At 43.6% G+C, this 144,179-nt stretch overlaps 1 protein-coding gene across 2 annotated transcripts; it reads right to left on the bottom strand.

Annotated features, from left to right (window-relative positions):
• Nucleotides 1-36,263: 36,263 nt before the first annotated feature.
• N4BP1 (NEDD4 binding protein 1) lies at nt 36,264-84,274 on the bottom strand. Of its 2 annotated transcripts, XM_059150624.1 has the most exons (7): nt 84,063-84,274; nt 56,086-57,776; nt 48,949-49,079; nt 47,335-47,431; nt 44,735-44,842; nt 42,688-42,795; nt 36,264-41,072 (listed from the first exon to the last, which is right to left on the bottom strand). In XM_059150624.1, exons 1-7 carry the CDS (start codon nt 84,258-84,260, stop codon nt 40,715-40,717), a joined length of 2,691 nt encoding a protein of 896 aa, XP_059006607.1. In that variant the 5' UTR covers nt 84,261-84,274; the 3' UTR covers nt 36,264-40,714. The 2 variants fall into 2 exon arrangements, with proteins under 2 accessions (XP_059006607.1, XP_059006608.1); XM_059150625.1 differs by lacking the exon at nt 44,735-44,842.
• Nucleotides 84,275-144,179: the final 59,905 nt, after the last annotated feature.

The raw sequence follows: 144,179 nt of genomic DNA, 5'->3' as shown, positions 1-144,179 counted from the left end.
AGGCAGAGGCTTTAACCCCACTGAGCCACCCAGGTGCCCCAGTATGAAGGCTTCTTTAAAAATAAGGGTAACTGGGTGGCTCAGTCGCTTGAGCATCCAACTCTTGATTTCAATTCAAAACATGATTTCAGGGTTGTGAGCTCGAGCCCTATGTGGGGCTCCACACTGGGCATGGAGCCTGCTGAAGATTCTTTCTCTCGGGGCACCTGGGTGGTTCAGTGGGTTAAAGCCTCTGCCTTCGGCTCAGGTCATGATCCCAGGATCATGGGATCGAGCCCCGCATCGGGCTCTCTGCTCAATGGGTAGGCTGCTTCCTCCTCTCTCTCTCTCTCTCTCTCTGCCTACCTCTATGCCTACTTGTGGTCTCTCTCTCCCTCTGTAAAATAAATAAATAAAATCTTAAAAAAAAAAAAAAAAGATTCTCTCTCTCCCTCTGCCAACACCCCTAGAAATAATTTAAAAACATGATTACCATATGATTCCACAATTCCACTTCAGGATGTTTACCCAAAGAAAATGAAAACAATAATTCAAAAAGATAAAGACACCCTCATGTTTATTGCAGCATTATTTATAATAGCCAAGATATGGAAATAATTTATGTGTCCACTGATGAATAAATGGATAAAGAAATTGTGGCATATATATAATATGCATATTACTCAGCCATAAGAAAGAAGAAAATCTTGCCCTTTGCAACAACATGAATGGACTTGGAGAGTAACGCTCAATGTAGTATTTCAGACAGAGGAAGAGAAATACCTTATGATCTCACTTAGATGTGGAATCTAAAACATAACAACAGCAACAAAAAAACACCACACTCATAGACACAGGGAATAGAAGGGTGGCTGCCCGAGGCAGAGGTGCAGGTGGTGAGGACGATGGGAGAAGGAAGTCAAAGGTACAAAGTTCCAGTTATAAAATAAATAAGCCATGGGGATGTAATGTAAGGCATGATGACCATAGCTAGTTAATGCTGTATTGCACATTTGAAAATTACTAAGAGAGTGGATCTTAAAAATCCTTACCACAAGAAAAAAGTTTGTAACTACCTATGGTGATGATATTAACTAGGTTTATTGTGGTGATCATTTCACAATGTATAGAAATACCAAATCATTAAGTTGTGCTCCCAAAACGAATGCAATGTTACATCACATACACCTCATTCAAGAAAAACCAAAACCAAAAACTCATGACTACTTTATAACACAGCTACTATTATTCTCATACCCATTTTGCAGATTAGAAAACTGAGACCTAGAAAGGTTCAGGGACAGGAGGTTAAGGACACAAGCATTATGTGGCATGAAGTCTCCAGAACATTAGCTCCATGAGAGCATAAATGCTTTTCTGTCTTACTTGTCGCCGTGTTTCTGGGTGTAGAATAGTGGCTGATACAGAGTAGGTAACAAATGGTTGTTGGATGAATGATGTATGAGACAAATTTTTGTATAATTAAACTTACCTGCAAAATTAGTACAATTGAAAGGCATTAAAAAAAATTATCTCCAGGGGCATCTGGGTGGTGCAGTCAGTTAAGCTGGCTCTTGGTTTCAGCTCAGGTTATGATCTCAAGTTCATGAGATCAAGCCCCCTGTCAGGCTCTGTGCTCAACGTAAAGCCTGCTTAAGACTCCCTCCCCCTGGTGCATGCATGCTCTCTTTCTCTCTCAAATAAATCTTTTTTAAAAATTATCCTAGAGTGCCTGCATAGCTTGGTTGGTTAAGTGTCAGACTCTTGATTTCCACTCAGGTCTTGATCTCGCGGTCCTGAAACTGAGCCTCGCATCTAGCTCCATGTTCAGCTTGGAATCTGCTTGAGGATTTTCTTTCCCTCTCCCTCTGCACTGCTCCCTGCTTACAGGTGTGCATGCTTGTTCTCTCTCTCTCTCTCTCTTTCTCTCTAAAATAAAATAAAATAAAATAAAATAAATGTATCTGTACCCCCAATGTGGGACTCAAGCTCATGACCCTGAGATCAGGAGTCACCTGCCCTATGGACTGAGTCACCCAGGCACCCCAACCATCGCCAGGCATTTAATCAACTGGAACGTGTACCCCAGCTGAACATGTACCCCAGCTTTTCAGGACAGGCCACAGGTGTACAACTAGCAGCTGAGGTACAGAACCTGGCTTCCCCTGGGGATCTGGCTACACTGTTCCTTCTCACCACATCTCCCTATTTGTGGGTCCTGAGTTGCTCAGGGTGCCCAGCAAGTTAATACCTCATCTATGGTCCTGCTGTACTCACCTCACTTGGTCACAAATCTGTCACGGATGGCATGCCTGACTCTCTGCCACATGCTTTCTACTGAGTAACCCAATTCTCTCATTAACCTGGAGTGTTTGGCCCTTTTATTAACACCAATTTGCAGTCAAGAAAACCAAAGCTGAGGTGTATTAAGTAAGTTGTCCAAGATCACACAGCTAGTAACAGAGGGAAAAGGGATCCATCCATCCCCAAGCCATCACAGACAGGTGAAGACAGACTGTCTCTGGTGGGCTGAGTGCTCAGGAGAAGAAAATTCCTCGACACATTGGTCACCATATTCCCAGACCTTTCCATCTCAGAAACACTGGGCTGAGATGCTCCCGCTTGCTTTTCAGCTAATCCTCGGGTCCCAGGCCCTGTTTGTATTGGCCAAACCGGGACATTTCCACTTTCTTGGAGTTTTTGAATTGCTTGGATTCCTAGGGTGGGGGAAATCACTGTGGTGGTGGGGGAGGTCGGGAGGGCAGTGGCAACCTTGTGGCATTCTCTGTTTGTTGGAGCAGACTCCCTGGGTAACACTATTACCGGGTCGGTCAAATCTTCATTGCAACTCATTCTGTCCCTCCTTGCTAGGGTCTGCACCCTGCAATGCGGGCTTAGCTATTGCCCGAACTGCTTGTTGGGTAATTATCACTTTTACCATTTTGGAATACTTCGACCTGGTTTCCAATGAGCCACTAAGAAGCCATTGTGGTTCAAATGACAATCTTCTTTGAACACAGACAGGAATCAAAACCTTTCACACAAAATCCTGGGAAAGCTTGTGATTTTGATAACTCAAACACACCAGTGCCTCCTTTTCTGTTCTCCACTCCTGTGGATTTCAAGTTCCTGCGCACTGGTCAAAAGTGTCATCAAAAATGATACCAAGCAACACGACTATTGTAAACTTTTTCTTCTTTGGTGGTTTCACCACTGACTTGCTCTTCTTACTTTATTTTCTTTTGTTTTAGAACACATAGCAGGCAGCAAGGGAACAAAATAGCAGGTCCCAGTGCAGCTCTTATCTTGAAGGTAACTTATCCGACTTGGACTTCTTAGGTGACAAATAAAATATCTTTTTTTTTCTGAACCAAAAACAAATGTTCAAACAAAACTTGTACATGAATGTTCATAGCAGCTCTTTTCACAATAGCTAAAAGGTGGAAACGGCTCAAATGTCCATTAACAAGTAGATGAAGAAACACACTGTGCTATACCCATACAATGGATTATTAGTCAGGTATAAACAGAAATCAAGTGCTGATACATGTTACAAAATGGGAGACCTTGAAAACATTATACTAAAAAAAAAAAGCCACATACTGTGTGATTTCATTGATATGAAATATCCAGAATAGGCAAATCTATGGAGACAGAAAGCAGATTCGTGGTTGCCAGCAGGCTAGGCAGAAGGGAGAATAGGAAGTGACCACTTAATGGCACAGTTTCCTTTGGGGTGATGAAAATGTTCTAGATCTAGATGGTCATGAATGTGCTAAATGCCAATGACAGTAAACTTTATTATATGCATATTCCAATAAGATTTTTTTTTAAGATTTTATTTATTTATTTGACAGACAGAGATCACAAGTAGACGAAGAGGCAGGCAGAGAGAGAGAGAGAGCGAAGCAGGCTTCCTGCTGAGCAGAGAGCCCGATGTGGGACTCGATCCCAGGACCCTGAGACCATGACCTGAGCTGAAGGCAGCAGCTTAACCCACTGAGCCACCCAGGTGCCCCTCCACTAAGATTTAAAAAAAAACTTTTTTAGAAAGAAAAAGCATGTATTTTTCAGATATCTTTGGGCATTATCTCAAATTAATATTTACCCTAAATTCCCCAAAGAAAAAATTAACCAGTTGAGATGCTTGTTACCAAGGTGTATGGATTTGTCAAGACTCTTTGAATTGTTCTTAACATCTGTGTGTTACACTGTATGCAAATTTTACCCTAATAAAAACTAGCCAAGCAAGACTAATAGAAAATACAACAACATTAAAAACAAAAATAGTCTATGGAAATATGATATTGCACGACCTATAAGATAGGTTGAATTACACAGCTTCTGGGAATCCAAGTATTCAACAACACTGCTGTGTAGAGCTCTAGGAAGCATGTCATAAAAGTTATTTAAATTACCACTGTGGTCTAGAAGAGGCTCACATCTGGAATTGCAATCAGGGTATGTGTTCAGCAGCCTGGAGGTCACAGCATGTTGCTGTTACAGATGTTCATAACAGTAGGGAACTTACTTCTTGTCATAGGAAGTCTGAATGTAAGTTCACATTAAAGTTCTTTGGCTGTAGAGCAGTCAGTAATGACAAATAACCATTGCAGGTAAAAATGTCTACAATTGTTACATGGCCAGTTAATCTATCACGGCATCCTTGCGTCATGATTGTGTAATACATAAAATTATATGTTAGCACATGTATCTGACAAACACACCAATGAAAGATTTTTTCTTATTTAAAGTAGAAGTATCCAGTAAGACTCTTCTCAAACAGGTGCAGATATTTAACAATATTCACAAAATATTTATTGAACAGAAGGCACATAGGATTTTAATGTTAGTGCTCAGTTCTGTATTCCCAACTTTACCTTAATTAGATTCCTCAGTTACTTTTTTGTCTAATTGGAAGTAGGTGATTGTGAAAGCTTCCAGTTCTAAAGGAACTTGGCCAGTTTTAGTGCTTATCTCTTCCTTGTTCATTCTTTTATACCACATAGAAATGGGGTTATATGCACAACTCTTTAAAATGACCAAAGTTGGGACGCCTGGGTGGCTCAGTTGGTTAAGCCGCTGCCTTCGGCTCAGGTCATGATCTCAGTGTCCTGGGATCCAGTCCCACATCAGGCTCCTTGCTCAGCAGGGAGCCTGCTTCTCCCTCTGCCTCTGCCTGCCATTCTGTCTGCCTGTGCTCGCTCTCTCCCCCCTCCCCCTCTGTTAAATAAATAAAATCTTTAAAAAAAAATTAAAAAAAAATTAAAATGACCAAAGTCAAATAGTACAAGGGAAAAAATGAAATTATAAACTCCAGGAAAAACAAAAGGCTGATAAAGAATGTAATTCTTTCATTAAATTAAAAAAATGTAATTAAAAACCATTTTTTGGGAGGGCACCTGGGTGGCTCAATGGGTTTAAGCCTCTGCCTTTGGCTCAGGTCATGATCCCAAGGTCCTGGGATTGAGCCCCAAGCTGGGCTCTCTGCTCAGCGGAGAGACTGTTTCCTCCTCTCTCTCTGCCTGCCTCTCTGCCTACTTGTGATCTCTGTCTGTCAAATAAATAGGTTAAAAATATCTTAAAAAAACCCCAATTTTTTGGTTTTGCGGTAAACATTTATATCATCAAAATATAAATCCTGTTTATTAAATTTCAACTTTTAGAATATATAGTTATACAACATACAGATATAAATTTAATTATAAGACAGAAAATAAATGTTATTAACTTTTTCAATGTAAAATTTCAAGTTATAGAAGTTCAAAGGCAGAGGGCGAAAAAGAATTCAAAGTGAGGGGACCAATTTTATCTCATAAAAAGAGAGCCAAAAGATACTGAATAGTTAAAGGGATTAGAAATAAAGTGTCAGGGGTACCTGGGTGGCTCAGTGGTTTACAGCCTCTGCCTTCAGCTCCGGTCGTGGTCCCGGGGTCCTGGGATCAAGTCTCTGCTCGGCGGGGAGCCTGCTTTCTCCTGTCTCTCTGCCTGCCTCTCTGCCTGCTTGTGATCTGTCTGTCAAATAAATAAATAAAATCTTTAACAAAAAAAGAAATAAAGTGTCAGTATATGACAGTTACTAGGGCAGACGTACTACCTAACTGATATCCACTTCACTCTATGTTCTAGTGAGAGAACCTCAGTGTCACTCAGGGTATCAAAGTGCCCAACTATGGGCAATGAATTATTCATGAAACCAGTGATTCTCAACACTGGTTGCACATTGGAGACCCCTGGAGGACATTATAATTTAATTGCTGTAAGGCAGTTCCTCAGTCTTGACACTATTGGCATTTGGGGCTGGATAAGTCTTTGTTGTGAGGGCTGTTTAGTGCATTGTAGGACGTTGGGCAGTATGGCGGCCTCTAACCACTGGATCCCAGGAACATCCCACTCCCCTTCACAACAATAAAACATGCCCCCAGATATTGCCAAATGTCCCATGAGGGACAAAACCACCTCTGGCTGAGAACAACTTGGACTAGAATAAGACCACATACACACTGGTACATGTTAAAATGTCCCTTGAAGATTCTAACAAGTAACCAAGCTTGAGAATCACCAATCTAAGACAATGATGTCAATCCTATTCTTGTAGGTTTCTCCAGCTCCCTGCCAGCTAGGTGTGGCCATGTGACTTAGTTCTGGCCAACGAGACTTAAGAAGAAGTTTGTTGGTGGGACAAAAAAGCTATGCTTTTTTGATAAAAGACAACCAACATAACTTCAATTTCTTGCCCGTTCTCTTCTTCCTCTCTTGTATGCAGATGTGATGTCTGGAGCTGCAGCAACCATCTTGTAATCAAAAGGAGACAAACATTAATATAAAAACTAGTCTGTTAAGGATAGTAGAGAGGAGATAAAGAGAGCATGGACCACTGCAGGCAGTGTCTAGTAGCTGAACTAACAATAAGGTGGACTTGTTAAGTGAGAAAAATATCTGTCTATGTGTTTAATCCACTGTAGTAAGGTTTCTGTTATTTGAGTGAAAAAGAATCACAACTGCTGTGTTTACAAATGCAATGAAGAGTAGGAGTAAAAATACATCAGTAGGATGGTGCAGGGAAGAGAGAGAGAGAGCATTATGAACAAGTTAAGTACTCATTTCTCATAACAGGAATGTGAAAGAGATAAATCAAAAGCAGGTATACATGCCCCAGAAAATTGAAAACAGATGTTCAAACAAACACTTTCACATGAACGTTCATTACAACATTATTCATATTAGCTCAAAAGAGGAAATGAGCCAAAAGCTCATCAATTGATGGATGAATAAACAAAATGTGGTATATCACACCATGGAATATTATGCAGCCTTAAATGGGAAGAAAGTGTTTGTTCGTATTACAACATGGATGTATCTGAAAAACACTTTGCTAAGTGAGGGAAGCTGGATAACAAAAGGCCACATATTGTGTGGTTCCAATTATATAAAATGTCCAGAATGGGCAAATCCACAGAAACATGAAGTAGATGAGTTGCCAAGAGTCAGGAAGGAAGCAATGGAGAATAATGGCCAATGAGTATGGGGTTTCCTTTTGGGGTGATGACATTTTTCTCAAACTAGATAGTGGTAATTGTCACACAACTTTATGCATATACGAAAAACCACTGAGTTGCATTCATTCAAAGGGAGAATTTTGTTCCATCGAATGACACCTCAGTAAAAAACCAAAACAACAGAAATATTTTTGTATACCAAGAATTGAGATACAGAAGAATCCATCAAAAATCAGAGCTGAAAGTGATTCCTTCTTAGAAGCAGCAGTAAGAACAAGAGATAATTGCTTTTCATTATATCCTTCCGTATCCCTTGATTTTCTTAAAAACATATTTGTATTACTTCAGTGAATCTTTTAAAGAAAACTTAAAGGGAAAAAAGTGACACAAGAATATTTTTTTCTTTGTGGCCTTGACTAAGCTAGAGGCTCTAGTAAGGAAGAACTTTTTCTCTCATTTCCAGGCAGGTTGCCAATTTAAATCCCCTTCCTTTCCTGCTGGCCTCTGCCAACGTGGTGTCAGACACTGAGAACTAGCTTCGAAGTAAGAAAGCCTCTAAGAAAAATAAAAAGCACATTCTTGACTAAAATCACACGTTTATAATTCTTCAGGCCCATGACCAGCACTTTTTTTTTTTTTTTAAAGATTTTATTTATTTATTTGAGAGAGAGAGAGTGCACAAGCAGGAGGGAGGTGCAGAGGGAAAGGGAGAAAGACTCTCCACTGAGCAGGGAGCCTGATGTGAGTGAGGCTCAATCCCAGGATCCTGGGATCATGACCTGAGGTGACAGCAGCCAACTGACTGAGCCACCCAAGCACCCTAGCACAACGTTTTTTCTGAGAGAGAAAAAGCGAGGAGTATCCTAACTCAAAGTATACCCCAGTCCCTTTGAGAGCTTTTCAACAAGAATAAGAAAGAAATGTGTTTGATCACAATCACCTGTCCCGTCAATCCAGACAATCCAGATCTCAGCTCCAAGCTAGTGGGACCCCTGTATGTGGTCATTAGAGTCAGAATTCTGGAGATCCCAAAGCATAAGTTTCTGCCCACAGGTGGGCAATCTATTTTTCTGGGGGAAGGCACACTTTGCCCTGCAAAAGACTGCACAAGGCCTGAAATTCCAGACTTTTAACCAACAGATCCCTAATGAACCTCCAGCCCCAACTCCTTATAAGATGCACCTCTAGCTTAGAAGATCCGTTTTCATTAGTTGCCTTTTGATTTCAGCACCTGGTTGCATGGCTGATGGCTGAGGGTGACCACACAGGTAGGTGGGCACCTGTCTCCCCCAGCCTGTACCCCAGCTTTAATCTCCCTGTGATTGCCACCAGGTTCATTAGCAGAATCTAAAACGAATGGAATCAGAAGTGCAGTTAGCTTCTTCTGGCTACTTTTGGGGGTTAACTAACCCCCCAAATATGTTCTTTTTCATGTCCTCTCGTGTAGCACAAACTACTTCTTGCTTAGAGTAAGGAGGAAAAAACGTCTGGCTTCCAACACAGTCACTAAAACTCTTTTGAGTCAACCTGTACGTTTTTAATTCTTCAGACCCAGAAAGGTCTTCTCCGGTTCAACCTGCTTTCTCTAGACTCCCATGTTCTACTTCCTACAAGCTTCCTAACCCGAAGGTGCTTTTATTATCCCGCGCACCCACAGGGATCTTTTTTTATATGCTCAAGGACTTACAGGCATGGACAGAAGCACTTGGAGGCCGTCCATTGATGCCTGTACCAAACTCCCTGGATTCTTAGCTCCTGCCTCAGTGTTAAGTTCACGAAGCCCCACAGTAAGCGGGCCCAGATAGGAGAATGTGGATTGATTTTAGCTGTTAACCCATACAACATATCCTAAGGGCTTTGCCCTTGTGAGTCTAGAAGGCCTACAGGAGCCAAAGGAACAATCATAGTGGGATTTCCGATGCTGTGGTTGAGGGGCAGGTGGACTTTGGCTCTCACGTCACGCACCATCCACCATCAGGAGAAAGAAGGGGCTGGGAGGGGGGCAGGAGTGCTGCCAACCGGCTCACCTCTTGCTAGCTTCATAATATCCATGAAAAACAGTTCTCTTTGTCAACAGTTGAACAAAAAAGTCTCAGAGTTGAATCTCATTGGCCTGGTTTGATTCCCGTGCTTACCCCCAAACCAATCACTGTGGCTGGCTGAGAGGAATCTGATTGGCCATGACTCCAGGGCATGTCCACCTGGCGGGGAATAGGTAGACTGAGTGCTGGGGAGGCGGACTGGCGTTGTAGGTCTCAAAACGAGGAAAATGACCATCAGACAGACACAGACGGTGGTTCAGGACAGATGTTTGTACAGTAAAACTCGGCCAAAAAGAAAGCACATTAATACAAATGACTAAACCGTCCCCAGGAGGATTTCATCAGTGTGTCCCACATACAGTGCGGTGCCGTGAGCTCTGCTTTCCTACCCCCTACCAAGAAAACTGTCCTCCCGCAGGAAAGGGGGGCCCTTCCCAGGAAGGGATCTTCAGGGGGCCTGGCCTGAACCTCCAGCTCCGTCTTGGAGGCTGACAAATTGAGAAGGCTGGAAAATGCCCCCTCGCACCCTGTAACCTCCTTGTGAGGGGCCCCACAGCCCCTTCTGGTGTCCTCCTCTCTTGCTCCCCTCAGTTGTTGGCTGGAGGATTAAGGCAGGACCTGACAGGGCCATCTCCATTTTCTTTTTTTAATATAATTTTTTATTTTTTATAAACATATATTTTTATCCCCAGGGGTACAGGTCTGTGAATCACCAGGTTTACACACTTCACAGCACTCACCAAAACACAAACCTTCCCCAATGTCCATAATACCACCCCCTTCTCCCAAACCCCCTCCCCCCAGCAACCCTCAGTTTGTTTTGTGAGATTAAGAGTCACTTATGGTTTGTCTCCCTCCCAATCCCATCTTCTTTCATTTATTCTTCTCATACCCACTTAAGCCCCCATGTTGCATCACCACTTCCTCATATCAGGGAGATCATATGATAGTTGTCTTTCTCCGCTTGACTTATTTCGCTAAGCATGATACTCTCTAGTTCCATCCATGTTGTCGCAAATGGCAAGATTTCATTTCTTTTGATGGCTGCATAGTATTCCATTGTGTATATATACCACATCTTCTTGATCCATTCATCTGTTGATGGACATCTAGGTTCTTTCCATAGTTTGGCTATTGTGGACATTGCTGCTATAAACATTCGAGTACACGTGCCCCTTTGGATCACTACGTTTGTATCTTTAGGGTAAATACCCAATAGTGCAATTGCTGGGTCATAGGGCAGTTCTATTTTCAACATTTTGAGGAATCTCCATGCTGTTTTCCAGAGAGGTTGCACCAGCTTGCACTCCCACCAACAGTGTAGGAGGGTTCCCCTTTCTCCGCATCCTCGCCAGCATCTGTCATTTCCTGACTTGTTGATTTTAGCCATTCTGACTGGTGTGAGGTGATATCGCATTGTGGTTTTGATTTGTATTTCCCTGATGCCGAGTGATATGGAGCACTTTTTCATGTGTCTGTAGGGCCATCTCCATTTTAATGACAGGGCCCGGGAGGACTACGGGGTGGAATTTCAGGCAGCCACCTGCCGTGGAGGAAATCCTATCATTTGAAACTAAGCTGACCCGAGTTTGATTCCTAGCTTTCCCACATACAAAGCATGAGGCTTTGGGCAATATACTTAACCTTGCCAAGCCTCCAGTTACTTTGGCCCTTAATTTAAAAGAACAACTGTATTTCAAATACATCTGGTTAAAATTAGGCATCCAGTAAACATAAAGTTACTATTATCATCAATACATATTGATTTGCCATGTGATGCACTGGGATCAGAAACCTACTTTGCTCGTTGACCTCTTGGCCAGGTCCTTGCCCCTCTCTGGACTATGAGGGTTGGACTGGATACTCTGCCTGCTCTGAGAGCCTGTGATTTCCAAGTGGAAGGCATGATGGTAGTCCAATGCAAGCAGGGGGCATGGTGTGCATGCACACGTGTGTGTGTTTGGCAGGGAGCACGAGTATATCCGTGTCCCTTAGCATTAGATGGAAATATTACTCCAGAACCCAAACACCCATGCAGGCAGAGAGCTTTCAACTTTCTGCCACCAGACCCCTGTGGCAATCACTTGCTGTTTTGGAGAACCTGAGAGGCAGGCAGAGACCAGTCTGCAGGGAAGAAAGGTTGTGTTACCAGTGAATGCTGGTCACTTCCTCTCCCTCCCCAGCTGCTTAGAAGTCACAGGGGGACTGGATGAGCACAGTGAGTCCTTAGCAACCCTATCTCCGTGGAAAACAGAATGGCAGGCTCAGAGCCTCCTGAAGGGTGCTGGCTGGGGGCCAGGACTTTCTGTCAATGCTCCGCAGCTAAATTGGATCCAGCTGTGGCTGTGGAATCTGATATTAACAAATGTGTTCCTGGGGCAGCCGGTGCTTCCTACTGCGGGAAGCCTCAGACCCCCATCGCAGCCCTGATGGACGTTTTGGAGGGGCTCTAGGCTGATGGGATCCCCGATCATTTCTTCTGTGGGGTAGTGGGGGATGTTCTCTAGCAGGGCTCATTCACGGCCAGGTTATCATCGTCATGAAGTGACTAGTCAAGACGCTAGACGGGGTCTCTTGCCAAGGTCCTTGAATCTTGTCTCCCCCACCTTGGGAAGTCAGCTTCAGATCAGCTTGATTTTTCATGTATTAAATGTGCTTTCCTTCACATGAGGCTCTCTCTTCACCAAGCCTGGGAGGGTCAGGCTGCTTCGAGCCAGGGAACAAGGAGAGCCCAGGAGCTCAGGGACAGTGCCCCATTGCCCTCCGCCATTTTGAGCTCTACTGGGCATTACAGACAATCAGTCTTTCCTCTCCCTGGTTCCCTTCCTTCTTCCAGGCAGACCACCTGCCCGAGAGTATCTGAGGAGATTCTCACAGAGCCTCGCAAGGCAGGTTCTATTATCTGCTCACAGCAGCTGTATGGTAACCTGAGAAGGTCCCAACAGCAGGGTGGGCAGAGACACAGTTTAAGTCAGGTCTAGCTGACGGCCAGGGAGGCTTCTCCCCATGCTTCCATGGCGCACTCACGACGCACTGGGCCTGGCACAGAGGATAAAGAGATGGACTAGAATCCCCGTTTCAGAGAAGCTGGCAGTGCAGGGAGGAGGAACCAATCAAAGGAGGCTGGAAATGCGGGTATAGATGTGAACCCTGAGCCATCCACAGAGAGGTGATGACCTGAGGGCGGGCACCGTTGGTTTTCTGAAGGGGAGGATGTGATGACTCAGCACAGCGCAGTGTGAGATTCCGGGTCCGCCCCTGGATCAGGAAAAGAAAAATGATTCAAAGGACGTTAATTAGGGCAATGGATGAAATTTGAGTATGGACTGTATTTTATGTAATAGTGATGGTACTGTATCAATGTAAAATGTCCTTAATATTTAAACTGTGGTCATGTAAGAGAGTGCTCTGCTTTTAGGAGATTCAGCCAAAATATTTCAGGACGATGGGTCGTGATGGCTCCAACTTTCTGTCCTGTGGACCAGCAATTAATCCTACTAAGTATACATACATAGAGGTAAAGCTAAGTGGCAAAATCTTAGCAATTGGTGAATTTAGATGAAAGATAAAGGGTATTCATGGTCCTGTTTTTGCAACTGTTCTGTATGCTTGAAATTGTAGGTTAGAGAAGTGGGAGCATTGGAAGGAGGTGGCAAAAGAGAAGAGGAGGGGAGAGGGCAGGTCCTAGTCGTCAAAAGGGGATGTGAGTCCAGGAAGGCATTGGAGATCGTGGGAAGGTGGAGGTTGGCAGGAACATAGAGGCGGTTGAAGAGCTGTTTGGGAGGCATGGGGAGGATGCTGCTAGTCTCTGAGGTTAGGGGGTGCAGGGGTGGTGGGTACCCTTTCAAAGTTTTCTCCAGTGACAGAATAGAGGACAGATGGACAAGCAGGGGAGCACAGAGAGGTTGGGCCAAGCCAACTTAGGACAGAGACCTGAGTCCTTATCTAGGAAGAGGGGAAAAGGCTGATGGGGACAGAGACTTGCTGGAGAGTTAAAGGAGCCCATGTCTTTTTCTGTCTGAGCTCTTACCACATGTAGAATTCTCCTGTCTTAGGTACTCATTATCTGCTGGTCCTTTCCCTCCACCAGGGTGTAAACCCAGGAAGCCTTCTGTTAATCTTCATTGCTTTATCCCCAGTCAGGGGCTCAGTATTTTTGAATGAATGAAACAGGGCAGGGGGCATAATCATTTGCTAGAGGGGCTGTAACAAAAAGGCCCAGAGACGGGGCGGCTTACTTGATGGAAATGTATTGTCTCACAGTGGAGGCTGGAAGTCCATGGTCAAGGTGTTGGCAGAGTTGGTTCCTTCTGAAGTCTGGGAGGAAGGATCAAGCCTCTCTCCTTGGTTCACAGATGGCCATCTTCTCCCTGTGTCTTCACATCATCCTCCTTCTGTGCATGTCTACGTCTGTGTCCAAATTTCCCCTTTTGGTAAGGACACCAGCCATACTGGATTAGGACACACCTTACTGCCTCATTACATCTGTGATGACCCTGTTTCCAAACAAGGTCACATTCTGAGGTACTGGGGGTTAAGATGTCAACACACGGATTTGGGGGGACACAACCCAACCCATCACAGGCGGAACAGGAGGGGAAGAGGGAGGTTATAGGGGAAGTGGGGCTGGAGATGAAGCAGAGGCTGTTTGGGGGTGCAGTGGGGCCACCCAGCTGAACATGAAGAGAAGTGAAGAAAGACCTTCTGTTCCGTGTGGCCCAGAAAGTTGAACTGCAGCCAAAGGGTGGAGGTTTTTGTTCCGTGAAGGGAAACTAGTATGTTAAGAGATAAGAGGTCCAAAAGGAGAAGGGAGGTGCTCTGGGAGTGGGAAGTGAGTGTCCCAGCTATGGGAGAAAGGCGAGATTGGTGGCACCCCAGGGCTAGTACAGATGGCTTTTCAGCCCCGGGGATGGGGGGTTGCTCTGGACTGACGTATTCCTTCCTTCTCTGTCCTGCGAGCAACTGCCTTAGGCCAGGCTTGGGACTGTGCCAAGGAGCCCCTGAGGACTGAAGACCCCCAGTTGTCTAGCATCCAGCAAGTGGCTATCCTAGAAGTCGTTTCTGGACCCTGTACTCCTGCAGAGGTCTGGGGGCAACCCGGCACCGGACGCCAACCCCGCAGGGCCCAGAATCTGGCAAGACTCTGTACACATGCACCTTCCCTCTGAAATGCCACTGGGCTGGGCTGCTTGCGAAGTGCTCCCCAGGCTACATCCCAGGGCTTCAGTACCAGCCCTGCCCCTAGGCCAGCCCTGGCAGATCAGGGCACCTGGGCTTTGGTCCCAGTTCTGTTGGGTGACGACAGGCTGGGCCTCTGAGCACTGAGGTACCTCTCCTCTGTGAGTCTCTGTTCTTCCCCTGTGTGAGAGCAGGGTCATTCATCAGGGCAGGTCAATGACAGGGTAATAGAGGGCACTGGAATGCAGTTAGGGAAGAGCTGGGTGTGCTGCTCTGTTTTCTCACTTCTCAACCTTGTGACTGGGCAGGTCACTTAACCTCAGTGAAGATGTTTCCCATCTGTGAAATGGACATGGGGTCAGGCCCCTCCAGGGCCTCTAGCAATAGCTTGGCCCTAGAGCAGCTCTTCCAGTGACTCATTTTGTTATGAATAATCCTCTTCTGTAAACTCTGAAGGGCTGCAGACGGGCTAGACATAGTTTTTAATAATCAAATTCAGACCATGAGCTGGAATCCTTTAGGAAGGAAGCCTGGGGGTAGACAGTACCTTTGGGGGGACACCCAAGTCTGGCTGCATCCTCTTTCCTCATCATCACTGGCCTAGGAAATCAACCTCATGCCAGGAGAGTCTGTAGGGGCCAGACCAGCCCCTCTGCTTGAGGGAAGGGCCGGGCCTTGCTCTTCCCCCACATACAAGAGGCCACCCCTTCCCAAGGGGCCCAAACCTGCCTCATACCCTCAGTAGAGGAAAACATTGGGTCAATCCCAGTTGAGGGACATTGTGTAAAATATATGACCAGTTCTCAAAACTTTCAAGGTCCTCCAAAACGAGGGAAGTCTGAGAAACCGACACAGGGCAAGAGGCGCCTAGGACACAATGACTAAAGGTAGTGATGCCCTTCGGGGGCTCCTCGACCGGGAACAGGACAATTGGGTAAAACTAAAGAAATCTGAGTCAGGTATAGACTTGGTTAATAATAATGTGTCAGTATTGGTTCATTGGTTGTAACAAATGTATTACACACACTTGAGATGTTAATGATAATAGGAGAAATTGCTCGTGAGCTGTCAGGGACTGAGTGTTCCGTCCTACCCCCAAATTCCTTTGTTGATGTCCTAAGCCCCAGTGTGACGGCGTTGGGAGGTGGGGGCTTTGGGAGGTAAGTGGGCCATGAGGGGAGGGCCCTCAGAAATGGCATGATTTCCGGATAAGAAGAGACACGGCTTTGTCAGGCTGTCTTCTCTCTGCTGAGTGAGGATACAAGGAGAAGGTGGCCATTTGCAAACCAGGAAGCAGGTTGTCACCAGTCGTTGGAACGGCTGGCCCCTTGATCTGGGGCTTCCCAGCCCCCAGCACCGTGAGAAGTGAAGTGTTGTTGTCTAACCCCCCCCCCCATCTGTGGTATTTTTGTTTATAGCAATCCACACTAAGGGGAGTTTATGGGGGACTGTCTGTACTCTCTGGACATTTTCTGCAAATACAAATCTATTCTAAAATAAAAAGTTTGGGGGCACCTGGGCAGCTCAGTCAGATAAGCGTCCACCTCTTGATTTTTGACTCAGGTCTTGATCTCAGGGTCGTGAGTTCAAGTCCCGCAGTGGGCTCCATGCTGGGTGTGGCACCTACATTTAATTAATTAATCACTTAGCTACTGAATTCATTAATTAAAGGTTTACTTTAAAACACGCCTGTTTCCAAAACAAAAAGATTGTCCCTACAATGGTAATTATCTCAGGGAATGTGAGAGTTTAGATGTCTTTAATTTTCTCCTTTATTCCTTTGGGCAATTTTTGTTATTTTATTATGATAAACATTGTAAATTTGAAGAAAGAAGGGTTGGGAGGGAACAAAAGAGGCAGAGTGGGAAGAGAGAGAGAGAGGAAGGAAGGAGGGAAGAAAGAGAAGGAAAAGAAGAGAAGGGGGCATCTGGGTGGCTCAGTCGTTAAGCAACTGCCTTCAGCTCAGGACATGATCCCGGCATCCTGGGATCGAGCCCTGCATCAGGCTCCCTGCTCAGCAGAGAGTGTGCTTTTCCCTCTCCTCTGCCCACTGGTCTGCCTGCCTCTGCTATCTCTCTCTGAAATAAATATATTTTTTAAAAAAAGGAAGGAAGGAAGGAAGGAAAGGAGAGAAGAAACGAAAGAAACTCCAAGGCGCATCGGGCAAACTTACAAACCAGGGCAGCCGTCAGCTGTCTAGGGAGGGGATGCAAGAGGGGCCTGGGTACCTTCTTGCTAAATGAGTGCTCAGAAGGGCAGGGGTGTCTCAGTCTCCTGCTGCGACCTGGGTTCTTCTCCAACACCTGTGCAGGTCTGCCCCGGGGCCTGAAGAACGGCCTGAGCTTCCAACTGCGGTGCCATCTTGGGCTTCCGTTTCACCCAGGAAAGCTGCAGGGGCAGGGGTCCGGCCGGCGGCAGGTGGGTGACTCAGAAGCACTGAGAGGACAAAATATCCCGTTGCCTTGTCTTGGGGCTTTTCAAGTCTCTCCCAAGTCCTCAGGGAATCACCTCCGACGCCTGTCGCCCAAGAGAAGCGGCTCAAAGCTGTGTCACCTGCTGTCGGGGAGGGGTGATCTGGTCTCTGGGGTCCAGACAAGGCTTGAACCCCACCCTGCTCTGAGGAATCCAAATTTCTTCCCACAGTTTGGGCGGATTCCCAGAGGCCTCACTATCTCACGGCTGGTCTTGGCCCTCGCTCTTTCTCCTGCCTTTGCTGTCTATTCTGCACCTCGGGGATCCTTGAAGAAGCTCAGCACCTTGGTCAGTGTCCGGGTTTTTTAAAAAAGCCAACCTCACCCACATTCACGAGTGAAGGCTCATCTGCTGCGTCAGGAAAGAAGGTCGCAGTGTGGACTGCACACCAAAGTTTTCACCAACCCTGTAAAATAACCGAGGGCTTTCTCAGGGCCTCTCCCTGCTTCTCCCCTGCACTGTCTCTGCTTCCCTCCTTTCCATGCCCTGCCCCCTGCTGTTTCAGAGCACGCCATCTTCTCCGTTACTCTGCCGGCCGGGGGCTCCCCCCGAGGTCCTGTTCTCCCATTCACCATCCAAACTTCTCGAAAGGCACCGCGAACAGCCCAGCCGCTAGCTCAGTGGGAGTCACTCCCTGCTGGAGGCTGCTGCCTTTTATTCAACCTTTTGTGTCAAATGGGTCATGCAGAGAGAAGAGGACACATGTCCTATGTGCGTCATTTGAGGAATTCATAATTTGTAATGAATGCGTAGGTTATGTTATAGCACATTGACCAAAAGATGGAGGAGAGCCAGTACTCAGAAACCCTGCTCCTGACCCTTAACCCTAACCCTAACCCTAACCCCAACGGCTGTCCTGACTTTGCCTGGCTCTGTTCTTCCCGTCGGTGCAGTCACACCCCATGTGCTCCTCTGTGTCTGTCCTCCTCACCTCACTGCTCTTGGTGAGGCTCATGATGCTGTGGGCCATACACACCTCAGCTCTCAACGCTCTGTGGCGTTTCGTTATGTGACTATATCCCACTTGATCTATGTGACTCCTGATGGGCCTTGGGGTGGTGTCCAGTCTGGGGCTGTTATTGGGAGTGAAAAAGCTGGGCCAGAGGATCTGGAATAGGGGATCTGTTCTCCGTCTTCCCTAGCAGTTCAACAGTTCACACTCCTGCCGTCAGTTTCTGGTGCAGAGTTCCAGTGGCTCCACATCCTAACCAACACTGACAGGTTCTTTTCCATTGTGGCTCCTCTGTTGGTTACAGTCCTGGTGCGTTGGAAAACACTTGTTTCTTTTTAATGCCTTTTGACCTTCACGCATGTCACCCCCGACCTCCGCTCCCTGCCTTTGGCAACCACTAATCTGTTCTCTGTGTCTACGAGTTTGGCTTTTCTTTTCTTTAGATTCCACATATAAGGGAGGTCATGCCGCATTTGTACTTCTCTGTGTGACTTATCTCACTTAGTGTCATGTCTTCAAGATCCTTCCGTGTTGTTGCAAATGGTAGGATTTCCTTCTCAGAGAGTCACAGCTGAGTCACATTCCGCCGTATCTCTCTATCGCATTGTCTTTATCCTTTCATCCGTCGGGGGGCACTCAGGTTATTTCCATGTTGCTGCTAGTAGGGACATGCTGATATCTGTGGTTTTAAACAGCAAATATGATTTTTTTGTTGTCAACACAATGGTAAGAACCACAGAGTAAGCACTAATCGTGAGTGGGCATTGTGCTGGGCACTTTCTGTGCTTTATGGTCTACAACGGACAATAGAACAAGACTGAACTTGCCGTGGTCCGTGGCACTGGCCCCGGCCTTGTCTCCACCATGCGGTCCCAGCTCGACTGTGTCCTTCCTGGCCCTCTTCTACGGTTCCTTTCGGCCACCATCCCTCCTGCCACAGTCTACTTCTTTCCCTAGACCAGGCTTCACCTCTCTGCCTCCCAGAAAAATCCTCTCACCTGTCAGACTGCTGGTCACACGTGGCTTCCTCGGGATTCTTTCGTGCCCCGATGAGGTCAAGTCCCTGTGCTGCTTACTCCCTAGCGTATTCGTAATTTTTCACTTCTATACCTGCTTTTCTAATTAGTTTGCCTCCACTGACCAGAAGCTTCAGGAGGACGGAGGCTGCCTCTGGTTTGGCTCTCCATGTTATCCCCAGTACATGGCTCTTGTATCAACTAGGACTTAGTGTGGCAGCAATGGCTTACAGAAATGCATGTTTATTTTTGCCTCATCAAACAAGGTCCAAAGGTAAGGAGAACCATTGCTCACCCTGTGACTATGGAACAGGGGACCCCACGATGATCAGGAACCCAGGTGTCTTTTGCTTCATTGCTCTGCATGGTCTGCCCTTGGCTCTGATGTCATTTATGGTCCATGATGCATGTTCTAGCCATCCCTGCCAAATTCCAGCCAGCAAGGGGAGGGATGCTGACCCTGCTTCCTCATTGTAAGGATGCTTCCCAAGAGCAGCATAGACCACTTTCACTTATTCCCAAGTCCCATCACTATATGCAAAGGAAATGGGAGGGATGTACTTCTCTTCTAGGTATTCCCTGCTGAAAACTTGGGTTCTGTTTTCAGGAGGGGGATGATACACAGCAGTGTCTGCCGTGGCTCTCAATAAATATTTATTGAATAGAGCGATGATCTCTATTTAATCCTCATGACACCCCTCTGAGGTAGATGTTATTATCCCCATTTTATAGATGAGCACACTGAGGCTCGGAGTGGTTAAATCCACCTCCGAAAGATAGTAAAGGGTGATTCTGGAGGCCTGGTACATCCAGTCACAAGTTCAGATGGCTACTGGTCTCCTTGGCACTGGACATTGTCTTACCCACTCCGGCCCTATCCTCCCTTCTGTACACTAAGCTTATGGGTCCTTTCTGCTCTGTCCTTCTGGGGTTCCCATGACAAATCTGAGGTCACACAACTGAGAAGAGCCAGAACCTTCCAGTTCCCAGCATGGGGCTCCATCCAGGGGATGGTAGAAGTCTAAGGTGAGCTCTGTAAGGGCCTGTCCTCCATCTCCTCCTCTGAGGGCTCTGACCAGCTGGGGAAGGCCTGTTCCTGACATCAGCCTCCCCAGCCAGGATCCTCACCCACACCTCACTTCGAGCTCCACAAGCCTCCATCATCCTGCTCAGCTTCCTAGAGCTTGCTGTCTAGGATCCCAACCTTCCCCGCCAAACATGGAGTCCCAGACCCTGGGTCACAGGGCCTGTTTCTGCCCCCTGCTTAGAGGCTGTCTGTGAGTCAGGAACTACCGGGAATGCTGACGGGTTTCTGGGTGTCTGGTCTGGGCAAGCTGGTCAGGACAAGCCGGGTGTCTGGTCCTCCGACTGTGCCTGCCTGTTGCCTTGATGCCTCCCTCCGACATGAACTACTGACTGCAGCAAAATGCCTCCTTTCCCTGCCACCCCAGGGCACCCACTAAACAACATGCCTCTGCATAATCCACAAGGAATTCGGCCTCCAGGTGCAGGACTGTCTTCCTGACGGTCTCCCTGGAAACCCAGTGAGTTCATCCTCCTAGGTCAGTGCTTCCTCACCCCTGCTGCTGCGTGCATGATGTGGCCTCCTGCACACATCTGGATCCTCTGCTGGCTGAGGGACTCCGTCATGCCTCATCATCCTTTCAGCCATTCGAATATTTATTGAGCACTTACTGTATGCCACATTGTGCTAAGTGTAGGGAATACAGTATGAAAAAAATGAATCCTTGTGGCCTAGAGGGTGAGTGATAAGATGGACATTATACACAGCATCCCAATGCATATTTGGTTACAGTGGGAACCACACCCACTGAAGGAAGGGAACACAGTGCCATGATCTCCTTTCTGCCACAAACATTCATTGCAGACCTTCTGTGAGCCCCACACTAGACTGGGGGCCATGTTGCTCGAGTTATTCTGGAGTTCAAGAGGGCAGTTAGGAGGGTCCCCAGGTGAGCTGGTGGGCTGGGAGAGTGCATTAGACTGAGCACCCGCATGTCCTAGAACTCAGTAGTGCCTCCGGCAGGAAGGCGGTGAGGCCAAAAAGAGAGGAGAGAAAAGTGGGGGTGACTCCGGTTCCCTATGCCACCTGCTAGTCCACGTCCCCAGTCAGATGTGATCTCCCCAGTGTATGTGCTTCACTTCCTGCCTTTGGGGCTCCAGACAGTCACCTGCATGGGCCTGTCTGTGAGTCGGGGAAATTGCTGGCAGGCAGGCAGGCATCGGAAGGAAGAGATTCCTGTCTCCGATCCAGCGTGTAAGGCGCTTACAAGTCACCACGCCATTAACAACAAGCAAACCGCTGAGCAAGCTAAAAATCAAATCTTTTTTGATCTGTCGGAGAAGTAAGGTCACAAGGCAAATTGCTGCCCCCCATCTACACTGGGGAGACAGGCAGGCTGGATACTGGGAACCACTCAGCAGAGCAGAACCCAGGGCAGGGACCAATGCCAGAGCAGGAACCCCTGACTGGACTGCTGGGAGCTCCATGAGGACAAGTCTGAGAATTAAAAACCCTAAGGGCACCCCATCATGGGGGTTCCCAAGGCTTTTGTGAGTTTTACCTCCAGATACTCTGCCAGGTCCTCACAGGGACCGTCAGAGAAAAAAATTCCCTCGTGCGTATGGCAGAAGGATGAGCAAAGGAACCGTGTCGAAATCCTCCATAGCACTCGGTTCTTGACAAGCTGGGAGAAACTGCTTGACCAGGGCTTAAACCTTGGGATTTTACCAGAACCTAACCAACCTGGGTGAAGAGATGCTCAAACTCCAGCTCCTTTCACCCCCTCCAGTCCCACCTAAGGAGAGGGCAAATGAGAAGTCCCGCCACGGTTCACAGTTCAGTGGTGGGGACAAAGACAGGACAGGGTGTGCGGGAGAGAAAGGCTGTGGTCTTTGGGTCCAGACAGGCCTGAGTTGATTTATGACTGTTGGGTCTCCCCCACCGAGCCTGGGAGTCCTCCTTGGTGAAACAGGGATTCCGTGACACCTGATCGTCAGACACACGGAGACGCTCAGTAAGTGAGGAGTTGTCGTTTGGTCCCAAGACAGAGTCTAAACCTGCTGACATTGCCCTGGCACCCACCCCCACCCCAGACCCCAGCCCCAGGTGGCTGCAGGAAGGGAAGACTGTGACTTCCGGTTGAGGGTGAAGAGGGAGCATATACAGGAGACAGCAGTCCCCTAGAGTGGGTGGTGACAGTGACAGATGGGAGGTCAAGAGAAGAGAGACACCTTGTGCTGTAAATGCAGAGTCCGCTTGGAACCTCAGAGCCCACGCAGGGCCCTATGAGTCGGTCTTAGCAATGAGGCTCGGCTGGAAAACCAGAGCAGAACTCTAACTGGGAAACTTCACCCAGCTTTGGTGAAGCCACGTGCTGTCCTGGCTCCTACTAGGTCAAAGCCAGGTGACCTGGAGCACCTAGGGTCTTAAAACCCACCCCCTTTAGCCACCATCCAGATCAGCCCTTGGCGTCCAGCCAGATTCAGGTCCTGAAGGGCCAGCATCCTTCAGGTTTCACTGGCACCCACCGGGTGACTTGCTGGGGCACCCAATGGCTGTGAAGAGCATGTTGGGCTTTGTTTTAGAAGCACCTGTGGGGAGGCAAGCAAAGGCAGCCTTTGTCGTCTCCCTGGGCGGTGGCTGTCTGCTGCTTTGGGAGTAGCTGGCGGGGACGGTATGTCAGGCCCTGCCCGCAGGCCTGGGAAGGGGGCCCCCTCAATGCTGATGTGGCTGCGGCTGAATTTGGCTCTCTTCACCTGGACTTTCCAAGTAGCAGGGCCGGAGGCACCCTCAGAGGCAAGTTAAGGCATCCGTCCCTTCCTTCCGCTGAGGGGGAAACTGGGCCTTGCCACACCTGCCGGCTGTGCAGCAGAATGATTTACTTAAATGTGTTCCTGGGGTCTGCTTTCCATGGCTGTCAACACTGCAACATGTCAGAGTGTTCCCCCGGAATGCAGAGGTCAGATCTGTGAGTCACCTTAATCCGAGAGGAAGAAATGAGTGGCTTGGCTGGTTTCCAGGCAGATCTCAGAGAAGCTTTGCTTATGAACATAGGGACCCACTGGCAGGACTGCACTGGCTAGCTCGGGCGGGGAGAGCATGGGCTGTGGGCCTTGAAGGAAGAAGAGGGGAGGGCCCAGCATGAGGAGCTGGGCTTGGGGAGAAATGGCAGTTTTCCACATGGGAGAGACTCAGAACCAAGATGTGGCTGGTCTTGGGTGGCAGGAATGTTGGGATATCCTGTCTTTGGCAGCACTGACCACACTTCTGTGGCCCATCTGGGCCTAGAGAATCTATCTTCAAATGGGTCTCTTCATTCTGAACCCAGATCCCTAGCATGGGACACCCCAGCTGAGAAGTGGGGTCTTGCCTGCCAGATCCTAGGTAGCTGAGACCTGGAGTCCTTCGATGGCCCCGGGCAGGGGAAGAGGCCGCCAAACCATGGCTGGTATTGGATCTTCGCAACCCTGGCAAACAGGGTTTCCAAACGGATTGTATTTTATTTAGAAGGACCAAGACAAGTCGTTGAGAAGTGCCAAGAAACAAGACATCTACTGTGAGGGTCTTGGGAGGATTGGTACCTGTTCTTCATAATTCGTAAGGTTTCATCAGCACATCAGGGGCTTCTCAGGGTCAGCTCTTTGCTCACAGTGGCTCCTGTCCCCCTCGGAGACAGCTCTCCCTCTTCCCCTGGCAGCACCCGCCATCCACCCTGCCTTCTCCCACCTTGCCTTCTTCATGCCCCCGAAGCGGGTCATCCTCTCTCCTCCGTCCCCAGGCACTCAGGTTCTCAGACCCATCTCTCTTCATTCATTCGCTCTTGACCCTTCCAACCCGCTCTCCAGACAGCAGCCCATCAAGCGTTTTAGAATACCTGCTTGATCAAGTCACTCGGTGGCTTCACAGTGCCCTTAGGCGCAGAACTTAAGCCCACTCTGGCTCCCAGAACCCTGCACCCTCTGGCCCTGCCCACGTTTCCAGTCTCACTTTCTGGACATGCGCATCCTGTTGTAAGAACACAGGTCTTCTCTTCCGTGCTCAGATATGCAGAGCATCTCAGAGTGGTTCCCCTGCTATTCTCTCTGCCTGCAATGCTCCTTCCCATAACCTGATGAACTCCAGCTCTTCCTTCAAGGCTGAAATAAATTTTGCTTGCTTCTGGGAGATAGTATTTTCCAAAGATAACTGCCATCCCCCATGCTCTTACAAGAGGTAGCATCTAGGTTTCCGATATGTCATTTTCCCACTAGATCTTTGTAACTGACCCAATCGATAAGAAATGGCCGAAGTGACTCTGGGGGGCTTCTGAAGCCTAAAAAAAGCCATATGGCTTCCTCCTTGCTCTTCCTCTCTTAGAACTCAGCTACCACATTGTGAGGATTCCCAGGTCACATAGCGAGGCCACGGGAGACTGCCTTGGATGACAGTCCCCACTAGACCCCATGGATGTCAGTGAGCTTCCGGATGTCAGGGGATGCAGTGGGTGGCAGCTGAGGGCAGATATCAGTAGCCACTGGAGCAGGATAAACTTGAGACTCAGGTTCTCTGTCAGATGCTGGTCCACTTGGCAGCTCTTCCTGCTCGCTGGGGCACCCTTGGTTTCTTCCCATTCCATCGGACACAGCTTGCTAATTCCTGCAGAGGTGCCAAGGCTCCACCACCCACAGTCACTGGCAATTTTCAGACCCACTCCCACATGTTTCTTTGCTAGGAAGCCTCCCAGGAGGGAGCCCCCTATATCGGGTCACACTTCTTACCTGTCACGTTAGAACTTAAGCACCTGGAGGCCCCTGGTCAGTGAGGTAGTGTGACATCCTTAAACCACCTCAAATGAATATAAGTTGACAAAACTTGTTGGGTGCACAACAGAGCAAGCAAATAATGCCTCCCCAACTTCTTCCCCAGGAGACATTTTCATGGTCTGCTCAGTTGGACCTTCTCTCCTAAACACCGTAGCAACCTACATCTGGTGACAAGCTTGCTGAAGACGTTGGCACGTTTATGGCACTGCAGGGCGAAAAGGAACTGAGATTTACATTTTGCAATTCTTAAAACAGTTTTGGTGTCCTTTGGACATTCCAGGAATCATGGTCCCCACCCCGTGCTGTCCCTACCCACAGACCATGGAGGCTCTGCCCACAGATGAAAGAACAAAGGAGGGTCTTGCTGGAGATGGTGTCAGGGACTGCTCTGGGGGTCAACCAAGGCAGCGTAGAACTAAGCCCTCCTTTAATCTGGGTGCCCAACGCCCTCCACGGAGCTCTGGTTTTGAAAAGTACCCCTTTGCACCTCCCTGTACAGAGGTAGCTAGGGGTCCTTGCTGACACTTACTTGGATCATGAGCCACCCTGTTCATTTACTTGAACGTTTTCCCATCTCCTGGTCTCTGGACAGCTCTGGCACATAAAGGTGCCTGTGAATTCATGCCACCCAGGGGTCTACTGGTGCCAGTTGTCAGGGGTGACTGAGGGCTCTGCTGCCTATATCCCTGCAGGCTCTTCTTAGAGAGGGATGGGCCATGCACTTCCCAGGTAGCCTTCTGCACCCACCCCAAACCTGTCTTTCCAGCCTCCACAGCCGGGGCTTCTGGGTGGCTGCAGCTCCACCGGGCTTGCAGTCCCAGCAGCCTGGCAGGAGCTAGTGGTTGAAGCATGATGACCTAGGAGGCCCTGGAGGGCCACAGGGAACCATGAAATGTGGGCATGGAAGGGACTGGGACCTTGGGGGCAGCAGAGGAGGTTGAGGCAGAAAGAGCAGACCAACTTTCAAGGCAGAGAGAGCAGACAACTTTCAGATGTGTCCATCCCTACACCTATACAGTGTCCCCCTCCTCCGCGCCTCCGTGGCCCTACCAGGAGGTGGCGGTTGCCGACTGTGCACAGAGGTGGGGATGAATTAGAACTGGAGTGAGCACCGACCCAGGACTGGGCACCCATAAGCTGCTCAGCCACTTACAGAAGGGCTTGGGGCAAAATACTCTGACCCATGGGGGTGGCATTAGCTAAGCCAATCGGGTTTGGACCAGACTAGAGAATACAGAGCAACTGGGCTGTTGGAACCAAGAGAACAGAGAGGCCACCAGATATCCCAGAGCTGAGCTGTGGCTGTCTCCATGCTACTTTAAGCTGCTCTGACCTCAGGTCCTAGTGGACCACAGCTGTGCTCTTTTTCCATCACTGTTCCCATCCACTCCATGGCTCCCATCATGGTCACCACCTGTCCAAATATACCCAAGTTCAGGGTTTCTTTTCACCCTCTATTAGGTTTATGGTTTCACATTTAGATCTAAGATCCATTTTGAGCTAAATTTTGTGTATGATATGATGTGTAGGTGGTGAATCATTTTCGGCTTACGGATTTTATTACTTTTCTATGTTGCATCATAAATTGCCACAAACTTAGTGACTTAAAACAATACACATCTTATTATCTCATATTTTCTGTCAGAAGTCTGGGCACAGCTTAGTTGGGCTGTCTTTTTAGGGTTTTATTAGGCTGCAATCTGGGTGTTGGTTGGGCTGTGTTCTCATCTGGAAGCTTGACTAGAAAGAAGCCGGTTCCAAATTCATTCAAGTTGTTGGCAGGATTTCCTTGCAGTTATGGGACTATCCACCCTGGCTTCTTGCTGGCCACTTTCAGCAACTAGAAGGCCCAAAGATCCTTGTCACATGGACTTTCCAAACACAACTGCTCATTCCATTAAGTCAGCAAGGAGAGTGTCTAGAGCAAGTGGCTAGCAGGATGGAGTCTTATACAATGTAACAGTCATGGGAACAACATCCCACCACTTTACCATAACCGCTTGGTTAGAAGCAAGTCCTAGGTCTCACCCACACTCAAGGAGAGAGAGTTACATGACCAGGAAGTGAGGGTATATGGACATACCATTTCTGAAAAGAATATCCTTTCTTCATTGAATATCTTTGCAGTTTTGCAAAAAAAAAAAAAAAAAAAAAAAAAAAGGATTATATATATATATGTGAGCCTATTTCTGCATGCTCTCTTCCATTTCATTGATCTATGCATCTGTCCTTTTGCCAAACTATACTGTCCTAATTCTGATCTTTATACTAAATCTGGAAATGAGGTAGTGTGAGTTTTCTCTGTTGTTCTTTTTCAAAATTGGTTTTGGATATTCTAGGTCCTTTGCTTTTCTGTATAAATATTATAACAAGCTTGCAAAGTTTACAAAAAATCCCGCTGGAATTTTGATTGGAATTGTTTTGAATTTATAGAAATTCTTTTAAAAATTGACTCACGATCTAAAAATTGATTTGAGTTTGCATTTTAAAAACTCCAGATTTCTAGGTTTTCTTGGAAAGCTGGATGATCAGGTCATGATCTCAGGGTTATGAGATTGAGACCCATGTTGGACTCCATGCTCAGTATAAAGTCTGCTTGAGATTCTCTCCCTCTGCTCCTTCCCCCACTCATGCTCTCTCTCTCTCTCAAATAAATAAATAAATCTTTTTAAACTAAAAAACAACAACAACAACAACAAACAAAACAAAACAAAACAAAACAAAAAAACTGCAGGATGTTGGGGCAACTTTAGGCCTGCAGTAGTGCAGGGCAGCAATCACTATGCAGATGGGCCTTCTATGCTCAGTGCACCTGAGGTCCCCACCACCACTACAGTGAGTTGGGTGTCCAACGCTCTACATTCCACCATTGCTGTTGCTCACCTGGCTTCTCCTAGACACCTTGTTTTGTGATTATTGTTTCAGGTTCTCTATGTTCTGGCTTTCGGGGCAGGATACTCTCACTTGTACTTTTCACCTGGTTAACATCTTCTGATCATTCAGAACTCAGTTCTGTACTCATGGCCCGTGAGAGACCATCCTGGACACAAGTGATGGGGGAACCCCAGGCATGTGAACTTGGAGCTCCCTGTGCTTCTTCTCAGACCATGGCCCAGGGGTGAGGTGCTTTTTGGTGTGATTAATTGTTCAATGTCTCTGTCTGCCAGAGATCTCTATGAGAGTAACTCATGGACCTTGGTCATTGCTGTATGTCCAGTGCCTACCACAGTGTCTGGCATATAGTAGATGCTCAATGAATGCTCAAAGAATAAATGAGCCCTTTTACCAGGCTGTAGCTAATGATCTAATAAGCTGCTCCTCATGACCTTCCTCCCCGCTCATCTCCACCCCTATGGTCTCCTCCCTTAATGAAATGCCTATGAAAGTGGCCATGTAGGACCCTTGGTCCATGGCCTGGAAATGGCTAAACATTAACAAGACAAACAGGCTCCTTAGAGGTTGGGGCAGGCCTCAGCTAGCAACCCAGAACTAGCTTCCCTGTGTGGCTAGTTTTCTCTTTTCCTTTTTTAAAGTTTTAATTAATCTTTTAAAATTAAGGCATTATATATGTGTATTAAAATGCGCAGATCCTAATTTTTCAGTCCATGTTCTGACAATTGTGTGCACCTATATAACCAGCACTCAAAGAAGATAAAGGACATTGCCATCAGCCTGGGAAGTTCCCTCGGTCTTCTCCCCTTATCCACTGCTTTCTGATTGCCATTCCCAAAGAACACTTTTGTCATTTCTAGAGCTTCATATAAATGGAATCATACAGTGTGTACTGATGTCTGGCTTTCTTCACTCATCTGTCCCTGCTGTTGTGTCTGTCTGTACAATTGGGATAGTGTGGTCCAAGTACTTATTGAGTAATTCCATCATATGAATGTTCCACGATTAGTCTATCCATTCACCTCTTGGGTACTTGGGTTACTTCCAGTTTGCTCTTAGGAATAAGGCTGCTGTTAATATTCTTGTGCAAGTCTTTTTGTGCACATATGTGTTCATCCTCTTTGGTCATTACCTAGGAGTGGGATTCCTGGGTCATAGGGTAGATAAGCATCTCACTTTGTAAGAAACTTCTGGTTCGTTTTCTAAGGAAGCCTCAGCTGTTCTTCCTACTCTTGGCCTCCTCTGCTCTGGATAAGAAAAAGAGGTTCCAAGGGACAGGAGAGGTTGGAGCTGGAAGAGCTCTCAGAGGTCAGCCCTCCACCCCTCATCCTGAGATAGGGTCACAGATCCAGGGAGGGGCAGTGTTCCTCCAAGGAACCTGTGTGAAACCTGGACAAAGCCAGAACCAGGACTGGTGTCTAGACTCTGGCCCAGTGCTTGGGAGACAGAGGTGTGATGTCTTTCCAAGAAGAAAGTTGCCCCATTTACTGGAAATAAACCCTAACCCTGGCCTGGTTGGTTTAAATTGTATTCCCAAATATCATGCGTAGCAGAGTGCCCTGTTAGAGATTAAACCTGGCTTTACTCTTTCTTTCCCCCATTTTGGACATCAAAGAGACCCTCTTCTGGGGGTGTAAGAGAGATTAGACTTGAGAGAGTTAGACTGTCTTGGGTGTCCGCTCCCACACGGATCGCGCTGGGGGAGGTGAGGGTCTGCCTTCCCTGCCCACGGGGCCTCAGCCAGCTCCACGGTCCCAGGCTCTGAGATCCCTCAACAAAGACCTCCTGCAGGCCAAGGGACTCATGCGGCAGTAAAGAAGGAGCAGCAGTGGGCACGTGACCATGGCAGCCACTGTCCTGCCCACCTGCTCCACCAGAAGCTTCATCCTGACAATATAGTGAAATGGTCCCTTAAAAGTACAGGTAAGCTTGGTGACACCACCTCGTCCGGATGGGGGGCTTTCCTTGGGCTGTGGTGTACTCCTTAAAGCAACAGCTGCTCTAAAGGTAGAGGAGGAAATGGGTCTGGGAGCCAAGGGATGGAAGTCGTTATGGCCCCGTCCCTTCCAGTGAGCTACTTCAGGGCTCAGGCTTTCTGTCCTCATGATTTTCCACTCTTGAATCTGGAGGTCCTGGCTCCCATGGCTCTGATGGCTTCCATCAGAGACACAGTGAGAGCCCTACTGACTTCAAGCTGTGGCTGCTGTCTGGTCCCTTAGGGCCCTATGTACCCAGGGGCCTGCAGGTAGAGAAAGGAGTTAGCATGGTGGCGGGGGACCCTGCCCATCAAGGGCAGAGGGGACTTCTGCCACATCATAGGGGTAGGGAGGCATGTGTTTAGTGCCCAGATCTGCTGGAGCCCCACTTCGACCTGCCAGACTCAGTTTCAACTGGAGTGTGCAAGTACAGCAATGGGAAGGGCATGAGTCCCTACAGGGGTGAGGGTTTGAGTGCCTGTAGCGGACAAGCCCTCGAGGCCAACAGGGGGATGGGAATTCAGCATGTGTCATGCATAACGGAGATGATGAGACACAGGTGTGGCCCCTGGACCAGCTGTAGGAGTTCATCCCACTGACCTTCCTGGGAACGCCCTCCCAGATATCATGACCACATCGGTGCTGAGAGCCGCTGGGGCTACTACGTTCAAGGGGATGCAGTGGCGCCACAGCCACACCTCGTGGCTGGGCCGGCGTGTCCACCTGTGGCCGCGCGTGCTGGCTGATGCCTGCAGCGGGGCTGCCCGTGTGGACGACTACACTCCGTGACCCACCATCTCAGTGCAGAGCTGTGGCAAGAGGGGACTAGTTCGAGTACATCTCATACCCTTCAGCCTCCTGTGGGGTCAGGGAAAGCCGCCTCCGCTGAGACTTTGTCTCTGGCCCCTGCTACATTCCCTCCATCTCCTCCCAAGAACCTCCTTTGGTGAACCACTTCCCCAAATATCCCTGCAAAGCCCTGCTCTTAGGCACCTCTTTGGGTTCTCTTGGCCTCACCTGGCTCTTGGGTCCTCAGCTCCTTGCTCCTGGAGCTCCCCAGCTGTCACCCCTCACCATCTCAGTGTCTCACCTCCCTGGGGACTCGTCCCCGCTTGTGGTGCACCTGTGTTGCTGAAAGCTGGAACAGTCCCGGTCTTGGGCGGCCCTTCCCAGGTCGGGTACTTGGCGGTTCTGGACTCGGAGCAGGGGTAACGCTTGCCGCATGTTGTTATGTTGGTTCAGGGAGAGTCCCCTCGTGTGTACTGCGTTTCCCACGCCACTGAGCATGCACTAGGAAATCAATAAAGGCGACCTGTGAATGCTGTTGTTTTGCAGCCTGCCCCTGCGCCCCTGGGCCACAGCCGGTTGGCCAGGAGTGGGCCGCTTGACACAAGCCGGTTCCTCAGAGTCTACCTCCTGTAGTGTGGAAGTGGAGCTTGGTGATTGTCGTTGGTCCTGGTGCAGAGTGTGGAGCTGTGAGGCCAGAGAGGCTTGGCATGGCCATTTTTGCTGCAGGCACAGAGAAGCAGGGAAGCCGGGTCTGCTGCCGAGAAACAAATCCACTGGGGGAAAGAGATGGGTGGGGGCGTGTTTTCTTGATACCAGGAAGGGCATGGAACTTTGGTCCCAAGTGACAGGACTGACTGACCCCTTGGTGCTGGCCCTTCAAGGAGGCTAGAAATGGAGGGCCAGAGGCATTGCTGCAGAGGCGACGTCCCAGCCCAGGGGTCTCCGGGAGGACTTAGTCTTGACCATTTAGTAACACGCCGCCACGTACCCCTGACAGGCCGGGCCTCCCCAGGCAGGCACTTGGGGGACCCAGTGGTGATCCCTCGGGCACAGGAGGTCCCCAGTCCCCATCCTGCCACCCACTCTGTTCCCCACAGGAATGGAGATGGGTTCGCAGGAATCTTGGGCCGTCCTCCTGCTCCAAGAGCTGGTGAGGACTGGACCAAGGGTTGTCTGCCAGGCTCAGACATAGGCTCCAGAAGGGCTTTTCCAAAGAGCAGAGACTTACCCTGCCGGCCCCATGGGCCACCCCCAGAAAAGAAGGCAGAACTCCTCCTTTAGGACAGAGCCAAACCCCCCTCCCTGATCTTGTCCAGAGTCCCTCCGCCGGCCCCCCTTTCCATGTGCTGTTTCCTCTGGCAGGGGCAGTCCTCCCATCCACAGCTCCCCTGTCCCTCCTGGCCGCCTCCCAGCCACCCCACTCACACTTCTGCTCTCTGGCTCTCCGGCCCTCATTCTTCCTCCCGCCAGAAATTCAGAATCGGGCAGGTTTGAGTAGAAACTGACGCGGGTGGGCGAGCTGGGACACCCAGCGGTGGCTCCTGAGCCGTCGCGGGAGGGGCTGAGTGCCGAGGGTTGGCTTCAAGTCCTGGCTCTGCAGGTTGCAGAATGGTTCTGCCTCAGTTTCCAGACGTGCAAGGTGGGATAACCACTCTACCCACTGGCTGCCATGGAGTCGGTGCCCGTAAGAGGCTGGCGAGCAGCTCTGGCTGACTGGGGGTACCTGTGAGGGACACCTTGAAGGATCAAACAGAGGGGGGCCTGATCTCCAGTCTGGACAGGCACTTGTGTCAAGTCCCTTGCTGCTGGGGCTGGTTCTCAGGTCCAGTCCCTGGCGCCATCATGCAGAGTTCCCTGGTGATTACTCTAACAGTAGCATGGGGGCTTGGCTTGTCAGGGCAGCAGACGGACCCAGGCCTGGGTGCTGGGACAGTGGAGGGAAACTGCCACCGCTGCTGTGTGCAGGAGGGCCTCTTCCCGGCAGCCATCCCAGGGGGCCCTCCCAGGGCCGGGGATCTGGGACCGAGGAACCAGGGCACTTGGGCAGTCACTATCCAACATCCCCACCCCAGGGGGACCTCGTCTCAGGCCGGTCCTCCATGCCAATGCTCCTGGGCGAGGGGTGCACCTGGCAGTATCCCTGGAAGATGCTCTTCCAGGGAGGCAGTGGAGAGAACCCGTTGAGTCTTGCCTCACCCAATGCCCGACGGTCGTGGGAACCCAAGCCAGCCGGCCTCTGTACACCCTGTGAAATAGGAAACCTTCCAGGCTGGACGACTCCTGTCCTTCCCGACAGTGTGTGCTGCCCCCTTGGGACTCCCAGGCCCCATCTGCGCTCTGCTGGACAGCGACTGGGCCCTCGGGGGTGTGCGTGATGGGCAGCGTGAAGGCACGGGTTTGGGGGAGAGCAGCCTGCATGCTTCGTCGGGGCCAGGCGCCGCTCCCTTCATCCTCCTTCAGAAGCTGTCCCGGGATGTGATCGGAGCCAGCTTCTGCAGGAAGCGGATACACAGCTGGGCCGAGGGTGGGGGAAAATCAAGGTCAGTCCTGCAAACAGGAGGATGCTGGCAGGGGCTCCTGGGGCTCCCCTGGCTCAGTGCTTCCCGTGGCGTCCTGCCTCAGCGGCGTCTTGGGTTTGAAAATCCCCGAAGGTAAGACGAGGACTCCAGGAGGAAGCCTTACTGGAGCCGGAGCTGTGTGCATCGTGAGGGGCACTGACAGGCCTTTAAGGTGCATTCCTACCAGTGGGGATCAGGAAAGAGCAGCACTCGCCTGGGGGCCAGGCCCGCTTTGTGGGGTTTTGTGGCTGCAGCAACTCTCTGGGAGGGTATCAGTTCACAATCTGAGGGCACCCCGGGGTCACCTGGAGAGGTACAGAAATTCAGATCTTGGTAGTCTGGGGGCATGGCCTGGCCACAAGCATTTTAGAAGCTCTCCCTACAGCTGACTACAATGTGCAGCCACGGGGCTGCAAGACTCCATCTCCAAGGGCAACAGCATCACCTCCATTCGGAGGAGGAAACAGACCTTGAGGCTGAGTAACCTTCTCGAGGTCACACAGGAAGAAGGGCCAGAGCAGGGCCCAAGCCCTCGTGGCCAGGCCAGGATTAGAAAAGGGGCCCATCTGGCTGTTCCCCCTCCCCCACTGTGCCCTGGACACACCAGCCGCTCAAGGCCTGCCTGTCGACGAGGAGCTGTGGGAATCACGCGGGGGTGGGAAGCAGAAGCAGGCAGAGAAAGTGGGGGTGTCCGAGACTCCCACCCCACCTCCACCCCTCACGAGCCCGGCCTCAGACTCCCTAGCCACACACTGGGAGGAAGCGTGGCACGCTGCCCATCCTGGAGGGGACCAGCGGGGTGCTGGGCTGGCCAGGGGAGAGGGACCTGCTGCTGCAGAGACACTCTGGTCTGGGGAAGGCATGGGGGCCCAGCAGCAGCTTGCTGCGGGCTGTGGGAGGCCCTCTCCCTCCTGCAGCCTGCTCTGGTGTGAAACTCTAGACGGAAGCTGGAGCCAGACAGGCGGGCAGACAAGCGCATTCTCTTCAGGGCGGCCTCCTCCTCTCTGGGAACAGGATGGGGAAGGGCAGGGCCTGCCCAGGCTGACCCCGGACTGGGTTTCAGGCTGTGGGGCCCAGCAGGGCTCCCTGGGGCCGTGGTGGCGGTGGGAAGGAAAGCCCCCAAGCTGGAGTCTGAGGCCTGTGCTCCATGGAGCCTGGTGGAAGGGGCTGAGTCAAGAAGTCCCAAGGCCCCTGGGCTTCCAGCTCCAGCGCTGGCCGTGGGCACTCCTGCCTTGTTTCTCGCAGATCCCTGCTGGCCAGTCACGGCCACCCGCCCCGGAACCACGATGTCTGAGGACTGGAGCTGTGAAATAGACTTCTTTCAGGTTTCAAAACCCCTCGAAGTTCCTCCTCCTGATCTGCGTTGCCCTAAGTGAAATGGAAGGTGGTGTGTTGCACACGTGGGCTTACTCTGGACAACGCTGGTCAACTTTCCCTTTTAGGAACTGTGCTCCTCGCACAGGAACAGCGCTGGACATGGGCTTCGCTGTGCAGGGAGTGGGGAGGCAAGAGGCAGCTTCCTTCTGTGGGCGTCATCTCAGGTGCCATTCTGGCTGCCACGTCACCTCTGGGGAAGGTGACGAATCCGGGACACGCTGGCTTGGAGAACTGCAAATCTCTTTGTAGCCCTGTGTTCCAGCTCCTCCCAGAGACCCCAGAGGAGTGTGGTGAGGATCACAAACAGAATTAGGCACAGTGGGTGCTTGGCGCCAGCGGTCGGGGTCTGCCTTCTCATGCACCCTTAGGTCAGGCGGTGGCTCTGCCCGCTTCCCTCTCTCCCCTCCCTGGGGGTGATATCGGAGAAGCCCTCCTGGCTGCCTAGCTTTTAGGAGCAGTGCCCTAGAGAGGGGACAGCTGGACTTCATGGCCCTGTTGAGGCTCTAAGGGAAGTCTGGTCCACACGCCTAGTGAGTCGGCAGGCATGGAAGAGCATCAGGAAGCTGGAAGATAACCTGAGCATTTGAAGACAAGCTCTCGAACCCCTGGTTAGATGTGGAGTAACTGTAAAGGTGTGAACACTACGGGTGTCTTAGAGGGGTTGCGCTGATCAGAGCCACACTGATGGCTCTGAATGTCACTGAACAGGGCCCAGTGTCAGGCCCTGTCGTGTGTGCTTCATGGGTATGAACACACCTATGCTTCACAATGCCCCTGGCGTAGGACGTGGGATTCCACTACGCGTGTTTTACAGATGGGGATGTGCAGTCTACGGGAAGGTCGGGCTCCGGACAGGCCTAGTGTCTGCCAAGCCGGGGAACTGAACAAAGAAATTCAGGGAATTTTTCCAGACACCCTCAATTGGAAGTGGGGATGTTGAGAAGGAAAAGCAGCACCAGGAAACAGCCTGCTTGAAGGGGGTGGGGTGGGGCGGAGCTCTTCTGGAGGTAAAGTTTCAAATAAATCAGAAACTATCAGCCTCTTACCGTTTTCTGACTGGGGTGAACACTCCTAAGTTCTGTTTGCACCCATCTTTGGGATCTTTCGAAAGATACGATGGGCCTCTCCCATTTAATCTGCTGAGTCTGGGAGCCGTGATACCCATTTTACTCAAGACTCTTGATTTCAAGGGTTGTAAACCAAACTTGAACTAGCTTAAGCGAAAGGAAGTGCATTTCTCGACATCTGTGCAAAGGCATGGGTGCCATCAGGCTCCCGAGACAATAGCAGCCTGGCCTTCCTGCCTGGGAATCTCACTGCCCTGCTCCTGCTTCTCTACCATAGTCAGCTTCCCCCGTGGCAGGAAATGGCCTCGAAAAGACCTGGGCAGGACATTCCTCAGTCCCACCAGCAGGGGGAGAACCCAAGGAGTGGCTCTGACTCGCCTAGCTTGGGCCAGGTATCTGCCCCGGCCCATCTGTGGGCAGAAGTGAGCATGCGGCAGGGCTCAGCCTGTCCGGTGCTGACCCCTGGGATGCGAGGTGTTTTGGGAGCCTTGGAGAGAAGGGGAAAGCCAGGCAAGTACCTCCCCCAACCCTCGCGGTCTACCACAGCGGAGTATGGATTCCTTGGTGCAAATGCCGACAGTGTGACTTCTGAAGGTCTTACGGCTGCCACGTACCACATCAAGAAGACACTGTTGTCCAGTTCAATTGAGCAGACGTTTATTGAGCACCTATTAAGTGCAAGGCACTGTGATAGGTGCCATGGGAAATACAAAGAGTGAACACAGAGGGTCCCTGCCCGCGAGGAGCTCACAGTCTAGAAACGGAGGTGAAACACAGTACACAATCAGCTGCGGTGACACCAGCCAGCGCGGCAAGTGCCGAAAGCCAGACACAAGTGCTGTGGGTCACAGAGCGCCATGGCGTTGCTTCTGGTCAGAAGCTTGGGCAAGGGTACAAAGAGGATGCAGGCTGGGCCTTTGCAGGGGAAGCCATTTGGGAGAAAGGACATCGCCAGCAGAGCAAAGAGGTGCACGCGGAAGCAGGAGCCCACAGGGAACTGAGGAAATGTGTGTGGGCTGCAGCAAGCGTCCGGGGAAGGGCTATGCCAAGTGGGGCAGTCACACGTGGCCACGAGGGGGATGGCACAGATACTACACTCCGGAGCGCTGAGCTTGGTGCTCTGGTCGCGAGGCACTGAAGCACTGAACAGAGATGAGGTTGTGACCCGTGGTGTGGTTCTGCCGGATAGAGCTGCGAGCACTGTGGAGTCTGGGAGGGAGAGGTGAGCTGACTGGTCAGGGACCGTCACCCATAGGGAGACCATGAGAGCATGACTGGTGGGCACCGTCAGGCCATGGACAAGGGTTGATGGAGGGGACTTTGTGGCAGGGTGGAGTGGGGGTGGAGAGCAAGGGACAGATGGCAGGGGGTCTGCGGGCGGAGTGTGAGGCCGGCATAGGGCTTCCAGGTGAGCTAGAAACATGCTCCTGCAGGGGAGGCCTAGAGGTGGGACTAGAAGTCGATGCCCTGGGTGGGGGGGGGGGGGGGAACACTCTGAGCTGGAGAAGTTAGGGAGGAGGAAGGCTGAAGTCAGTGAGCCCTAAGGGTGAGTGCACTTTCTTGCCATGTGGTCCCCGGATAGCGGATAGCCTGCATGGGACACACCCAGGGAGCTTGACGAAATCTTCAATTTCCATGCTTTACTCCAGGGCCACCGAATAAGGGCCACCGAGTATAAGAGCTCTGGGGGCCGGCTTTGCCCGGTAATCACAATTTTTAGTAAGAGCTGCCCTCCCCACCCCACCATGAATTCCATGGCTGGTCCAAAATTTGAGAACCACCTGTCAAGAAAGAAAAGGGTCTCAAGGCCTGGCCTTTCAGTAAAAGAAGGGAAAGGCATGAAGAACATTTGGGAGGGAAATTTCAGAAAATGGGGAAAAATAAGGGCAATAGTATCAAATATTCTGGTCACTGATGTGGACGCGAAGACGGAAGATTAAGAAAAGGCCTCTGAATTTGGCAATTACGTGGTCCCTGGGACTTTTCCTAGACTACTTCCATGTGGTGGGATGAAGGCCAAGTTTGCCAAACAGGAAGTGAAGAGCGGAAAGGTGAGGGGGAGCAGCAGTGCCTGGAGAGGATTCTGAGGTCAGGCGATGTTCTTACAGGATCTCAACTGTAGTAACGGGGAGCACCGGGGAGGTAGATGGTAGATCATGAAGAAACAAACGGCATGAGGCAGAGGGGCCGCCGGAACAGACCACGGGGAGGAGAGGAGAGAGGGACACAGGGAGGACATGGCAGTGCTGGTGGAGAGCTACAAGCAGGAAGGCCACATCTCAGAGGTGCCTGGAGGGGAGTAGGCTGGAGCTGAGGGAGAAGGGTGCCCAGGCCCACACTCAGGAGGCCCAGTGCCGGGGGCATTTCCCGTGATGGAGAAGGGTACCTGGGAGCATGGCTTTCTCCGTGAATCCTATTCCACAAGTGCCACAACGAACCTAAGGAAGCAAGACCGACCCTCGTCCTCCTCTCAGAGACCAAACGCTGCAACAGGCCTGAGTCCCTGGCGACTCTGCCAAGCCACAGCTGAGCCTGCCAGACAAAGCTGACCCGCCATCCAGGATGGCTGAGATGCCTTCCCACGGTCTTCGAGCCCTCGGCCTACAAGGTCTCAAACACAGGCTACCGTACAGAAGGGTCAAACAAGGTTTTTTTTTTTTTTTTTTCTCCCAGAGAAGGCAGCAGGGGCCTGGGGCAGAAGCTAAGTCCGGGAATCATCCCGTATCACCATTTACTTAATTCTCGAACCCTGGACAACCACTCTCAGAGGAGCAGACGCCTGTCTCCTGAATGAGTTGGCATCCCCTGCCCTGCCACCTCCTTCTAGGAAGGCCAGGAAGTGCAGGATGCGGAGCCTCGGCACAGGCTGCCCGAGGAGCTGCAGAGCGAGGAAGCACTGCTGCCGACACCACCGCGGCGGTTCAGAAATCAACCACTGGGGGCAGACCGTCAAGCAGCATTTGAGGAGCGTCAACACTCAGCCTAGTATAAGAGAAAGCTGAGAACAAGTAATGACTTTTTTTTTTAATGGTTTGAAAATTGGGTTTTTAAATTTTCAAGCTTCAGAAAAAACTGTGACTTTTGTGTTATGTTGTAATTTATCAAGGCAGGTAACTGACCCACTTAATTTCCTGCATCTTTCCTTCCTATACCCTAGAAAGAAGAAAGGGGCAGGTAGAGCCCTCAGAAACAATACTAAAAATAGAGAGGCTTAGATAACCCAAAGGTCAAGGGTCAAGTCACTTCTGGAGCCTAGGAAACTCTGCAACCCCCAGTCTAGCCAGCCCCACCTGGTGTCACTTGAGGCCCAGTCCCCTTCCAGGAAGACCTGTGTGGCTAAGTCTGGGCCAGTAAGGTTTACCGCTGAGTCCTTCTCTGCAAATAGGAGAAATACTGGATTGGGAAGGCTGTCAGACCAAACCTCAAGCCAGATCAGAGTCTGTGTGAGACAGCCCTGGCCCTCACACGTCTGCCACACTTTTATAAACCACAAGTTCTGAAGCTGAGGCACGGGGCTGTGACTGCATCACTTCCTGCCCGCCCCAAGTCTCCTACCTCCAAACCCACAGCTGGTGGGTGACTCTGGCCACCTGCCCCAAAGCAGCAGCTGACAACCAGATCCCCATTAGGAGGCATCTTAAAGGCAACTAGAGAGAAAACATGATTGAAAAATACAAGTCCAGCCACCTGGAGGACTCTGAATTCATCCCCTGAGGGAAGCAAGGGTCGTACACACCGGGAGGGAGGCTCCTGGGGAGGTACCAGCTCTGCTCGTGGCCAACAAAGTCCCTTCACCATGAAGAAAAGACTGGCCCCGAGTCCGCAGCAGCTGTTTCTGGGGACTGGGAGGGGCACGACCCACAGGGCAGACACAAAACTGACCGTGAGCAGCCAGGGAAGAGAAAGGTAGAAAATACCAAGCCCTTTGAAAGTCCAGAGAACAGCAAAGATGTTACGTATAATTACCCAGGAAAAGAACTTCACTGACACAGAATCTGAGCACTGAAAACACAATACTGAGATACCGATGCTGAGACAGACTCACTGGAAGGACAGCTGAGAACACTAAAAAGACAAATCCAGGAGAAATAAATAAGGGGCTGAGCCCCCACGGCAGCTACTAATGCTATTTATTGGCTTGGGTCATTCTTGAGAATAGAAAATCACTTTTTGGCAAAGCTGAACGAACTTCGCATGGAGGTTGTGGACACAAAACTGTATGTAACAATGGGGATCTTCATGGAACTTCCTCACATCCCACTATTATTTTCAGAGGCTAAGACATGACTTCTACTCAACAGTGAGGTCTCAGCCTGGTGAGCGTGTCAGAGTACTGGACAAAGAGTCTGGTCCCTGCCCAGCTGCTCCACAGCTGTGGACCTGGGCTGTGTGGACGCAAGCATGCTGAGCCTCAGTTCCCTCTTCTGCTGGGGGCAGGGGAAGTAGGGTGGGACTCCATGAATTCTAGAATCTCTTCTTGCCCTGACATTCTGGGAGTCTGTCTGTGCCCTGGTCATTAACAATGGCTAGGCACAGGTGCCATCTAGTGGCACCTCCTGCCCCCTCTCACAAATGGCTCCAACAAAAGACTCACAGGAGCAAAACCTACTCCTATGACTCTAATTCAGGGGTGAGGGCAGAGGAGGCTGGGGGTGGTGAGCACATTTCATGTTAGTGGACGTTACATAGTCATCTCAAGAAAATATACTTTAAGAGGTCTTGCTTTCCCTAAGAAAGCAACTCTTTTTTTTTTTTTTTTTATTTAGAAAGGCTAATCATATCCATTTGTCAATATTTTCAGCTTTAAGGAAAATAGTTTAAAAAACATAAAAATGTAAATACACTCAAGAGTAACTGCTATTAAACAGTTCTGAACAGGCAGAAAATGTACTTTCCTTTTACAGAAAATGTTAAATCTGTAATAGCAGCATAATTTATATATAGAAAAAGCTGGTTTTGAAAACCCAGATTTTTTTATACACAAAACATCTGTTTTCTATATACTACAACAGTATTTCCACTGGGAAATCGGTCTCTTCACATTATGTCGCTTCCTGCTGCCACGTGCAGACACGAGCTAGAGTGTGACCTTCAGTCCAAAACCATGGCAGACAGTGCGTTCAGGTCTTTCATGTACGGATGGGCCGCCAGTATCTGGTCAATTTTCAGTCTTTGCTCTGAGTCAGGGAAGATCTTCAGAAGGGCTTCCCTCAACTCGCTGGTTTCCGCAGGAGACCTCTGCGCCGGCATGGGCACACTCTGCTGCATACCGGGAAGGTTTGGCAGAACTGGAAAGCGGGGTTGCTGAGGAAGCCAGTGGCTGGGCGGGGTGCCCTGAATCCGGGCGGGAGGCTGGTGACTGGTGCTGGCTGCCTGGGTGCCGGGGACTCTGAAGCTGGGGTCAAACATGCCCACATTTGGCAAGGCATTGAGTAGGGGCTGCATATCTCTGTGAACAGAATGAGTCTGGTGAGTTGGGTTAGAAAAGATGAGAAAGCTGTCAAAAATGACCTGCTGCTGACCTGGAGGCTGTACTGCTCCATGACCTTTGAAGGCAAGCTGCCCACAGACGGGTCCACGGGGGTGACGCCTGTAACACCCCTGACTGGTCACGACGGTGAGTGATAGCTCTTCATGAGCTACCCCACCATCCCAGATTTACAGCTATGAGAACTGACCCCAGCCAACTGTTGGCTCTAAGCCTGAGTTTCTCCTGAGGACTCTAATTTTGTGTGGGGGCCCTGGATGAAAGGGCTTAGAAAAAGGGACTCCTTTGGGGCGAGGCAGCCACTTCCGATTCCTGCAGTCTCCACCCCTCCCCCATCACCAGTCTGGGCGAGGTGCTGGTGCCCACACCTGCATGTTCTCTGGGCATGTGTGTGTGTGTGAAAAGGGCATTTGTCTCATTAAGCAGCTTCCCAGGTGACTCGGACTTGCAGCCAAGAAATGAGGCCGGCTGAACACTTTTCCCAACTTCAAAAGCTAGAGCCTCTGTGAGGGGTTATTATTAACTTCTTACTCGATTAGTTAACACACTATAAAGAACGATTAAGTGTGCAGGCAGGACAGACCCTGCTGCCAAGCTGCTCAGGTGTGGAAGGAGTCAGAGAACTCTTTTCGGGTAGTCTGATCCATGGGCCCCGATGCCTGCGCACAGGCCCCAGGTCTTAAAAGCCCAGCAGCGATGCAACAACACTCAGCCTATGTTAAAATGGCTGCTATTCCCTTGGTGTAAGGAGAGGAGCAGAACCTTGGGAAGTAAGCCCTCATCTGTGTAATAAAACCCAAAGGCTCAAAAGAGAAATGATTTCTCAGACCAGGGAACTGAAATTACACTGGTCTCCTCTGTAGAAGTACCTCTCTGTGAATTACCCCCAAATCCAAAGCTAGAACTCCAAAGGGATCTGGTTATAAATAAAAAAAGATCAGCTGTCACCGGCTCATACTATCTGCCAGCTGGGCACACAGAATACTTTAGTTAACAATGCCCATTACTTGAGAATTCTGAAAACAGAAACAGCCACTAGCAACATTATCTTTAAAAAAACAAAACAAAAACCGAAACTACAATAAAGAAAACCCACATTATCAAATCAATTTCAGAAGAATATGAAATACCGGCTTCTCCTTTCAGTTGAGATAAAGAGTTCCCCAGGTAGTGATTCCTGAATAGTAAAGTAAATTAACAGCAGCATAACAACTTAAAAAAGCAAATGATTTTGGAAAATGAATATAAAAGAATATTCACACGTCAAAACGAACCTAAGTGGCATTTGCTAATAAGTGACTGCCAGCAAAATCTGTGGTCTTTTAAGACCTGTCCTAGGATTAAATTAAATTAAATCCTGTCCTAGGATTAAAACCAAAAGGATCACAAACGAAGAACTGGTCTTTTAAGGTGAGTGTTTGATTAGCTTTTCAAATATACTACATCAGCGACAAGTATAAGGCTAATAAAAATTTCAAAAGTGCCATCTTTAGTCCTTCAGAGACATCACTTACACTAAAGCACAAAGAAGTGAAACAAGTCTGTAAATACAAAACAGTGTGAAAAAAACAAATACCTAAGGAAGACTTCCTTCCGAAGAAAGTCTTCTAATCGAGGTCCACTTCTTCCCAGAGGGTCATCAGGAACCATAAATATATCCCCAACGAAGGTATATTGAAGCAATCTACAACAGAGTATGATTACAATGCTGGAGAAAACATGAAGCTTTTACTGCTGCAGGAATTGAGAAGAAAGTAGCAGTGGCCACCTAATTCCAAGGCAACAGTCACCTATAAAATTACAAGGCTGCTTAATTGCCTAATGGAAAAAAACAACCAAGTTAAACCACCTGAATTTCTCTTTTGGATATAAATTCAATAAAGTAACAAACTTTAATCAGTTGGCCCTCACATTTCTTAATGAGACTTGCAGACTTTTTTTTATCTGGGCTTTTGGAAGCAGCTTCTTCTCCTAATACAACTTTGAAAACAAGATTTAAAGACTGTCAGCTTGGGACACAGCAGGTGCACAACAAAGGTTTTACTTTTGTTTTGAATAGTTGTATCTACAGGCAAACCCACTGAAGATAACCTCTTAAAACAACAGAACAATATGATCTACAAGGAAAGAAAATCTAAGATCAGTTCAGTATGATTTAGTAAGTCTGGGCAAGATATAAGAAAGAAAAGAAGGCCAAGTGCTTGTGTTGGTTGTCTAGACCTCAGTAAACGCCTTGTTTTGTGAGTTCTGAAGGCAATGGGTTGGTGTACAAACATGAGTCCTGATTGCACTTAGACCACACAGAGGAGTGTCCAGTAAATACTGACAATGAGTCCAGGGCAAAGATCCAACAGAAACATGTCCTCAAAGATTGATGGCTTATTAAGTGTGCCCAGAAGGTCAAAGACCAATTTTCAGTTCAGCTCTCATGAACAGCTTATTAACAGCATGTGAGTCAAAATGAAGAGAGTATTTATCTCACACCTGGACATTTTACAGTAAAGAATTATTTTCTGGGGTGCCTGGATGGCTCAGTGGGTTAAGCCGCTGCCTTTGGCCCAGGTCATGATCCCGGGGTCCTGGGATCGAGCCCCACGTTGGGCTGTCTGCTCTGCGGGGAGCCTGCTTCCTCTTCTCTCTCTCTCTGCCTGCCTCTCTGCCTACTTGTGATCTTAAAAAAAAAAAAAAAAAATCTTAAAAAAAAAAGAATTATTTTCCAAAATCCTCTAATGATTTAGCAAAATACAAATATCAGATAAGGGGCAAACTGTGAAACCCCAACAGAGATAAATACCCAGTTGTAGCTGTTACACACTACTACTAACACACAGCTTGAGGTATGCTGATCTACGTTTTTAGATTTGTGGCATATGGGCCTCCTCCGGGGCACCATCACAGACTGGTGCTGTTAGGTAACTTGATCAGATGATGCCTGTTAACGAGAAGTCCTGGAACCCAGTGTTTACTGATCTTCAGGCAGGCGGACACATTCAGAGTACCATCACAAATAAAACACATCTGTGAATGCTCTACTCTTGAGTTTTTTCTGGATGATAATCAAACATAGTTCCAATGTACATGATTTAACATTGTGGTAAAGGGTCAAGAAAGGCATCACAGATTAAAAAGCACAAATATTCTTCCCACTCCCAAGAAGTAAAAACTCAACCAGCAGGTTGATTTTGGTCCCGACCTCTTGCTGGAATCACAGCTGTCATTAAATCCAACCTTCGTATTTCATGGTTGGTCAAGTACGGATGCCCAGTGAGTTGCCGAAGTCTCCCCTGCCATCCAGGGCAAGGCTAAGGTAGGGGCCACTTCTGCTCCACTACACTGTTAACAAGAGTTAACCACACCATAAACATGGGCCTCTTGCCTCCTGTCAGGGAACACCGATCTTTCAAAGACACCCAGCAGCCACCACAGCATGCCTATACATCCCCTGCTGGTTTTGTGGCTTTGTACTGGGAACCCCACTTATCTAGAGGGACCAGCCATAGTATGGGGTGAGGATTATTCTTATTTCCCTAGACTGCTTTCTGCAGGGCCAAGGTGGACACGAAACAAAACCGAACAATGAACAACAAAAAACACTTTACCAAAGACAAAGAAGAAAATATTACCTTTTTGTAATAATTTCTCTCCAAGAGAGTGACTCAGTCACAAATTCTCTGAAGTTATCATTTGTTACAATTATGCCACCAGTTTTGTCCGCTAAGTGTAGTAGAAACCTATAGTAATATAAGAGGTTAAAATGGGCAAGCAGGCATTCCTGGCTTATAGAAGCTATGTTATAAGAAAACAGAAGGATTTCCTCTTCATAGAAAAATCACCAAAGAATTTAACTATGGCTAGGAGGTAGAAAAGTTAAGTCCTTGTCAGCTGACGATCAATCTGAAATACTGAATACCTCTGAAATTATTAGTGTGATTATAATGAAGGTCTGGTTTTCATACAATATTATTTTCTTTTTAAAAATGATCTCAACCATGATTTACACATTTTTTCTAGAAAAGTTGTATTATCAACAGATAGCGATCATCAGATGATCCACAAGGACTAAAGTTGAGAATAAATTCGAGCTGACAAGCCTGTGAAATCACTATTCAAGTTTTGGTTGCTAAGCTACAGTACTCTGGTTCTGAGGTTAGCTGCTTGGTACAATCAGCCTTGCATTAAAAAAAACAAAAACCCACAGGTTCACATCTTCTGCTTGGACTTGTGATGTCTAGAACTATTATTGTGTTTAGCCCAAGTTAGAGATTCACTCAAATGCCATTTATGAGAAGCTGCGCTGGTGAAAAGGAAGGGTAAGAATTCAATACTGAGAATTCTATTTCATTGCGGCAGATTACTCATGCTCAAACCCTCTTAATGAGAGATTTGTGAGGATAATAATGTTGAATTTTATCCCTCAGTCAGGGGGACCGCATCTGTCTAAGGCAATGCAGACAAAGACAACAAACAATACATTAAGAGAATCACTAGAACGGAAGGTGCGAACAACTGCTTTTCTTAGTGAGAGTAAGAACTTCAAAGGAATTAAAAAACAAGCCTCATTAGTTTCAGAAGTCTTAGGATGCCTTGGAAAGTATGAATACACATTTTGATTTATTATTGAATACTTTATAAACTACTCCTAGCTGGCATGAATTGTAAGCGATGAGGTTCACTCATAGGTATTAACGAAAGTAGTTAAGGCTTCTGAGTGCATGTACTATGAATCAAGACACAGATCCACGTCTGCTAAAAACCCAGAGTCATAATAATAAGCACAAGCTTATTTAGTCTGCATACTTGCACAGGACCTCAAATTCTGCAGGTGTGCAGCTACAGTGTTAGAGATCTGAAGGCTCTTTACGAGCCCCGCAGCCCACCTGACCCTCCACCCGAGCACTGCAGGGTCTGAGGCCAGTACCACGGAACCGGAGTGGGACCTGGTCTCCCAGCACTTCCTCACCCCTGCCCCACCCGATGTGCTCTCCTCTTCCACTTCCTCTCATGCTATTCTCTCCCATCAACTCTGATTCTTCCCATCTGATCTGGCCTCTCATTCCAGCCTAGACAAGGACAAGGGGCTGTCAGTGAGAAGGCCTTACAACCTTTTGCTTAAGGAACGTCTGCTGTCATCCCTAGTCTCTCCCCCAACTCCCTACTGCCGGGCTCCCCTCTTTGCATCTCTCACCCATCTGATTATCACTCACTAGTCTGGGTTACGAGCTAAACACGGTCTACAATGTAGGGGGACCACTTTGGTGGAAACTGAGGCAAAACCACCAGCACACTCTAAGTGCTTCAGGCCAGAATGCCATAAAGGGGATGAATGCAGGAGTGGAAAGAACAAGAGGCCACTACTTAAGTTCCCAGATACTGGCAGGGTTGCTACTACTGAATTCACTCCAAAGAGGAAGGTTTGAAAAACTGGCTGTCACGCCACTGGTCATGTTTGGGACCTTCTCTTATTCAACCACAAGAACCCACCCCACCTTATTTATTTGTGTGCCTTCTTTAGATCACAAGCTCCTTACAGCAGGACATGTGTCTGAAGCACATGTCCCCAGAGCCTAGCTCTGGGCATTGTACTTGGTTTGGTGCTCAGTAAGACTGCTAGAAAAAATGTAAAAGGTGCGGATTAAAGCCTATTGTCTCCAATGCACTAACACCTGCTTTCTGAGTGACCCATCAACCTAAGAAATGCAGCTTACTCTTATCACACTTTGCGTCAGCTGAGACCATCTTTTATTACGTGGAAGAAATACTGAGGGCTCAGGTATGGCAATGACAAACTAAGTCACTGGCCAAAATCAACCAGGAGGAGATGAATCATGTTTGAAAAGCATTCTTGGGGCTGACACCCTAAGACAAGACAAACTTTACTCAAACATTACTTTTAGTATGCATCAAAAAAGAGAACTCAATGTCTGCTTTTACTTACGGATTCTCAGTTATGTTTTATTAAGAATACAAACAAGCATATAAACAAACATTCTAACCAACAGACTTTAAGATAATGTTCCTAAACCCATATAACAAAAATATAATAATAACCCACTGAGTGACTATATAACCTTAATGACCATAAACATTAAAATTCTCAAACCCCTGGATCTTTTAAGCCCTTTATGCATGGGGGTCTAAGAGCACCATGAACTGTCCAGTGGAGCAGGCAGTGGGCTCCTCAGCACCCCTCACCCATCTCAGGAAGGAAAACAGCCTTTCGTACCTGTCATCATGAGAAGCAATTCTTTCTCCAAAGACCATCCGGGCAGGAGTTAAAGATAATATTCCAAGCTCCTGGAGCTGAGTTAAGAAGTGCTGTTCTGTTCATGGAATAAGTTGAATACACATTCAGAAAAAGGCTCTCTTCCCAGATGTTCAAATAAATGAAACTACCCCCAAATGTTTCACTTGGAGAGTTAGGGAAACCTTTACTGAATCAAGAAGACTCAATGTACTAACTCACTGGGTAGGAAAAAAAAAGTAAAAAAATAAAAAACAAGGAATATACACAACTAAGGCAAATACAATGTAAAAATTGACCTTAGCTATTTTTTAAATATAAAAAAGTTCAACTCATTTGCTCCTGAAATTAAGAGTAGGCCATAAACCTGTATTTAATGTATCCTACCATCCAGGAATTTTTCACACTCCTATCACAATCAGTAGAACAGACAGACTGACGACACAAGTTCCAGAGAGAGGGTTGGGGTGGGACAGGAAACAGGGTTGGAAGCAGAGGTGTGGCAGGGACACAAGGCTCTGCCCCATCCCAAGGAAGGCCTTGGGACCCATTCCAAGAGTCTGTCAAAATATCCCTCTAGCTGGCACTGTATCCAACCGCTCTCAGTTATCTGCATGAACCTTTACTGACTTTCATGACACAGAAGAAAAGAGGGTCAAAGCCAAACTAGAAAACCAGTCAATGGGCAAAAAGCACTAAACTTTGCTCGGGGTGAGAGAGTATCCCCTGCAACAGTACTCACTACTGGCTTAGACCAAAATACTATCCCCCTCCCCGGCCCTGGCCAGTGTTTTACTGCCCTAGAGATGCACAGCATGGAGGGCTCACAGGAGGGATCACAAGATGCCCTCACAGATCCTACTGCAAAAAATCAGTGGCTCTGCCTTAGTCCTCAAGCACGCTCAGTTAAGACAAATATTTCCACCTCAACAGTGACTAAGTTTCACTTCCTGTTCAAATGCTGGGTGAGCTCTGTACTCACTCTTTCTCTTCCCAATCTACCTTTTGTGTCGAGGCCCGCTGCTGTGGTAAGCTGTCTGACACAGACTGAACACTCCTCCTACCGTGACCTAAGAAACAACCTTAGGTTTCTCTGGGCTGCTGCACGATTCACTAAGTTCAAAGCTCTGTATGTGGCCTGCAGTCAACAGTACCACACGATTAACATATATAATTTATGTTAAGTTATTAAACAGACTGCTCAAAAAACACTCTCTATGGGGGTTCCCAAATTTATCAAGTGACCATTTTAAAAAAGACCGTTTAAGGAGGCAGAAGCCCAGACTAAAGGAAAGATAGATTTAACCTCGTTTTCAGAAAGTTGGGAAAATTTTTGTATGTTTAAATATTTTGTATGTTTATATCTAACATAACTTTCCATATAAACAACTATGTTAACTTTCCATCCTTCCCCTAAGTACTTCTTATGCTGTAACACACTCCACCTAATGTTCTACTGGGCGCAACAGATTTACCATTTTGCTTTAAAAGCTGCTAAGGCACATGGCTCTGCTCTAAGTAGCATGTGTTGCAAATATAAGCCAACTCGTTAAACATCTAGAAAAGGAGAAATCTGGAAGGATCAGTTTGCCTTACCTGTGACATTAGGATCACGCCTTGTTCTCCACTGTGGGACAAATACAGTGATGTTTCTGTTGCCAAGCTTCCAAAAATATTCAACTGCAATTGCAATTCCACGACAAGAAAAGAACTTTTTCAGACCATGGCTAGAAGAGAACAAAATTTATTTCAGCTTAAAGTATGTTAAGTTTCATCATGAAAAAGTGAAAAGGTGAACTCCACATATAACAAAAACAATTGCAACAAAATTCCCTGTAATACTCTTTTATATTCTTTGGCACCAAATCGCATAGTTTATTACTTTACAAAGCCAAGACAGAAGACTTTGCATGACATGTGATTCTTAATAGCTTTATCATTTTTCTTGTACTTTGTTCAATCTAATTGAACATGCTATTGGGATAGAAGGCAGTTTGAGCTTCATCGTAATACTTGTTTATTGCACTTTTTATTCTGTTTTTGCTCTCTTTAGAGAGCCCATTCCAAAAAGTCCTGCCTGGTCATTTGACCTCTAAGAGCATTTTACACATTTTATTAAGAAACTTGTTGTTGGGGGCACTGGAGTGGCTCAGTCGGTTAGGCATCTGCCTTCACTTCAGGTCATGATCCCAACATTCTGGGATTGCTTCTCCCTCTCCCTCTCCCTCTGCTGCTCCCCCTGCTTATGCTCTCTCCCTCTCTCTCTAATAAATAAAATCTTAAAGAAAAAAAGAAACTTGCTGCTGAAGCAGAAGTACACATAACCCTTCCATGGTCCTCACAACTTCCAAAGGCTACAGATGCCTCCAGCTCCACGGCTCCATACCCTTTCTAGGGAACTGTGAAACCTACTCAGTTTGCAGCTTCCCAGAGATAAATTGAGGACACAATTCCAGTGGAACTAACTGGAGGCCACGGCAGATGCTTTTACTGAAGGAAACAGAAAGTGTGGGGAGCAGATGCAAACAAACAATGAACTGTATAGAATGTAAGTCAGGATACGATTTTCTGTAAAGGACCAGATAGGCCTTGTAGGCCATATGGTCTCTGCTGCTCCACTCAAGTCTGCCAACTGGAAATGAATGAGGGTGGCTGTGTTCTTTATTTACAAAAACAGGTGGTAGCCAGATTTGGCCCACAGTTTGCAACCCCTGGTATAGTGGATTAAAAACTAACCCCACCCAAAAATGTGGTAACAAGTTTCAAAAGAAATGAGAAAAAATATTTAAACTGTATTTTCCCATAGTTAAGTAAAAGTGGAGATTTTTAAAAAAGGAGGGTTTTCAAAGTTTGACATTTTGTTGGTGGTGATCCATTTTCTAACCATGAATATTAGAAAGAAAGAAAAAAACAAAAACCTCAAACCCCCAAACTGTGAAGCTACAGTTTATGAAATGAGCATAATCTATCTTTACTATTTCAATAGTTACTTAGGTTCTAGTGACAGGAAATCCTGCATCTTCAGTCCTGTCTTCTCTTCATGTCTAAAGTCTCCATATCAAAACCAAAATTCCATCACTTAGAAGTCCTGCCACCTCAGGCACAATGTGTCCCAAGTCAACCCCATGCTCTCCTAATTCCCATACCTCCTCAAACTCCAGTGAGACCCTGAAATACAGCTGTCAGGCCTTCGATCCTGCTCAGGGTCATCAGTGGCAGCATTCCTTTCAACAAACTCAGGGCATGGCTTCAAGGTCCCCTCTATACCTCTCTAGTCAGGAGGGATCTAGCTATCACCATGCATTATCACTCTCGTTTCTGGCCAGGTGGGCTTGCCATCGCCCTCTTCCTCGGCAGTGAGCTTTCTTTTCCCTGCTATCTTTGTAGACCTTCTCTTATGCCTTCCTCCAACGCCCTAGGCACACAATTCCAGACCTTCTTCTATGACGCCATTTCTAAAAACAGGTCCTCAATCACCTCTCCTCTTTCCTGTCTTGCTATCCTATATTGTCTACCGGAATGACAGAATTTAGGAGAAGGAACGAAGTCAGATTCCTACTAGATAAAAAGAACGAAAGCCCTGAGAGCTGAGCAACTTTCCCAGGCTGCACTGCCACAGGGTGGTTGTGCTGGGATTACTCAGGCTTCCTCAGTCCTGAGCCAGTGCCCCTCCTACCACCCTACACTGGGACTGTCCCCACCTAAATCTACATTCTCACGAAGGAGAAATGGGCAGCACATTCAATAAACGTCTAACACTCAGAAGAACAGCTCAGAAACTTCTCCTTTAAGAGTCTAAAGCCCACTCTCTTCTCTGTGAGCCACAAATAAGAGACTGCACCGACATCAGCTTTGCTCCAGAAAACATATGCAAGTAAACCTTCTTGATGAAGTAACTCAGCAGTGATCTGTTTATCTAAAAGCATTCAAAACATGGCAAGAATGTAGCAACAGGACATCTGCTACTGGAGAAAGGCTGGAGGTAGTTTTTGTAGGTGTCATCTTAAAAAAAAAAAAAAAATCTTTAAAAACCATTCTAACTGCTTAACAGCAAGAACACACCCAGAGTTAATGTCAACCACAGCCTTAACATGGGAAAAAAAAAAAAAAATCACACACACACACACAAAAACCAGCCTACTGGTTCTTAGAAAACCAAGGAATATGTATGTTATTTAAGTCCTGAAAAGAACAATCCTTAAGAGAAATGCACTAACAAGGCTTGTAAAGTTTGGTTTATTCATCGGCTACAAATGTGTACTAACTTTTTCCCTCCCTCTAAAGCTTCTTTTGAGTGCAACAGTAGAAAGCGAGTGGAATCCAGCTCTGTCCCACGGTCCCGGGGGAAAAGGAAGGGAAATGCAAGTAGATGCAATCCCACTGCGCTATACCACGCACAAACTTACAGTGGAAGATATGGCATTTCCGGAAACATTAGCTCTGTACTAATTTCCAGTGTTATCCTTAGTGATAAGATCAAATCACTGTGGGTACCTTGAAAAATCTTGAGAGCTGTTTTAGGAATAAAAACGGCAGTTCAAAATTCTGGTGGAAAACATATAGATTCAGCCAAAAAATGGAACTATACAAGAAAATCAAGTGCAGCCAAATTCACGTCCTCTGAGTAATACAGAAGGTCCCTGTTGCTTCCTACTTCGACTCCCCAACATCCTGGCTAGGCAGAAATGTGCCTCCTCACCTCCCTGCAGTCAAGTCAGAGGAACCTGTTGACAGGTAGACCCAGACCAACTGTCTATTTAGACTCTGAGACAAAGGGTTTACATACCGTAACTTCTCCTCTACTTCTGGGAAGGCCAAAGGTCTGGGGCTTCCAGCTCCGAATGCAGAATGAACAGATTAATAGGCCGGAGGGGCCAGGTGTGTTGGCTCTCAAGGGAGATTTAAACTCCTATTCCATGTAGTTGGAAACAAGTTACATCATCTGGTTGTTTTCCATATTATAGCAGGCATTAAACTGGAAGGAAGAATGTCCCAAGCAGAGAGGAGATGGGCAACAGATGCTTGATAAAATCTCACAGTAGTGATAGAACCATACCATGCAATGTAGGGGAAATGGTGAAAAAACTCTTTTGGAGTTACCCCGGGAAAAGAGTCATTTCCTTCAATAGTTTCCACTAATAAAAAAAGCCATGGGACCCTGGTACAGAAGACTAGCATGAAAAAAATGCAGAAAATACATAGCGCTGAAAAGTGAAGGGGCAAACCTCATCTACATGGAAAATTATCTACCCAGATAAGTCAGGTGTCCTAATGCTCAAGTTTCAAAGTGACCGAGTCTGAGTGTCATCTAGCCACCTCTGTGATGTCTAGCCGCGCACCACAAACAATTTCCATTTACTCATCATTTGACTCATTCATGGTGACAAGGGGAAAAAACCAAGTAGAAATATGTGTAATTAGCAGCATGAAGTGGGTATTTTGGAATTTCTCACAGTGTATATGAATTGCACAGAGCACGCTGGATAGGCTAATATAATAAAGGACAGGCAGACACCCAGAGATGGGTAGGTCTGAGCTGCTCCGGAGTAGGATCAAACCAACAAATCCTATTGTTTAAGAGTTCAAATTTCCTTTTTAACTACTTCTGCACCAGTTGGGTCAAATAAGTGAGGTTTATGCTTAAACAACTCAAGACTTAAGTACCCTACATTGCCAAGGCCTGAAAATTCCAACCTCATTTTTGATGGGAGAAGGCAGGATATATGATGGCTCTGGGAGCCTATGGGCCCACATCTCCTATCTGTGAAATCTTGGAAAAGATTTTTAAGCCATTTTATGTTATAAAAGTATAGATCATTTTTATCTCACAAAATCAGTGTAAAGATTACATTTTAAAAGAGAAAAGTACCTAAAACATAATAAATGTTTCAGTTTTAAGATTTCAAATATTTGCTGAAAAATGTCTCAGTTAAATTTTAATCTAAATTGATTAATGGAATAGGATGTTATAAAAGAGTGGGGAAAAGTCATTTTAACAAACCATAAGTGACTCTTAATCTCACAAAACAAACTGAGGGTTGCTGGGGGGAGGGGGGATAGGAGAAAGGGGGTGGGGTTATGGACATTGGGGAGGGTATGTGCTCTGGTGAGTGCTGTGAAGTGTGTAAACCTGGCGACGATACACAGACCTGTACCCCTGGGGATAAAAATATATGTTTATTAAAAAAAATCCCAATATTTAAGTCTTTAGGTCATTCATTCAACAGAATGCTACTGAGTGCCCACCGTGTGCCAGCACCATGGACCCTGCGGTTATTTCAGTTAACAGGAGACATACAAATCACTTCTTCCACGGAATGTACAATCTAGAATCCACATTTACTATCAAAGTGATCTCAAATGAGGATCAATTTTTTTCCCAAATTTAAAAAATGTTGAGCTGAAATTTACATAATATAATCATTTGAAGTAACAATTCAGTGGCATTCAGTACATTCACAGTATTGTATAATCACCACTTAGATCTTGTTCTAAAACATTCCATCACCCCCAAATAAGAACCTGTCCTATTAAGCAGTTCCCCGCAGAATAAGAGTTAATTTTAGTTACTGATATTTTCAGATCAATCTTTTATCAAGTATAAGTCTGTTATTTTTTGGATAACACATCCTTATAAATTGTTGCTTTTAAACACAGACATCTGTGAATTCAAAGAAAACTGGAATCTTCCCCAAATAATCAGCTTTTAAAAGGAAAAGTAATGAAAGTCTGCCTGTGGTTCCCCTTAGTGCACTAATTCAGTGGTTTTTCAAAAGAAATGGCACTGCACCTATGGGTGTTAGTAAATAGGTGCAAGTGTTCTGGGGTGTCATACTATGGGCAAAGCAGGAGGGACGAGATATGCAAAAAACCCTGTCATGAAAGGCACTACCACTCTAAATTCCAATTGTGACCCCTCTGAGAAATACATTAGTTACTACTCCCAAATGTTTTTAAATAGTGGCATCATCACTGCTCATTCTATGTTACTTTACATTTCTTAATCCTTCAACACCAATTTGGGAAATCTTTCCAGTTATAAAAATTGAAAAAGAATTACTATTACTCACAATCATGACCTAAATTTTATTATCACCAGTTGCTAAAGAAATTATAACAATGAGGAACTGGTGCCGGGCTTGGACTGTGGGTGACTGAAACTGCACTTTACATTTTTACTTAGATAACACTATGTGGCTGTGGGCCATTTGCTGGGTTTCCCCAACAAGAACTGCCAAAAAGCAAAGTGAAATGACAACAAACAGTATTATTTAGAAATGAAGACAAGTGTATTACGTATTTTTCCAGTCTATCTTCAAACATTAACATGGGGAATGCTGGGATTTTTCTTTCTTTCTTTTCTTTCTTTTGACAGCAAAATACAGCATCAACAATTCAGTCAAAAAATAAAAAGAATCCTTATTTTTAAAAAACTGACATTAAAGTACTTAAGGATAAGATGACATATCTGAGCTTTTCTTTAAAATAATTTGGGTGAAAGGCAGTAGTGGGGGTATAGGCTCAACACGACTGGCCATGAGCTGAGAACTATTGAAGATGGGGAATCCCAAATTCAAAAATAGATTTATCCTATTACCTTTTTATGTATTTGTTTGAAAACTCAGTAAAAAATTAACAAAACAAAAATCTACAGCACTTATAGAATTCCTAGGAGAGAGGTCACATACACATTTGCTAAAATTTAGAAGAGTTTCACCGTCTTCATCTGATGTCCAGGGACATGCCCCTTTTCTTAAATGACAGCCACTTAAAACGCCAGACCTTACAGACTTCTTCAAAATCAACGGAGTGACTGATTTTGAAAACTGGAGACTTTACCTACCAGTTGTTGAAATGGCATGATAAAGGTGCCCTTTAGGACAAGGCAAAGGCAACAGATTACAGCAAGTGAAACCCAGCAGACAGAAACCTACATGAGGTCAAGCAGGTGGTCCACAGCAGGGCAGAGACTCCCACTTGATCCCCTCTCCTCTTCTTAGTCACTGTATTAAACCTCCCCTTAGAGAAGAAACCCAAGCTTGCACCAGATGTATAAAATACAGACTCTTCAGAGGTTTCTAAGACAGGTTAAATAGAAATGATCTTTTAACTCCTTTTGCTAAAAGCAAATATACAAGCTTTTTGTAGCAGCAGAGGACCATGAAGAAGCTCAAACTGATGAACTTCCTTAGAAAGGAAATTGCTATCACTCTATCAACAAAGTACAACAGAAGTACAGCACATCCATTACCACTGCACTCTTGCCTAGAACCCCAACATACATAAAGAGACATAAAAATAGCATAAAGTAGCATAAAGAGAGAAAAAAATATCTTTTTGGCTTTAAGCTCCATCCTCATATTCAGAACCTAATGGAATTCATGGTATTAAGAACCTAATGATTAGAAAAAAAACAAAAAACCAGTAGCTAATGCTGTAAAAATCTCTATACTGTTATCACTGACTAGGCAATGCAAAAGTGAAGACAAATTTCCTATTATCTCTCACCCTCAGAAACTTAGGTTCAGCAAGATGAAAAGCCAAGTTTACAACTCCAGAAGATGGAATAAGAAAACTTTCCAAACAGCTGCTTCATGTTTTCTTTTTCCAGGTAAGAAAATAGATCAGCTAGACAGATGCATAGCCTAAGTTCCTTCAACTGCATGTAATTCTGAGACACTGCTTTAGGGCCCTATTTACAACTATAATATAACCTGCAAATAGTGGACTTACGTAATTGCGACATTGCTCCCATCTATAACAATGTGCTTCAAATCCGTTCTCCCTGGCTCATTTTTTAATTCCAGCTTGTAGGGTACTTTCAGAGTATCTCGGAACCTTTGAACGCCAGTGACGGAGGAATCAATATGATCAGACGGTCCTGCCAACCTTGCGTCAGTAACCGAAGGTAACAGCTGGGGCAGTGGCATTGGTGGAGAAAGGGGTGGACAATTTGGCTTAGACTGGGGAGAGCTACAACACCCTGATCGGTTTTCACAGGGAGACCTCATACTACTTGGAAGTAAGGGCTCTGCTTGCTGTTGCAAACCATTTTCAGGAAAAACTGGAATTCTGGGCTGGTGACTTGAAGCTCCTCTTGAAACAAAACTGACAACTTCTTTGGGACTTGAAGGAACAACAGAGGGTGAAAGGCCATCAGTTTCAAGGTCCATGTTACAAACATAATTCTGGTTTGAACTCCAGATTTCTTGTTTCTGTTCTATTGGCACTGTTCTGAAAGTATTAATTTTGCAATTTGAGGTACATGGTTTTGATTCTTTGAATGGTAACTGAGAAAATTTTTCCACCATATTTTGCTGTGTGTGAGTTTGTGTTTTCTTTGGAGTGGAATCCGTTGTAAGCTCATTTACGCTGCTACAAACACCTTTGTTTTTGGTTCTGTTAGTCTCTGGATACACAGTACCAGGTGAAAATTCTCTGTCTTCTTGGAATCTTTTATTTTCTTTTTCAATTTCTTCTAAGAGCAATAATGGCTCAGTGGATGGCCCATACTCCCTAATGACCTTTTCAACAATTTCTTGGGAATAGCCCATGGTTTTAAAAAAGTTTACGAGGATGTTGTATTCCATTTCCTCAGTAGTGTCCTTTACATCGGGACTTAAATTTTCAGGATCAGCAGAAGAATCGGATAAGTCAATGATTACACTTCCAGCTAACGTCTTACCATCATCGAGAAGCTCCCCCTCTTGAACATTTTCCAAAGAAAACTGTTTCTTGGTATGCCTTTCTTCAGAATCAGAAAATCTCCTTTTGTGACAAATTCTGTCTTTGGATAATGTCTCTTCGTCTGGGCTTAGACCATTTACTGGAACAAAAAGTACATCTTGTGAACTAGAAAAGATCGTGTCCATTTGTTTTGTAAGCTCAGAAACAGGAGTGCCAGCTTTATTTCTTGCATCTTCCTGCAAAACAATTTCATCTCTGGAAATATTCAGCCCTGTGGCAGCATTCTGTGGAAACTCTGTTTGTTTAGAATCTCCAATTTCAATAACATCATCATCTCCCGTTTCAAAGAAATTCTCCTCACCTTGTGTGAGTGTCAAAAGCTCTTTTTTCAAGGAAGTGGGCAAAATCAACAAGTCCATTGTATAGTTGTCAGCCCGAGCTTCGACAAATTGTTTAAATTCCCTTTTCACCTCGGATTCTTTCTGACTGTTCGGTAGGTTCTCATTATTCTCAAAGAGCTTTACAAACTGCTGAATGTGACTCCTAGCCATGACTACAGCTTCGGCACTTCCTCTGATGCCAAGAAGACCAATGTCCAGAATGCAGAGATCAGCACAGGTGTCCTGAATCAAGCTTTTCAGAAACAGGCTCTGGGCCCCAACAAAAATGCAGTGCATGGCCTTGGGGTAACATTCTCTTTCTTCTAGTTCAGGTTCACAGATTCCTTTAATATATTCCTGTAAAGAGGAGTTAAGAAATTAAATTAGATCAATTTACAAAAGCTCTTTATAGCACCTATTATGTTATACATAATGACAAATGTTAAGCCGTACAAAAATCAAAAGCATGCTAATAACTTGGGGAAAAAATGCCACATTTTAAATAAAAGAGTCAAGATAAGAGATGTAAGTTGCTTAATCGTTTCTGTTGGACTTGAAAATTTTGCCTTAAAAGCCCGTGTTATCATTTTCAATAATGTATCCTGCAATATGATCTTTGGGGTATGCCCAACTGCACAGTGGGTAAGGACAAGACTGGATTTGCTTGCCACCAGGTATTTACTGATACAATGACATAATTAAGAGATAAGATAATCAAGTCAAACAGTTTACTCCAGAATAAACCTGGACTTTTGCTTTGCTACTAATGTCCTTAGTTTCCAGATAAAACAGAGATTCTGAAAGCTTTAAAAAATAAAATAAAATAAATTCCCTAGCTGGCTAGAACAATGCATAGTCTATATAATTTTATGTCTTTTTTTTTTTTTTTTTAAATTCAAAGGGCAGACTGTTTAAATGTAGATCTAAATAGAAAGAACAGAGAGTGCTGGACAGTACTGCCCCCTCTCAGACAGAAAACCAGTTTCTAGTAAATCTGGTATTAAATAAGGCCTCAGTGAGGTAAGAAAGAGAACAGCGTTCTCCAGCCAATTAGGTTGCTCCCAGAGGCCAAAGTGTGAATGATGTAAACAATGAACACGCATGCGCACACACACTCAGGCATGGTGGGATACACTTAGTAATGTGGGCGCTGGAGTCTGTTCCTGGGCTCAAACCCCAGCTCTGGGGGTCTGGAGGCCTTGGTACAGTTCCACAGCCCCTCTAACCTCATGTCCCCACGTAGAGGAGTGAGAAGATGGTGCAATCCCAGGTGTTTTGAGGAAATTCGATGAGATAGTAAAATTCTGACGACAAGTGTCTTGTATCTAGTAAGTGCTTCCTAAATACTAACACTCCTAAATTATTAGTGCAAATTTTCTGGAAGGACATTTATAAGAAATGAGCCTGGAAACACATGACCCATACTTGACACAAAAATCAGAATGGTGCTCCCCTAAATGTTGCTACTGAAGAGCTCCGGTGAGGCTCTGCAGCCCTGCCCCTGCTGCCTGCTTGTTGTCACAGGGGTCACACAGCTTCAGGGAGAATTCATATACCAATGGGTACAAATCCCTCTGAGTAGAAACAGGAGGAAAATGTCGGAGAGGAAACATCTGATCTAAGCTGTATCATGTTCAATCACAAGATCCTCTTAGGTCCTCTGGATAAACCTGGCACGTAGGTGGGCTTGGTGGTAAAGATGGGAGATGACTGGTGCAGGACGCACGTGTGCTGGTTGTTTATGAGAGCGGTCTGCTAATTTTGCAACACGGTAACTGCGTTTAACACAAAGTATAGTAACCGAACATCCTTTTTTCCTGAATGTGTGTGCAGAGTGCTAAATACTGATGTCAGCCTCCCTGAACACGTCCAAATGGACATTTTGCTACCACTTGTTTGAAACTATGCTGCATTTAGGTTGTGTTTTGAAGTTATTTCTCTTTAAAAACATTTTTATTTTGAAATAATCTTGGGTTTCCAGGAGGCTGCAAAGACAGGACATAAAGGTTCTGTGTACTCTTCGCCCAGTCCTTTCCAATCACTACGTGTATCTCACCTAATTACAGCACAGTATCAAAACCTGGGCACTCACACTGATACAGTGTGTACACAGTTCTGTGCCATTTTATCACATTCAAGCAAATACCACGTCAATCAGCGTAATGACTCCATCACCACAAAGATTACCTTCATGCCACCTGTTAGTCCTTTTTACCCCTACTTCTTCCCACACCACCCCTACCCCCAACAACTGCTCATCTGTTTTTGTCTCTATCATATTGTGACTTTAAGAATGTTACATAAATAGCATTATACAGTTTCTGCCTTTTGAGATTGGCCTTTTTCTTAAGATTTTACTTATTTATTTGATAGAGAGTGAGAGAAAGCACAAGCTGGGAGAGCAGAGCAGCAGAAGGTTCCCCATTGAGCAGGTAGCTGAATGTGGGACTCAATCCCAAGACCTTAAGATCATGACCTGAGCCAAAGGCAGACGCTTAACTGACTGAGCTGCCCAGGCCCCTCCAGATTGGCCTTTTCCACTCAACATGATGCTCTTGAAACCTACCCAAGCTGTTACATGTATCAAGCTCATTCCTTTTTATCGCTGAGTACTATTCCATGGTACAGATGAACTATGGATTTTTAACCACAATCTACTGAGTGGCATTTTGGTTGTTCCTGTTTGGAGTCACTACAAATGAAGCTACTATGAACAATTTTCATTAACAGGTTTTCATGTGAATTTAACTGTTCATTTCTCTGGGATAAATGCTGCGCCATACGGTAGGTGCATGGTTAGATTTCAAGGAACTGCCAAACTGTGCTCCAGAATAACTGTAACATTTTCCATTCCCACAATGTAGGAGATAAAGAGATCCAGTTTTTCCTCATCCTCACCAGCATTTGATAGTGACACTATTTTTTATTTTAGCTGTTCTATTAAGAATATAGTGTATCTCGTCATGGTCTTAGTTTGTATTTCCCTAATGGCAAGTGATACTGAATATCTTTGCATGTGTTATTTGCTTTCTATATCCCTCCTTTGCAAACTGTCCACTCAATTTTTTGGTCCTAACTGGAATATTTGGGTTTTATGTTGGGTTTTGGGAGTTGTTGATATATTCTACAAGTATAGAAGTCCTTTCTCAGATGTGCAGCTTACAAATATTTTGTTCTCTAGCTTGCTTTTTCATCCTCTTAACAGGGTCTTCTATGACAGGAGACAGTTTTTAATTTTAGGGAAGTTTAGTTCATTGGCTTTTTCTTCACCAAACCCCAGATTCCAAATAGTTCTCCTATGGTAATCTTTCAAAAGTCTTACATTTAAATTTACAACCCATTTTGAGTTGGCTTTTGGATAAGACATGAAATTTAGGGTGAGGTTCATGTTTTTGCTTATGGAAATCTAATTACTCCAGCACCATTTCTGGAAAAGAATATCCTTTCTCTAATTACTTTTGCAGGTGTCAAAAATCAGTTGGTCATACTTTCGTGGGGCTATTTCTGGGTTCGCTATTCTGTTCCACTGGCTTAGGTATCTATTCCTTCATCAATGCAACAGAACAGAATCTTTTTTTTTTTTTAAGATTTTATTTATTCATTTGACAGAGAGAGAGAGCATGAGCAGGGAGAGCAGCAGTGGGAGAGGGAGAAGCAGGCCCCCCCATCGCCGAGCGGAAACCCAATGCGGGACTCGATCCCAGGACCCCAGTACCATGACCTGAACCAAAGGCAGAGGCCCAACCTTCTGATCCACCCAGGTGCTCCAATGCAACACAATCTTGATTACTGTAATTACAGAATGTCTTGAAATTGGATAGTAATAGTAATTGCTATTTTATTCATTATAAAATTGTTCTTAGCTATTCTAGTTCCTTTGCTTTTCCATGTAAATTTTAGGATAATCTTGCTTAGCTATCATTTAGCAGTTTTGTTAAACCAGCAGACTGACTTGAGGGTAACAGACATTTGCTGAGTCTCTTGCTATAAGAATAACATCTATTTCTCTAGATCTTTGCTTTCTTTCATCAGTGTTTTATGGTTTTGAGCATACAAACCCGTACACCCAAATACTTGATTTCTGGAGCGACAGAACATGGCACTCTATTTTGATTTCTGTGTTCATTGCTAATAAATAGAAATAGATTTTGATCATGTATCCTGTGACCTTGCTAACCCTGCTTCTAGTTCTAGGATTTTTTTCTTACAGACTCCTTGGGATTTTCTTTCTTTCTTTTTAAATTTTTATTTTACTTATTTATTTGAGAAAGAGTGAGCACACACAAGTCGGGGGGGATCAGGAGATTACAACCCAAGCTGAAGGCAGACACTCAACTAAGCCACCCAAGTACCCCTATGATGTTAGATTTTTATATATTAAAAAAAAATCATGTTGAGGAGGTCATCCTGTATTTCTACTTATCTAGGAACAGGAATATGAATAGGTATTGAAACTTGTTAAATGCTTTATTGTATCAAATATTCTCAAGTGACTTCATTTCTTTAGCCTGTTAATATGGTAGGTTGCACTGACTGATTTTTTGAATACTGAACCAGCCTGTATTTCTGGAAAAACTGCCACTTGGTCCTGATATATAAATATATTGATGAATGCTACCTGCTAATACTTTGTTAGGAATTTTTACATTTTTTGAAACTATATTCATGAAGAACTTTAGTCTGTAGTTTCGATTTGTGCCATCTTTGTTGGGTTTTAGCATCAGGATAATAATGAGTAAGTGAAGAAGGTATTCTCTCCTCTTGTATTTTCTAGAAAAGATTGTGTAGAATTGACATTAATTCTTCCCAAAACATTTTGTAGACTTCTCCCATGAAACAATCTGAGCCCGGAGATTTCCTTTATAAAAATTATCAAATTATTAATTCAACTTCCTTAATACCTATAAGTCTATTCAAATGATCTATCTCATCTTGGGTAAGTTATGGTAGTTTGCACTTTTTGAGGAATTGGCCCATTTTTACTAAGCTGTCAACTTTATGCGTGCAGAGCTGTTTGTAGTGTTTCCTTATCTTTTTGATGTCTGCAGGGTCTACTCTACAGTTGATACCCTGTTTCATTCCTGACATTAGTAATTTCTGTCTGCTTTCTTAAGGGTTGCTAAGAGGTCAATTTTTTTATTTTATTTTTTCAAAGAACAAGCTTATTATTTCATTGATTTTTCTCTATTGTTTCAGTTTTCAAATTCATTGACTTCTGCTACTCCCTCCTGTTGCTTGCTTTGCACTTATTTTGCTCTTTTTATTTTTTTCTCATTCCTGTAAGTGGGAGCTTCAATTACTGATTTGAGACTTTCTTCTTTTCTAAAGTAGTTATAAATTTCTCTTTCAGCACTAATACTTTAAGCTACATCCCATACATTTTGATATACTGTATTTTCATTTATTTAGTTCAATGTATTTTTTAAATTTCTCTAGAAATTATTCAATATTCAGGAGTGTTGCTTAGTTTACAAATATTTGAAGATTTTCTGGTTATCTTTGTTATTGATTTCTAGTTTTGATTCCTTGGTAATTAAGACAACATACTCTAAATAACTTCTATTCTTTTAAATTTGTTGAGATTTGTTTTATGGATATGGTCTATCTTGACAGATATTCTGTGGATACTTGGAAAGAACGTGCATTCTGCTATTGCTGGGCAATGTTCAAAAAACAACTATTTGGATCTGGCTGGCTAATGATGTTGAGTTCTTATTCTTGCTGATCTTCTGATGGTTTTGTCATTTGTTGAGAGGATACTGAAGCTTCCAATTATAATTGTATCCATTTCCCCTGTCAGTTCTCCCAGGTTTTGCTTCATATATTTTGTAGCTGTACTATTAGGAATATACACATTTAAGCACTGTTTCCTCTTCTTGGTGAATGGACCCTCTGATCATTATGTAAATACTCCTCTTTGCTCTGAAGGCTTTGTCTGACAGTAATATTGCCACTCCAGCTCTGTTCTGATTAATGGCTGCACAGATGTTTTATCCTCTTTTGAACTTAATCTTTATCATTATATTTGAAATAACTTTCATGAAGACGCCATATAGTTTGGTTATGTTTTTTATTTTTTTTTTTATTTTTTTTTTAAATATTTTATTTATTTATTTGACAGAGAGAGATCACGAGTAGGCAGAGAGGCAGGCAGAGAGAGAGAGAGGAGGAAGCAGGCTCCTGCTGAGCAGAGAGCCCGATGCGGGACTTGATCCCAGGACCCCGAGATCATGACCTGAGCCGAAGGCAGCGGCTTAACCCACTGAGCCACCCAGGCGCCCTGGTTATGTTTTTTAAATCCATTCTGACAATCTCTTTTAATTGGTGTGTTTATACTATTTACTTTTAATGAAATTGTTTGGATTTAAGTCCACTATTTATTTTCTGCTTGTTTCTAACTTTTAATTCCTTTTTCCCCTACATAGCCTTCTTTTGCACTATACAAAATATTTTTTAGTATTATAATTTATTGTATTTTTTTACTGTATCTCTTTGTATAGTTTTTAAAGCGGTCATGCTATTATAACATACCTGATCTACTTCAGAGTCAATATTTTATCATTTCAAGAATGTATAAACCTTATCATCGGCACTAGTCATGCTCTTATGTTCTCTATCTTATGATGTTCTGACATCTTAGGGGGGCCTTCAGACCTGAGGAGAGACTTATCTCTAATTTCTAGCAGGGGTGAACATGTGTCCAGATTGACTGATCTAGTGCTATGCCGCCACACCCATCTCTTTATTGAACTCACACACTAAGCCAGTATTTCCCTTACCTTGTATCAAGCCTGGGCCAGGAACCAGACAACTAAAACCAGCCTTCATGCCCCAAAGCCACTGAAATTACCCAAACTAGCCAATTCCAAATGGTTTATTCTCTCCTGCCTTGCCCTCCCCCTTGCTCCTGCTTCTGCCTCCTGACCAAAGCCCAATGCTTCACCTATAGCCCAGCATAGTGAAGTATGCACCCTTCTCCGGGGAGATATAATCAAAATCTTCCTTCAGTGGCACTGACTTCTCTGGGCCATCATTCAGTCACTTCCCTAACTTAAAGCCCCTGGGTATAAATTTTAGAACATCACTATCATCCTTTACCTTAATCTCTATTTTCTCTGCCCTCCCTTGTACGTTACAGTTACCCCATAAACTACATGTATACACATTTGAAATCCCATCAGACTACATTATAAATTTTATTTTCAACAACTCATTTTAAAGAACTCAAGAAGCTAAAGTAATCTATTGCATTTGTCCATGTATTTATCATTTCTGACTGAAGAACTTCCTTTACCAATTCTTTTAGAACTGGATACTGGCAATGATTTCATTTTAGTTTTTGTTCAAATGAGAATTTTTATCATGCTTCATTTCACTTTCATTCTTGAAGGATTAACTTCACTGGATAGGGAATTTTGGGGTAACGTTTTTTTGTTTGTTTTATTTTTTACCACTTCAAAAATATTGTGTCATTTCTCTGGCCTCTGTAGTTTCTGATGAGAAACCTGTACTCATCCTAGTTGCTGTTATTCTACATGTGTTTTTCTCTAAATGCTTTTGTAATTTTTCATCTGTCTTTAGTTTTTCAGCACTGTGGTTATGATGTCTGGATGTGAAAGTCTTGGAACTTATTCCATTTGTGTTCACTGAGCTGCTTCTTTTTTTTTTTTTTTTTTTTTAAGATTTTATTTATTTATTTGACAGAGAGAAATCACAAGTAGATGGAGAGGCAGGCAGAGATAGAGAGAGGGAAGCAGGCTCCCTGCTGAGCAGAGAGCCCGATGCCGGACTCGATCCCAGGACCCTGAGATCATGACCTGAGCCGAAGGCAGCGGCTTAACCCACTGAGCCACCCAGGTGCCCTTCACTGAGCTTCTTAAATTATGTTTACATCTTCTGCCAGGTTCTGGAAATCTTTAGGCATTATTTCTCCACATCTTTTTTTTCTTTTAACGCCACACTCCTGTCTCCCCTCATTTAGACTAGATAACTACTACTTTCTTTTTTTTTTTTTTAAGATTTTATTTATTTATTTGATACAGGAAGCAAAATTGTACAAGCAGAGGGAACAGCAAAGGGAGAGGGAGAAGCAAGCTCGCCACCGAGCACGGAGCCCAACGATGGCTTGATTCCAGGACTCTGGGATCATGCCTTGCGCCAAAGGCAGATGCTTAACCGTCTGAGCCAACTGGACATTCCTAGATACCTTCTATTTTCTGTCTTCAAACTCAGTGACTCTTCTGTCATGTCCATTTTAAAATCAAGCCTATCCAGTGAGTTAATTTAGGTTACTGTATTTTTCATTGCTAACCTTTCCATTTGGTTCTTTGTATCTTCTATTTCTCTGCTGAAGCTTTCTATTTTTTAATTACTTTTAAGAGTATTTGTGATTGTCTGTTGGAGCATCTTTATAATAGATGTTTTTCAAGTCTTTGTTAGATGGGGGACCTGGATGGCTCAGTCAGTTAAGTGTCTGAGTCCTGATCTCAGCTCAGGTCTCTTGATCTTGGGGTCATGAGTTTGAGCTCTGCATTGGGCTCCACAATGGGTGTGGAGATAGGACAGACAGAAAAAGGATGCCTGGGTGGCTCAGTCGGATGAGGGTTGATTCTGGGAAGGATGAGCTCTCGTTTCGGGCTTAGGTCATGATCTCAGGGTCGGAGATCCAGCCACAGGTTGGGCTCTACACTTTGCAGGAAGTCTGCTGGAGAGTCTCTCATGCTGCCCATCCCCCACTTGTGGGCATGCTTTCAAATAAATAAAAATTTTTTTAAAAATCTTTGTTAGATGATTCTAACATCTGTGTCATCTTGGCATTCGTGTCTGCCGTCTTTTCTCATGAGAGTTGATATTTTCCATGTTCTTCATATGCCAAGTGATTTTGTATTGTATTCATTCTAAATATTATGAGACTCTGAGTCTTATTTAAATCCTAGGATTAATGTTGATACTTCTGTTCTAACAGGTAATTAATTGACCTAATTAGATTCAGGCTGCAAGCTGCAACTTGTCTTCAGTAAGCTGTGATTCTAGTGCTAATTCAGTTTTTAAAGTCTCTGAAATGTTATCTGTATCTGTCCCACATGTGTGCTACCAGAGGCCAGTCTGGGACCTAGATGGTAGTTTTTCTGTTAGTTCAGTTTTTAAGTCTTTGTTATGCTGATGAAAAGCAGATCCACACATGTGTAGCTTTGGGATAAACCCAGAAGATCACCAAAACTTTACAGAGTCACTTTTCTGAGCTCTACCCTCTCTGCCATATTTTTATGGTTTCTTTCTGGTTTCTGGTTCCCTGAGGCTCTTTTCTTCCGTCTTCCAGTTAGAAAGCTGGGGCTTTGGTTACCCCACTTTGCCTTGCACTTCTGCAGCTCTGCCTGGGTCATGCCAGAGGATACACACAGACAAAGTAATGAGGCTGGCCCCATCCTCTTGGGACCACAACTGCACCAACTGGAAAGGAAGGTTCTCCTCCCTCAGAACTTTGGTTCCAGCAACCTCCCCCTGTCACCATCACAGGATTGGCTGGAAGCTGGTATGCATTGGAATGAAGAAAATGGCCTTTGCCCTCTATTAGGTGCTCCCTTTCCTGCCCCTGGAGCCCGAACCAGAGGGCTTCTCCTACTGCTCTTTCTACCCGCTGGTGATCATTTCCACTTTCAGGTTGAGCGACATTGAATTCAGGATGAAGGACCAAAAAGAGGAAAATATGGCAGACTTGCCACTGGTTTGGTGGTGTTCTGAATTCTGGTTTTCAAACCCAGTCTGCCTACTATTTAATTTTCAGAGCCCTCGAATTAGCTGCTCCATGGATTCTGTCCAAGTTTTCTAATCATATTCAGTAGGAGTGACAGGGTAGAGTCTGGTTGTTCTATCTTACTCAGAACGGGAATCTCCTGGCTACCTGTTAATATTTAAGTAATGCTAATGTTGCCTGTTTAGCATAAGTGCATGGTTGAATTCACGAGTCAAATACTGTTGAGACTACTGTGCAGCCACCAGATGAGAAAAAGCTGATCACACCCACTCAGTGGAATGCCAGCAATTAGCCAACCCAGAGAGAAGAGGTTTCTTCTCCAGATAAAAAGCTTCTGAAACAAGTATCCTCTCAAACAAGGGCTCTCTCTCCAATTGATCCAATTTGTAAAGCCCACATAGCAACAGATCCTGCCCAAGACACAAGACTTCCAACTAGTTTTTCAGATGCCATATGAAATATAAAAAGGACCCCTGCCAGATTAATATCTCAAATATGAAAGTATGAAAGACAGAAACCAACAGAGTAGAACATAAACTAGAGGGAAACCAGGTAATAAATGCAGGGCAGGAAAGAAAAGTTCAACAAAAGTTTAATTAGTGCTTCCAGAAACATATAATCTGATAATGAGTTCATATAACAGAAATCAAGATGCTAAAGAAAGACAAATAATCAAAGTCAAAAATAGTAAATTAAGGATATGATGGCCAAAATACAAGTAAACAGAAGAATTTCAAAGACACACGGAAGAAACCTCTCCAAAAGTACCACAGAAACAAACTGAAAAACCGGAGGGAAAAGAAACTTTAAGGGTCCATCTAGAATATCCAAAACCCAAATAAGTGACACTCCAAAACAAAATCAAAATCAAAAACAAAAACAGAATGGCAATTAATAAAGAAGTAAAACAAATAATTTCTCAGAACTAAAATACATAAGACCCCATGTATGATTAGTGAAAAAATTACATCAAATCCTGTTTGGACACTAAAGCACACAGATATTATCTTGAAAGGGTCCAAAGAATATTCAAGCATGATTACTTTTTAAAGGCCCACAAGAAAAAAATCCTGGGGGCAGGATGGGAACAGGACACATATAGAAGAATCCCAATCAGAATACTAGAAATTCTCAACAGTAGATCTGGACAAATGGGGGATAAAAAGGATAGCAATGCATTCTAAATTCTAACAGAAAGTGATTTTTTAATCTATAATTCTAAACCATTCATATTAAAGACATTTCCAGACATGCTAAAAGCCAACGAAATCACTCTCACAGTTTCTTGAGAAACTATTTGAAGATGAAGGCCACCAAAAATAAGGGAGATGAAGTAATTAGTAAATCCAATCCAAGATTGGCAAATAGATGTCCAAAGACTATAGCTGTGCAGCAAACAAGCTGAGGAATTAGCTCAGTGGAGGAGGCAAGGAGGCTCAAGGACTGTTCTCCTGGAAAAGGAAGCTCAATGAGTATCTGTACAAACTTAAGGATGTGTTTAAATCATATTTCACAAGTAAATGAAAACAGGGCAGATAAATTGCAGTAAAAATTAAAAGCTGTATCAGAAGGCATACATAATGTAATACAATACTGGGCTTTGCAGTGATATTTACATAAATCGTATAACTATATAAACCTTGATTCTTGCTTTAGCTAATAACAAAATAACTATATAGGTGTCTTAGTCCATTCACACTGCTGTAACAAAATACCAGACCGGTGGCATAGAAACAACAGAAACTTCTGACAGTTCTGGCAGCTGGAAACCCAAGATAAGAGTGCCAGTGTGCTTGGGTGAGGGCTCTCTTTCTGGGTACAGACCTCCGGTTGTACTTCCATGTGGCGGAAGAAGCAAAGGAGTTCTCCTGGGCCTCTTTTATAAGGGTATTAACTTCATTCAAGCCCCTCATGGCTTAATCACCTCCCAAAGGCTCTACCTCCTAATACTATCTTATCAGGCATTGGGATCTCACCGTATGAACTGTGATAGAACACAAAGATTCAGACCATAGCAAATGGGAAAATGGAGGGTAGTTTTTGCTTCATTGATTTTTTATTTTTTTGAAGATTCTATTTATTCATTTGAGTCAGACTGAGAGAGTTAAGTTTGAGGGTGAGGGAGAGAGAATCTGAAGCAGACTCTACACTGAATGGAGAGCCCAGTGAGGGGCGCGATCCAGGACCACGAGATCATGACCCAAGCTTAAACCAAGAGCTGGATACTTAACTGACTGAGCCACCCAGGTGCCCCAACTCATCTATTAAAGAAAGTAGATAATGCCTAAAATTTATAAAAAATAGCAGTATATTATTTATAATTCTTTAGGTAACCATCAAAACAAACAGCTAAAAACAGTAAAAAGTAGTTGCCTTTAGGAAGTAAGGACTGTTACTATTTCTTACAAAAACAGTACTACTTTTTTGTTTTAACCATGTATATATATATTATTTTGGTATTCTCCTTATTTCCTAATTTAAATAAAAAATGTTTAAAATGGATACATCACATACTGCGATGCTACATTAGTGATAGCGATGCTACATTAGGACAGCTTTGGTGTTTTGTTTTGCTTGATTCTTATTTGACATTTAAGATAAGAAATGTTAGCAGTTTTGAAATATTGTGAGTGATTCATCTCTGAAACAAACATCTTCCATTATTTCTGTCACTTTTCTGGAGTGGTATAGTCTTCAAGAAGAGTTATAACTAATTAATTGTAACTGTACTGATTGATTTAGGATGTTCTCAATGCTATGCAACCAAAAAAGGAAAGTAAAATTAAACTGGATGCTGACACAAGACAGGTAACTGCAAAAATGAGTGATAATCCTGACTTTGATTTTTTTTTAAAAAAGACTTTATTTTTTCAAGCAATTCCAGGTTCACAGCAAAATTGAGAAGGTATACAGATTTCCCACACATAATTTGTTTAATGATGATCACAGAAGTCTGTATGTTTTTATCAACTTCATCGATTTTATACATTTGAACCTACAGAAAATACACACTCTAAAATTATAAATCTGATGTGTTATTTACAAACAAATCAATTTACTTTTCATTGCTTATACAATCATTTCACAGCAAGAAGTATTCTTGGGGAGGTATCCAGATACTATTTAGATTACCATCTTTCAGAGAAAAAAATTAAGTAAAATTTAGATCCTCTGAAAAGATCATAGAAGGCCTCAGGAGAGCTCTGGTGGCTCTCAGTATGTAAGCACCAGGAGGACTGGCAGAGAAATGCCCAATACAAGCAGAGTCATCTGACATTATTTGCTAAGAAACTAAAACCAATACTACAAGATTAAATGCACAGTTTTGAGGGACAGTTGTGCTAAGAGCTTGTTACAGCTTCACATGCACAAATCTTTGTGTACTCCCAAAAGAAAGGAGTAATTATCCCTTGAGATTCAGACTCCCACTTTTTCATTAATAATTTACTCTTGTGAATTACTAAATAGCAACAATTGATTTTTATGTTCAAATTCAGAAGTGAACAATAAAGTATACAGGTATGCAGTATTACTGCAGTCTAGATGTCTAGCCATCAGTTGCATGGATAAGCATCTGTGGACCCTAATATCCATTATTTGCATTTGGCTGTAACTGGTTATCTCAACATTTGAATGTTAGTCAAAAACTGTCTCCCCCACCCTGTAATATTCATATGCTGTTTACTCAGGCTTTTTAGTAAAAAAAAAAAAAAAAAAAAAAAAGGAGGGGAGGGGGCATCTGATACATGTAATTATAACTTCCTTTCATATAGTAAAGTGACTTTCTATTATTCTCTTCTCAACCCTATTGTAACATTTCACAAAACCAAAGAGAAGTTCTTGGCAACCTGTGCCATTCAGAACATATCTAAAACCAGAAAAGATCAGAGTGGTTACTCAAGAGTCCACAGGTTTGACGGGGGAAAGGTTTCTCTGAACCACTGTTCACCATCTACCATCGCTTACTATGGGCGCACACGTGAGGGGCTCTCTCAGCAGGTCACATATGGTTTGAAGCAGCTGGTTCAAAGTATAGAAGGAACAACACAGGGTACTACTTGCAGAGCCCGTAACAGCAAATGACAACTGAGAGCACAGGTGCAAAAACAAATTTAAGGAAGACATAATGGTTAAAAGCCATAGCAACTCAAGATCAGGTAGCGTCAGTGTGGATCTAACACATTTTGGCAGCTGCCAGGAGCATAACTGTGCTAACACAGAAGACACTCAAGTGGACCACAAATCATCAAGGAAAAAGAAACTATGCAGTCAAGGAAGCTCTTAATACATTTTAGAGAGATTCCTAAAATGTTTGGAAACACTTCCCCCATCTCTGGCTGCACACTTTAGGATTCTAAAGATTTCTCATACTTAGGGGACTCTTACATAAACGGTGCTGTATATTATCTCCAAAATGAAAGAAAGGAGGAGTAATATGATTTTTAGACATTGACACGCATCGTACAGAATATGCCTAATTTCAAAGCACCACATACGACTTAGAAGAAGAAAAGATTTTTAACATGATTAATTTACAAATCTGTAACAGATCCATTTTAGGTCTCTATCTGGTTATCTATATTAATAATACTGCTATAAAATGAGTAACCACATTAGCCATTTTTCCAGTGCATTTCCAACATCTGCTTTCTGTTCCGTCTTTCTCTTCCATCTCATTCTAAAATGACTACCAAGTGCTCTCCCAGGAGGACTGCCTTAACAGCTCCACAGGGAAGAACTTCCTTCGTACTCACTCTTGAGTGTACTTCTTGACTTGGGACCAGGGACCATACTCAGTATTTACCCCTGACTTGATCCCCATTCCTGTAAATCTCTGAAATTTCTACAGCTTCCAAAAAATTCTCAGCTCTCCTGGTCAATTTATTCTTTGTTCTTACCCAAATAATATCTTCAGGTACCGAACTTCATTTGTCACTCGTCTCACTCTTAGTAAAATAAATTATTTTATCACAGTCCAAAAGCCAACACTGTGAACGTCTTCAACTGCCTCTCCTTTTTTATCTAAAAAATTCTCCTTTCATGACTTTGTTATCTCCTTCCTTCTGCTTCAAAGCCATGCCCCTTTCCCAGGTCTTGGTTCATCACTCTCTTTTTACTCACCCCTGCCCACATACAAACCTGTGTGTGTAGGTTTCCCTGATCCTACAGAACACTTTCTTCAGCCTTCCTGCCTTGGCATAGGATTGCTCCACCTCTGTCTTTATCATCACACTTTTTGAAAAAAGTAGCCTAAACTCCATTTCACTGCCAACCCTTTGAAATCTGGATTCTGCCCCCATTCAAACTGAAACCACTTTCCTGAATGTGAACAATGCCAACTATTGTCAAATGCAAAGGCCCATTTTCTGTACTCTCCTACTCAGGCTCTCTGTAGCACGATGTGGTTGCCCAACTTCTCCTTGACAAGTTATTTCCTCTCCATACTTTGGAAATACCGCTAGCTGTCCACTTCCTATCTTTCTGACTACTTCCCAAAATCCTCTGCTGCTGCTTCCTACTGCACCTTGCATGTATGCCTTCCCCAACGTGCCTTTCTGATCTTCTCCCTCAGTTATACTCTCAGAGACTCTTCAGGTTCTTACCAGAACTTTTATTTCTATGATGTCAACTCCAAATTTGCATCTCTAGCCCTTAATACTATTAGGCTGCAAACTATCCATCCCCTGGACACTTTTACCAGACTGTCCCACAAGTGCCTCAAATTTAATGATCTGCATCAGAGCTCAGAGCTCTCCACTTGTATTTAGTCCAAGTTCCCTTAAAAATGAAACACAGTTGCCTGGATTCAAAGCTTTCTTTCCTTCTCATCACCTGCAATTTTTCACAAATCCTGTCTCACCTGAGTATTACCGCAACCAACTCTAAACCCTTCTTTCTGGGTCTTGTCAGACTCCACTCCCAAGTAACAGTATTAGTGACATGTGAAAACCTACCTGTTTCACTTTCCTACTCAAAAACTTTCTAAAGATCCTCACTACAAAGCATTAATGTTCAAGACCCTCAGACCCATATTCAAAGTCCTCTGTAGTTTGGATTTTAGTCTATTTTCTTATTTCTGCAGCCTAATTTAACCTTTCCTTCCTTATATTCATCCAAAAACATTTTCCAAGAACTGGGTGAGGGAGATGTTAATGTTTTCTACGCACACCAGTTATCTCATTATTTGAACTACAGCATTTATACAACTTGACGAGACAGTGTGGGGCCTAGCCTTGGTTATTTAACACAGTGGTTCTCAACCAAGGATAATTTTGCTCTTCCTGGGGGCACTGACAATGTCAGGAGACACTTCTGATTGTCACACTGATGGGGTGCCCCTGGCATCTCGGGGGTAGAGGTCAGGGATGCTACATCCTAGAAAGCATGATACAACCAAACAACAAAATATTCTCAACCAAAATGTCAATAGTGCCACTACTGAGAAACCCTGAACTGAACAATAAACGCTGAACAAATATGCACTCAAACAGAAATTAGGAAGTCTGAGAACACAGGTTGACATCTAGCCTAGTACCAATGACTGGGTAATGCTGTCAAAGAGAAAATGGCCAAGATGACCAAAAGGAGGTGGAGGGTGGGGTGTCCCACTTTAATAGTCTGTATAATGTTAAGAAAAGTTCTAAATACTCTTAAATAAAGCAAAAGGATGGCCTTGCAATCATAACAGAGCACTGTCTTTGGCCCACCCCCAGAGAATTTAATCCTCTAGAAAATTTAGCTTTGTCTGACACACCATTCATTACTCATTTGGGCCTAAAAAGGGATGCTACATATTAAAATGTAGATTTTTTTTTTTTTGGTCCAGCAGAGATGTATCTCCATTTGACTGAAAAAAATACTACGATTATACTGCTTGAGATATAAAGCAATCTGTATCTCATCAAGTAATTTTACTCCACTATTCTTTCAGTGTAGATCAATAATCAGATCCTCAAATGCTCTCCTAACCAGTTTTACATTCCTGCTGGTTCCCTCATTCATGAGTTATCTACCTGAAAGTCATGTTTATAGCTTTAAATTTTTTTTTTTTTAAATTTACACTTTAGCAGGACTCCATGAGTCCTCATGGAGATGTCCAAGTGGACTCCTCTGCCTGGAACTATTAAACTGAATGGCCCACAAAGAAGACTGCATGGTTGTGTAAGCCCAACCATGTCTCATTTTGGGTCCCAGAGTGAATCCCAAGCAAAAAGAGATTTTTACTGGTGCTCTTTCCTTGTTTTTTTATTCTTCTGATTTTATTTTTGCTTTAGAGTTCTTGGCCACATGTCCCTTTCTACACCTACACCATTGGTTACATACTATCAGGTCAGCCTCAACTACATCCTTGATATACACAAACGTAGACTACAGGAATCCGATTTTACAGTGACTGACCAAGGGATCTGTCAGTGGATAATGGATCTATTTTCTGTTGGATGAGAGACTACAAGAAAATGTGTTTTTTGTCTTTTCTGTTTTTCTGTTTGTGTAAAACATGTCTCAGCACCACTGAAAGAACAGCCTTTTTGAAATCTGTACCAGTGTCGTGTTTTTGGATTACTTTTGACGTATGTTTAACACTGTGGAATCAGAACTGAAAGCTCTCTGAATGCTCTTATCTATAAAATGAGGAAAGCCTTTATTTCTCACGGTGTGAGTATGAAATATATTCCTACCTCCAGGGGTATTAATGAATTAGATTAAAAAATTTCTGTTCTAATTAGTTTATACAGAGTAACAAGCTTTTACTTAAATTTATGTACCTAGAATTCCTAGAAAATAAAGGAACTAAACATCTAATACTTACGTTAGTCTTTTAAGGACCAAAAGAAAAAAATCCCACAAGCTCACAGAAACTGACATTTCAAAAGAATTTTTATTTAAGAATCCCATTCACATAATGAAAATAATCCTTAGATCAGTTTGATTTGCTAATTCTAATGCTAATTTAAAAACAGATATCCTCAAAAAACAAAACAAAATAAAAAACCCCAAAAAACAAAAACAAACAAACAAAAAAAACCCAAAAAAACAAAAAAACAGATATCCTTGGGGCACCTGGATGGCTCAGTGGGTTAAGGCCTCTGCCTTCCGCTCAGGTCATGATCCCAGGGTCCTGGGATCGAGCCCCCGCATCGGGCTCTCTGCTCAGCAGGGAGCCTGCTTCCTCCTTTCTCTCTGCCTGCCTCTCAGCCTACTTGTGATCTCTGCCTGTCAAATAAATAAATAAAATCTTTAAAAAAAAACCAAAAAACAAAAAACACAGATATCCTTTTCCTGATTTCATCTGTGTAGAACACAATGCTCTCGTGTATTTTTTTTTTTAAATATATTTTTCTTCCTATGAAGGGACACATCTGAACTTTCTAAACTTTGCTGGCTTGCTGGTCAAATAAGCTATATTATTCATGATTACTCACATTTATAATTATGAAACACACAAGCTTATATGTTCAACTAAATTCAATTAGAACACTGACAACTTTTGTAGTATCAGAAGTTATATGCTGTTCAGTTATCAGCGTAAGCATAATTTACAATATCCTCAGTTACCTTTAAAATCTTGATCAGACTAATAGTAAATGGTTAACTAAGGTCCTCTTCAGATACATCTTTAATTTCCAAATGAGTCAGACACCAAATACAATGAAAGCACATACATATACAGGCTTTCTAATATAGCCACAATGTCGTTACAGCACCCAACAAAATGAACAGTGATTCCCTAGTATTGGTAATACTCAGTCTATGTTTAATGTCCTAAAAATAGAATAAATAATGTCCTAAAAAATAGAATAGAGCTGTTCTGCTCTAATTACACAAAAAATTGTGTAATTATGGTGAAAAAATAGAATAGAGCTGTTCTGCTCTATTTTTTCACCATAATTACACAATTTTTTGCCCTATCTAGTATTTCATATATATAGAATTGTCTTATGTAAATCTTCTTTCACTCGACTTATCTCTGGAATTCATCTACATTAGTGCTGTGCAGTATACCACTCTGAAAGCATTAACTCCTAAATTATCTCTGGGATTTTCCAAACGTCCCCAGCGATCAGTCACAAAAATTTGTCTTTTACCTTCCAACAAGAAGGATGCTAAAACTATTTCTTACGTGGGGCAACACCATTAATTTGTGTCAAATCAAAAAGGAAGTCTGATTTCTTTTACTTTTTTTATGGCAATGTAGTTATTTGTGTAGGGATCAGTGACAAGCTGTCCTCAGTTTGACGAGGATAAAATTAGACAAATTCAATGTGCAACCCAGGCCATAACTAGAATGTCATATTTACAAATCCTGCTGAATCATATATGGCAACATCACTATTACAAAATAAGGACTGTAGTTCATGCATAGAACCAATGCTTAGGAAACTGCTGTGGTACCTGTTCTGTGGCATACAGGATCCCAGCCTTACATATAGTATAAAGAAAGTGACTTCCTAACAGGCCAGAAATGTTAGCATATTTTGGGAACCTTGGGAAGAGAAGAATTCATGCAAATGTACAAATACTATAGGTGAAATATGGAGACCACTTTCTTGATTTTTTTGGAGGTCTGCTTCCTCACTTTAGAATAAGAGAGCCATAAAGGCAATTAAGAACAAAAACCACCTGGCTATTAAAAATGCAACAGAAGGTTCCTTGTGAAATTTTCTCAGAGGATAATTCTCCAGGTTTACTAATTGCTAATATCTCCTACCATATTCCAAATACAATGAAGCTAGTCTGTATTCATGTGTCTCTATGATCAAGAGTCGTCCTCGGAAATTATTTATGATTACAAGGGACACAATTAACAAAAATTATAGAAATTCAGGAAACAAGGTAAAAGGATGGCTGCATGTTCATTCAATGTCATAACAGAGAACTGTCAGGGAGGCCCAACCAAGGATTAGTTTCTATCTAGGGTGGCACTGTCTGACAGAACTTCTGGACAAAATAGCATAAATGTTCTATAACTGCACTGCCCACACTGGTAGACGCAAGTTACATGTGGCCACAGAGCACCTGAATTGCAACTGAGGAAGTAAATACTTAATTTCATTGAACTCTGGCTAACTTAAATAGCCACATGATGTAGTGGCTACATACTGGACAGTGCAAATACAGCCTCTGGACAATTTCTGTATAGCCCCCAAGATAAGAATTGTTCAGATTCTTGTCTTATCTGAAGGTTTCAAGAACCTTCAGAAAGGTTGTAAAAGCAAAAACAAAAAAAGAGTATGAGACAAACACTGGGTACAGTACACAAAATCTAAAATATTTATCATGTGGCTCCTTATTTATCAACCAATATAAATTACTAATCCTCTCAGTACTAAACTGAACAAAACCCTCCAATTTGAAAGGAACCTCATAAAATAACAAATAATAATTCAGTTTCTTTAAACAAAGAAGTTTCCTATGTTGTTTCTATTGGACATAACATAATTTAAAAAAAAAAAAAAAAACCAGTTCTTTAATTAATTACTCTAAGTATTGCCCTCCCCCCATCTTTGGTTTTGAAATGCAAGACTTCTAACTTAATACAGTTATATTAATTTAGTAAAAAGCCAACACAGAACAAGAATGTTGTCCTTAATTTAATTAAAACCCTACAATACTAGCTGGTAAATAGGGAAGAGGAAACTACGGTCCTGAGCAATCACTTTGACCCCAGTATAACCAGTCTGAGTATCCCTTATTTCAACATTCTGGTATAACCCCAAAATATTAACCATAAAAAGAAACTGAACAAACCACCATTTCTTAAGAAGATGATTTTCACAACCACAGTGAGTTTAAAAAAAAAAAAAAATCATTCTAGGAAATGCAAAGAGGCCACCAACCTCCTTTCTGGTAAAATCAAAACAAAAACCCCATGTCACTACCCAGTATTACATCTACACATTATTTCCTCCATGAACAAATCAACTGTTCAAGAATTCATTCATGGAACCAGGTACCAAGCTCTCCTAACAGAAAAGGAAATGAAACAGTACAGTGTCCATTTTAACTCTCTGAAGTCAATGCAGTACTGAGCCACTTCCACTCGAATTCCTTTTTTTTTTTTTTAAATCCTGATCTTTCTCCTCTTACTCTATAAACATTTAAGTAAAAACCCTAAGGATGATTGCCAACTCTTCATATGACACTCTTTCTCCCTTTCTCTCTTCCTCACAAATTAAAATGGGCCAGATGTTTGGTTTACCTTAGCATAGCTTCTTGAATGTACTGTAATTTCAATTTTAAGATTAATCAGTCCTCCAAATATCATCCCCCCCTTTTTAAAGATTTTATTTATTCACTTGTCAGAGAGAGAGAGAGAGAGAGCGAGCACACACAAGCAAGGGGAGCAGCAGGCAGAGGGAGAAGCAGAACAAGGAGCCCAATGCGGGATTCAATCCCAAGACCCAAGGATCAAGACCAGAGCCAGACAGACTCTTAACCAGCTGAGCCACCAAGGCTTCCCAGTCTTCCAAACTACTCTTTAAGTCCTCCAGACTGGTGTTCCAGCTGTGGCTCATGGTGGCTCCTCACTGTCACAACGTAATGCCTGAAACACTGACAGGCAACTGTAGTTAGCAAATCTAAGCCCCCGAAAAGCTGATGGACAGTTTTGTACAAGCAGCCAAGCCATTTGTTTCCCATTACTCCCTATTGTTTGTTAACCTCCAGGACAGGCTCGGGGATCAACCAACTAAACTAATGTTAGCACCCAAATCACTGCTATGAACCTTGCTGAACTCAGCCCCATACTATCTCCAGATGCCTCACACTTCCATTCGTACCCAGACTACTGAGGCACCACTCCTTGGTTCTCAAAATTCCTCCATATCCAAGATTCTAATCTGAAATTCCTCCCTCACTTCACCTTTTACAGTTCTCCAATACTCACTGAACTTGCACTATCTGTATGATTCCAAGAGTCTAGGAGGGGACAGGGTCTAAGGTCTTACTCCTTCCCTTGTTCTCACAGTTCATTATGCCCCTTTTTCTGCCTTCTCCTCCCCAGTCTGAACCTTTATAGCTGTCAGGTCACTAAAGTAGAAGGTAAGTCTTACACATTTTTGGATTATTCTAACCCAAATAATGCTGACCACTCAGAAGCATTTCCTGGGCCCCATTCTGCCTCGTTCGATTACATCCTGGATTCCTTTAGTCCTTGGTGTGTTAGCTTTACCAATACCCCAAGTGAGGGAAATCATCACCTACTGGAGAATTTCTGGATCAAGTGATATTATAAATTCAGGCCATTTAAATTCCCCTGGTCCTTACTTCAGTTCCAATCCCTTTTTGTTCTTTTCCAAAGTACTTCCAAAAGCTCCACTGCATCCACCCTAACATACTCCACCATCTTCCAGCTCTCACCCTCCCTCTGCAGGCATGAACTGGTTTCCCACTTCACTGAGACAATACTATAGGCCATTAAGGTGTTCAACTGCCCTCTTCACCAAATGGGAGAGGGGGGGCATATCTTCACTCATCCTGTCTCCTTTATCTAGAAGAGGTCCTAAAAACTGAACCTGGTCCTCTGACATGTTTCATTTAGCATGCATAGTTCCTTTCTTTCCGCCCCCCCCCAGAATATACACTTTTTTTTTCTTTAAGATTTTATTTATTTATTTGACAGAGATCACAAGTAGGCAGGGAGGCAGGCAGAGAGAAAGGGGAAAGCAGGCTCCCTGCTGAGCAGAGAGCCTGATGTGGGGCTCGATCCCAGGACCCCGGGATCATGACCTGAGCTGAAGGCAGAGGTTTTAACTCACTGAGCCACCCAGGTGCCTGCAGAACATACACTTTTGACAAGGATACCTTAATGCAAATTTTACCGAGATATCATTCACAGCATGAATGGTTTTTAAAGTAGAAATTGGTTACCTCTTAATAAACAAAATAGATTATGAAATCTAAACCCCTGACTTTTCTCAGATAATGAGATGAGATATCACTGGGCCCCTACTATGTCATTGGCTAATACTAAGCATTGGCAGTCACCTTCTCGCACAGAGCATAAGCACCTACCTTCCTTATTCACCAGATACTCCCTATCAACCAGCTGCTTCGATATGCATTCTCCCTACATGGACCCAGGGAGCATGGAATTCCTGCCACCTAGAGTTAAAGGAAGAGTTCTATTTTCTTGCTCCCAGGGCTGAGATCTTTTCAGCCTCACCCCTCCCCATCATTGTAGATTGGTAGAAAGGGGCCAAGTCACAGGCCAAGTCACCAGGATCCCTCCGAGGCACTGCATCTTTGATCTCTCTATGAATGAGGCAGCATCGAGTCAAAACCTACACTTCCTCTCAAAAATTCAGTCCTCATCCTCCTTTTATTCCACGTCAGCCACCCGACTTCAACCCCCTCCTGCTGGGTCCCCGTGTAGAATGCTCTCTCCTAGTATTCTGCTCTTTGAGACACTGCCTCTCCAGCCCTCATGGTAATGTCACATTGCCATAAAAGCCACTAAACACTTGTCTCCAATTTTTGCCCTTACATCAACACAAACCAGCAATGGACCACACTGAGAAAAACAAGCCTAGGTGTATAAAAACTGACATGGAGAGATTTCTTAGAAATGTAAATCTGATGGCATCACTCTTGGTCTCACAACCCTTCCCTGACTCCCTACTACCTGCCTGCTTGGTAAAACCATGTTCTTCTGCAGGCCCCAAGTGCCTGTGACTTGGCCCCTTTCTACCAATCTACTTCTAGACTTGAGAAATCAGAGATAAACTGGCACTATTTCACATCCCTGTGACTTTACACATGCTCTTCCCTCAGGAGAACTCTTGTTCATCCTTTAACACCCAATTAGGCAGAACAACCCCTTCTCTCCTGTATGAACATAAACACCTTGCACATACTTCAAATTGTTAACATGTGTCGTACTGTACTATTTGTTTCCAAGTCTGTCTCCCCTACTAGGCAGTGGATTACCTGAGGCCCAGAAGCAACCATCAGTGAACTTCCTGGCACATAAATTTTCTTTAAATGTTGGCTACCTGGGCCTACCAACAACAGGTCAAACAACATACCCACCAATCTTCCTGACATGGAGGTTTAAAACCCCTCCCCTTAATCCCTACATCCACTCAGCTGCCAAATTCCAGTGAAAACTTTGTCACCCACCCACGTCCAGCTTAAAACATGTCTCTTCCACAGTTGGATCTTCCCGCTTTCCAAGTAAAAAGAAGACAAGTTCTCCTTCTCTCAAAAATCCTGACTCCTTACTGACTAAGGCCCAATGGCTTAACCTGGCATTAGGGTCCCTCGAGGGTCTGACACTTTGTGGCTCTTCAATCTTACTGGTTCTTCAAAGCCCAACTCAAGTACAGTTTCCCCCAATACATTTCCCCTTTGACAAAAGTGGCCACTCTTCTAGAGTGTGCCATTTTTTGTTTTTTTTTTTAACCTCCTAGAGCATTATCACTTTCTACCTATATGCCCCATTCTCTCAAGCCAAGGGACCCCTAACTAAATCTCCACAATCTCCTCTTCCCTAGCATTAACTAACTGTAGTGACTTAACATTTAAAAGCAGGAAAACAAAGTAAACCACCTGAAGGGACCCAAAACAGTAACCTTGCATCTTACCTTAATCAGACTGACTTACTAAGTTAGCTTAAGCACTTATTTACTCTAAATCTTCCTTCCCGAAAACCTCCTCCTCAACTTAACTTAAAATATTGTATATGCTGAAGTTTGCTTCCTGTTCTTAATTTTTAAGTTAATGGTCTTCTCTTCCTCAAAAGAATGTAAGACAAACTCCAAAACCAACTAACTATGGCATTCAATGCCTACCCATGACTCAAGGGAAAAGAAAAGGATTGCTTACAAGTGGGAGGATTGGATTATGAGTAATACACATCACAAAGATAAATGGGCAAGTGACACCTACTTCCAAGATACTGTAAGACACACCTTTTCCAGATAGCTTATGCTAAACTGCAGGGCAGGACAGGCAAGAGAACAGCCCTTGGGAGGGTCTGGCAGACTATGCCAGCTTTTCTGCAGAGCAAAAGAAGCACTTTCCACACTTGGAATGAACACTGAATAAAACTGAACTGCGAACAGGTGAAGCAGAAGTAAAAGCAGTGAGATTAGGCAGAAGACAGCAGGGGTTTAAGCTTGAGAGTTGGGAAAATAAGGTGGGACTGGATTAGTAAATGTTTTATAACTCTCCAGAGGAGGAGTTTAGAATGAATGAGATAGCCAGCAGGACTTCCCAGTAGTTCCCAGGGAAGGAAAATGATTTTCTGTGGGAGGATCAGTTAAATGCAAGTTGTACTAGAGAGGGAGGGAAAGGAGGAGGAATGGAGTGAGGGCAACGAGCTAAGGGAGGGGCGCATACCAAGAAAGCAGGTCTTAACTGCAGCAGAGGCAATGGAAGGAGAGGAATGACTGCATCTAAGATATTTTCAGAAGCACTGACAGGACTTAGTGACATCAAACCTTTTAGCTCTGGGGAGTGGGAAGAAATTCAGTCGCCAGGGAGAAAAGAAGGAGGGGCCTAAGAAGTTAAAAATTAAAAGTTAGGGGGGGTGCCTGTCTGGCTCAATCCATAGAACGTGTGGTTCTTGATCTCAGGATCTTGAGTTCAAGCCCCACTTAGGGCATGGAGCCCACCTTAAAAAATTAAAATTTTTTTTAAAAACTTAGAAAATTTAAAGTTAGGAAAAATTAACTACAGCAAAGTAAAACTGATGGAACATCTACAATGTTTTAAGTTATGCTGTGGAGAAGAATCACAGAGTCCTATCTCTTCTGAAGATATTAAAACAAACAGCACCCAGGCTTTTTTTTTTTTTTTCTTATCAAAGGGAGTCAGGAATTACAGCTTGTCCAATTCTCCAAGGACACTGTGAAATTTCTGAAGTCGGATGCCAAAAAAAGATCCATTTTCTTCCCGGCCAGAGGGCTCATCATTTGGGAGCCAGGTATCAAGAACAAGGGCTCTAAGTCTGAATCCTGGAGCCTCCACGCAATGGACGGCAAAACCTAGAGAAACTTGCATACCTGGGAAAGGGGGGGGTATGTGCTTTGCTACTGTTTCTTGGCTCGGGAAGGAAGGGCAATAGTTGAAGGTGCTGCGTAGGTATAAGGCTGAAACGCTGATTCTGAGAGAAGGTGAGTCACCACTTGCAGAGTTTCAGTTTCCCCAGCTGTTAATTTACAGAGAGGAAGATCATAAAATCCACCTCACCGGATTTTTTAAGAGCTGCATTAGATAATCCTTATGAAGTGTTTAGCATAACGTCTGATGTGCTATAACCATTAAATAAATGTTAGTTGAACATAATATCGACACAATGAATAATGTTCTTTTTAACACTACTATTAAACATCCCTATCTCTTCTTGATATTCTGTGCATTTTACCACTAGAATGGTTTTGTAAGATTCTCAAAAGGGACTGAAATCCCAAAAAGGTTCAGAACCACTGTACTGGAGACCTGGGAAGAGAAGGGTGGCTGATGTGGTCGTTAAGGAGGCTGTGGGCCCTGGTATCGGGCCCTGCGCACCGTCCTGAGGGTCGGGAGGGGAAAGGTAACAGGCAACATTCGCAGCGCGAATCACCACCCCAGGCCAGTCACTGAGCTCTGCGCTTTACAAAAGCATCTACTCCAATCCTCGCGACAGCCCTCCCATGGAGGTGCTTTCGTCAGCGCCACTTTACAAATGGGGAAACTGAGGCGCCCCAGGGCTGAACCGCTAGCCCAAGGTCACATGGCTCGAAAAGCTGAGAACGCAGGTCCGTGGGCTCTGGAGACTGCGCTCTTCACCACGCTCGCTGCGTCCCAGTACGAAGAGCAGGGAGGAAGGGGGTGGGGGCGCCCTGGGAGCTCCGCTGAGCCGAGGCCGCGGAAGGCGGGCGCGCGGGGGCGGCAGCGGGACTCACCTTGGCGCTGTGCACCGCCTCCTGCGCCCCGCGGAGCTGCAGCCAGATGCGCGCAGGCAGCGGTTCTTCGGCCCCGAGCGCGCCAAGCACCGCCAGGCTCACGCCAAACAGGCCCTCGATGCGGCCGCGGCTCCGCTCCAGCAGCGCCGCCTTCTCCGCGGGCGCCGTGAACTCGTCCAGCACCGCCCGGGCCGCCATGGCGGGCGCGGCCTCCCGCGGCGGCGCCGGGGGCCGGCGGCGCCGACGCCCCCTCAGCGTGCTGCCGCTACACGGGAGCCCGTCAGGAGGCGTCGGCCCTCGCGGCCGCCTCGCCCCCGCCCGCGCCCCGCCGCCTTCCCGCAGGCCTAGCTACACCATCCCGGCACGGCCGCCGCAGCTTGGCAACTGAGGGCAGAGAACCCCTCCGCCCCTTCGCCGCCGCTGCCGCGGGCCGAGCCCCGCCGCCGCGCATGCGCCCGGCCTGCCGCCGTCATTGATGCTCGCCGCCCCCGAGGGAAGGAGGGAGGGCGGAGGCGACGGAACTTGACGTCACGCGCAGTAGCCATGTTTGTTGAGGGCAAGGCGACGGCTGCGGAGAGGGGCCTGGACGGCCTTCTTTGGTGAGGGCAGAACGCTTTTGGGGCGTCTTGATGGATGGTGAATCTCTGGTTTTAAGGTTGGGGGAATTGAAGCTCTGAATTAACTGACAGGACTGACCCAGTATCACAAGAGATTTGGCTTGTCTTCCTACATCTTGAAGCCCAAATTAGGGCTCTAGCAATTGAAGTTTTCTAGCTTCTCAGTAATTGATAGGCAGATGGTCTCTCTCCATCTCTTCCTCTCTCCCTTCCCACCTCCCTCCCTACTTTCCTCCTCTCCTCTCCTCTCCTCTCCTCTCCTCCTTTCCCCTTCCCTCTCCTCCCCTTCCACCTTCTCTCCTCCTTTCCACCCTTTCTCCATCCCTTCCAGATTCTCAATAATTGCTCGACAGATTTCCTTCCTCCCACCCTCCCTCCCTTCTCTTTCACCCTCTCTCTCTCTCCCCACCCATCATCTTCCTTTACATTTTGTTCCTTCTTTTCTTTCCTATTGCTTTTTCGGTAAAAATGGTAACAAGAAGAGAAAAAAATGGCAATAATAAATATGGAGAATTGAAGAGCAAAGAAATGGTTAAAAAATTCAGAAGAGTGATTTCTTCTGGGAGGAAAGAAGGGGAATGTATCATAATAGAGGTATAAAAAGTGGGGGACTAAGGATGCATCTGTTTTTCTGTGGTACTTGAATAAATATGCCCTAACCCCACTCCAACTTTGTTTTCTCATCTATAAAATCATGGGTTTACTCAGTTATCTTTAAAGACGTTTCCAGATCTTACATTCTCTGAGTTCATAACGAGATTGTGGAAGATAAAATGTTGTTTTCCTTTCCCTGGGCTAAATGTTATGGATATAGTAGATAGATAGACAAGGATCATGGGAATATTACTTAACTTCTCTGTGTCTTAATTCCTGATTTGTGAAATGAGGGCAACAATAGTGCCTCCTGTGGTTGTGAAAATTACTGCACTACCTGGACTTGGTAAGTGATCACTAAGTATTAGCTATTACTATTGCTGAATTAGCAATGCATTTAAGGTTCTATTTTCATGGAAAAGCTTTGTATGGATTATACAACCATGCTGAATTTGTGGGCCTGGGAGCCCCCTCCATCGGTGTAGATTTCCCCTTAAGGAGAAAGAAAGGGATCTAAAGATGTTATAGTTGGAAATGCCAAAGGTAAATGGTCTTGGTAAGAGGGATTACCCAAGGTAAAACCTCTCAGGGATCCTGGCTCCTGGGGTTTTCCATTTGTATCAGAAATTTAGGCAGGTGTGGTTCCCTGATGCCCCAGTGAGAGATGACTCAACACAGGGAAGAGAACCTTAGGCTCACAGACCAACGACTTCCTGTTCCCCTGGGCTTTTCCCTTGGTGTCTACACAACTAGAAGTCTTCCTCCAATCTTCCTCTGCCTCCTCAGGTAGGTGACCTGAGACTGGCTGAGACAAGGCAGGTGGTGAGCATGGCCTTGTTGATAGATTGCACTCAGAGCTAGAGTCAACACATGTTATTTCCTGTCTTCTTGGTGTACTCACCTTAAAAGGAATTGCTATTGTTCAGTGATTGGACAAGGTTTTCCCCCCCAGGCTTTCCTGTTTGCTCCCAGTGACTTCCTGGCCAATGATTCTTAATTGCTTAATTGTAAAGGGTGAGGAGAGGTTGCCTTGAAAAACACACAACAGCTCCTTCCCGTCCCCCAACAAAAACCCGCCCTATGCCAACAAAAGTAGTGCATACACACGCACCCATAAAAGATAGCTGATACATTACATGTATAATGTATATTGTGTTCATTAGTCACTGGATGGGTGTATCACCGGACATATAGCTGTTGGGGTTTTCCCCCCCTATTTAAAAGACTTGTCAACTCATATCTGGTCAGCATTTCCTTTTAGGGAACTCTCAAGGTTTCCTGAGTGTAGGGAACTAGGAGAGAGGGAGAAAGAGAAATCCCCTTTTTAAGAAACTCCCTTGATTCCTGCAATTTCTGAACCACAGTTTTCCTCAGTTGACCAGCCTAGCCTATCTTGGCTAGTCTCACCAGCCCAGGACAGTTGATGCCAAGGATGAGACCTTTATGGAGTCTATATTCCAAATCCTTTACCTATTTTTTTTTCTCTAATATCCCATGAAACAGTTTTAAGAGAATCTCTTATTTCCCCTTCTTGTATTATCATGGAGGTGGGGGTGGATTCCTACTTTATCCCTAGCAGAGCCAAGTATGGAGGAACATATCCCAGCTTCCATCTACTTCTCCCTCAGTCTTCCCCAGGGCAGGAGGAAGACTTACTGGATCCAACACACCAGTGGCTTTCTGAGAGGACTAAGTTGGACCATCCTGCCCCCCGAGAAGGTGTGTTATTGTGTGCTGTCTGCAGTTGTTCACGGGGTCACTTCAGCCACATCCTCCAGGCCAGCTTGCTCAGTACAAAAAATTACCTTTTGACCTCCACCTGTCTGACACCTGCTTTTATTTCTCAGCTCTGAATGCAGGAGGGGCAGAAAGTGTGTATTGGTCTTCTAAAATGCCAACAGTGGTTGCTATTATTATCATTTCTATTTTAAAGGTGAGGAAATAGAAGCATGGAGAGGTTTGGGAATGTTTCACAGATCTGGGAAGTTAAGTGATAGGAATAGGAATTTGAATCCAGGCTCTCTGTGCTGGGGCATCACTAACCCTTAGGCTCTGCTTGCCTTGGAATGCTGTCAAAAATAGATTTGCACAAGTAACATTTCTTGGCACAACCAACCAATCTGATAAATTTATTTAACATGCCCTCCAACCATCAGTCTCTAGGGTGGTGAGACCTCCTGGGTTCTGTTCTTCTCTTTCTTTCTTTCTTTCTTTCTTTTTCTTTTTTTTTCTTTTTTTTTTCTTTTTTTTTTTTTTTTTTGGTATAATGACACCTACAGCTTTAGAGTAAGAAACAGGAATACAATTGTGTCTTAGCCACACATTTTAATATATTTACAAACTGTTCAGTTTTTCTCATCTCCCTTGTCACTAGTCCAAGCCACTATCATTTCTCCCTTTGACAACTGTGGGGTCCAGCCCCCACATTCTTCCTGCCCTCTCTCCAAATTCCAAGAGCTACAACTGCCATCCGATTGGGAGAAATTATTTACAAATATCGATGTTGCAGCCAGAGTATGTTCTCAAATGGCAGATTTCATCAGTCAATCTCTTAAGATCCCTCAAGGGCTTTCCCTTATGCTCAGAATAAAATCCAAACTTCTTTTTTTTTTTTTATTTAAGATTTTATTTATTTATTTGACAGTGAGAGAGATCACAAGTCGGCAGAGAGGAAGGCAGAGAGAAAGGGGGAAGCAGGCTCCCTACTGAGAAGAGAGCCTGATGCAGGGCTCAATCCCTGGATCTCGAGATGGTGACCTGAGCAGAAGGCAGCGGTCCAACCCACTGAGCCACCCAGGTGCCCCTCAAGAGCCACTTCTTTTAAGAATTCAATCACTGGGGGTGCCTGGGAGGCTCAGCTGGTTAAACGTCTGCCTTCAGCTCAGGTCATGAACCCAGAGTCTCTGCTCTGCAGAAAGCCTCCTTCTCTCTTTCCCTCTGTTGCTCCCCCTGTTTGTGGTGTGTTTGCATGCTCTCTCTCTCTCTGTGTCAAATAAGTAGAATCTTAAAACAAACAAAAAAAAAAACCACCACCACCCACAACTCATTCACTGGCTTTTCTGGTTGATCAAATTGCCTTGTCACGGGTTCTTGGGGGCACTGTGGCCCTCTTGCTCATATCACTGATCAGTCTTACATATGCTTGTGTGATATGATTGATTCACATCCATCTCCAGATGTCATCAGACCATCAGCTCCATGGGGGCTGTCCTGGAGGCTGGAATTAGCTTGAAGTATTTCAGGAATGGAAAGCAGGGCAGCATGTAGCCCTTTATGTCTAGAGAGTGCTGAGGCAGGGGGACACCCATTAGTAGGATGAGGTTGGAGCTTCCACAACCAACCTGGTGGGCCACAGATTTAGTGTTTTAAGCACACTGGGAAGCCTTCCTGGGTTTTAAGCAGCAAGTGCTCCATTCAGTTTGTGCTCTGAGATCTCCTGCCTTCTCTGGGAGAGGAAGCATGGAGGATCAGAGTGGACCTGGGATTAGCACTTAGTTGGTGTTGTTCCAGTAGAGGGATGGTGGTGGTTTGCATCAGGGAAGCCAGAGTGGAGACAGAGAGGAGGAATCTGAGAGGTCTTTTGGTGGCAAAACCTCAACAGGAAAGTACAGGGGACTTGTTTCTCCTTAGCTGAAGAAAAGTCCTAGTGTTTCTGCTGCTTCGGTCTTATGCTTCTTTCCCTTTATAATTCCTCTGTGTTGTTATTACCCACGTCGTTGGAACTCATCTGACCTTAATTCAAACTGCTAACCTGCTACCGCATGGCAAGTCATTTATAAATCTCAGTCATCTCAGGTGGGAACACAGTTTCTAGGCCAGGTGTTACTCCATGATTGCCTGCAACCTCCCAGTTCCGAGATGCCCTGGATCTACAGTGTTTTCCTGTCACCTTTTACAGCAGGTTTTATCCCTAATGGCACTTTTGACATTTGGGGCCAGATAATGCTGTAGCATCCTTCCAGCCCAGTTATGACAACACCAAAAATGTCTCCAGCAGTTTGTAATGGCCCTGTCCCTACTAAGAACTGCTAGTCTACACAGCAGTTCAGAGAAAGCCTTGTCCCTGGAACTGAGCCAGTCAGAATTCTGTCTTCTCCTCTCTTCTGCATTCCCTCTAGGGAACACACACATATATACACACACACACACACACACACACACCCCAAATCTAATGAAAGCTCTCTGAGTTCCCTCTGATATATTGTCCTGTGTAGACGGAGTTTGGAACAACATGGATTAAGAGGGTCCGGGTCTTGTGTGTGGCCACCAAGCTAGTGACCCAGCAACTGGCTGCCCATTACTCATCACTATTTCTCATCAGCTTACCTATAGGGCACGTTCTTGCCAGGCCCGCCTGTCTTTAAAGCCCAGCTTAAGCCTCACTTCTGGGAAAACATGCTGGCCTGTTTAGCTAACTAGGGCAATTGAATAACTGGTTGTTTAATTCATTTGTTCATTCAACAAATAGTTACAGAATACCTACTATGTACCAGGTACTGCCTGAACACATAGCAATGGACAAAGAAAGTATCTGCCTTCATTGGGCAGTTGAATGACTGGTTGTTTAATTCATTTATTCATTTAACAACTAGTTAAAGAACAATGAACAATGAACAAAGCGAAGTATCTGCTTTCATGAACTCACTAGAAGGGAAGAGACAATGAATGAATGAATGGCATAGTGTTGGGAAGGGGCTGTGGGAATTTAGGAGCTCCATATTCTATCCCGCATCTCTGGTAGCTAGTTTCCAGAGATGGCCCTCAACAATGCTTTTCCTCTCCGTGTGGTCCTACTAGTATCATACTTATATCAGGAATCTGGGCTGCTCGGTGATTGCATTGACCGATAGCTTCTCAAGAAATGATATTCCAGGATATCCAAGACCAATTCTTAAGAAGCCTGTTAGCTTCTACTTCCTTCCTTTTGGAATACTTGCTTATGGAACAGGCTTGACTGGAACCTAGTTACCATGCCAAGAGGAAGCCCAAAAAACTATGTGGAGAAGGGCCAAGGTCCTCATTTTCCCAGCTGACAGCCCCCAGATTAACTCTCAGCTAGTGACCATTAACCAAGTACCAGTCATGTGAGTGAAGCCATTTTGGACTTCCAGCTGGCTCAGGGTTCCCGCTGAGAGACAACTTGTGAAACAACAGAACCATCTAGTCAACCCACAGACTTATATGAAATGGTAAATTGTTCATTCAGCTACTGGGTTTTGGGTGGTGTGTTATGTAGCACCAGATAAAAGAAACCTTGAGGGGTGCCTGGGTGGCTCAGTGGGTTGAAGCCTCTGCCTTCAGCTCAGGTCATGATCCCAGGGTCCTGGGATCGAACCCCGCATTAGGCTCTCTGCTCAGCAGGGAGCCTGCTTCTCCCTCTCTCTGTCTCTGCCTGCCTCTCTGCTTACTTGTGATATCTGTCAAATAAATAAATAAAATATTAAAAAAAAAGAAACCTTGAAAATTCATAACCAACTGATAGGCAACATAGAAGCCAGATACTGAAACTTATAACTGATGGTGTTGAGTGGAGGTTGTGACTAGTTATTGACCTACTCATGAACTAGATGAGTCTGGTGACAGGCACCGCTGGTCACCCTTCAGTCTTCTCTTCTTTCCCTACCCTCTGGGCACATGGGAAGTTCCCTTTCTACACATCAGAGAGCAGTCAAGGGTGTGCTCTCTGCAGCGAGACTGGCTCCCCTAGAGAAGAGGGCTGAGCTGCACATGCTCAGCGTCTTCTCCCAAACTCATCAATCAGGCAATTCAACCTTCCCATAGAGAGGAGGGAGAGATGGGTAGGGACATAGGCCAAGAGAGAGGGTCTGGCTGGTCTCCTTCACAGGAAACATAAAGAACAGAGAAAAAGGGTGCACTAGCAATGATGGGGATTCTGAAATGGAGAAGATGCATTTGTGATCCTTTAGATGGGCTGGATAAGGAAAACTTCTCTGAGGAGCTGACATTTGAGCAGGCATCTGAGTGGAGTCGGGAGCCCCGGGGGATACCTGGAGAAGAGCTTATAGGCCAAGCATAGTTAGTGTGTTTGCAGAGCAGCAAGGAGGACCTTGTGCCTGGAGCTGAGTGAGCACAGAGAGGAGGAGAAGAGGCTGAGGTTGAGACATGGGCAGCGGCCAGAGCATGGGGCCTTGTGGGCCTGGGAAAGTGGCGGACTTTATTTTACATGTGATGGGAAGACATTAGAAGGTGATCCATGCTCCTTGGTCGATAGATTCTGCAAATCACAGAGCAGCGGGGGCTTCAGAAGTCTTGTCATCACGTTTCCTGTTTGTGGAACTATGTTGCAGCCGGAGTAGAGGAGCTGTTGGGTTCCTGCACGTGGGCGAGGCCACCACTCCAGGCTTAAGACCAGGTGCTCAGCGGCATGTATCACAATCCGGTCCGGGTGGATACAGTAGCTTCTAGGATAACGTGGCCAAACAAGGGGGTCCGCTTTGTGAGACCTTTGGTTTGAGCTACCTGGGCTGTGGAATTTCAGACAAAGTTCATATGAGTGCCTGTAATGTACAGGATATGCTAAAGTCACCAGTGGGGGTGAGAGGTAGGGGTAACAGTGAGGAAGGTGGTCTTTGCTTATCTTTCCCCAAGAGCAAAAGAAGGCAAGTAATGTCTTCATAATGAAAGATAGCATACTGTTACCACCACGAGGGACAGAAATCAAGTGGTGAGGGGCAGGCAAAAGATGCAGAGGAAATGAGGAAGGGAAAATTCCCCACAAATGAGGAAGGGATTGGATGGAATTGCTCTGGCATGGAAGACTTGCTGCCTAAGCATATGTGCATATGTCTATATATACATTGTTTTTCCAAATGCCCCTTTGCATGCTTGACCAATACAAGGAACTGGGCTATGCACCCAGCACTTAGAACAGTATGTGTTCCACAAATGAATGATTGGCTGACTCCACACGAATGATCTCATTTGTCCACTCCCACCAACAATGCTATGAAGTAGGTGTTATACCCATTTTAAAGATGGGGCAACTGAGACTTAGGGAGTTCAAGTAACTTGTCTAAAGTTGTACCACTAGGAAGGGGAGGAAAGGGCAGAGCCAGAACTGACACAACAGGTCTGCAGCATTGACACAGAAGTAGAAGGGGGCACGCATGCCTTGGTTCCCCTGGTACTCTCCTGCACCTAAACATGACAGGTTCCTTCAGTGACTGCCCAGGACCCCAGTTGGGTTTTGCTCAACTAAAGATCTCTAGGAGGGCGCAAATGACTTTTCCACATTCTAGGACTGCAGGACCCAGACAGCAGGAAGGTCTTTTTCCTACTTGACCTGTCTCTTGTTAGTGCTCTGGAAATGTGCAAAACAGGTCTGGACGTCCCGTTATAAAACTCCTGAATGCTCTGGAAGACAAGAGTTGGCCAGGGGACATCTCCTCCTGACAACTCCCCCGAGTTGTATTCTGGAGAAGTGCTTGAGTCTGACCCTAACTTAAGACCCCCTGTCCAGTCTATCCTTTTTATTGTATAGATGAGAAAACTGAAATTCAGAGAGGGGAAGTGGATTATCCACACCTATGACTATCTTTCCCTACAGCCCAATCCAGAGTGGACAAACCTTTTTCACAGCCAGGCTCCCCCTTGTCTAGAGGAGGGCCTCGTCTTTCTCCACCCCCATCCCCAGGTCCCACGCATCTTTTCCTGCTATGCTGGTAGCAGGCACCGTGCTGGTATAGATGCCCGAGTACCCCTGCCACCCAACAGGGAGGGAGAGGAGACCAGTCCAGCTACAGGGAACTGGCTGGGTAACCTCTTAGGACCGCCTCATCCTGAGATGCTATTTTATGCATTCCCTAAGAGCTCCAGGGTGGGGCAGGCTCACAGGAAACTAGGTCTCCACCCTTCCCCTCCAGCTTTCCAGACTAAAAAAGAACTTGCAGTTTTCAGAAGTTAGTGTGTACTGCAGGAAGGCCATGGAATATGTCAGGGTTCTCCTTGTTCACAACAAAGTCAACATTGTGGCCACCTCGCCCTCTGGCTCCCCCTCACCACCTCTTGCTTCTTCTCCTTCAGAATTCCCAGGAGAGGTAGTTCTAGAAGCCCAATTTTTCCTAAAGCGTGGAAAACACCACTGAGGGAACGGGAGATGAGTTTCATTGGGAAACAGCCAGACTTCGAAGAAGTTGTAATTGTCATATATTTATTTTTTACCGTCCTGTTTTTGGCAGAAATACTGAACTTCCAGCTGTAGCAATGAAGTATTTCCCATATAATTATATTTAACTTTAAAATGTGAGTTGATTCAAGAAAACGTGTTAACGGAATAATAACTGGGGTAGTGTGTGGAAAAGGCCAGAATCACGCAAGGGGGCATAAAGAACTCAAGTGTGGCAAATACTTATGGTATTTGGTGCTTTGGGACCCTGTCCCTTGTCCCTTATGCAAAGGCATGTGCGAATCGTGGCAAATCTTTCGGAAGACCTCCGTCTGAGGGTCTAAGGGCTGGCTCTAGGCCGGCCAAAGGACCGCAGGGCAGGAGTCTTGGCCTGGGTGGGTGCCTGGGCGGGTCTCCCCTGCTGTGGGCTGAGTTCCCCATTTCTGCAATGAGGAGCTTGTGGCCCTTCCAGCTGACACATTCTCATTCCTATCGCCTCCTGCTAGCGTTGGAGCTTGGACCAGGGAACAGAGTGTCGCGGGAAGCGATTCCACGTTTCACGAGCACACTCGCTCCCTTATCAAGTGTTTACTGTGCCCCTCCCCGACCCAGACACCTCTGCTCTAAGAAAACTTGCTTCTCACCCGCTCCTGGTCTAGGCCACCGACGGGGCGCCACCTGCCGTCCCAGAGGCGCCAGTGCAGCTTCCGATGGTGGCGGAGCAGGCTTGATTTCAAGCCTTCCTTCGCAGGGAGCGCGCGCGCTGGGGACAATCCCCTGGGGAAACAGGGAAGGCAGTTCTTTTGGGAACAGAGGGTCAAGGCCGAATGGGGATGCAGGCAAATGGATCTGTGTGATTGGCAGAAAAGCGTCCCGTGGATGGAAGGGCCTCAGAGGGAACCAAAAGAAATAGGCAAGCAGTGACAGCCCTACTTGGCCATGCTTTTCACGAAAATGAAGGCTTACAACAAGCACCTGGAGGCAACGAAAAGGGACTGGGTCGGCTTCCCACCGCAGTTCTGGGTGTGGAGAGAGCAGCTAGAGAGTTGCATCAGAGGTTCAATAAATGGATGATGAATTAATTTGTTTGGGACTTTTCATTCTGTTTTTACCTTAAGTGGAGAGGAAGGTGAGGCAAGGTGTCAGCGCACAGAGGGCATGTGCTCCGCTCCCACATGGGGGGGAATTGCTTCCTAAAGCTCTCTTTCTTTCTTAAGATTTTATTTATTTATTTGACAGAGAGAGAGAGAGATCACAAGTAGGCAGAGAGGCAGGCAGAGAGAGGAGGAAGCAGGCTCCCTGCTGAGAGCCCGATGTGGGGCTCAATCCCAGGACCCTGAGATCATGACCTGAGCAGAAGGCAGAGGCTTAACCTATTGAGCCACCCAGCACTTACAGCCCCCCCCCCCCCCCCCCCCGCAAGCTCTCTTTCTTAGCAGTCTCAGTGATGGGGCTGGAACTCCTCTGTGTTCAGAATGCAGCACCTGAGTGCCAGTCTAACGGGGATGCCACTCCCCAGGACCCTACTCCTCCATCGTGCAACTTTGAGCCAAGATTCTCAAAGTCCACCTGAGTTTTCAGTTGGAGGCCAGGGGGTGCCCTCTGGGTGCACAGAAGCTTTTCACCTTAGTTGTTCTCTAGTTTTGGTTTTTCTGAATTAAAGGGACAGTAGTGTTGAAAGAGAAGCGTCTGGTGGGTGTGTGGTGGAGGGGGTTTGTGCGGGGTATATTTCTAACAGGTGCCCTGGGTGATTCCTGTCCTCCTAAGGTAACAAAGCACTTGCACAGGCTTAAAAAGCACTCTTTTGTCCAGCTTCTTCGGGATGCTGTGAAAAATACCACCGTGGACTGAAAGCTTACTTTTTTAACTGTTCTTGGTGTTCTCTGAGGATTCTCACTTAATGCTCATCACATCGCTGTAAGGGGATGTTCCCGTTTTTTGGTGCATTGTAGAGGAGGGAGAGACTAAGGCTTAAAGAATTTACTTGACTTGCCCAAGGCCAGAAAATGGCAAGGACAAAGATTTGAATTCAGTCCGTTTTGATTTCAAAGCAGATGTTCTTTTTTCTTTTTCCAGTACAATGATTCTCTTTATTCCTATTATCCAGGCATGATGATTTTAAAGTTAATTTTTAAAACATAAGCAATACAATTATGGGGTTCCACAATTCAAACAAATACTAAAATATATTCAGTAGCGTCATGCAATATTGTGAATACACTTAACACTACTGTACACTTATAAATGGTAAAATGGTGAATTTTATGTTCTATTTTTATGTTTTTTACTTGTAGTAAAAAGAAAAAAGGCATTCAGGGGAAAAGTTCTCTCTTGCCTTTGTCCTTTCTCTGCCTGGTGACTCCTCACCATGGGAAACCATGTGCACTATTAGTTTTATAGGGATCTTTCACTTTTTAAAAATACACACAATACAGGTAATCCTCGACCTCAACCAAAAAGAGCCTTGACCCCGGCTCTTTTTGCACAAAGAGTAGCAAACTATCCATTCATACCAATCATCGTCTTATTATTGTCTGGGGACAGTAATATCTTGGAGATCATTCTACATCAGAACATCAAGAACCCCTCATTCCTTTAAAAATTTATTTATACTTATTTATCTTAATTGAAGCAAAATTGACATATAACATTATATTAATTTCAGGTGTATAGCCTAACGATCTGATATTTGTATATATTGTGAAATGGTCACCATGATAAGTCTAATTAATATCTGTCACTGTATGTGATTATAGAATTTTTTTGTGTGTGATGGGAACTTTTAAGATTCTCCTCTCTCAGCAACTTTCATATATGCAATACAGTATTATTATTAAGTACACTCAGCATGCTGTATGTCAGACTTCCAGGACTTAACTTATTTTGTTGCTGGAAGTTTACACCTTCGGACTTCCTTCACTCATTTTGCCCCTGACTCCCCAACCACCAATCTGTTCTCTGTACTGATGAGCTTAATTTTGTTGTTGTTGTTTGTTTGTTTTGTTTTTTGTTTTGTTTTTTTTTTTTTTTGGTTCCACATATAAGTGAGATCGTATAGTATTTGCCTCTCTCTCTCTCTCAGATTTCTTTCACTTAGCATAATACCCTCACAGTCCATCCATGTTGCAAACAGCAAGATTTGTGTGTGTGTGTGTCTGTGTGTGTGTGGCTGCATAGTATTCCATTGGATGTATATACCACATCTTCCTTATCCATTCACCCATTGATGGACTCTTAGGTAGTTTCCACACCTTGGTTATTATATATATATATATATATATATATATATATATAAGATTTTATTTATTTATTTGACAGAGAGAGAGATCACAAATAGGCAGAGAGACAGGCAGAGAGAGAGATGAGGAGAAGCAGGCTCCCTGCTGAGCAGAGAGCCCCATGCGGGACTCGATCCCAGGCCCCTGGGATCATGACCTGAGCCGAAGGCAGAGGCTCAACCCACTGAGCCACCCAGGCGCCCCTATATATATATATTTTTAAAGATTTTATTTATTTATTTGAGAGAGAGACAGTGAGCGAGAACATGAGAGAGGAGAAGATCAGAGGGAGAAGCAGATGCCCCATGGAGCAGGGAGCCTGATGCTGGACTTGATCCTAGGACTCTGGGATCATGACCTGAGCTGAAGGCAGTCACTTAACCAACTGAGCCACCCAGGTGCCCACACTTTGGTTATTATAAATAATACTATACCTTATTCCTTTTTTATAGCTGCTATAGCATCTATCATCCAGGAACTATAATTTCTTTCACCACTCCCCAGCTGGCGGGTGTTGAGATTGTTTCCAGTCTCTTGAAGACACTTTATTAACTACCACCCAAAGGAATCAGCTCAACTTACCAAGAGTTTAAACTGTGACTGTGTAATGCCAATTGAATATTACCCCCACCTTAAAAGACCACCAGAGACGTGAGTCAAAGCCAAGCAGCAAGGGTCGTTTATTGCAGGTTCGAACCTGGACCTCTGCGCCGCTCATTGCTGATAACGCCGAGAGGTCCGGAGCTGGGTCGGTGCAGGATTTTTATAGACAGATACAAACAAGTTTCGGGTGGGGCTGAGCTGATTGATTGATAGTTTGAACAGGCATACTTGGCGTCAGTGGATTGGGTCAGGGGACCCCGCGCGAAAGCAGACAAAGCAATCTTACAGAAGCAGAACTGGCCGGTTAGCCCACGCATGCGAAAAAAAGCACTATCAGGATATTGAAGGCCTGGTTACTATCAAGCCAAGGCCACTTTCCCTCTAATGAGGCACTAACATAATGACAATTGGGAGTCTCCTGGTGAAATGTTACATTCCTGCTATCAAACGTAAAGTAACTTCTTTGTTGTAAATCTCAAGGACATTTGCAAACCAAGGGAGACTCCTACCCTGCAGGACTGTGATTTCTGCAAGTTAACTATCATTTTATGGCAGTCAGGGGTGCCTGAGGAATGCTACACATATGGAGGGGAGCGGGTGAAGGGGGGGGGTGCAAGGCGCCAGGTTTTGCTTTGTCCTCAGCCAGCCTCCTGCTCCTTCAACTGCAAAGTAAAATGTGTTATTTACACTCACCCTTTAAAGTAGATAGACCTGGGACGCCTGGGTGGTTCAGTGGGTTAAAACCTCTGGCTTTGGCTCAGGTCATGATCCCAGGGTGGTGGGATCGAGTCCCGCATTGCGATCTCTGCTCAGCAGGGAGCCTGCTTCCCCCTCTCTCTCTGCCTTCTTGTGATCTCTCTCTGTCAAATAAATAAATAAAATCTTAAAAAATAAAATAAAATAGATAGGCCCACAGTCAAGACTGGCCATCTTGTCTCAGTAAACCCCAGGCTGCTTTTCCCCTAGCATTGTAATGGGTCATGGCACTGTATGAAGTAACAGGTGTGCATTCCCGGGCCTTGGGGTACAAATCAAGGGTCTACACACTGTAGTGACACACATTGTGGTCAGCTCACACTCTGAGAGGCTTTTGGAACAGCAGGCACAGCAGGTTCATAGGCCCTCTCTGGGCTTGTTGGGTCAGGTGGTGGGTGGCATCAGTCAAGCTATTAAGCTTCTTGTGGGAGGAGGGTGCATACAGGTGAATAAATGTAAGCTGTGTGTGGAGGGGGTGCTGGAGGGCTGCCTCTTGCTGTGTTGTATGGTGATGATTTTCCCCCGGGGGTGCTCTGATGGCCCGCTTATTAGCACTTTCTCTCCCTTTCCTTCATGAAACTATGAGTTCTTCCTTTTTAAAATTTAATTTAATTTTATGTATTTATTTGACAGAGAAAAAGAGAGAGAGAGCTTGAGTGCACAAGCAGGGGGAGTGGCAGGCAGAGAGAAGCTGGCTCCTTCCTGAGCAGAGAGCCCGATGCACCCGATGCGGGGCTCAGTCCCAGGACCCTAGGATCATGACCTGAGCTGAAGGAAGACACTTAACTGACTGAGCCACCCAGGTGCCCCTAACACTGTGAGTTTCTTAAAGTCCAAAGTGGAGACTCATTTGTCCCTGCAGTTCTCACTGCCTTGGAAGAATGACCTGGGGGCAGGCAGAGCCAAGTACTTCCCATCTACCAGGTGCCTGCAGAGCGCAGTATTCAATTACCTCACTTAATCCTCCTAACAACTCCGTGAAGTTGGTGCTATTGTCATTCCAATTTTGTGATGAAGAAAGTGAGGCACAGAGAGGTCACACCACCCATCAAAGTCACATAGCTCCTGAGTGGCAGAGCTGAGATTGTGAATCTGGGTAATTGGCTCCGGAATCTGCCCTCTTCACTGCTCCTCTACGCTGCTTCGGTGATCTTTCCTCTTTGTCCTGGGAAGTTAGGAAGGAAAGCCGGATGGTGTTTAATTCAGCGTTAAACAGTACCATCTGATTTAGCAAAAGTATACTGTAAGTCCTGACTCTGCTACAGATGAGCTGTTACGGTTTTGGAACTGTTACTTAATGTTTCTGTTTTTCATCTGCCAAGCAGGGACAATAAAACTGATTGTGAGGGGCTATTGTGAGGGGGAAATGAATTAGTGTACAGAAGGGGTTTACACATGGTCAGCACTCGGAAAGTGTCTGCTCCTTCCATGCGCCAGGCACTGGGCCAGGTCCTCCAGGTTCTTAGTGCTCAGACCATGGTGCATGGATCAGCGGCAAGGGCATGCCCGGAACACTCGTTAGAAATCAGAATCCGGGGTGCCTGGGTGGCTCAGTGGGTTAAAGCCTCTGCCTTCGGCTCAGGTCATGATCCCAGGGTCCTGGGATCAAGCCCCACATCGGGCTCTCTGCTCAGCGGGGGGCCTGCTTCCTCCTCTCTCTCTGCCTGCCTCTCTGCCTACTTGTGATCTCTGCCTGTCAAATAAATAAATATATATATATCTTTAAAAAAAAGTCACTATGGTTTGTCTGAGAAGACATCGTTTTGATTGGAGTGCTCAGACTTTGTCATCCTTTTCCAGGTCCCCCTTCCATCTTTGCCCTTCTTGGCATTTTGAGAAACGGAGCTTTAGTGACGCAGGAAGGAAGGGTGACCAGAGACAAGCGTGCCACCTTGTGGCAAGAGCCTGGCATTACCACGCAGCGCCCCTCTGGTAAGGATAAGGACAGAGTGAAGAGCGCCTTCCATCTGTGATAATCGGGACCGCCATAGCTAAGTTGTATTGAGCCTTTGTTATGTGTTATGACACCATGCCAGGGCCCCCTCATGGGTTCATTATGTAAAACTCAACAAGGAGAGAATGAAGTCGGTACGATTGTTGTTTCCCTAATGCCGGGCTGGGGGAGCAGAGGTGGGGAGAAATGTAGCTACTTGCTCAGGGATCCTGGGTCCTAAAGGCTGAGGCTGGAATGAACTCAGGGTAGCTTGGCTCCAGAGCCCACCATTTTATGTAAGTTTTGATATATTTCCTCGGTAACAAGAGAAGCATCCCTTTCTGGTGCAGGCTCCTTACATTGAGACTATATTTAGATCGGTGCTATTTTATTTCCCGTGGCAGGCAGGGAGCACTGGGTCAGGTGTCAGAGACAGAGCTGGTGCTAGCATGAGCTCTCCTCTCTCCTGCCCAGGGAGTCTCAGGCAAGTCATTTGTGTAGTTTTTCTGAGTTTGTAGGAGAGGGAATTTTATGATCTGAGCATTTTATCTTACAGCATCTTTGCAATCATACAAGGAAACCCCGGGGAAACATAAAATTTGGTTGAAAATTGCATGGCAGTGGGAAAGGCAAGGTAGTGTCTGATATTCTCAGGAAATAAAAGGTTAAAAATGTGTGATTTTTTTTCCCCTCAATACTCCAAACCTGCTGTGTTAGAACAGACATTATTATGCTGGGTTAGTAATAAACCCTAACATCTCAGCAATTGAAAAGAAAAGTGTCGCTCTCGTTAATGCCGTAAGCATACTTCAGGTCAGCCCGGGCTCTGCTCCCCTTAGTCCCTCAGGGTCTGGGCTGACAGAAGCTCCAGCTCAACAGGCAGCAAAAAGAGCCTGGAGGAAACAGACTGCCCCTTCAGCTTCTGCTCAGTAGTGACACGTGAGTGACATCCCCATTTCATGGGCCATAGCAGGTTACATGGCCAGGCATGAACTCAAGGGCTCAGAAGACAGCTGTGTGTTTGTGATCCAGGGATTTCCCTCCCTCCCTCTGTCCGTGCCTCCCTGCTTCTTGCCTTCCTCCTTCTCTTTCTTCCTGCCTTCCTTCCCTTTTCATTTACCGAGTGCCTACTGTGCGATGGTGCTGCTCCTCACACTGGGGTTATAGGATAAGGAAAATTCCATCTCAAGGCACATGTAGTCTCATGGTAAAGTCAGAAAGCTGATGGGGATAAATATGGGGTGATATGTGAGCACAAAGAGGTGGTAGCTCGCTCAGCTTGAGGAGCAGTTAGGGAAGACTTCTTGGAGGAGGCGGTACACAAGTTCCCAAGGACAAACCGGAACAAGCCTGGTGAAAGAGGTGGGGGAAAGCATTTTTAGCAGATGGGGCAGAAAATATAAAGGTGTGTAGGAGTGCTCTTTGGACAACAGTGAGGAGTTCTCTAGGTCTAGGATATGTCAGAGGTGGAAAAGAACATAAGGAGGCATGGTAGGAGTTGGGGCCAGGTTGGGTAGGTTTGTGGATGGTTGTAGAGTTTGCACTTTAGTTTGAGGCGATGGAGCCATAGAAAGGTTTTAAGCAGGGCAGTGATGCGGGATGTCCTCTGCAAGATGTGGGGGGGAGGGCGGAGTTTGGGAGCAGGAAGATGGTTAAGGTACTGTTGTAATACATGGAGGTGAGGGAGAGTCACATGCAGGTGGTATTTGGGGGGCAGAGGGTGGATGGGCACATCTGAGAGGTGATATGCAGGTGCAGTTTATAGGACTTGTTTTAAACTGAAAGTAGGGTTAATGACAAACCTTTAAAAATGCCTGAGTTTCAAATGGCATGAAATGGAGGAGGGTTGTTTATTCATTCAAGATATGTATTTACGTTTATCACAGGTCTATTCTAGATGCTTGGGATACGTGGAAAAAAATCACAGACAGCTCCCTGCTCTTGCTAGCCATGTATTCTAATGGAAGAGCAGGCAATAGATTGTATAATTTTATACACTAGACGGTACATTAAAAAGTAAGTGCCATATGAGGAAAGAATTGGTAAAGGGTAGTCAGACTGTTGGAAGGGAGAAGGATCAATACTTTATTTATTTATTTATTTTTAATGTTTTTTAAATTTTTATTTATTTATTTGACAGACAGAGATCACAAGTAGGCAGAGAGGCAGGCAGAGAGAGAGGAGGAAGCAGGCTCCCTGCCGAGCAGAGAGCCTGATGCGGGGCTCGATCCCAGGACCTTGGGATCATGACCTGAGCTGAAGGCAGAGGCTTTAACCCACTGAGCCACCCAGGCACTCCCAATATTTTAAATAGAATGGTTAGAGAGCTCTCACGTAGAGGTGGCATTCATGAAGGGACTTGGAGGTGAGAGAGGGCACATTCTGTCTTCTGGACTGAGGGCAGAACAAAGGTGGCAGTGAACTCCAGTTCCTGGTGAAGACATTTTCCTTTAAGCAGCCTTCCTGAAAGCCCACAACATAGTTCCACTTTCATCTCATTTGCCAGAACTTGGGTACAGGGTCGTCCCTGACTCAAAGGAAGATAGAGAGCTGTCGGAAGGGATGATGGATCTCAAGGTTGATATCTGCTGCCCTAGAATGTGGTTTTGAACTGGGCCTTCACAGAGGTCAGTAGAGATGATGAAGACATTCTAGACAGAGGCAGTAGGATGGAAAGGCATAGAGGATTGAAAGAAAATGTAAGTTCGATGGAGTGATTGGAAGGGTGTGTGTGTGTATGTGTGTGTAAGGGACAAGAGATGGCGGTCCACAGAGAAGTTACAAACAAATGCTTCCAGAATTCAGGCAGGTAACAAAAAAGCTAACAGAGGTTAAGACAATAGGAAATCCTGGGGACTGTGACATTCTGGTGCTCTTGCTTCCTGTGTGTAGACGTAGCCCTGATTTTGCTTCAAGTCATGAGAATGCCGGCTAAGGGGGCTAGATATTCTAATACCTTCCGAGTACCCAGATATCTGGAAGGCGGATTTTTATGTAAAATTTTCTTATTTTAACTAGTTAAGAATTTTAAGCACAGCTAACGGAATATGTCTGCAGGTTGGTTATGGTCCACAGACAGCTGGTGTGTATGGGGTGATACAGACTTTATCCCATAGATAGCTGCTATAATTAAAGCACATGAAAGACCTCAAGTAGTCATGGTTGCAAGTTGAAGAGAAGAAAGGCTAGTCACTCAATACTGGTTACTTTGTCTCATGGTTCTCAGCTTTGTTATTCAGATTCTATTTTTCTTTTCCATGAGATTAGAAGAGATGAGAAGACTCATCTGTATTGCCTTACGTAATTTTATCAGTAAGCATGGGCTAGGTTCTGCTACAATAACAAATAATCCCCAAGTCTCAGTGAGCAAGGAGACTAATGCTTATGCTCACTTTTACTTTATATTCAATGCACTTTGGCAGAGGGCTTCTGTCCCTCATTGTCGCTGGAGAAGTACAGGCTGATACAGGTTCCTTCTTAACAAGTACAGAGGAAGGAAGAAGACCAATGCAATCCCTTACTTCTTCTGAAACTCTTCACCTGGAGGTGACCATGTTATTTCCACTCACTGGGGGATAAAAAAAGACTTTTAGGGTACCTGGGTGGCTCAGTTAGTTGAGTACTTGACTCTTGGTTTTGGCTCAAGTCATGATTTCATGGGTCCTGGGATTGAGCCCCATGTCAGTCTCCATGTTCAGCAGGAGCCTGCTTGAAAATTCTATTCCACTGCTCCTCCCCTTACCCTTTCTTTCTCTCTCAAATAAATAAGTAAATCTTTAAAAATATATTTTATTTTTTTAAGCTTTTATTTATTTATTTTACAGAGAGAGAGAGAGAGATTACAAGTAGGTAGAGAGGCAGGCAGAGATAGAGGGGCTCGGCTCCTCGCTGAGCAAAGAACCCCATATGGGACTCGATCCCAGGACCCTGAGATCATGACCTGAGCTGAAGGTGGAGGCTTAATCCACTGAGCCACCCAGGTGCCCCAGATTTTTTTTTTTTTAGAGCAGTTTTAGGTTCACCACCTAATTGAATGGTGGCTAATTGAATTGAAGGTGGTTCATCACCACCTAAAATTGGATGGAAGATAGAGAGATTTCTCATCTACAATGTGCCTTTATACATGCCAAGCTTTTTCCATTATCAATATCCCCTATCAGAGGGATACGTTTGTTGCAATTGATGTACCTACACTGACACATCATTACTACCCAGAATCTATGGTGTACATTAGGATTCACTCTTAGTGTTAATTCCATTCACTTTTCATTGGCCAAAGCAAGGCAAGTTGCTACACCTAATTTCAGAGGAGTAGGGAAATGCAGTCCTAACAGGTTCTTGGAAGGAGAGGACTGGAATATTTGGGACTAACCCTAATAACTGCCCTGCTAACTATTCTCATAGGATATGGATGGATAAAACATGAAAACATTGCATTTCAAGCTAGCTGGACCCCATACTCACTGATACACACATTTCCCCACCAGTGTCAGTTTTGTAGGAGGGGCAGTCAGTGGGTTTATCCTAATAGCAACATCAGATTGGGCTGTCCTGATGCATCTGGCTACACAAAGGTAGCTCTAGATACTGGTATGCCTGGGAAAGTCATCAACTCTCCCCCCACAACCCAGCCAATCGTCCACCCTGACCCTCACACCTTATACCTCATTTCTGGACAGTGCCCGAGACACGGAGAAATGTGTTTCTCTCTTACCTTCTGAGACACCCTACACACATTCTCTTCAGACAAGGACCATTTGATCTGTTGTTTATGCCTTTCTGGTTTCAGTTGTAACCAGACAACTTTTGGGTGGTTTTGAGTGGATTTGGGATCTTCTAGTAACTCATCAGTATTTTGGTATATAAACACTTCTTGGCCATGAATAATGTCTTCAGATGTTTGGACACGTTTTTGTTGTTGTTGTTGTTTGCTTGCTTTGTTGTTGCTTGGGCCCCGTTTTTCACTTGTTGCTTTTTTTTGCTTCTCATTTCATTTTCAAAGCTTAGCTTTCCCTTTGAAATCCCCTACGATCTGACTTTCCCAGTCCTTCCCCCAAGTCACCATTCTTGCCCATCCTGCATAAACCCTGTTATGGGCTGAATTATGTCCCTCCCAATTCATACATTGAAGTCCTAACCCCCACTACTTCAGAATGTGACTGTATTTGGAGATTGGGCCTCAAAAGAGGTAATAAAAGTCACGTCACTTACCATCAGGGAAATGCAAATGAAAACCACAATGAGATACCACCTTACACCTGTCAAAAGGGCTAAAACCAACAACACAAGAAACAGCAGGTGTTGCCAAGCATGTGGAGAAAAAAAGAACACTTGTGCACTCCTGGTGGGAATGCAAACTGTTGCAGCCACTCTGGAAAACAGTGTGGAGTTTCCTCAAAAAGTTAAAAATAGAACTACCCTGCAATCCAGCAATTGCACTACTGGGTATTTACCCAAAGAATATAAAAATGCTAATTCAAAGGGATACATGCCCCCTTACATGTATAGCAGCATTATTTACAATAGCTAAATTAGGGAAGCTGCTCAAGTGTCCACATCGATTGATGAATGAATAAAGAAGATGTGGTATGTATACACAATGAATATTATTCAGCCATCAAAAAGAATGAAATCTTGCCATTTGCAATGACATGGATTATGCTAGAGAATATAATGATAAGTGAAATAAGTCAGTCAAAGAAAGACAAATACCTTTGATTTCAGTCATATATGGAACTTAAGAAACAAAACAAATGAGCAAAGGCAAAAAATAAGAGAGACAGAGAGGCAAATCAAGAAGCAGATGCTTGGGCGCCTGGGTGGCTCAGTGGGTTAAGCCGCTGCCTTCGGCTCGGGTCGTGATCTCAGGGTCCTGGGATCGAGTCCCGCATCGGGCTCTCTGCTCAGCAGGGAGCCTGCTTCCTCCTCTCTCCCTCTGCCTGCCTCTCTGCCTACTTGTGATCTCTGTCTGTCAAATAAATAAATAAAATCTTATAAAAAAATATATATATAAAAGACAGCTCTTTTAAAAAAAAAAAAAAAAAAAAAAAAAAAGAAGCAGATGCTTAACTCTAGAGAATGAGCTGATGGTTACCAGAGGGGAGCAGGGGGTGGTCGAAATAGGTCATGGGGATGAACGAGGGCATTTGTTGTGATGAGCCCTGGGTGATGTATGGTATTATTCAGTTGCTATATTGTAAAGATAAAACTAATATTATGCTGTGTTAAGTAACTGGAATTAAAAACTTAAAAAAAAATAAAGAGATAATAAACTTTAACCGAAGTCATACAGGTGGGCCCTAATCCAGTATGACTGGTGTTCTTATAAAGAGGAGATTAGGACACAGGCACAGAAGGAAAACCTTACAAGGACACAGTAACAAGGCAGAATCTATAGGTTAAGGAGAGAGGCCTCAGAAGAAACTAACCCTGTTGACATCTTGATCTGGGACTCCCAGCCTCCAGAACTATGAAGAAATAAATTTCTGTTGTGTGAGCCAGCCTTTCTGTGGTACTTGGTTATGGAAGCCCTAGGAAATGAATACAACCCCCTACAGGCAGTATCTCAATCCAGACTGAGCACACACAGCTGCAGCTTATTTAAAAATGGGGTCTGTGGGGCACCTGGGTGGCTCAGTTGGTTAATTGTCCCACTCTTGATTTCTTTCTTTTTTTTTTTTTTTTAAAGATTTTATTTATTTAGGGGCGCCTGGGTGGCTCAGTGGGTTAAAGCCTCTGCCTTCGGCTCAGGTCATGATCCTAGGGTCCTGGGATGGAGCCCCACATCGGGCTCTCTGCTCAGCAGAGAGCCTGCTTCCCTCCCTCTCTCTGTCTGCCTGTCTGTCTACTTGTGATCTCTGTCAAATAAATAAATAAAATCGTTTTTTAAAAAGATTTCTTTTAAAAATCTTTTTTTAAAAAATTTTTAAAAAAATCTTTTTTTAAAAGAAGGGGAATTACTACTTAATAAGACAGCCCTTGGAGCCTGCCTGTTCTGAGTGCAGCACAGATGTTGGGGCGAGAACTATCTTGTCAAGATCAAGTGAGGAAATGGGAGAAGGAAGGAGATCCAGGAGGGGGACAAAGTGCCAATCTTTTGCAACTGCTCAGCCCTTAACAGTTGTCATTGGGTTCTCATGCCTGTTTAATGGATTAAGACAAACCTCTCTTCTTGAGGACTGCAGTCACGCTGGAGAAAACATCAGAAACACGAAGCATTTTATTTTTCAGAAACTCCCTCCAGAATCCCCTTTGGCATGGCTCCTACCTCATCATTCCAGCGTGCTGCCCTCTCAAAATCCACCAGGGCTGTTGGTGGTTACCCCAAGCTTGCAGATAAGGAGTCCAAGGGACACCGATAGGAAGCTACTTCCTTGACCAGGGCTGCTTGGCGGGTCAGGGGCAGCACTGAAGGGCTTTCGGTTCCTCAGTCTAAGGCTTGTTACAACATACGATTTCCCTCTCTTTATATATTTTAAGGACTATTGGACAGAAGTGTCATTTTCTGTGTAGGCAGCTCAAGAACATAAATCTGGGCCTCACTGGGAGAGGATGCCCACCGACGGTAGTGCTAGTAGGAGACAGGAGGCAATTTTCAGCTCTGCTATCTCACTGAGAAAATTCTCCTGACTTGCTTATTTTAGCAGTGTCATGCTTTCAGTCACCAGACCTGAGATTTTTTTTTTTTTTTAAATAACTTCCTTGAAACAATATACATACAATGAAATGTATCCATTTCTTTGTGTGGGGTTCTGTGAGTGTTGACAAATGTTTACACCCAGGTGTACACTGCTACCACACTCAAACATAGACCACTTTCATTACTCCGAATGTTTCCTTGTGCTCACTGGTCTTTCTGCCACTAGAGATTAGATTCCCCATTTCTAGAGCTTCCTGGAGGTAGAATCATGCAGTAGGCATTCTTTGATGCCTGGCTTTTTCTCTCTTAGTATCATGTTTTTGAGATTCATCTGGGTCCTGTTTAATTAATTAATTAATTAATTTTTTTCTGACTAGTTTCTATTTATATGCATGTATATACCGCAATTTGTTCATTCATTTATCTGTTGGTGGACATTTGGGTTGTTTCCAGTTTTTGGCTACAATGAATAAAGTTGTCATGAACATTCCTTGTGTAAGATCTTGTGTAGACTCTATTTTCATTTCTCTTAAGTAGATACTTAAGGGTGCGACTTCTGAGTCGTATTGTGACAAGTGACCTTTAAAGGAAAGGCCAAATGACTTTTCAAAGTGATTTCGGCATTTTGTATTCCCAATGGCAATTTTTGAGAGTTCTAGGTGCTCAGCGTCCATACCTATGCTTGATAGTGTCAATCTTCTTAATATTAGCTCTTCTCTTGGGTATGCAGTGGTACCTCCTCATTTTGATTTTCATATGCATTATTCTGATGACAAGTGACATGGGGTATCTTTCTCTGTACTTATTGGCCATCTATATAAATCTTCTGTGAAGTGTCCGTTCACATTTTTTTTTTTTTTGCTCATTTTTTAATTGGGTATTGTCTTATTTGGAGTTGTAAGAGTTTTTTTCCTTTCCCTTCAAAAAAATCTATCCAGACCCAAGTCCTTTTTCAAATATGTATATTGTAAATATTTTCTCGTACTCTGTGGCCTGCCCTTTCATTTTCTTTTTTTCCCCTTTCATTTTCTTAATGATATTTTTAGATGAAAAAGAGTGTAATTATCATTATTATTATTTTGCTAAGTAAATCTTTAAGATTTTATTTTCACATGTTCTTTGGGTGATGAGAATTGGGAAGGCTATTTACTTATTTATATAACGTGCCCTGGACCCCGGACTTCCTCTGGCCAAGCCTCTCTTGCTGTAAGTATTTTGCCTCTCTGTGTGGGAGAGATCTGTTTGTCTCCCCCACTGGCTCCCAGTTAGTGATGGCAGCTAGACATGCTTGGCCCCAAATCTCAGCTGCCAGGGAGAGGACACAGAGGTGAATCATGAGTGGGTGAATGGGGTAGGCTTGTTGTACCTTCTGGGGCCCTACATTGACAATATCTGATACCGTGAATCTAAATTAGAAACATCATCTTCTTTTTCTCTGTAGCACTTATGCTGGTTTTTAGTTTTTATCTTTTTTATATATGTCTTTCCATTTGTCTTTGAGGGCAGGGACTGTGTCCCTTTTAATGCCCAAGTATTTGCTGAATTTGACTTTCAGATGTCACTTGCCCAGCACTGTGGGAAGAAGGCAGATAGTTCCCATTTCCATGGTCCACAAGGAGTCCTGACTCTTGGCAGAGAAGAGTCCATGGTGTTCTCTCCCTGGACCAGCTAAAGCCTAGTTATTCTCTTCTGCAGTGGGGCTGTGAGAGCCCCACCTCTCAGCCATATGCCTGGGGTCCCAGTCTTAGAAACACTAGTTTTTGTCTTTACCCTCTTCCTTCTTTGGATCCCCTTCTGGTCTGTTGGGCGATGCCAGGAAGAGTTGGGTGGTAGCCATTTGTACTTCTCTCCTGTCCTCTTGTCCATCTCTCCTGCCCCTTGCCTTCTTCCCCCTCCCTCTTTCCAGCTGTAAGATATGGGACAAGATCTCAAAGATTCTCCAGGAGACAAGTTCAGCTGTTACGACAATATATATAAGCCTGGAGAACTCCACAGATTCCAAGATATTCTTCATTCTTTTCAAAGCAATCCCATTACATAGCAGTTCTTGTAGTGCATTATAAACTTGCTTAGAATGTATTGCCATGTGTAACAGTCCATGTGTCAGCCTCAAGTTTCACCTTAAATGACCAGGGCTAAGACAGGCTTTCTGCAGAGGTTAACCTCAGGTAACCCAACAGAGCTGAAGGTGTAAGACTTGAAGACACATCTAGTTTTTATATAATAGTGAGAAGTTTTTAATTTTGATGAAGTCCAATTTATCAATTTTTTTCTTTTATGATTTTTGCTTTTTGTATCCTATCAAAAACATTTTTGGCCCACTCCAAAATCTTGTTTTCTTTTCTTTTCTTTTTTTTTTTTTAAAGATTTTTAAATTTTATTTATTTTGATAGACAAGTAGGCAGAGAGGCAGGCAGAGAGAGAGGGGGAAGCAGGTTCCCTGCTGAGCAGAGAGCCCAATGCGGGGCTTGATATCCCGCTCTCCCACCCCCCCCACCCCCCCCACCCCCCCACCCCCCCCACCCCCCAGGCAGAGATCATGACCTGAACTGAAGGCAGAGGCTTTAACCCACTGAGCCACCCAGGCACCCCTAAAATCTTGCTTTCTTTTAGAGCTAACTTTTACATTTAGATCTACAATACATTTCAGGTTAATTTTTGTGAATGCATGAGGTCAACTGTTCATTTTATTGTTTCCCTTGCTTACAATATATTTTTAGTTTGATGTAGTTCTACTTGTTTGATTTTGCTTGTGTTGACTATATTTTTGGTTCCATATCTAAGAAATCATTGCCAAGGCCAACACCAAGGAGCTTATCTCTTATGTTTTCTTCTAGAAGTTTTATTGTTTTGGGTCTTTCTTTTAAGATTTTATTTATTTTTTTGACAGACAGAGATCACAAGTAGGCAGAGAGGCAGGCAGAGAGAGGGAGGGGGCGGGCTCCCTGCGGAGCAGAGAGCCTGATGCGGGGCTTGATCCCAGGATCTTGGGATCATGACCTGAGCCAAAGGCAGAGCCACCCAGGCGCTTCTGTTTTGGATCTTTCTTTTAAATCTTTAATTCATTTTGAGTTAACTTTTGTTTATGATGTAATATAAAGGTCCAGTTTCAGTCTTTAGCATGTGAATATGCAGTTTTCCTAGAACCATTTTTTTTGAAGAGACTATTTTCCCCCCATTGTGTATTCATGGCACCATTGTCAAAGACTGTGACCATATAGGCATGGCCTTATTTCTGGAATCCTCAGTCTGTTTGATTGGTCTATGTGTTTGCTTTTATGTCAATACTGTACTATTTTGACTAGAATAGCTTTGTAAAATAGTTTGAAATCAGGAAGTGTGATGTCTCTAGCTTTGTTCTTTCTCAAGATTGCTTTGGCTATTCAGGATCTTTTGTGATTTTGTAAAAATTTTAGAATTGTTTTTTCCATTTTGTGAAAAATGCCATTGGGATTTTGATAGGGATTGCATTGAATCTATAGATTGCTTAGGGCTCTTATTTCTTTTCTTATGCTTACTTTGAATTTAGTTTGCTCTTTTTCTAGATTCCTAATGCAGAAACTTAGATTATTGATTTTTGGTCTTTCTTCTTTTTTAATACATACATTCATTTCTACAAATTTTTCTCTAAGTACTTCTTCTACTTCATTCCACAAATGTAGACAGGTGTGTTCTCATTTTCATTTAATTCAAATTATCTTAAAGTTTCTCTTGAGTTTCTTCTTTAGCCATGTATTATTTTATAAGTGTTTTGTTTAATTTCCACATATTTTAGGATTTTCCAATTATCTTTCTTTTATAGATTTCTAGTTTAATTTCCTGTCTAAAAGCAGACATTGTATGATTTATATTCTTTTAAATTTGTTAAGTTGTGTTTCATGGCCCTGAATGTGGTTTATTTTGGTGAATGTTCCATGTGAGCTTAAAAACTATATTTTTGGAAGGAATTAAGATGACAGAGGATTGGGGAGACCCTAAGTTTGTCTCATCCCTTGCAAACAACTAGATGGTTGTCAAATCATCCTGAACACTCAAGAAATCAATCAGAGATCTGAGAAAACAAATGCTGCAGATTTACAAGTAGAAAAGCAACCACCGTTTGGAAAGCAGGAGGTGCAGAGACTTGAATTTGGTGTGAAATAGTTGAGAATGTGGCAGGGAGGCTTAAGGAGGAGGCTACTACAAAATATTATAAGCTGCAGAGTGCAAAATCAGAACTTTTAGAAGTTTGCTATAGTGGGAGACATGCCTGGCTTAAAGGTGCTCAGGTGGTGAAGCAGGATGGAATCCCCGGTGTGAGGGCGTGGTCTGACAGTCCCTGGGGTTGAAGAAGAATGGTAGTGCCTAATTGCTGCAGAGTTCTCAGGTATAGGAATGGGGAAGCCAGCTTTCTACTGTGTTGCCATAAACTGTGAACAGCTGAACCATCCTGTGATAGCTTTCCTGGTACAAATCTAGTAAAAAGTAGAAAGGTGGCAAGATCCTCCCTGGGAGGATCAGCGCAGGTCCCACCATGGGAGTCCCTAAAATTTGGAGTTTTGAAACTCAGTTGCATGCCTAAGATAAAAACAAACACAGGCAGGGCTCTGATGGAAACCAGGGAGATAAGGGTGCTTGATTGGTCTTCTGTGAGGGCTCAGTAAAGTGTGGGGATATGAACTTTCAGCTCCAGGACCACAAAGCCAGGGCACAGCCATCTTCATCCCTGCCCATCAGTTCTGAAAGCCTTCAGGGAGCAAAACAGCACCACCTAGTGGATTCCAGAGCCACTTACACCGAGCACTGCCTTCCTGCCCACTGAAGGTACGTTTCCACCAGGGCAAGTCCGTTTGAATGAGCATCAGCGCAAAAGGCCCCTCTCCCAGAAGACCAGCGGCACAAACACCTCTCACATACCAAGTCTACTAACCACAGAGTGCTGCAAAGTTTCAGCTCTTGGGAAAAACAGTATAGAGCATTCTTTCTATTTTTATTCTTTGGCCTTTTATTATTATTATTTTTAGTTATTTTCTTAATTTTTCAATTTTTACTTAATCTTAATTTTTTATATGCTTTATATATTTCTACTTTTTGTTTCCTTTCATTGTATTTTTATATGTATCTATGTCTATATATATATGTCTATATATATAAATATATATAGACATATATATATATATTTCTTATTTTGGGATCTAGTTTCTTTCACAAGCAGACCAAAACACACCCAGGATCTAGTGCTTTTTTGTTTTGTTGTTGTTGTTGTCATCATTCTGGTTTGGGTGGTTTTTTCTTCTTCTTCTTCTTCTTCTTTTTCTATTCTGGACCAAATGACAAGATAAATTCACCCCAAAAGAAAGAATGGGAGCTAGTACTCACAGCCAGGGATTTAATTGATAAGGATATAAGTAAAATATCTGAACTAGAATTTAAAACAACAATTATAAAGATACTAGCTGGGCTTGAAAAAAGCGTAGAAGACACTAGAGACTCCCCTACTATAGAGATAAGAGAAGTCTAGTCAGGCAAAAATAAAAAAATGCTATTACTGAAATGCAGTCCAAAGTGAAGGCCATATAAATGAGGATGAATGAAGTAGAAGAATGAATCGGTGATACAGAAGATAAAATTATAGAAAATGAAGAGGGAATAGGGAAAGAAAACTATTAGAAGAGGGAAAGAAAACTATTAGGTCATGAAGGTAGACTTAGGGAACTCAGCAATCTCATAATGTGAAATAATGTCTGTATTATAGGGGTCCCAGAAGTAGAAGAGCAGGAAAAAGGGAGCAGAAGGTTTATTTCAATAAATTATAGCTGAGAACCTCCCTAATCTGGGGAAGGAAACAGATATTCAATTTCAAGAGGTACAGAGAACTCCCCTCAAAAATCAGCAAAAATAGGTTAACATTTTAACATATTATAATGAAACTTGCAAATTACAAAGATAAAGAGAAAATCCTGAAAGCAGCTCAGGATAAGAGGTCTTTAAACTATAAGGTAGACACATAAGGGCAGAGACCTATTCACAGAGACATGGCAGGCAAGAAAGGACTGGTATGATATATTCAATGTACTATGTGCAAAAAATATGCAGCCAAGACTACTTTATCCAGCAAGTCTCTCACTCAGAATAGGAGAGATAAAGGGTTTCTAAGACAAACAAAAACTAAAGGAATTTCTGAACACTATGTCAGCCTTCCAAGAGGTAATAGTGGGACCCTTTGAGTAGAGAGACAAAAAGTAACAAAGACCAGAAAGGAACAGAGATAATCTATAAGAATAGTGACTTTACAGGTAATACAATGGCACTAGCTTCATATCTTTCAATAATTACTCTGAATGTAAATGGACTAAATGTTCCATTCAATAGGTTCAAGGTATTAGAATGGATTAAAAAAAAAAAGACCCAATATGCTGCTTATAAGAAACTCATTTTAGATCCCAAAACACCTCTAGGTTAAAAGCGAGCATGTTAGGGGATATCAAAAAAAGCTGGAGTAGCCATGCTTATATCAGACAAACTGGATTTTAAATCAAAGACTATACTAAAAGATGAAGAAGGATACTATATCATGATAAAGGGATCTATCCAACAAGAAGATCTAACCATTGTAAATATGCTTTATAATTTCGGAGTAGCCAAATATATAAGCCAATTAATAACAAACTTAGAGAAACTCATTGATAATAATACAGTAACAGCAGAGGACTTTAACACCCCACTCACAACAATGAACAGATCATCTAAGCAGAAGACCAACAAAGAAACAAGGGCTTTGAATGACACACTGGACCAGATGGACTTCACAGATCTATTCAGAGAATTTCATCCTAAAGCAGCAAAATACACATTTTTCTAGAGTACACATGGAATGTTCTTCAGAATAGATCACATACTGGGTCATAAATCAGACCTCAACAAATACAAAAAGATTGAGATCATTCCATGCATATCTTCAGACCACGGTGCTATGAAACATGAAGTCAACCACAAGAAGAAATTTGGAAGGACCACAAATATGTGGAGGTTAAAAAACATCCTACTAAAGAATGAATGGGACAACCAAGATATTAAAAAAATTAAAATAAAAACATGGAAGCAAATGAAAATGAAAACACAGTGGTTCAAAATGTTTGGGATGCGGCAAAGGTGGTCCTAAGTGGGAAGGATATAGCCATATAGGCCTTCCTCAAGAAGCAAGAAAAATCCCAAATAGACAACTTAACCTTATGCCTAAAGGAACTAGAAAAAGAACAATAAAGAAAGCCTAAAACTAGCAGAAGGAAGGAAATAATAAAGTTTCGAGGAGAAATAAATGGCATAGAAACTAAAAAACAAAAGCAAAAACAGCAAACACATTAATGTGTTCTTTGAAAAAAACTTTGAGCTACTTCTTTGAAAAAAAAAAAAAAACCTACAGCTAATACCCTTAATGGGGAAAAACTGAGAGCTCTTCCTTTATGATCAGACAGATATGTCCACTGTTAGCACTGTTATTTAACATAGTACTGGAAGTCATAGACACAGCAATCAGACAACAAAAAGGAATTGGAAAGGAAGAAGTAAAACTTTCACTATTTGAAGATGACATTATATTTTATATATAGAAAATCCAAAAGACATCACCAAAATATTGTTAGAACTGAAACACAAATTTATTAAAGTCAGCGGACACAAAAGCAACATATAGAAATCTTTCGATTTTCTGTAGAAACAATTATAAGAGAATATTATGAGCAATTATATGCCAAATAATTAGGCAGTCTGGAAGAAATGGATAAATTCCTAGAAACATATAAATTACCAAAACTGAAACAGGAAGAAATAGAAAAACTGGACAAACCCATACTAGAGTTTGCAATATACGTTTATAAGCAATCCAAGTCCACTTTCAAATAACACAATATCACTTCATGGGTAGTGCAAATACTGATAATAAGAAATTAATCCTAATTCTCCTTCCTATCTTTGTATTATTGCCTTTATTCATTTCACTTATGTATAAGTACACATAAGCAAATATAATAAAATATATTATTGCCATGGTTATTTTGGAAAATTTATCTTCTATCAATCAAAGATCAGAAAAACAGAAGTTTTTATTTCGCCTTCCCTAATTCTTTCTTATTTTACGTAGATTTGAGTTTCTGGCTTGGATCATTTCCCTTTTCCCTGAAGAACTTCTAATGTTTTTGCAGCATGCAAACTGTCAAAAACTTTCCTCAATTTTTGTTTGTCTGATAAAGTGTATTTCTCCTTTGTTTTTGAAGGGTAATTTCTCAGGGTGTAGAATTCTAGATTGGTGTTTTTGTTTTTGTTTTTCTTTTCTTCTCAACAACTTAGATATTTCACTCCATTCTCTTATTGACTGCATGGTTTCTGAGGAGAAGTTGCATGCAATTCTTATCTTTGTTCTTATATAGGTAACTTTTTTCCCCTTTCTTTCTTGTTTGGCTTCATTGAGAATTCTTTTGCTATCTTTGACTTTCTGTAATTTGAAAATGATATGCCTAGGTATAGTTTTTGTTTTTCATATTTATCCTGATTGGTATTCTTTGAGATATCTGGACCTATGGTTTGGTGTCTGACATTAATTTTGGGAACTACTGTCTCAAATATTTCTAATTTTCCTTTTTCTTTCCCTTCTGGTATTCCCATTATGTGCATGCTACACCTTTTTAGTTGTCCCACAGTCCTCAGATATTCTGTTCTTGTCAGTCTTCATTCTTTTCGCTTTTCAATTTTGGGCGCTTCTATTGATATGTCTTCAAGCTCAGAGATGCCTACCTCTCTCTCTAGTCTACCCTGAGCCCATGAAAGGCATTCTTCATTTCTGTTACAGTGTTTTTAATCTCTAGCCTTTTTTATTCTTTCTTAGAATTTACATCTCTGTGCTTACCTGCCCATTTTTTCTTACACACTGTCTACTTCATTGATTAGAACTCCTAGGATATTTATTAATCATATGTTAAATTTCCAGTCTGATAACTTTAGCATCACTACCATGTCTGGTTCTGATGCTTGCTCTATTTCTTCCATTATTATTATTAGTAGTAGTCTTTAACTATGCCTTGTAATCTTTTCTTGATGGGTAGGCATGATGTTCTGGGTGAAAGAAACTGCTGTAAATAGATCTTTTTTTTTTTTTTTTAGATTTTATTTATTTACTTGAGAGAGAGACAGTGAGAGAGAGCATGAACCAGGAGAAGGTCAGAGGGAAAAGCAGACTCCCCGTGGAGCTGGGAGCCCGATACGGGACTCGATCCCGGGACTCCAGGATCATGACCTGGGCCTAAGGCAGTCGTCCAACCAACTGAGCCACCCAGGCGTCCCTGTAAATAGATCTTTAATAATATGTTGGTAAGGTGTCAGGGAGAGGAAACATTCTGTAGTCTTATGATTAGGTCTTGGTCTTTTATTTATTAAAAAAAAATCTTAATAATTTATTTTTCAGGGGCACCTGGGTGGTTCAGTTGGTTAAAGCCTCTGCCTTTGGCCCAGGTCATGATGCCAACGTCCTGGGATTGAGCCCTGCATCAGGCTCTCTGCTCAGCAGGGAGCCTGCTTTCCGCTCTCTCTCTGCCTGCCTCTCTGCCTACTTGTGATCTCTGTCTGTCAAAAAAATAAATAAAATCTTAAAAAAAAATAATTTATTTTTCAACAAGTTTTTTTTTTTTTACTTATTTCAATTTAATAGCCAATATATAGCACATAATTAGTTAGTTTTTGATGTAGTGTTCAATGATTCATTAGTTGCATATAAAACCCAGTGCTCATCAGTCTTTTAGTGAAATACGATATCTGGACTGGCCCTGCCAATCTTCCAGCAAGTTAGGCTCTGGTTTACTATTTCTCCTGAGTGCAGATCTTATTTAGAGTAATAGAATACTCTGGTTATTTCAAAATGGTTCTATTCCCCGAACCTTTGCTGGAAACATGGAAGAATTTTCCTCTGATATTTACTGTGAGAGTCTAGAGGTTCTCCTAGAGGTCAAACTCACAAAAGTGTGGGAGCTCCTCTATGATGTGATTCTCTTGGTATTTTAAACTCCAGAGTTGTCCACACTGAATCTCCAGAAATTGGTCAATTACAGTTCAGGGTTTCCTACCCACTTTTCCCCTCAACTCTTACTGGTTCTCACAGTGGTTCCTACATGTGAATGTCTGGTGTAGTCTGCCATGATTCCTTATGTCTGCCCATCTGTCTCTCCAATTTTGGGGACAGTGATCTGTCTTTGATCTCACCTTTCTTATTGATCCAAGAAGAGTTGTTGATTTTTCAGTCAGTTCTGCTCTTTAGTTGTGGAACTGGACACTGGAAGTCTCCTTTTCCCATTTTTAATTGGATATTTTGTTGTTGTTGAGCTGTGGGAGTTCTTTATAATTCTGGATGTTAACCCCCTATCAGATATATGGATTACAAATATTTCTCTCATTTCATAGTCTGCCATTTCACTCTGTTGATAGTGTCCTTTCATGAACAAAATTTTTAATTTTAATTAAGCCCAATTTATCTATTTTTTCTTCGGTTGCCAGTGCTTTTGATGTTGTATCCAAGAAAGCACTGCCAAATTCAATGTAATTAAGCTTTCTTCTGTGTTTTATACTAAGAGTTTTTACAATTTCAGCTTTACATTTAGACTTAAGTCATTTTTTGTCCATGGTATAAGTAAAGGTCCATCTTTATTCTTCTGCATGCGGATATCCAGATTTTGTAGCACCGTTTGTTGAAGAGATTGTTCTTGCACCATTGTGTAGTCTTCGATGTCCTTTTGAAAATCACCTACCATATATGTTGGTTTATTTCTGGGTTCTTCTATTTCAGTAATCTGCAATTATGCCAGTACCACACTGTTTTGATGACTGTAACTGTAATGCTTTGAAATCAGGAAGAACGAGTTCTCCAATTTTATTCTTTTTTTCCAGATTGTCTTGGTTATTTGGGGTCCCTGGAGATATCATGAGTTTTAGGATGGATTTTATTTTTGCAAAAAATTTATTGGGATTTTGATAGGGATTGAATACATTTATTGACTTATTTGGGTAAAACAGACCTTTAAACAAGGGCTGAACATGGGCTGAATTTTCACTTATTTGTTATTCATTATTTTTCTCGGTAATGTTTTGTAGTTTGCAGTGTACAAATCTTTTATCTCCTTTGTTGAGTTTATTCTTAAATATTTTCTTTTTGATGCTATTACAAATGGGATTGTTTTCTTAATTTCTTTTTCAGATTGCCCATTTTTAGTGACTAGAAGTGCAACTGATTTTTGTGAGTTGATATTTAAAAAAAAAAGATTTTATTTATTTATTTGACAGACAGAGATCTACAAGTAGGCAGAGAGACAGGGAGAGAGAGAGAGGAGGAAGCAGGCTCCCCGCTGAGCAGAGAGCTCAATTCCAGGACCCTGGGATCATGACCCAAGCCTAAGACAGAGGCTTTAACCCACTGAACCACCCAGGTGCCCCTGTGAGTTGATTTTTTATCCTACAACTTTACTGAATTTACTCATTAGTTGTAACAGGTGTGTGTGTGTGTGTGTGTGTGTGTGTGTGTGTGTGTGTGTGTAATATTTAGGTTTTCTACATATAACATTATATTGTCTATGAACTGATAATTTTATGTCTTCCTTTCCTATTTGGATATCTTTTTGTCTTCTTACTTTATTACTATGGGTAGGACTTCCAATGCTATATTAAATAAAAGTGGCGAGAATAGACATTCTAGTCTTAGAGAAAAAGCTTTCAAATTTTCACCATTGAGTATGATACCAGCAATGAGCTTGTCTTCTATGGCCTTTGTTATACTGAGGTAACTTCCCTCTATATCCAGTTTGTTGATTTTTTAAAGTCATAGATGGATGTTGAGTTTTGTCAAATGCTTTTTTTGGCACCTATTGAGATGATCATATGATTTTTATCCTTTATTTTGTGAATGTGGTGTATCACATTAATTAATTTGTGGATGTTCAACCATCCTTGTATCTCTGGAATAAATCTGACTTGATTATGGTTTAGGATCTTTTTAATGTATAGCTGAATTCAGTTTCCTAATTTTTTTTTAAAGATTTTATTTATTTATTTGACAGAGAGAGATCACAGGTAGGTAGAGAGACTGGCAGAGAGAGAGAGAGAGAGCGGGAAGCAGGCTCCCTGCTGAGCAGAGAGCCCGATGTGGGACTCGATCCCAGGACCCTGAGATCATGACCTGAGCTGAAGGCAGCAGCTTAACCCACTGAGCCACCCAGGCGCCCCCAGTTTCCTAATTTTTGTTCAAGACTTTTGCATTTATGTACTCAGGGATATTGGCTTATAATATCCCTTTAGTATTGCATCCTTGTCTGATTTTTATATCAGAGAAATATTGGCCTCATAAAATGAGTTTGAAAGTGTTCCATGATCTTCTATTTTTTGGAAGAGTTTAAAAGGTTTGTTATTCATTCTTCTCTTAATATCTGGTAGAATTGAACACTGAAGCCATCTGGTCTTGAACTTTTATTTGTTGTGAGGTTTTTGATTACTGATTCAATCTCCTTATTAATAACTGATCTGTTTAGATTTTCTATTTTTTTCATGTTCAGTCTGGGTAGGTTGCATATTTCTAGGAATTTATTAGTTTTTATCTATGTTGTCCAATGTAGTTGTCAGCATATAATGATTCATAGTAGTCTCCTATGATCTTTTGTATATCTTTGGCCAGTTGTAATGTCTCCTCTTTCATTTCTGACTTTGAGTCCTTTTTTTTTTTTTTTTTTTTTTTAATCTTGGTGAGTCAGTCTAACTAAAACTTGTCTATTTTGTTTATCTTTTCAAAAAACCATCTCTTAGTTTCTGTGATCTTTTTTATTATTGTCTTTTATTTATTTCCACTATAATCTTTTCTATTTGCTTCTTTCTACTAACTTTGTACTTTATTTGTTCTTTTTTTTTTCTAGTTCCTTGAGATGCAAATCAAGGTTGTTTGAGATCTTTCTTATTTTTTATGTAGGTAGTTATTACTATAAACTTCCTTCTTATAACTTCTTTTGCTCAATCCCATAAGTTTTGGTAAGTTTTATTTTCACTTTCATCTGTCTTGAGGTGTTTTTGTCTCATGGTATTTTTTTGATTTCTCTTTTGATGTCTTTTCCCCACCAATGGTTGTTTAATAGTATTGTTTAATCTTGCATATTTCTGAATTTTCTGGTTTCCTGTAATTGATTTCTAATTTCTTACCATTGTGGTTGGAAAATATGTTTGATATGATTTTAATATTTTAAATTTATAAGACGTGTTTTATGGCCCAACATATGATCCAGCTAGGAGAATTTTCCATGTTCACTTGAAAAGCATGTGTTTCTGTCGACATTGGAAGGAATGTTCTGCATGTGTCTGGTAGGTCTATCTGGCTGAACATGTCATTTAAATACAAACTTTCCTTCTTGATTTTCTGTCTGCATGTTCTATCAGTTGGTGAAAGTGGAGTGTTAAAGTTCCCTACTATTATTGTATTGTCTATTTCTTTTTAGGTCTGTTAATATTTGCTATATATATTAAAGTGTTCCTATGTCGGACGCACAAATATTTCCAAATCTAATATTCTTTTGTTGGATTGTCCCCTTTATCATTATGTAATAATCTTCTTTGTCTCTTATTATAGCCTTTGTCTTAAATTCCTTTTCTGATATAAATATAGCTACCCCATTTTTGTTTGTTTGTTTGTTTGTTTCCCATTTACATGGAATGTCTTTTTCCATCCCTTCACTTTGAGTTTTCGTGTGTCTTTGTATCTGAATTGTGTCTCTTATAGGCAGCATATAGATGGGTCTTGTGAGTGTGTGTGTGTTTTTTCCCATTCTGTATGTTTTGATATGAGCATAGTTTGTTTTAATTTAAAGTAATTGTGTATACTTAATAATATTTTAGTATTTTCTGTTTTATAATTCCTATTTCCTCTCTTATTCTTTTTATGATTTGATGATTTTTTGTAGTGATATGCTTTGATTCTTTATCTATATTTTTGTTTATCTTTGATAGTTTCTTGCTTTACCATGAGGCCTACATAAAATAACTTATATTTATAGCAGCTTATTGTAAGTTGATTACAACTTAAGCTTTAATGAATTTGAAAGCTCTACATTTTTTACTTCCTGCCACATATTTTATGTTTTTGATGTCACAATTTACAACTTTTTATTTTGTGTATACCTTAACAAGTTGTAGTTATAGTTATTTTTGACTACTTTTGTCTTTTAGCCTTCATACTAGCTTTATATGTGATTAACCCACCACCTTTACATTGTTATTATAAATATACAGTTTTAAAAATTTACTTTACCAGTGAGATTTATTATTTAATATGATTTCCTGTTACTAATTAGTACCCTTTCATTTCAGCTTAAAGAAGGCTGTTTAGCGGGGCACCTGGGTGGCTCAGTGGGTTAAGCCGCTGCCTTCGGCTCAGGTCATGATCTCGGAGTCCTGGGATCGAGTCCCACATCGGGCTCTCTGCTCAGCAGGGAGCCTGCTTCCTCCTCTCTGCCTGCCTCTCTGCCTACTTGTGATCTCTCTCTGTCAAATAAATAAATAAAATCTTAAAAAAAAAAAGAAGGCTGTTTAGCATTTCTTTTAAGGATGGTCTAGTGGTGATGAACTCCTTAGCTTTGCATGTCTGAAAAACGATCTCTTCTTCAATTCTAAAGAACAACTTTGCTGAGGACGTATTTCTGGTTGATGGCCCCCCGCCCCCCACCTTTCATCACTTGGAATATATCATGCCACTTTTCTCTGAGCTGTAAAGTTTCTGCTGAAAAATCTGCTGATAGTCTTATAGGGGTTGTCTTGTATGCAGCAAACTTGCTGCTTTTAAGATTTTTTCTTTGTTTTTAAATTTTGTCACTTTAAATATGTCTTAGTGTGGGTCTCTTTGGATTCATCTTTTTTTTTTTTTTAAGATTTTTATTTATTTATTTGAGAGAGAGACAGTGAGAGAGAGCATGAGCGAGGAGAAGGTCAGAAGGAGAAGCAGACTCCCCATGGAGCTGGGAGCTCGATGTGGGACTCGATCCCGAGACTCTGGGATCATGACCTGAGCTGAAGGCAGTCGTCCAACCAACTGAACCACCCAGGCATCCTGGATTCATCTTCTTTGGAGATTTCTAGGCTTTCTGGATCTGGATGTCTGCTTCCTTTCCCAGGTTAGGGAAATTTTCAGCCAGTATGTCTTTAAATAGGTCTGCTACCCTGTCCTCTCTTTCTTCTTATTCAAGATCCCTATAATGTGAATGTTGTTTTGCTTGATGTTGTCGTATAAGTCCCTTAAACATTTTACCTCTTTCCACCTTTTGTTTTGTTTTGTTTTTTTGCTGCTGATTGGGTGGGTTCCATTGCCCTGTTTTCAAGTTTACTGTTGCTTTCTTCTGCTTCATCTATTCTCCTGTTGAACTCTTGTCTTTCTTAGTTCAGTTATTGTATTCTTCAGTTCTCTAACTTTATCTGGTACTTGTAAAGTATTTCCTATCTCTTTGTTGAAATTCTCAGTTTGCAACTATATGTTTATGTTTATGCTGTTACGTTTCAGTAAAAAACTATATGGCTGTTATTTTGAAAAATTTGTCAGGTAAATCACTTATTTCTGTTTCATTAAGGCATTTTTCTAAGGTTTTATCTTGTTCTCTAACTTGGAAGATATTCCTCTGTTTCTTCATTCTCCACACTCTGTTGGTTTCCATAGGTTAGTTAAAACAGCCTCTTCTCCCACTTGTGAAGGAGTGGACTTGTGTGGGAGATGAGCCTTTTCATTCAATTCTTCCCTACCTCTTGGTTGTCTCTCAAGTCTTTGTGGTTGCCCAAGTAGCCTACTTTAATTTTAGTAATTCCCTATAGTAGAGGTTATAAAAAGTCCTGTCAGTGTTCTGAAGGGGAGGATCTCAGACAGCACTTGATTCAAGCTGATTGGAAGTCAAAACCTCAGGAAGCAGGTTTTATTTATTTATTTATTAAAAGATTTTATTTATTTATTTTACAGACAGAGATCACAAGTAGGCAGAGAGGCTGGCAGAGAAAGAGAGGAGGAAGAAGGCTCCCCGTGGAGCAGAGAGCCCGATGTGGGGCTTGATTCCAGGACTCTGGGATCATGACCTGAGCCGAAGGCAGAGACTTTAACCCACTGAGCCACCTAGGCGCCCCAGGAAGCAGGTTTTAAAGCATGTAAATATGCCTCTTTCAGGGGAAGACTGAAAAATGGGTGTTTCTGTCTATTGCCTATGCACTGAGACCTGTAGTGATAGATAATTAAGAATTTTTTTTTTCTTCTGCTATTATCCCATCAAACTCATGAACACAAACCCTACTGGCCACCAAAGCTTGGTGATCAAGGGGCATTCCCTGGCTGGCAGCTATAAAAACTGAGGCACCAGACATAAAAATTGGGGCACCAGGTACATGTACAGCTCCCTTCCGGGATATACCAGCACTCTGGAGTGTGGAAGAAAAGAGAGCAAAGATAGTGTTTGTCCTCTGAAGTCTCTGGAAAGGATTACAGTTGATTCTTAGATCTGTGTTTATTTTTTCCCCCAGTTTTGTCCATCCTTATGGACTTTCACTATACACAGCCTGGTATCTAGCCAAAGACTCAAGGGAATCCCTGTGCAGATATTTGGAGTTCATTTCATAATTGCTTCCTCCTTTTTGATATTCTGTCTCACAAATTTTAGCTATTTCAGTTTCCCCAAACTTTGATCTTTATTTTCCCAATTCAACAATACCTAGTGTGGTCTATTCAGGTTCCCTTTCCCTGTACTACAATCCAGCAATTGACTCCAAGCAAAAAGCTGGGGTAATCATGGAATTCACTTTGCTTATTTTTTTTCTCTCAGGGATCACATTCTTTTGTTTTCTGATATACACTATCTGAAGATATATTTTGCATACATTTCCAGTTGTTTATGGAAGAATGTAAGTCTAGATACTGTTGTTCTCTCATGGCTGAAGTAGAAATGGGGCTGGTACTTTTGACTCTTTCTTTCTTTTGTTGTGTACTACCATCGCTTAGGATAAGCCCTTCACCACTCCCTTCTTTATTCTAAAAGTTCCCTTCTTTCCCCACTAACCTATCCCCCCAGTGTTCTATTTCTTTTTTATCTTGTTTCCCCCTTGTTTCATTATGTTTCATCCTGTTACTCATTTGCCCAAAAATATTTAGTGACTTTTGGAGTAATATATGGTTTTTTTATTCCCTACTCTTCTGTCCTTTCCTTTGGGAACCATCCTTCCCCCATTTTATTCTAAAGAAAATGTCAGTCTCCATCCCCTACCCCAGCTTTACACACTTCACTCTGACTAACCAATCTTGGTACTTTGTTTCATAGCAACAGTGCATCATCTTCTCTGGGACTGATATATGGACATTGAGACAAAGGGATGCTTTTCTGGCTGAGTATGTAAGTCTGGGAGAATGTGAATCTGGGCCTGTCAAATTTCATCTTCCTCTGCCTCAATGGAAAAAGATTAACTGCTATACGAGAAAATATGAAGTCAACATACTGAGTGAAGAAGGGCAAATATATATTTGGGGGAGAGAGAGAGAGAGAGAGAGAGAAAGAGAGATTGAGGAGAAATGAAAGGAAACATTGTTAGATCTCTGGATCCATATGTACATGGAGCTAGCAAATCCCCACACCTCTCAGTTCTTTGAACCAATTAATATCCTCTTTGATAATCAGGTTGAGTTGAGATCCTTACTTACATCTGAAAAAAAAAGTGGGTTAAGAGAGTTTTCTCTGTTTTTGTAATAAAATGTAGCTTTAGGAAAGCTACTCAGTAATACTAGAAGATTTCCCAACTTATGGTATTTTGTGCTGACATTCCTATCAGGTGTGTCATTCTAATGCTCATCATAATGCTTGTTAGAGCAGCTCTGTGACACTGTGGAAAGACCTCAAGTTTCAGAGTCAGAGACTCCTGGTTTGGAGTTTTTTTGCTGCCTATTAGCCATGTGATCGGAAAGGTCAGTGCATGTATTTTACTTCTTTCCCCAGCAAAGAGTGGAGGAAGTAGGAAGTCCCATGATACTAGTAAGAATTAATTTAAGATTTAACCACACAAAACTGAAAACCCAAGATAAGAATACTTTGAACATATAGAAACCTCTTTCTCATGTAAATTAAATCTGGAGGTACACATCCAGATTCTACAAAGTCATCAGGCAGTCATCTCTTGTACATTTTTGCTCTACTGTGCTAACATATGGCTTGATTCAAAAAAGATTTCTCTTTGTTGAAGACAGTAGGGCCTATCATGCATAATCAATATGTTATTTCCACTTAGGTATGTGGAGAGATGACTAGGGAAAATGGATGGGCATTTTTCTGTGTTGGAAATTTTGTCTTCAGAAGAAAGCTTTCCTTTGGTCCTATTGTTCACTTCAGTTAATAGAAGCTGCCTAAACAGAGTTGGATGTTCTCTGAATTTCCAATAAACAGGAAAAGACATGATCAAAGATTATGTGACAGTAGCAACTAAGATGAACTGCAAGTTTTTTGATCAGCTAGGGAAGATGGTGCTTTGCCTAAAATGATTAGGCTTAGTTAGGGTTGTGGCGATGACAAGGAGAGGACAAATATAGAGAAGCTAAATGGTTTGGGGACTCTAGGAGTATGGACAAATATAAGGTCAAGGTTCTCGTAGATCTCTGGAGTTTCCAGGGTCTCCTCCCACCATCTGCCATGATTCTCAGTATGCCTGTAGCAATACTTTTATGGTCTCTCCTTTTCTCTATCTTTATCTTTTATAGCCTCTGATTTGTTCTCTACCTTTCTAGTCCCTATATCCTCCAATATATCTTCATATCAGAATAAGAAGTGTCTTCCGAAAATATAGTTTTCAGGATGCTGTTTTTCTGTTTTGGTAACTTATAGGGTCATATATTTAATTATTTTTGCATCATGGTTGCTGTATTTGATCATTAGGACCTGTCTATTTAGGAGCTATGACCCCTAAAATCATGGCGTAGTATAAGAGATTAAAACAGAGACCAAATAGTTAGATTCTTAGGAGATTTTATCGATACTCAACATGCAGCATGTTTTTGGAACTAAGCTGTTTGCAGTTCATATCTGAAACACAGAGTCAAGATGGCCTAAGTCATGTTATGTTAATAAAGAATCCTGAAATCTTGTTGGCTCAACAAAATAAAGGTGTTTCTGTTGGTTCTTTGTTGTTTATTCTAAGTGGGCAATGTGGACTTGCAAAGGGCTCTGTTGCACACAGATGTTAAGGGAACCAGGGATCTCCGTCTTACGGCTTCACCACGCAGAGCGTGTGGTCTTATCAATCCCTGAGGTAAAAGAGACCACTGCCAAGTGTCTGTCCTAGAAGCTAGGTCTCCCCTAATCAGATGTGTAAGTTCCCTGAAGACAGCAACTGTGTCTTATATTTATCTATTTGCTCATTTTGTCAGAAACTTGGGTGGTAATAAGGTGAAATTTGGCCAAGAACACAGGAAGACCCAAATTCTGACTGTTGTTTCTTACCAGTACCCTGAGGGAAATGAACAGTGCAAATGGGAACTGGTAAACTTACATCTAAATGCAGAGAACTCTGCCAAGCTGTGCTGGGCAACATGGACCAACTTTTTCACTTGGACTACCAAGAGAATGCAGGAGATTTTGGGTCCTGCTCTGCCTATGTGGTCCTCCACTATCAAGATTCAATGCTTAGTTCTTACCACAAAGAGGAAAGGCTGGTCCACTCCACTTCTTCCAGAACCAGAAGACTTTAATCAGGGCCTGGAACTATAGAAAGTACTAATCTTCAGTACCTGGTACTAAGCTGATCCAGTCCTGTACCAGGGCTGGTGCCACATGGGACAGGAAGCAAGAGGTGAGAGGAGGTGGCTGGGTCTCAGCTCTGGTCTCCTTACCTCCTCACCCCATGTGCACAGATCTGCTGATATACAGTGTCTCTGTTCTTCAGCCCAATCCATGTTCACAAATCTGACCAGTCCATGGAGATTCCTCCTCCCTGGGCAACTGAGGAAGAAGATGGAGAAAGGAAAGAGGTCTTGAATATTAATTAATTAAAGGCAACATATTAACTAACTATATTAAAAAACTTTTCATTGCACATTTCCTATTGGCCAAACATACCCATATCAGGACAGTATATATCTAACGATATAGCAGGACATGATTTTTATTTTCCAAATAAAATGCGCATATTTTCAAAATTAAATCTGCTTGGCTGCCACCCAGTAGAGTTTGCAGAAAACAGCAATGATGATGACGACTAGGACAACAGTAGGAATTGCTTATTCAGTGTTTACTGCGTACCAGTCTCAGTACTAAAAGCAATGCTCTACTCAGTTCTCACAACAAACTAGAGGATGTGAATGTTACTACTCTCCCTTTCGTAGGTAAGTTCAGAGAGGTGCAGTGGCTAACCTAAAGACACACAAGTGACAGGCAGATTTGAATTAGTTCTGCCTGGGCTTCTAGCCCAGTTTTTTCTCTTGCCTCCTTGAGAAAAACATATTTTTGAGGAACAAAAGTAAAGTTCAAGTTTACATAGGAGAGGATTGCATTTTAAGTTTCAATAGTAAAAATTTTAATAATTGTTGTCTCAATCATGCAACTTCTGCTACTGAAAAAATACATACTTACCATGTGTCAGATGTTGTTCTGAGCGATTTACATGTTCCTTTCCTTGAGTCTTCATAATAGTACTGTGAGGTAGGCACCATTATTATTCCTATTCTTCAGGTGAAGCAACTGAGGCTTGAAGTATTATATTCAGTAAACGGATTCTGGTTTGAATTGTACAGACTATATAATGATAATGACATACAATTATAGCAATCGTGTGTATAAATAAATAAAACTGTATGTGTGTGCATATGTGTGTTTAATAATTGTATACACACTTTGAAATGAAGTTGCAGAATAATAGGGCACATTTTGTGATGGGCTTCCAGGATTCACTCTACACCTGTGGTTAGCCTCACATGACCGCACACATGAATGGAAGCTGCAGGAGGCAAGCCTCTTTCTTCTATTCCCTGCTGTTTCTGAACTGCTGGCATGGTGCTCTTCACATGGAGGGTACTCAGTGGGTCAGAGCTTCCCCTGCAGTTCCTCTGTGTATGTATCTGGTAGTATTTATATGGTGACAAAAGAAAGAGCACTGGACTCAGAGGAAGAACTGGATATGGTAAGTCTGCCTTGACTTACCTTGCTTGTTGGGTGAACGCGGCCAATTTCTTCACTCTGTCCTGCTCCTCCCTCTCTCGGCTGCTGTAGGACTTGGTGCCAATGAGCTGTGAGAGATCTGTGTAAACTCAAAGTTACATTATTTGCACCCTAGAGTTACTTGCAAATAATGCAAGTTACAAGCCCTAGCTCATTTCACTATTTTAGTGCAAGGAAGAGAAACTGTAAAGATTACTGTAACACTGAGGTTTCTCTAAGAGGATATATATGGCAGACTTGTCCCAGGAGCTATCAGACAATCAGAGTGAGGCATAGTTCAGGGACTAGAAGGGTTCAAGGCCTTTCTACTGACGGATTATTTTGGCTCCCATGTTGGAACTTGCAGATATGCCATCTTAAGGTGATGTACTGTCTCCTCGTATTTGCCTTATCATTCCTGCTTTTACTGACATCCTTCCTCTCTCTATTCCCTCAGTGCCATTCCCCACCCTCATGTCTTTCTTCTGTTGATGGCTCCTGCTTCCGAGAACTTCAGGCCATTTTTAACCCTTGCTGCTTTAGGACACCCCTCTGTGTGTGTACCCTTAGAACTTAGGTTTTGGCCACCAAAGTTTCCAGATCAGATTCCTGAGGGATAGAATCTGAAAGGCTACCTTGTCTTTATTCTCCTCCTTTCTCTCTTTTTTAGCAGAGCTTTTCCTTCCAGATACCTCATGAGTCAGTGTTTACCCATGGTCTAATCACCCGTGCACAGCTAGGGGAGGGTGCTGTGGCTTCACTGTATTTCCGTGCTGGATCACTCACTCTTGGGAGAGCCAGTCACCATGTTGTGAGGACATCCAAGGAGCCTGGTGGAGAGGTCCTGGTGTTGAGGAACTGATTTCCTCATCTGCTGTAACAGCTAGCAATGATTTTCCAGCCACCAGGGTACACCTTTTTAGAAGATCCACCAGTTCACAGTCAAGCTTTCAGTCAATTTACCCTTTGTGGGTACCTTGACCACAACATCATTAGAAGAATTTCTCAGTTAGGCTACTCCTGAATTTCTGACTCACAGATACTGTGAGATGTGATAAAAGTTTATTATTGCTTTAGGCCAATAAGTTTCACAGGAATTTGTTGTGCTATAATAGTTAACTAATACTGAGTGACCCTTGAGGAAAATAGGCATACCCTTACCAGACAGCTGGTGAACTTTTTGTAAGGTCTTCAAGTAGGGAAGATGAGTTTTCTAGATATGGGAGGAGGTGCTGCTCCTTTCTTTGAAAAAGAGCCTCAGAAATAATTTTGGCTCAGGAGCCTCTGCTTCTTCTAGATCCACCCAGATATCCCTATTTTAAGCCGAGGGTTCCAAACCCTCCCAGTCAGTGTCATAACTTTTACATGAGACTTAGTGAAACTGAGAATTAAGGTTATAATTCTGTAACTCACATAATTGAGTTTTAGGGTGGTGGTTGTTGTTGAGGTGGGATCTGCATGTGCAAGAAATAAGAATTTCTTTTAGGGTTGCCATCATGACTTTCTGGTTCTCCAACCATGACTTTCACTCAGCTGTTAAAGTCCTTAGTTTGTCATTTTCTTTCTTTCTTTCTTTTTTAAAAAAGATTTTATTTATTTATTTTTTTGACAGAGAGAGATCACAAGTAGGCAGAGGCAGGCAGAGAAAAAGGGGGGGGTAGCAGGCTCCCTGCTGAGCAGAGAGCCCCATGTAGGACTCAATCCCAGAACCCTGAGATCATGACCTCAGCTGAAGGCAGAGGCTTAACCCACTGAGCCACGCTGGCTCCCCTGTCATTTTCTTTCTTATTCTCTTCAGTGCATTTAGAAGTAACCATCCCACAGTATGGTCTTTGAAGTGATTGTCATTTCTCTAAGAGTCAATTGCAGTAGCCACTTAGCCCCCAAGGTAGTTGCTTCGGTAGGCACGCCATCACAATCATTTACAGGTGATAATTTGATTCATCATGATGTCACTGCCCACTATAGGTTACTATTACTAACATCCCATTTCTCAGTGGGACCTCAGCACAGCATTCAAATCCAAGCACATTACCAAACCCATGACCAATGCCAGGATTCCATTATGGAAGATAAATTTCCTAGGGTTAGTCCTGGAATCAAATATGGGGTCAGTCAGAGTCAAGTTGAGAGGGGGGAAAGCTCACTAATTTTCTTTACATTAAGTTTTCTCTTTAAATCGACTTAAAAAGCAAAAAGAGAACACTGAGGTATCAAAAGATAGTAACTGCAGAAAGCATAGATTACTCTTAGGGCTTGAGAAACAAAGTTAAGGAGATGTAGTTACTGATACCTAGATTATTGGAGCAGCAGCCCTCTGGAACTGGGAGTTATACCTCTCAGAAAGGTGTTCTGCTACCTGGTATGTCTGAGTGGGTGGGTAGGATGCAATGAGGTTATTCCTGAGAGTGCTAGAAGAAGCAGAAAATGGGACCAGGTGTTGCTCTTGGGATGAAGGGCCATGGCTGGGGTGATGCCAACAGTTAAATAGGAAAGAGCAAATCTCTTCTCCCTCTTCCAGGTTTTCTGTCTCTCTCATCAGAACCAAACAGGAAACCAGCTGGCAAGGAGATGTTAGGTTGGAGAATTTGAGCCTCATATCACAGAGAAGGGTATTGGAGTGGATGTGTTGCTGAGAACAATAGCTTCATAACCTAAATACTGTCTCCTGGAGGTTATGGCATCTGTAAGGTCTGGTATACATCCTGGTATAACCCCCCAACTAAAGGAATTTTACTTAAGATGATGGCTTCCCTAAAACATGTCCTGGAACCCAAAGACAGGAGTATAAGAGAGACTCCATGCTGTTTTGTCTCCACCCGCCCCCCTCCCGCCCCCGCGGCCTTCTCCACCTTCCTCCTGCTCCCAGCCCTGGCCCTACAGACAGTGTGAACTCAGCTAAGGGTGGAGGCACTCATTTGTGATTACCTCTGCAAACACTGACCACTGTGCTCCCCAATTAGAGCTCTGAAGCATGTACTGCAGGGGAACATTTTTGTGCTTTTGAGTAGCATGAACAGACTTCTTTTCTTTTTTTAGCACTTAAACTTTCTTTTCTCATTAGCACCGTCTTCTGGAGGGAGAGGAGGGGCAGAAGAGCTAATTAGTGAACCTGGGTGACTGCCTCATACCTCCAGCCTTTCCCAAACATCTGCCCCCTACCCCTCCCCGCTAGAGGAAGCCAGAACCTGCTGCTAGCTGACTTTCTCTTTTGAGAAACTATCAAAAAACATTTGCAAATAACTATGATTGCCTTAAAATGGAGGAAAGAAGCACATTTTCCAATTACAGCCTGGGTGATTGCTCTGGCTTGTTTAATTAATGGAGTGTGCATCTGTTTGCTGAGGCCCTTTTGAATGTGTTTTCTGGAGTTCCTTAATTAGTTACAAAAAGCTGCAGGTGTACTGACAGGGGAGAACAGTAGATCTGGGATGTCTTCCAGAAGAGAGAATCTTTTTTAATGTAAATATTTAGTCGTATGATGATGAGGTTCATTTTAAAGTTCTCTTCCCTATTTGGTCTGCGTGCACTGGTGTTGGAAGATATATTCGGGCTCCATTTGGATTGTTGACAAAATAAATTGAAATGGAAGACACCAATTTTCATTATGACAGACACTTATATGCAGTTAGACCATTACCAGGATGACAAGTTATTCTCGTGCTGTCACTATGAGGCTGCCGCCTGGTTTTTCAGGCAAAAATGCTTGCAAGGGGAGATGAGATGTTGCATACTAATTCTGTGGATTGAACTGCAATGCTATTCATGTTATAGCATGTTAGGGGGCCCACCAGGGGAGCCTTTGTCCTCTTGGTAACTAAGGATTGTCTCGGCAATGTGGATGTGTTGGAAAGTACCCTTTCGTAAACATGGCTTTCTGCCTGTTGTTTATGAAAAGCTGGAAATGTTGCCTCTTACTGGAGTAATTACCACCCCTGGATCTGAGAGATGATGCTACTGTTTGATGCTACTGTTCAAGGCTGAGTTTAAAAAGACAGTGATGATAGAAGTTGTGGGTGTTGGAGGATGCACTCTGATCAACAGTAGCAGTGGTCTGCAAATTATGGCCCCTGGGGCAAATTTGGCCCACTGTTTTTTTTTTTTTTTTTTTTTTTTTTTTAAAGATTTTATTTATTTATTCGACAGAGAGAAATCACAAGTAGGCAGAGAGGCAGGCAGAGAGAGAGAGAGGAGGAAGCAGGCTCCCTGCTGAGCAGAGAGCCCGATGCGGGACTCGATCCCAGGACCCCGAGATCATGACCTGAGCCGAAGGCAGCGGCTTAACCACTGAGCCACCCAGGCGCCCCTGGCCCACTGTTTTTTAAATAAAGTTTACTGGAACACATCCATTCCCGTGTGTTCACATTTGTGGCCATTTTCACCCCACTGGTAGAACTGAATAGTTGTGACTATATGGCCTGCATAGCCTAAAATATTTACCACCTGGCTTTTTACAGAAAAAGTTTGCTGACCTCTGAATTATAGGGATGCTGTGGTCTGCTGGATAAAGCTCTGGGAGAGGGACAGTGACTTCTGGGCTCTTCTTTCCAGGCCTCCATTTCCAAATGTCTAAATTAGGGCTAAAGCCTACCCTTTGTGTATGAGAGTGCTGTATGAGATTAACAGCTGGAAAATTTCCCAATGAATTTTTGTATTTTCTCACTGAAAAGCACAGTAATGGAGAAAATGGAAGATATCTTTTTATTCTTTTCCTGATGTTCCCTATCCTGTGAACTAAGATTAAGATAAGTGAGTCCCTGAAACAAAATATTACTTGGATCAGCCCCTGTGTTTCCCATTCGTGCTCCTCTCTCACACCTCTTGTAGCATTTGCAGAACAAAGACGTTGTTCGATCCTAGGAGAAATGATGCACACACAGGACTGTCCCAAGGGCAGTTCATTGCTTCTCCCAGCACCTCCCATTCTCACTTCAAGGTCCTCATTGTTTTATTCTAGGGAGCACTTCCCTCTACTGTATATCTTAATTTTTTAATGTTCAAAACATCTCACAACATTGTTCTTAAGATTTCATAAATCAGAGTTCCGCTTCTCGGCCAGGATTAAAGTTTGAAGGCAAAATTGATTTTAGCAAAGCATCTTGTGAGCGTTTAGGCACAGCTTGGTGAGCAGAATTGATGCCCTTCCCTGTTTAACTCCAGCCACACCATGGTGCCCACATAAATAATTCAATTAAGCAGCTGAGATAGAGAGGCTTATAGAACCTGCTCTTAACTAGCTAGGTGACCTTCAACAACTAACTCACCTGCCTCCTCTGGGTTTCATCTTGCCCAAATGAAAGGCTTGGGATAGAGGCTAACATACCTATTTATTTAAAAAATTCTCTGTGTTTGGGAGGGAGACAAACCATAAGTGACTCTTAATCTCACAAAACAAACTGAGGGTTGCCGGGGGGAGGGGGTTGGGGAGAAGGGGGTGGGATTATGGACATTGGGGAGGGTATGTGATTTGGTGAGTGCTGTGAAGTGTGTAAACCTGGTGATTCACAGACCTGGGGATAAAAATATATGTTTATAAAAAATATATGTTTATAAAAAATAAAGAATTAAAAAAAAAAAAATAAAAAATTCTCTGTGTGGACTTGGAGTCCTATTATCCGGGTACTGGAATAATGGTCTCTTCCAACACATTTTTTTCCTTTCTAATTTCACACACCCTATTAACTTTGGCCTTTGTCAGTGGCCCTTGCATGACAGAGCAAGGTAGGATCAGCTGGCAAAAAGGGGCGTGCGGTCAGGGCTCTGCTGGCCAGACAACAGATGTGTAAACAACAGAAACGGACTCCTGCAAACTTAAGCAAAAGTGACACTTTGAAGAGGATAGAGGGGAATGCATAGGATTGACAGGAAGGCTGAGTAACAGGGAACAAGGGAGGGTGGGTGGCTGAGGACATAGCCAGCATTATACCCTGGAATAGACAGCTAGTGCCCCTCCTGAAGACCCGCGCTCAGGACCACTGCTATTCATTTAGCAGATTAGAGAAAGAGTCCTGCTTTGCCAACACACACTGGGTGGGTGGGGGGGGGTCAGCTTGGTGAGCGGAATGGACTGGACTCAGCCCTCCACGTGTCTTCCTCACTCAGGCACCCTAGAGTAGTAGTCAGTGGCAGTCCTGTCCCCGCTCACCACTGCTAGACCCTCAACTCCACTAATGCTGCCTCTGATGATCTCCACTGAGCCTGGATTTTCATGTCACTGTGTTTAGATGCAGAGTTCTGGGCAAGAGCATGGGTTGGCTTACTTTGACTGAGACTTGTCCACATCCAAGCTGTGGGGAAGGGGAAATACATATATTTTCTTTGGAGATCGTAATGGGAATTGGGGTCCTGCCTTTCTGTAGTTTGGGTTGCCCTCAAACTGGAGAGCTATTTCCACCTGAGGTAGCTAAACAAAAGACAATACGCCAACTACAAACTCTACCAAGTACTGATATGCTGGTTGTTCCCTGCGGAACTCTAGGAGGCGCCGTTCACATCGTGGTTTCCATGAACGGTGCCCACTGGGATTCTGCACTGCACAGCAGCTTTGCGGGGTAATGAAAACCAGTTCATACTCACCTTCTCTTTTCAGCATTCAGTGAATGCTGACCCAGCAACCCCCCCCCCCTTTGTCTTCAGAGAACATCACATCAAATTTAGAATTACATGAACATTTTGAATACATTGAATAAGAGCGAGGATTTAATTGCTGGCTCCGTGATGTGACTTGGGTGGAAAATATGCCCGTTGTCATTCAAATGTTTTCACACATACAAAATGACAAATTGATCATTTGCCCATTTTCAGAGAGTTTGCTTCCCATAGGTGATCTTTCTTAGACCCTTACAAAATTCAGTTTCCTTTGTTCAAAGGAATTTGCTCTGGAAACACCATATGGATATTATGAAAGAAGTTAATATTTAAACTTGCAGCAGACATGCTTATGTTTAATGTTCAATTCAGAATGCCAAAGGAGGAAAAGAGATTTCTAGCGATTGTAGCAGTAAATGTGCCTCCAACATTTGTCAAGGGTTTGAAACTAGAGTTTAAAAGGAGATTGTTCTCCCTCCAACTGCCTTACAACAACCCTATACTTTGCTCTCCTTGGTTGAGCTGTTTATGTTCATTTTTCTGAGTTTAATAACATAAAATTCTCTTTCCATTATTTTATCTAGAAGACTATATTTTGACATAAAACCAAGAAGCATTTCCACTTCTTACATTTTAGTTTCTTCACTTCTGAAAGCAAAAGTAGTTCAATTAAATATCATCTGAGGGCTCCTTCGAGGCAGAGACCTTTGGAAATTGCTCTAACCCTTTAACATTTAGAAAAGCATATTTATAGAAGCAGAATGTCTTTGCAGTATGTGCTCACTGTTCAGAGAGGGAAAAACTGCCCGACGCTACTCTGAAGAATGAAGTAATTCCATTTCAAGGCTAGCCATTAGGAGTAATGGAGAGGCTGCCCAGATGGAGCCTCGAGTGTCACAGGCCCATCAGACCAGATTCATGTTTAGGTTTTAAATGAACTACAAGGAGAGTGTCCACTTCTGTTTCCACTGGATTAAAGAGGGAAGCATCAGGGTGGAGATTTGGGCAGTGGAGGGGGGTGTGGTCTTGAAATCACAACAAGAAATTTCTTCCATGCCAAGAGGGAGGGGGTACAACATCCATCCTCTCACTCAACCTAATTGAATGATCTACCTACTGGTCCATTAGTCTATCCACTCATCCAACCCTCCTAGCATTTATTTGATACATATTTACTGAAGGCTTAGTGTGTATCAGATCCCATATGGGAATGGTACACAGCATAGAGAGACAGAATGCCAGAGAGACAAATTCAGGAATAGAAAGGGATAAAAGTAAATAAGGAAGGCAGAAGGATGGAGTGGGATTAGTGGGTCGGTAGCAAGAGGAAGTAGGCCAAATGCATTTTTACATTAACATCTTCAGCTTTTTCAGATTCTCCTTCCAATCGAGTTTTATGTGGATTCTCTACTGCGTAGAACTTCCACGACCAAGTGCATTCGCACTGGATGAATTCATTCAACAAACATACTGATAAAGGGACTGTGACAGGTCTTGGGGATACAACAGTCGTCAAAAAAAAAACCAACAAAAAAACGCATGCTGCCTGGTCTTATGGAGTTTACAGTCTAGTGGGAAACACGTCTATGTACATGAATACCTATTTGTAATTGCAAAACAGGCTACAAAGAGAAAGTAAAAGATACAATGATGATTTACTGAACATTTATTGTAAGCCAGACACATGTTTACATGTGTTATATCTCATTTGCTCCCTAAAACAAGCCTATTTTTAAACAACTGCTTATACTATTTTTTTCCAGTTTTATTGAGAAATAAATGATGTACATTAATGTATCAGTTTGAGGCATGCAGCAGGATGGCTTGATTTGCATGTGTTGTGAAAGAATGACCACAAAAGTTTCAGCTAACATGCATCTTCTCACATATAATCAAACAAAAAGATAAAAACAAGAAAAGAAAAGGGAAAATATTTCTCTGTGTTGAGAATCTTTAGGATTCACTCTCTTAACAACATTTCTATATACCATACAGCAGCGGTAGCTATAGTCTTCATGTAAAATCAGCTTATTTTTATTTCCATTTTTTACAAATGAGATAACAAATGCAAAACAGTAAGTAAGAGGAGACTATATCTTGATTAGGGGGTCAGAAAAGGCATTTTGAGGGGTGCACACATGTATGGAAGTTAGCTGAGTGAGAATGTAGTGGGCAAAGATAAAAAATAGCTGGTGTAAAGGTCCTGGGGTAGGGGAGAGCTTGGGTTGATAGAGCAGGTCAAAGCTGGCTAATGAGGGTGGGGCATGGAGAAGACTAGGCGCTGAGGGCAGGGGGAGGGTGGGGAATGCAGGGCCTTGCTATCTGGGCAGGGAAGAGAATAGTGTGGCAATGAGGAGTTTCAGAAGGAGCTGCTATGAGATCACAGCTCCAGGAGGAAGCTCTGATATCAACAGATCACGTATACAACCTGTCATGATATCTCTGTTCATTTGTGGCTGGTGACTCTCTCAGTGGTGTCCAATCTAGCCGCGGGGTGATTGCTCCAACAATTCATATGTCTTTTGTGTTTTGCCGATTAGTTTAGTTGGTTTTTAAAATACTCGAGATGAAAAAGTTGGCTTGAATTAAAAAGGTTTACATTATTTCAAGAAATTTGAACACTCAAAGGAGTCATTAGATTTTTTTAAGTAAAATTTCAACAGTTTTAGGATCGTAAAGATAATTTTAAAATTTCCCCACTACCCGTGCGTACAAGTTTTCTCATTGATGGTGACTATCAAGAATTTGAAGAGATTATCATTAGCGAGTCTTTATCAGGAATTGTGTGTGACCATTTCAAGGATAAAATGTAATGCAAGAAAGTTGTATTTTCCAAACTAAGCCCAGGTTTTGCAATGAAATCATTGCAAGAGATCTTAAAGGGAGGGTTTGTGAAATTCAATAATTAATATATTCCCTAAAACATTGCATTTTATTTGGCATATTATCATTCTGTGATGTGAGGAAAATAAAATGACGTTTTCATCAAAGCCTCTGTGGATAACCCCCATTTCTCTTCAGTTTACCCCTGGGGTGTCATATACATATTAACATTTTCTACATGTGCCATGATGGGACACAGGCAAGGGTGTGACCAATATAAGAACCAATCTGACTAGAGTTCTCAGTTCAAGAAACAGCTAAGTCTTGACTTACCTGATGCACCTCACAAATCCTCTTTGGATTTCAACATTCTTCTGAGGGGAAAGTTCTCCTCCCTGTGCACTTGGATGTTGTCAGTCACGATGAACTACATCATGCTGCATAATGAACAACCCCTGAATCTCAAGTTCTATTTTTCTATATGGTGTGTATAACACATCCACACACACACTCACTCCATATATATATACACACGCCATATATATAGCCCATTAGAGCTGGGGGAACCCTGTTTATTGTAGAAAAAGGAAGCCGCTCTGGAAGGTCTCACATCCATGATTTCTGCTCAAAAGGCATTACCTGGAACTATTCACATGGTCCTATCCAACCACAAGGAAGGACAGAAGCTGTAATTCCACTGTGTGCCTAGATAGTAGAGAGCACAACTATTTCACAAACAGCACTATGGACTACCACAGATGGTTTCTCTGAATGGCTCTGGTGAGGATTACTGTCAGTTCTGTCCACTCTGAGCTCCAGATGCCCCTTCCATAGTTGCCCAGACACTGGCTCATTGGGGGCATGGATTTCCTCTTCTCTGAGGAAACTCATTTTAACAAATCTGCAGCTGGGGCCTCCATCTTCTAAGCTGGAAAGTGAGCTATACGCTTGAGATCCGGAGTGGCCAACTAGTAAGGAAAGTGGGTAGGGAGTGTCAGCTCTACCCACTGCCGCCAGCCTCGACAGACCACAGAGCTGCAGGCTGAGAAGCTCGTCTGTGTTGCTCCCTAAGGAGCTTGCCCTGGGGCTTCACACTCTGAGCCAAAGCATTCAATGCAGCTCTAACCCTACATGAGAAAATCTGATCCTTTGCTTCTCACAGTGAGCCTCCTGCTCTATGTGGGCCTCATTACCAAAACAAGCCCCTGTGGGAACTCCAGGGCCCTCAGCTCTCTGAGCGCCCAGGGCAGGCTGGCTGTTCCAGTTCCTACCAGTAGGGGTCATCATTTCCCTTTTGTAATTCTTTGGAGACTAAAGCTGGTCCCTTCACAGGCCTCACTATATTTTTTCCTTTTTTGTTTATGGCATTAATTCTGAGGTTAGGGTCGGCCTGTGGTGAGCAATAATATGTTTAGCCTTTGACTTTTTGCACTAAGAAGTAATTGATCATTTGTGGTCTCCTTTCCAAGAGCTGGGAGCCTCGGTTGAGTTTAAGATAAATGGAGATAGGCATACCCTTAGCTGCCGTGATGTGTTGGAGAGAGCAAAGCACACATCTGACTGACTTATTTTATGAACTCCACTATCCTTCTCATCTTTATTTAAAGAGGTACAAACTTCCAGTTATAAAACAACAAAAAAATTTTTTTTCCCTAAGTGATTTGTTATTTAACGTTTTACAACCACCGTTGGATCCTGGTGAGGGTAATTTCCCTTAGAATGCACATTAGCGTCTAGTTGGTAAATAAACTTGAGGCATTTCTGCATTGGGCATGATATAAAGATGAAAACGTTGAACTGTAAACCAATGGTAGCACAGAATTAGAGGTTCTATGCTATGCGTGCTGTGTTGTTATTCTTTTGCTTATAATCTCTTCGCTGTGTGTCTGGATTGTGAAACAATTATCCAGTGTGTTTGCATGCAGACATAAAGAACTATTTCTGGTGAATTAATAGTAACAGTGACTCCTTATTGAAAGTTCCTATATGTCAGGCACCAGGATAGCTACTGATGTCCTCTATTCTCTAATGGTCATGGTGTTGAAGAGTAGAAAGTAGGCGTCATTCGATTTGATCCAGATACCTGGAGTAGGTATCTCTAGGTTTGATAGACACAGATAGGCAAAGAGAAGATAAACAGGGAGACCAAGGTGGCAAAATAATAAGGGGGTAGAGCAAAGATTTGACACCAGGTCTCAGGGGCTCAAAGGGCTTCTGGTCTTACCACAATACCACTTTGGGCTCTGAGTACTTGCATGAATGTCTTGCCTTTCTATCCCTCCCTTCCCCCCCATTTTTGTTTCGTTTTGTTTTGTTTTTCTTGTTTTCCAGCTTGAGGCTCTGGACGTATGAACTTTTCAATCCCCTAATGTGTGTCTGGACTTTAATTTGGCCCGAGACTTACGGAACATCCCTGGGGTAGTCTAGTTAGTAGCTTGCTTCTCATATGAAGGAAACAATATGTGTTGGTATATTTTTAATCTTCTAAATGGATGCAGCAGCCAATTGAATTCTGTAGGGATTTGGTTTCTTCTATCCATGGGGCATTCTCCCCTCATCTTTGCACAATAAAACTGGCTATTGAAAAAGAACCATGGTCCAGCAGGGTCTGAGTAAGTAAAGAGCCCCCAGTAAGGAAATTTATCACCTGATTGACCAGCCTGCATCAGGTGGCTTGTGGGTCGCAAGTTATTGCCCTGGATTGGACCACCCTGATTCTGAAGAATCTGGGGGCAGGGTCTATGGACTTGATGACTGATGTGGGGCTTTCTGCAGGGTCATTCTTGGTGTCCCAGATACTATTCCATTAACTCGTGCTTTTCTGCTTAGCTGGGAGAGTGGGTCAGAGGGCTCCCATCCTTCCATGGTCAGTGCTTTCCCCATGTCAAAGAACAACCAGCCTGGCTGTTCTCCTTTGGATGCCAATTTTAGGTACAGACATCTAGGTTTTGTATCCAACTATGCCCTTGGAGGGATTCAAGATACCATCTCTTCTATCCTCCTGCCCCTTGCACACTGATGCCACAGGAGCTTCTCTATTCTTAATGAACTTCCAAGATATAAGAGTTACATATTTCTCTTCCCTGATGGCTAGCTTACACAGTTCATGCTATAATGTCAGCCCATCTCCCATTGCTTCCTTGGAGAGAAATCTGAGGAAAGTCACTCATGCTCCTTCGGGGATGTATCTACCTAATACTTTGATAACAACAGAAAAATATAAGATCCTCAAATGTACAGGGCGCCTTCCCGGACGCCATGAAATAGGCTGTTAGCAAGGAGTAAACTGAGGCTCAGAGAAGTTAGGGGATTTGCTTAGGTCGCACAGCGGAGTGTTTGAACAAGACAATAGGCTCAAAAGGCCTTGGAAAGAGAAGATTTGAGAGAGGATCAGATAAAAATCTTTATGTCCACTAATGTAATGAGAATGTGAGCAGAATCCCATTAAGTGACACTTGGGAGATCTTGTCTTGTCTCTTAGGAGAAACTTAGCCTCCAGGGCCCCACTCCAATATCCAGAGTCTTTCTTCATATCCCTCCAGGGGGAGCAATCACCATCAGGTGTTAATGTTGTAGCACTGAGTCCAGAAAAATCATTCTTAGAGTATCCAAATCACTATTGTGCTATTGTTCCCTGCATTAGCCAAGGATCTCCAGAGAAAGATATATATATATACTTCTATATATATAGAGAATATTTCTATAAAAGTATATATGCATTCTATATATAGATATATATAGAATTCTATATATATATAGAATGCATATATATATACGTAAAAATAAATTAAAAATATATTTTAATATATAAATAATATATTATAAATATATATTATATTATAAATATTATATAAATTATATATTAAATTTTATTTAATATATAAATAAAATAAAATAAAATATATATTTAATACATATAATATATATATTTTTATTTTAAGGAATTGGTTCATGTGACTTGTCAAGTCCAAATCTGATGGGGTAGACTGATGGGCTAGAGACTTAGGGAAAAGTTGTAGTTTGATTCTGAAGGTTTCCCGCTGGCAAAATTCCCATTTTTGTTTGTTTGTTTGTTTGTTTTTTTAAGTAGTCTTCATACCTAATGTGGGGTTTGAATTCACAACCCTGAGAACAAAAGTCGCATGCTTTACTGACCGAGTTAGCCAGGTGCCTCGAAATCTGGCAGAATTCTCTCTTGATCAAGGGAGATCAGTCTTTATTCAGGCCTTCAGCTGATTGGATAAGGCCTTCCCAATTATAGAGGGCAACCTGCTAACTTGAATCCACTGATTTGAATGTTAATCTCACCCCAAAAAACACCTTCATGGAAACATCCAGAATAGTATTTGACCAAATAGCTGAGCACCATGGCCTAGCCACACTGACTCACAAAATCAGCTAAGACATCCCCCTTCCAGGATCTACTTTAATTGCTAGATTGTGAAATCCCCAACAGAGGCACTGTCTTTTATATTTCTCCTCAGCACTCTCTTAGTGATGGATAAACAGTAGGTACCCAATAAATGCACAGTGATTTGAAAAAAAACAAAACAAACAAAGACTCAGAAGTGCTTTCAAAATTAGCATTTTATTTCCACCACACCTGGGGTAGGCACACTCATTCCCACTTCCCCTAGGAGAAAACAGAAGCTTTTGAAAATATGCATAGGATCACAAAACTGGTAGTGATAGGACCTGGGTCCAGCTGTGGTCCCTATGCTTTTTGCACTATACTACAATGTCCATTTGATCTGAATGTCAGAGGAGGTGTTCTGGGTACTCTGAATCAGTATTTTATAGAAACTGTTATTCAGTCTAACTCAACTACCACCAGCAACAATGAATATTTCGTTGAGGTCTACCATTTGCTCGTCAATGTCAATCAGTTATTTACTGAACAGCTGTAAGCAGCTTGGTTTGACTGGAGCTGGGCGATTGACCTATTTCTCTTCCATCTTTCCCTTCCTCTTTCCAGCTGATATTTATGGAGTGTGTGCTATGCAGCAGACCCCAGGGGAGGTGCTGGAAACACAAGGATGGTTAAGACCCACTTCTGTCCTCATGGGGCTCACAGTCAAGGGGTGCCAAGACTCACTATCCACCTGCCATGAGAGCTGGATGATGGCATGTCTCCAGTGATGCAGAAGCCTGTGAGCATCACGATGCCTGGGGTCCCAGTAGGGACTTGGAAACAGCAGGAATGTCCTCGCAGGTGAGGGACAGACTGACTGTGGGCAGTGAGACCCATGCCTAGGCTTCTCAGGCATGTCATAGGAAGGAGAAGGAATGAGGAACGCTGTTCTTTCCTTGTCCTTTTTTGAAGCTGAAAAAGACTGCATATTTTGCCAGGAGCAGCATTGCCCCTCACTCCCTGGTCTCTTTCTTATTTTATCATTATGATTATCAATTAATATATCAGTATGTATTACCAAATATTCAGGGTCATCTGTTGTAGCCGGTCATCTGGAGCTTCTGTCCTTCCTGTCCCCTCCTCAACTCTTAACACCAAAGCGACACAGGAGACAGCTGCCTACTTGCTATCAAGCCCTCCTTGTAGCACTTCTTTCCTGTGGGCAGCTCTGCTTGCAAAGTCTGCCAGCTGGAAGAGAGCGTTCATCCACACGGGCCTTGGAGAGCCCAGAGCCTTCTCATACACCCTTCCATGTGCTTGGACACTCTTCCTACATGGCTCCTCCTCATCTTTTCTGTCCTAATTCACATGTCACCTCTTTGGAAGGACTATCCCTGACCTCTTCCTCCACATTTGAAGTAGCTCCTTTCCTGTTTGCTTCTCGCTGTCTCTAATTTTCTGGCTTATTTAGTGTTGACTATCTCTCCCACTGGAATTCAAGCTCCTTGAGGCCTTGCCTGTTTTGTTCCATGTGCCTAGCACTGTCTCTGGCATGCTGTATGTGTTTCATCACCGTTTACTGAATGGTTGCAAGAATCTTTGGAGCTACATATCCTGTCTCTGTG

Source organism: Mustela lutreola, chromosome 16 (assembly GCF_030435805.1).
Source record: "Mustela lutreola isolate mMusLut2 chromosome 16, mMusLut2.pri, whole genome shotgun sequence".
In the NCBI taxonomy this organism is placed as follows: domain Eukaryota; kingdom Metazoa; phylum Chordata; class Mammalia; order Carnivora; family Mustelidae; genus Mustela; species Mustela lutreola.
The sequence above is the reverse complement of the archived record's forward strand: the minus strand, read 5'-3'. Positions and strand labels throughout refer to the sequence as shown.

Bases quoted from the DNA above. Each gene is read 5' to 3' on its own strand.
- N4BP1 (XM_059150624.1), bottom strand. From the start codon at position 84,260: ATGGCGGCCCGGGCGGTGCTGGACGAGTTCACGGCGCCCGCGGAGAAG. The intron at 47,432-48,948 runs GTAAGGCAAACT...TTCCATGAACAG, and splicing joins GCGTGATCCTAATGTCACAG to AACAGCACTTCTTAACTCAG. The intron at 42,796-44,734 runs GTAATATTTTCT...ACTCTGTTGTAG, and splicing joins AGAGAAATTATTACAAAAAG to ATTGCTTCAATATACCTTCG.